Source organism: Lissotriton helveticus, chromosome 10, assembly GCF_964261635.1.
Source record: "Lissotriton helveticus chromosome 10, aLisHel1.1, whole genome shotgun sequence".
In the NCBI taxonomy this organism is placed as follows: Eukaryota; Metazoa; Chordata; class Amphibia; order Caudata; family Salamandridae; genus Lissotriton; species Lissotriton helveticus.
Genome location: NC_136071.1, coordinates 358,788,917 through 358,923,871, shown reverse-complemented (window position 1 = coordinate 358,923,871; position 134,955 = coordinate 358,788,917). Strand labels below are relative to the sequence as shown.

The 134,955-nt window shown below is 45.0% G+C and overlaps 2 long non-coding RNA genes across 2 annotated transcripts; one reads left to right on the top strand and one right to left on the bottom strand.

The window, feature by feature from the left end:
• Positions 1–20,562: 20,562 nt before the first annotated feature.
• LOC144785200 (uncharacterized) lies at positions 20,563–82,071 on the bottom strand. Its single transcript, XR_013601809.1, has 5 exons — positions 82,006–82,071; positions 21,083–21,193; positions 20,918–20,998; positions 20,752–20,823; positions 20,563–20,653 (listed from the first exon to the last, which is right to left on the bottom strand). It is a non-coding gene; the product is annotated as an uncharacterized LOC144785200 (long non-coding RNA).
• On the top strand, positions 22,440–22,899 carry LOC144785198 (uncharacterized). Its single transcript, XR_013601807.1, has 3 exons — positions 22,440–22,513; positions 22,608–22,679; positions 22,779–22,899. It is a non-coding gene; the product is annotated as an uncharacterized LOC144785198 (long non-coding RNA).
• Positions 82,072–134,955: the final 52,884 nt, after the last annotated feature.

The window sequence follows — 134,955 nt, the reverse complement described above, 5'->3', positions numbered from 1 at the left end:
TGAGGGTGAGGGGTTGAGGGTGAGGTGTTGAGGGTGAGTGAGGGTGAGTGAGGGTGAGTGAGGTGTTGAGGGTGAGTGAGGGTGAGGGTGAGTGAGGGGTTTTGGGTGAGTGAGGGTGAGGGGGAGTAGTTGAGGCTGAGTGAGAGTGAGGGTGAGTGAGGGGTTGAGGGTGAGGGGTTGAGGGTGAGTGAGGGGTGGAGGGTGAGTGAGGGTGAGGGTGAGTGAGGGTGAGGGGTTGAGGGTGAGTGAGGATGAGTGAGAGTGAGGGTGAGTGAGGGGTTGAGGGTGAGGGGTTGAGGGTGAGTGAGGGGTTGAGGGTGAGTGAGGGTGAGTGAGGGTGAGGGTGAGGGGTTGAGGGGGAGGGGTTGAGGGTGAGTGAGGGTGAGTGAGTGAGAGTGAGGGGTTGAGGGTGAGTGAGTGAGGGTGAGGGGTTGAGGGTGGGTGAGGGTTTGAGGGTGAGGGGTTGAGGGTGAGGTGTTGAGGGTGAGGGGTTGGCGATTCTAAGGTGGCCCCTTACTGCAAAACTGGTTGCGGAAATCCTGGTGCATGAGCTGGACTGCTGCTGGGGCGCATTGGTGCTGTTACAAGGGTGTAAGTGCAGCAAAATCACCCGATTGAGCGCTGGGCGCTGCGCATCTAAAATGACGGCAGCGCACTGAGGGGGAGACTTCCACCGGCTGCTGCAACGGGAGATGTGCACTCTGTTTGTGAGCGGCTGGGAGGCGATTCGGCGTGCAGACTCACAGCGGAAAACTGCGGAGGCGGCAGTCCTGGGGGAGAAGTCTGGAGGGCGAGATCGCCTTAACCTTCCTGTGGTGCACTACGCTCCCAAGATGGCAGTTATGGGATGCGGGCGGAGGCCTGATGCCGACGAAGGTGAGAGGCAGACCGAGGCGGTGAGGCGAGGAGGTGCTGAATGCTGGAGTTTCTTTGTAGCTCGGGACCTGGTTCAAGCAGCTGTAGGGACCACCAGCAACCAGGTTTGATGTCCTTGCGTGGCAGGCCGCGTTGTTTGGGGGAGCACGTTTGGGTGAGGTGGCGAGCCTGCGAGTATATTGAAGTTACAGTAGGAGAACGGGTGCGTTTGCCTGTGCTGGATTTTATTCATGCAGTCAGGATTAGCACGGTCGGGCAACTCATGTGTGGGATAAGAGAAGGGCGATCCAGCACCGGGCTAAGGGGGAGCGTGGCAATTACAGCACCGGGCTAACGAGGACAGATCCAGCACCGGGCTATGGCAGAGGAGATCCTCCGGACCGGGCGGGGTAAAGAAAAGGGGAGCCAGCAAGAGGATAAATAAACGGAGACCTCGCAAAACCGAGTTAAAAAGGGGAGAACGATATATCAAGCACTGGAGGTAAAAAGGGGGAAACATCGCGAAGGTTAAAAGGGTAAGATTTAGTAAAAGCGGTGCAAGTTTGAGTAAGAATAGATCATCCAGGGCAGCTAAAGGAAACAAGACGGAGGGAAGAGAGGGGAGGGGGGAGGAGAAATGCGTCTCGGCCGGAGCAGGGGGCGGAGCAGGGAGAGCGGGCTTTGGAATGTAATTGACACGGCCGGCCGGTCGTGAAACTGAAAGCATGGCCGGCCGGCCGTGAAAGCCTTTGATGCGGCAGGGGAAATGCGAGACGGCGGGAAGGGGAGGGGGCGGAGCGGGTAAACAAAGACGGACGTGCACGCGCTTTTAAGCTCAATGCGCATGCGCATTGAGCTTAAAAGTCACGGGCACTGCAAGGAATCGCCACGATTCCTTGCAGTGTGGATAAAGAGTGGATAAGTCCCAATACTCTCGCTTGCTCGATGCGCATGCGCATCGACAGGCGAGACCTAAAAACATCAATGCCTAGGAAGCTTATATCTTGCACGTGGGGGCCACTTACCTTTACCCTGCTGGGATGACCGTCACTGTGACCCAGAGGTCCTGCGACAACCAGACTTCTTGGACAAGGGTTATACTCTGCAACGTCAGAGAACTCTGTGTCGAAAGGTAATCCATTAGTATCCGCAAATCTAAATAGATCGTGGATACCACTGGTTAGCTGGGGGAGTGAGCTGTCTCGCATTTACGAGAGTTTAAGCTATTGCATTGCCAATAGCTTAAACTCACGTTAATGTATTACAAAGGCTTGTTAATTAGGTATGCACCCAACCCCTCCCCCCTTGCAGCGACTGCAGAGTGACCCGCCCTCTAATAAAGAAGCATCAATAAAACCAACAATGCACTCGCAGAGCCGCAAGCTTGCATTCAACAGTATTTCACTTAAGGACTATACGGCTTATTATTATGCGTGGCTCGAGCCTCGCAACAGTAAGTACGCAAGAAACCCTGCCCGGGGCCCTGAGTAAAAAGCAGCCCGAAGGCAGAGTAGTAGCTGAATTAAACTCAGTAGTGAGCGACTCTACTACTACTAATAGTCATGCCATGGCCACTCTCCCCCTTATCAACTCCCCTTAGACCAGCAGCTTCGGTGGAAGGACCGGGCTGGCGCGGAAGGCAGAAGACCGCACTGGCAATTTCATTTTGTCTTGGTCCCAATGTCCCACACGAACCCATCGGTCCCTGCACGTGTAGTTTATAGTGACTGCGCATGACAATTCAGTAACACCAGCACAGCTCTGCCCCAACCTAAGGCTGAAGACAGCGCTGGAGCGCACGCGCAGAGTGCACCATATAATTAATGAGTGAACAACAGGGACGAGCATAACTTTAAAACTAGGTCCCAGAGACGGACCCTTACAGTGAGTGTACTATGCCCTGCGGGGGCCCCTGGTGCTCGGGGCCCCCCGAACCGCAGGGGCTGCGGGGGCCTTTGTTACGCCCATGCAGGTGTTGATGATTAAGTGCTGGTGTTGAGCACCGGAAACTACAGGCTCAAATTAGGCACTAAGTTACTCAAAACTCTATCTACTGTCCTTCACTAATGCTTGTGTCCTATTGAAAAAATCCTCAGAAGATCCCAAACTCGTTAGAAACTCCACCTAATCTCTCTGATACCTTTCGTTACTAAATCCACTAAAGGGCAGTTTTGTTAGCATACTGAGGCTGAATCAAGCTTATGTGACTACCATGGTACTGAGATAGGACTTATTTCAGTTCTGAACTAACTCAGACTAGTCCAATATCAGGGAGAACAGGATGCATCCATCTTGTTTGAGGTATCAGCCACTTTTGATAATGTGGCTCAATCAGTTGTTGTAATAGACTGCATTAGAGGCTGGTATTCTAGACAAGGCCATTAGCTAGCTTTCCTCATTTCTAAAACGAATTTAACAGATTGCTACATTAAACCCCTTTTAAATTTGACTTTAAAGACATCACATCTGGAGTTCCTCAAGGGGCATCTCTAAATCCTACACTTTTTAATCTTTCTCTAGTCCTCCCTTTCTAAGCTTATCAGGTAATTTGGACTAGAGATAATGTTTTATGCAGCTGGCACTCATATAATCCTCTAGATGGTTAAGCACTCCTAGTTAGCTCAGTCCAACTTTCCGGGATGCCTATCAGTAGCAGATAGATTAATAAAGTAGGACTGCTTCAAATCAAACACTGACACAAGGGAGGTTCTCCTCATTGCTGCCTCCTTTTCAGTTTTGTCCAACAGGTAGTCGACTTCTGATCTTGGCCCTTGTCCTCAATATATCAGTACAGTCTGCAATTAAAGCTTCATCATTGATCAGGATGTACATTATACTCCTCTGACCGCTAAGGGAATTGTTAACAAAATGCTTTCTTTTCTTCCACTTGGGATTGATTTATAGTCACTCGTGCCAACATAAAATCTCTCCTCTGCAATGGCAATACTCTGTATTTTGGCCAATACAATCTGATTCTACTGGCTCAGAAATTACTGGGCCTGTTAATGAACTCCCAATTTCAAGTCTGCACCCGATAATGGAGAATAACATTCGGATTTAGATCTGAATGTACCAAAAAGCATAGGTCCTAGAAATTATCGAGGGAAAACTGGGAGTGCAGTGTTAGACGGCAAACTGTTAATTGCAATATATGCTGTAACAAGAGTTATAGCAAATATCACAATAAACCGGTCCCTTAGAAACGAGTGTCTAAATGGTCTATTGAGAGGTGCACAAGGAATAAGTGTCAAAAATGTTGTTTTACTATTATTAATGATAAGCTCCTTCTGGAAGCAATGATGACCGTTTTTTTAAATAACAAAGTAGTTCTAGTTTAGTTGATGGCAACAAAATTGCATTATTAGAAAATAAAGTATAGACGTTTTCTCTGTTTGACCTCGGAGTTTCTAGGTAAAAGCTTGCAAGATAATTGGCAACACCATTCAAAATGAGGCTAAATAGCAAATATGCAAGAACGCACCCTTGCCTATCCTCTGCCTGAATCAGAAGTTATTTTTTACATAACCTTTGCGCTCCAAAATGTACCTTTGTCCTTGTGTGGACCGGTAAAGCTTTGAGAGCACATACCAAGAAGTTATGAAGGCCCTGTTGTTTAAGACATACCACCACTCCCTGCACAGTACTTAGAGGGGCCCCCTCCGGGCTCTATCAGGAGCTCTCCAGAGTCCGGTCAGAGTGCAGTGCCAAGGGGGCCCCCTGGAGCTTGGGGCCCCCCCGCACCGCGGGGGCTGCAGGGGCCTGTGTTACGCCCCTGGCAAGAGGATGATAAACCGAGTATTCATCTTCATCAGCCTGTCCTCCGATGCCCAAGTCTGATCAGATCAGCTTCGTTTTTTCAGTTTCTGTTTATTTTAGTGGACGATTAACTTCCCAACCTCCAACCCTAGCAGTTCAGGGAGGATTTCCATTCTCTTCTTTAGCAAAGGAATGTGGTCTACGTTGGGCAAACACTCACTGCTGTGCTTTGCCTGGGTGAAAGTACAGTTAGTTTACTGAACAGTGTGTGATGCTTTGAGTTCATGGGCAATAGGTTTGCCCCTCAGATGCCCCCATTTGTTTTAATATTTTTCCTATTCGTTGAGGGTCTACGAAGCAGATTCAGGCATTGTACGAAAACTGAATGCAGTTATTAAATACTTAGGGCCAGATGTAGGTAATCTTGATTTACCGATTCTAAAATACCGAATTTTACCGATTTAGTATTTTAGAATCGGTAAATGCCATGTAGGTAAATATTCGGTAATTATTACCGAATCGGTACAATTCGGTATTTACCGAATCGGTATTTACCGATTCGGTAATTCCCTTTCATTCCTATGGGCCTCAGCCCATAGGAATGAATGGGAATTACCGAATCGGTAAATACCGATTCGGTAAAATGGGGAACTCATTCAAGGGTGGCAGGGTGTCACATTGACACCCTGTTGCACCCCTGAATAGTGCATGGGTGCACATGTGGCAGACATACGGCATGTATGTCTGCCACATCGCACTGTTGTTAAAGCAAAATAATTGCTTTTGCGAAGGTTTTCGATATTTACCACCAACTTGTAGTTGGTGGTAAATACCGAATCCTTACCTATGCAATGCACTAATTTGAGTGCTCCCTACATTGCAACATCGGTAATTTACCGATTCGGTATTTTAAGGAATCTGTAATTTACTGATTCCTTAAAATACTGAATCGGTAAATTACCAAATTTGTAATTTAGGCCACCTACATCTCAGTAGCCTAATACCGGTCGGTAACGGCTGAAATTCGGAAATTTCGTCCGTTACCGACCGGTATTGGGTGACCTACATCTGGCCCTTAGTAAGATAACAAAACAGTCTAATGGATGTAGGCCACCGTGAAACTGGCGTGGCACAACATCCTTCAATGTGGAAGATGACTAAGAAAGTATAGTGGATGTTAAAGATCTATCAGACCCAGTTAAATACCAGGTGATTTTACATATTCTCGGTACTTTGTGTATTATCATCAGATGTATTCTGCCTAATGTGCCCTGGCTTGAATCCTATGTTATGACCTCATAGAGCAGGAATCTTTCAACCTGAAGCAACAAAGCTGGTAGAATACAGGGTTAGTTTAAGCCCTGTAATGGATTCAATGTACATTACTCTGACTCCCCCAAAAGTATAGGATCCGGGCACAGTATGTGGGAGCATCAGGTGAAGTACAAGAATGAGAAATATTTACAGATAACACTGTGTTCCCTTTACAACAGGTAATACGAGAAAATTAGAAATTAATGTGGCAGCACAGGATTGCCCCAAAAGTGAAAGAATATTAGAATTATAAAAATTGCATTACAGAAAACCTACAATTATAAAAGCATCCACCTGCACAAAAGGCATGACAGTCTTAAGGTTTAATATGGTATGATACAGGCCTGAGCCCCATTGGAGAGGTCTGAGCAAGCCCTCAGTTCGGACCATCCAAGTTTCAACACAATATTTTAGAGCATAGTGCCCAAACATTCGAACTTAATTTAATCTGTTGTGCCATTTAAATATCACACAGTGTCTTACATTGTTTTGCATAATCATTAGATAACTCAATCTGCATATTTCTTCAGGGAATATGGGGAGGATACAGAAGCTTGTGTATGTATATACAATAGTCTATTAAATGTCCAGACCTCCTCGACTTTATCATCTCGGTGGATAGTGATTTCTTCCCGCCCACTTTGTCCCATTAGTGTTTTACTGACAGGGTATTTTGTGGTACATCCACCGAGAATGCCGGATATAATGCTGTAACTGGCCCCATGAATGATCGCAGGTTTAACATGGGAAGCCGCCTTTACAATGTGGCTGGGTCCACGCATACCTTTACCACGCAGGCTTCAAAATGCATGCGTCTATCGCGCATCACTTTACCACGCAGACTTTTACAACAGCTATGACTTTTCCTCAGATAGATTTACAATGAAATTGTAAGTATTGCACAGGTAAGTGAATTTTGTATATATATATATATATATATATATATATATATATATATATATATAAAAATATGTATATATATATATATATATATATATATATATATATATATATATATATATATATATATATATATATATATATATATAGTCACTGAAAAAAACACAGGATACAGGGACATTATAGTTAGCCTTAGGTTTCACTCATGCAAAACCATTGAAATTCAGCAGTTATGGTTACCTGAGCTCATTATAACTTATGCCCCCCACAATGCACTGCTTATGACCTCATATATTACATCACTCATAACCTGGTCAGTGACATCACTCATGATATCACTAATCACATCTCAAATGACATCACTGATGACATCATCCTTAGAACTGAACCTCACCTACCACTTTATCCAGAAAGAGTCCACGGTTTTGCACAAAATGTCTACCCAACTGGAGTACTTTCGGCTGGTTAATTAGTAAGTGCTACCTCCTTGGGTAAATGTGTAGTGCATGTCCCACACTACAACTGCGTAATGGACCACTGGGCTGCTGAGAGAAGACAACAATAACAATAACAGATACAGGGCTACTAAACGGAAATACTGGGCTACTAAAGAAAAGAAAGCTGAAACCTTGCAGTAACCATTACCAGGAGTGGAGCAAGTACCTGGGTGACCCCTGGACTGAACCCGAGATCTCGGGGCTTGAGAATGAGGCATCATGCTTTGGTGCTAGGTAGACACTGCTGGGAGCAGTGTACAGACTACGGAGGTCAGGGCTACTCACAGAAGCCGCAAAGCAGTCTGCATAAGCAGTCCTTGGAGGGGGTTGGGGGGCGAGTGCAACAGCGCGCCCAACAGTGGAAGATCCTACGATACTGAGAGAAAACCACAATTACAATAACAGATACTGGGCTACTAAGAAAAATTGAAAATCCTGGGCTACTAAAGAAAACAAGTAAATAATGAACTAGTTCTGAAAACTAGCAGTAAGAATTATCAGGAGTGGAGCAAGTACCCGGATGACTGAGGGACCGAACCCAATGCCTCGGGGCTTGAGAATGATGCACCAGACTCTGGTGCTAGGCAGAGGCTGTGGGCAGTGGCACACAGACCAGGGAGGCCAGGGCTACTCCATGGGTTTGGAAATTCCATTACTATAATGTACAACTTTATTTATCATAAGGGAACATATTTATATAGTTTTGTAGCACCATTCTGTATTCTAAATATTTTCAAGCAATTATTTTTCAACACAGCTAAAGCTCTTGTGTGCTCTTTCCGCATTCGTGATAAGGGTATAGATTGGAAGGAAATCTTAACTAATTCAAAAAGGTCAGGGTCTGGTGATATAGACACATTTGTGCTTAACTCACTTGTGTGGGTGGAGCACACCTGGCTTTTGTCAAGCATCATGGGAAGGGTGACCCTTGCAATGATGGTACCATCTGTGCTGGATCAGACTCTCTCTCATGGGCCATTCTTTCCATCGCTGGGGAAATGGAGGTGCCGCTCTTGACCATGAGATGACTCCACAAGATAGCAGAGAGGGCAATCACATCTGTCCCCGGTAAAGAGTCAGAATATCGAGTTGGAAATGTCGACTTGCACTAATATCGAGTGCAGAATATCGAGATATAGAAATACCGACTGCAAGAATATCGCGTTCAAGAATATCAAGTTTAAGGTAAGAAATATCGTTTTCAAAAATATTGAAGTCATTAATATCGTTTGCAAAAATATAGTTGTTAAAAATATTGTTTTTTTTGTTAGTGTATTTTAGTATGTATTTTAAATGTATGTACTCAATTTTTTTGTCTAAGTATTGCATTTGTTTTTTAATATATGTGTTACATTTTTAGAGGTTATTAATTTATTTTAATAAATTTTTGCGTTTTAGTTCCGTAGCGGGTTGTGGGTTTATAGGGGAATAGGGTGGGAATTAATTTAATTATAATACATTCAGGGCCCGATGTAGGTAGGCAAATACCGGTCGGTAACAGCCGAAATTCGGTAATTTCGGCCGTTACCGACCGGTATTTGGAAAAAGAGATGTAGGGCCACCGAAAATACAGATTCGGTAATTTTACTGCATCGGTAATGTTATTGTTTTGGTAAAATTACCGAATCAGTAAAATTACTGAATCTGTATTTTGCTATGTAGGTAGCACTGTAATCATTGCTACAGGGCTTTAAAAATTCGTTATTTACCACCAACTAGAAGTTGGTGGTAAATAATGAAAAGCCCTGAAAAGGCATTTTTTTTGCTTTTCAAACGCTGCCATGTTGCAGACATACATGCCCTTAGGGCATGTATGTCTGCAACATGTGCACCCATACAAGATTGAGGGGTGCAACAGGGTGTCAAAGTGACACCCTGCCACCCTTCAATGTTTCCCCCAATTACCCAATCGGTATTTACCGATTCGGTAATTGACATTCATTCCTATGGGCCTACAGGCCCATGGGAATGAATGGCAATTACCAAATCGGTAAATACCGATTCGTTAATTACCGAATCTTACCGATTCGGTAATTTAAAATTAGAAATTACCTACATCCCATTTACCTACTCTTAAATACCGAATCGGTATGATTCGGTATTTAGGAGTAGGTAAATTGAGATTACCTACATCGGGCCCTTAATATTATATTTTTATTTATTAGTATTTTGATTTTATAGTGTTAATAGTGGGATTACTTGATTTAGAATTAATTATTAATTGGCTGTTAATTTTTATTGATTACCTAATTGGTAAATATGTTAACTGTGTCATTTTGTTAGGAGCGGGTTGTGGGGTTATAGGGGAATAGAGTGGGAAGTAATTTATTTTTAATTACATTAATTTTTTTATTAAATAATATTTATTTATTTAATATTTTATATTATTAATTGTGGGAATTATTTTATTATCTTTTTTTCTTTTCTATCTTTATTTCGATCACTTGGATCATAAAAGATGTACATCATGGTTTAAAAAACATTCGTGAATAGTACATATTCATAAAACAAGAATTAAAAGAAAGTCATTACAATTGTCATCTTATTGTACAGGTTCAAAGTGCTGGTGCAAGATACAAATCAGACTGCTACATACTATAAAAAGTCACATTTGTAATAATTAGTGAAAGCGATTACAGTTCATTCCAATTTAGGCTAATCTGTGCATTGAATTATTATGAAGCCTGTACCAAATCTGTATCAGAATTCAAAGTGTAACAAGTGCGCTTATGCCACATCGCAGTTTAAAATTTAGCTATCGCAAACACAGTTGAAGGTGATAAATCCGTCTTAAGTATTCTGTAGGCTGGAGTGCAGTGCCTGAAACCTAAGTTTTTAAGAAGAGGAACAAGCCAATACTTTCTGGATTTTTGATAAGCGTTACAGAAGAATAAAACGTGTATTTCACTTTAGAACTGGGATGAACATGCAGGGCATTGCTTGGCGGAGGGAGAGTGGGACCAGGTACTTGTAAATGCTCTGAGGGGAAGACTGCCATACCTCCACTGTAAAAATAATTTCCTAGCCAAGGCTGGGCAGATGCCATCAAGAACATGTTCCAGGTGGTCGGAGTCCTTAAATTGAATAAATGACCTTGTTAAAGACCCCAACCGCATATTCCCTAGTAAAATGTTTAATTTTAAATCATAATATTCCTTTGATAAATGTTTGCGTGAGACCTTGCTGCAAGCGTTTTCAGGGTCTAACCATAGTTCTGGCCTTCCCAAATTCTCGCATATCTTTTTTATATATTTTAACCAAAGAGGCTTTGTTATATTTGGTAAGCTTAGAATCTCTTTCAGCTCCATCCTATATGTCAAGAGCTCTGGAGTGGTCCAAAGTCGTCGCCAGAATGATAGTGGTTTTAGACCCAATTCTTCTTCTATTGATCTGAGGCCCAAATCAAGTCTAAGAGGGAGAAGCGGGGTGCTAGAAGGTAGGGCTGCCAGCTGCCTGATGAACTTGTTTTCTGTGATCATCAAGTTTAGAACCGGTGTATGCCCCCACAGTTCTCCGCCATGTGTGACTGCCCCCCTCGCCTGCATTTTGTAAATTTCGAGCATAGGGCCGAGGGGTTTATAAGTCGATCTATTTGATATCCTGGAGATACCACCCGTTAGCTGTGCCAAATTAAGATTGGCCTTTGTTCGGTGTGTATCCCAGGTCATATTTTGATTGATAGTCACCCCTAAATACTCGAATGTATGGACCCTCTCTAGTCTCGATGTGCCTATGGTTGGGTTAGGGCGAGTTGAGGATGGGGGGCTGAAAATCATATATTTAGTTTTCAGAGCATTAATCTCCAGCCCCCGTTCCCCGCAAAATGTCACGAAACCATCCAGAACTCGCTGTATCCCCATCGGGGATTTAGACAGCAGCAGGGTGTCGTCCGCAAACATGATTGCGGGCACCCTGCTGCCGTTGAGCCTTGGGGCATCAATATCATTAATCCTAGTTAGGTGGGCGATTACCCCGTTGACAAAGAGGCAGAACAGTGTAGGTGCAAGCAAACAACCCTGTCTCACCCCCCTGTCAACGGGGAATCTTGCTGAAAGCATCCCATTCCTGCCACACCTGACCCGTGCAAAGTTTTCTTGGTGGAGTCTTATCAAGATATTCAAGATATCAGGTGGAGTGCCCAACTCCGCTAACACGGACCATAGTTTATGTCTTGGCACCAAATCGAAGGCGGCACGCAAGTCTACAAAGACCGTGTATAGAATGCCGCCTTCGATTATAGCTGTTTTCCAAAATAGGAGATTAAGACGAAAGATCTGATCCGTTGTTGAGGTTTTCTTTCTGAATCCTGCCTGGTAAGAGCTCAGAATAGAAAATTCTTCAATCCAATCTTGGAGGCAATCTAATATCAGTCTCCCGAATAGCTTTTGTGACACATCGATGAGGCTGATGGCCCTGTAGTTGGCTGGTAGCAGAGGTGAACCCTTCTTAAATATAGGGACAATCTCTGCGCCCAGCCAAGTACAGGGCACCTCCATGCCCCTCAGGACAGCATTGAAGATCGTCAGCAGATAAGGAGCCCACACGTCTGGCTCTTGCTTAAAAAGGTTACCCGGGAGCCCATCCAGGCCAGGAGCTTTGCCAGATGCCAGCCTAGAAATATCAGCTCGAACCTCTTCCTCGGTAAAAAGATCCCCCTCCAATTGTGGGCCAGTAGTTGGCAATGGATGAGTTAAGGCCCCATCTATATCCACGTCAGCTCCAGTATAAAGAGCTTGAAAGTGTTCTTGCCAGACCTTGGCTGAGATATTAGGTTCGATGGCCGAAAGTGGCTTATCGGACCCCGTATTTACAATTCGCCAGAATTTACGGGAATCCCTTTCTGCTAATGTAACGGTGAGATTCTCCCATTTCTCCTGATCCCATTCTGCCTTAGCATGGGTGATCAACCGCTTGTAGTCCCTTCTCCTTGCCTGTATTACAGATCTGTTGTTACCTTGCTTTGTGGAAATCAATAGATCTGCTTTAGCCTTTCGGCAGGTGGCATTGTACCACGTAGGACGGTAGCACATGCTACCCCCGATTTTTGCTGTGGAAAAAAGAACTTCAGCGATAGTCTTAATAAGGTCCTCATGGGCGGACCAAAGTTTTTATGCATATCATGGGCGTTGGATTGCTCCACTAGTACACTCACCTTTACGAGTATGGGAATAACACAGCCATACAACTGTGAAACCTTTTCTGGGTTAGTGGCTAGTTTTTCCCACCTCACTCTACGTCTATTGTTTGCCAGGGACAACCCTATAGCAGGCACATCTTCACCAGCCCTATGTTCATTATCTACACCAGGGAGAGAGTATTCTAATTCTAGCGCATTATGGTCGCTGTCATCCCTTGCTATCACCCTGAAGTCGTTGATTTTAGACCAGGAGGACAATTGGACTAAAATATAGTCCAATCTTGACTCCATCCCCACTTTATTAAATGTACATTTAGAGGGAATGTCTGAATTCAGACGCCCATTGCAGGCCCTAATAGCGTGTTTGAGGGTTAAAGTGGTGATCTGTACTGCTAAAGGTGTCCAGGCTCTGGGGGAGGGGCCACCGTAGGAGGTACTAGCCAAAGCGCGTCCTCCTCCATTGAAGTTCCATCTAATAATCCTGTAAGTGGCTCAAAGTGGCAGTTCAGATCGCCCCCCACCACGAAGGGTATATCCTTGGCAATATCGCTGAGGTAGGTGGAAAATTCCTCAATGGTACTTGATTCCCGGGTTATGTTCACAGGCCTGGAGTAAACATTTACCACTGCCAGTTTGATGGAATTGGGCCATTCCATGAGGATTCATTGGACGTCCTCGGAAGCTGTAGAGTGAGATGTAGCCTTGCAACCCAGGTGGGTTGCCACCCAGATGGCAAGGCCACCAGAGGGATTTTATTATTAATTATGTATTAATTGGTTGTTAAGTATTATTAATGAATTGGCAATTATGTTAATTGTGTTATTTTTTTAGGAGCGGGTTGTGGGTTGATAGGGAGTAGGATGGGAAGTAATATAATTTTGACACATTTATTAATATTTTTCATTTAATATTCATTTAATTTTATTTTATAGTGTTGTGTGAATTAATTTATTAATAATTATTTATATTTTGCTTGTTATTTGTTATTAATTAATTAATTAATTGTTAATTCGTTATGTTAGTTGTGTCAAGTTTTAAGAAATTGGTGGTTGTATTTATAGGGGAATATGGTGGGAGCTAATTTATTTATAATTAATTAATTATTTGTTAATTAATGCTAATTAATTAATTACAATTTAAATATGGCAATTGTGTAAATATTTTGATGTGTGAATTGTGGGGGTTTTATAGTGGTAAATGGTGAGAAGTAATTAAAAAAATGTATTAACGATTTGTTGTTAATTGATATTAACTTATTCATGTAAAATTAGCTATTGAAATTGTGTAAATATATGTAGGTGTGTGTTTTGGTGTTTATTGGGGTAGGGGGTGAAATGTAATTTAGTTTAAATTAATTAATCATTACTTGATCATTAATATTAATTTAACAATTGATAAATATTTTGGGCGATTGTTTATATTTTTTTGTTAGGGGATTTGGGTTCTATAGCTGTAATGTTTGGCTAGTACATTAAGTGTTACCCTTTTTTTTTAAAACAATTTTTATTGATAATACAAGCGAACAATGGACATTTTCAAGGTATACATTGTACTTATCAGCCGTGCATAGTTAATATGAAGACATGTGGTGGACACATTATATTATCGCAAGGAAACAATATTATTATAATATGTACATTGAATCAACATAAGCTTTCCAATCCTGGATAATCCCATCTCCCCTCCCTAACAATCTGATTAGGTATCACTTTCCAACTGGGGTGGTTCACAAATATATCCTCTATACTCATTCCAGGCTCCCCAATTTTTTTCCCACTTTCTGGGACATTTCCGATTTAAATATACTGCCTTTTCGGCAACCATCGCAGAGTCCAAATCCGTACTCCAGTCTCTAAGCGCCGGTAACACAGGGGATCCCCAGGCCTTGGCCACATTTCGTTTAGCGTACGTAATACCCAACGTTGCCCAATCCTGCAGGGGGTTGCTCGGGTCATTCGGCTCCCAAATGTTCAGCAGGCAACGACGCGGCTCAGGGAGCAGCGAAACATGAACCACTTGAGATATAGTACGCATAACCTTGGACCAATAACTAGCAATCAAAGGACATTCCCAGATGGTATGATAGAACATTCCCATCTCCCCGCAGCCTCTCAAACAATACTAGTGTGTAGCTCTTCCTATCCTATGTAGTGTGACCCTAGTGTAATATACTCGGTGTAGGACTTTCAATTGTATCAGTCTGAGCCGTGATGATACAGCAACCTCCTGAGGTGAGGAGAGTGCGGCTGCCAGTCTGATTCCTCGAAAATGTTACCCTTTTAAATGTGTTTTTTAATTATTAATAATTGTTTAATTTGATAATTAACTGTGTTAATTATGGAGTTACACTTTCTTTTTCATTTAGATGTGTGTTGTAAATTGTGTGGTGTTATAGGGTAGGGAAAAAAATTACATTTATGTAATAAATATTTGTTTTTATTCAAATGAATTTCTATTACAAAATATGTATTTGTTATTTTTTGTTAAATTCAATTTTTGTATCTTTTTATGTAGATTTTAGATTTTTTCTTCATTATAATATTTTTCTATGTTTTATACATTTTTATATGTTTATATATGTTTTTCTATTTGGGTTTTTTATTATATTTTGCATTGTATTTGATATTTTGTTGGTTTTTAAATGTGGATTTCCTTTAGTGGGAATAGTAATTTTTACCCCTCCGATATCCAACACTTTCCCCACTGCTGCATTTGCAGGAGTGGGAATAGTAATTTATACCCCTACACTAGCCAACACTTTCCCAATTGTTGCACTCACTGGAGTGGGAATAGTATTTTTTACCCCTCCACTAGCCAACAGTTTCCCTACTGTTGCACTTATTGGAGTGGGAATAGTAATTTTTACCCCTACGCTATTCAACACTTTGCCTACTGTTGCACTCGCTGGAATTGGAATAGTAATTTTTCCCCCTCCACTATCCAACAATTTCCCTACTGTTGCACTCACAGGAGTGGGAATAGTATCTTTATCCCCTCCTCTATCTAACACTTACCCTACTGTGGCACTTGTTGGAGTGGGAATAGTAAATTATTCCCCTCCCCTATACACACTTTCTCTACTGTTGCATTTGCTGGAGTGGGAATAGTAATTTTATCCCCTCTGCTATCCTACACTTTCCCTACACTTGCACTTGTTGGAGTGGGAATAGTAAATTTTCCCCCTCCGCTATCCAACACTTTCCCTACTGTTGCATTTGCTGGAGTGGGAATAGTAGTTTTTACCCCTCCGCTATCCAACACTTTCCCTACTGTTGCACTCACTGGAGTGGGAATAGTATTTTTATCCCTGCCGCTATCCAACACTTTCCCTACTGTTGTACACGTTGGAGTGGGAATAGTAAATTATTCCCCTCCGCTATCCAACACTTTCCATACTGTTGCACTCATTGGAGTTGGAATGGTACATTATTCCTCTTTGATATCCAACACGTTCCCTACTGTTGCACTCACTGGAGTGGGAACAGTAATTTTTACCCCTCCACTATCCAACACTTTCCCTACTGTTGCACTCGCTAGAGTGGGAATAGCAATCCCCAGTATCCAACACTTTCCCTACTGTTACACTCATTGGAATGGGAATAGTAACTTAATCCCCTTCACTGTCCAACACTTTCCCTACTGTTACACTCATTGGAGTGTGAATAGTAAATTATTCCTCTCCGCTATTCAACACTTTCCCTACTGTTGCACTCATTGGAGTGGGAATAATAAATTATTCCTCTCCACTGTCCACCACTTTCCCTACTATTGCACTCGCTGGAGTGTAAAATGTAGGTTTAAATTTTTTTAAATATTTTAATTTATAATATAACTTTTTTTAAATTAATCTTTATGTTTCAGGTATATGTGTGTATATATATATATATATATATATATATATATATATATATATATATATATATATATATATTTATACTTTTAAATATATTTGTAACATTTTATAATTCATTACAATGATTATTTATTAATTATTTTTAGTAAATATATATTACATTTCATATATATGTATGTTTCATTTATTTGTAAATTACATTTATTACCTATAATTGTTAAATTTACAAATAAATCTAAATATTTTTTTTTAAGTTAAATGTATTATTTAGCACGTTTCTGCTCCCAATCTGGAGTTAGCTGTGCAGTGGAGAGGTTTAGGCACAGGCACCCTCAAGCTTGGTATCATTGTTGCCAGCTGAAGAACAAAGGAAAATAGCAGGGGCAAAATTTGGTGGTACATACGTATTCAAGCTGTATCTGCACTGCTCATTCTTTGTGAATGAGTAGAGATGCTACTGTGGGTTTACAGGACCTCACACACTCTCTCTCAGTAACATTTATTGGCGAAGAAAACAGGTGCAAAAGTAGATGTAGAGGAATATTGGCCCCACACTGTGTCTGTCCCAGTCAATGAGAGGAACACAGATGCAGCGATGGCAATTAAGGCACTTGGATGCTCACTTTCTTTAAGTGCTGCTCTGTGGGTTCTTGGTTGGACTGGTTAATAGTCCCCAGCCAATTTAATGTTTTGCAGACAGGGTACTGTGCAACAAATGTGCCAGAGTACCCTGTCCATCAATATCTCCATGTGCTATTATGTATCAAGCATGCCATCATCGTTCTGAGGACACAATAAGTATACAAAACGGAGATGAGTGGAATACTTCAATTAATCACAGTCACTAATACACATTTGGGCCACATCCCAAACCACTGTTATTTTGCACACCATGCCACCTCAGTTTGGAGCCAGCCATATGTAAATCAGTATTGACCCATATCCAATCGGAACAATGACGGCCGAACTGCCAATCAAAGTCCTCCCCAAACCGGTTACACCCAGTGCTTAATTTGAGCAGGTGCTTTCAGGTGCTCAGCGCAAGCACTTCTTTCACAATTTTTGACCCTGTAGGTGTGGTCTGAATATTAATTGTTCAAATTCAAAATAAAAAGAATAACATACATTGCATGGTGACTGTCTGGTAAATGTTTATAGACAGCCCAGCATATGCCTGTCCAGGCAGGCATCATTGTGTAACACAACGTTAGTGATGATGTCATCACGCCAATCACAAATCCAAGAAGTCATCGACAAACTATGGCTTGCATTCTATTCCTCGAGTCTGCTGCACCCTGCCACTGCCTGAGCCTAAGCCTCCAATTGAATAATTGTAGATGGGGGCTGGCTCATGACGGAGTTGAGGCAAGGAAGCTGCGAGAGCGCATTTGGAACTTGGGAGTGAGGGCTCTTGAGGAAGAATAAACAAAAGTAAGTTTAGACTTTACAACTGCTGCCTAGCTAGAGTAGCATATCCTGCAGCCCTGCATTGCTGCTATCCTCAACGTGCTTGATGCAGCTATGGACCAACGTAACTTTTGTGTGCCATGGCATCACCTGCAGAATCTGTGACCTGTACCCCAGTACGGTAATTGCTGAGCGTGCGTGAGGCCAGGAGGCACCACAGCCATACTTACTGGCATTGGCAGCATTACGGCTGGGGACAATGCCTGTGCTGTAGTAGGCAGGGTCACAGCAAGCTGAGCAGTGGATGCTGATGCCGTAGCCATCCCTGGACCTACTAATTACAGGCAGTACTAGCAGTGACATCACTGTGCTCGAGCAGCCATCTGAACCCAGTCATACCGCTCTGATTAATACATGCAAAAAAAGCATTTTCATATGGTGTACATTTTGTTTTTGCACTCGTGTAGGTAAGAAAGTAAAACACGCCATCTTCCACTTCTTTAGCAATGACAACAGGAAAACGCAGATTTCCAAATAGCAGGGACATGTACAGGCTGACGACAGGGGTCACAGGCAGCAGCAGTGTTATAGATGAGAGATAGAGCAGGAGTAAAGATGAGAAAGAAACAACAGGAGAAGAGAGAGATAATACGGAGCTAAGTAGAAGAAAAGGAGAGCAAACCAGATACTAAGAGAAAGGAGCCATGATGTGAAGAAGAGAGCATCAAGAAGAGAGAAGATAGAATGATAGAATGTAGAGGACAGGGCAGAGGAAAAAAAGCAGACAAATGATAAACAGAGATACAGCTGATCACTTCTAGAAGAGTGATGGTAAAAAACAAAGATCGAGGGGAGAGAGAGTAGAGCATGGTTAAAAGTGAAGAGGGAAAAGGGCAGGGCTAGAATGAATAGAGGGCAAATCAGAAATACAGGGAATAAGGTAACACGCTGGGTGTGACAAAGATGATAGAAAACAATTAGAGAGGTGATAGGATAGACTCTTAGAGCAAAGACTTAGGGGACAGACAACAGATCAAGGTTAGAAGATAGAGACTGAGGCAGTGAGAGTGTTGAAAGTGGGGCTCACCGAAGGAAGAAGTGAGATGTGGCCTCATTGGCAAAATTTTCAGCACCTGCACTTCTTTTTTTACAAATTAAGCACTGGTTACACCCTAGTTATGGGCGCATCTGCCGGGTACTGCTTGGTTCCAGTGACGCAGTCTGCGAAGGACCCCGTTCTGGGCATACCCGTCCCACTTGGGACGACATAGGGGCATATTAACATACATAGCAATAGAAATATTATCACCGGCTATCGCTGAAAATTATCGCCATGATAACGCTATATAATGCATAGCGCTATGGCGATAATATTTCAGCGATAGCGGTGTTTACCATGGAACATCGCTGGTTTTCTAGCGATATTCCATGGAAAACTGCGATAACATTGCTGATACAACCCTGTGGTCGTATCAGCATAATCCACCGACCATTATTAGTATGCCTTAGTCTGGAATTTAACAGACGTTAAATTCCAGCGTTAAGGCCGAGGTAGTGCAATTTTTTTATCGCTGCACCTCCTTGTTAATATCGCGAAGCTGCCTTCGCTAAATTTTAATGTGTTGTTTTCACAGCCACGCCTTCTTTGTATCTCATTAGCTATGCGAGACGAGGCTGTGAAAAAAACAAAGAGCGTGTCCTTGAAGATATTGCGATATAATTAGCGCCGCTTATCGCCCGAAAACGGACGCTAAAGTGGCAATAATTATATCGCCAGCCCTTGCTAATATGCCCCATAGTAAGTATACAAAACAGTGATGGATGGATACTTGAATTAATCTCATTCACTGTTATTCACTCGAGCCGCATCCCAATCCGTTGTTATTCTGCACATAAAGCCACCTCAGTTTGGACTCAGTTATATGCAAATCAGTCTTGACCATGCTCCAATTGGAACAGTCCAGCTAGAACTGCCAAGGCAGGTCCTCCCTGAACCAGTGTTCAAAGAAAAAAGTCCCAATTAAATGGACAGTAAAGGATATGTCCGATTTAAGTATTACTAATAGGGGTGTCTTGCTAACAACAGCATGCCAGAAAGTGGGCGGGAAAGGCAAAGGTACAGTATGGTGTATTCAAGTTATAACCGTATCACAGTCGGGACAGTTGTAGATTTTCACAAATTACACACATTACTTTAGACTATAATGTTAATCATTGAGGCTTGTCAAAATACATGTTTGGTAAAACTCTGTTGTAAGTTTTATTTCACACAATCAATTTGTAATTCATCATTTAAAACAAAAACATTTAAAAACATATCACAATAGACATTTTAATAAAAACTTTTTTTAAAAAATTCACAGAATAAGAGACAAAAAGAATCAAAAAAAGTCGACGCGGCGTTTCGGTTTTCTTTTAGTACACCTTCCTCAGGACTGATTCTAAACGGTTAAAAAACACAGAGTTACCATCCATTTTTTCATTTGTACAGTTTTATAATGATGTATCTCTATATCTCACATTGTCCCACAGATGTGATTACACTTGCCTATTGTCATATAATTTAGAGTAATATTTCAAGACACTTGTCCCTTCACCCATTTTTCACTATTGCTTAACAACACAATATCCTACTACTTTTTTCACGCATAATGTCATATACATATTGACAACTTGGGCATTATATTCCTTATCACCACCACACATATTTACACAGCTAGATTTGTTTGCCTCTCCCTTGGAACTTTTGTCCAATGCTGTTGGCCCTAGAATTTTCACATTAACTCATAGAATAATGTCTGCAGCACGCCTACCTTGTTCCAGAAGGAGTTCATGGCTCTACTGGAGAGTGCTGACTAATCAAAAGTTTCTATAGGCTTTTAGATGATAGACAGGTCACAGGATGCTGTAGTCAATTTACAAAGTGTGCTGTCACTAAATATAAAAAAAAATTAAAAAATGTATTTGGATCCTTTATTATTGCTCTCACACATCACTACTTATATTGGGCGGGCGATACCGTCCCTACATACCTCATGGGTTAGGAGTTAAATCAATGCTCCTATTGTTGTCATCTACATCTATTTGTAGGCCTCAGGATATCTCTATGGGCATAAAAAACAGAGTTCCCCTTAGTTTTTAAGTTACATGGATCGTCCCCACCTATTTATTTTTAATGTAGTATAGTTCACCTTATACCTGTGACTGAGATGTATTCTTGCTGGATTTGTCTGCCAGGAGGAGCCACCGTTTTTAAGACCGCTGTTGTCGGTAATTATCCTACGAAATTACAATTAATGCCTTAATTAAAATTTTGATCACTGACTCGACTAGAATCTCATTTCGTGCTGATGTATCACTCACCATATGAGCTAGATGAAAAGTCGCTGCCGTCTGGATCCTCTTTCAATTAGGTCCGTTTTTAGCGGAGGACGGATAGACAAACTAGGGGTGGCCTCATAAATTTGTCGTTATCTGTAAAAGTATTTAAAATAATATATCTTATAGGCACTTGTGGCTGTATAACCAACAGATATCAACACTTCCCTCAATGTTCTGTTTGGCCTCTGTTTTTAAATTAGACACAAGGAAACATAACACTAAATCTCCGTTATGTCCCAATATTTCCAATTAGGGTGCCTCACCTCTATATATTTAAAAATAATGCGCCTCATTAACTAAAAACGGGCGTAACCTGCCCCATCATTGTGTTGTTACTCTCCACACAAATGAGAACTAGATTGTAGTCTTCGTTGTGTGACAATGTTTTAAGTTAGGGGGCCTCACCTATTAGACACAAGGAAACATAACAAGGTGTGTTTTTTTCCATCGTCAGAAGTTAAAGCCATTCACTATCGCTTACCCTCTTTCTTCAATTCGGCCTCCCTACTCCTATATCCTGGCAGTACGTCCTTGTATCCTTCAATCGATGCATACCAAAAAGAAAGAAACAGTTGAATCCGATCTTCCGGGTTTATATGCCTCCCACTTTTTAAATGGCTTTAACTTCTGACGATGGACAAAAAACACACCTTGAATTCGATGTGTAGCGAGGAGATTTTAGATAGGGCAGAGCGAGATACTTCGTAATTGCGTGCTTTAGCGCCATTTTAATCCAGCCCTTATCGTGGGTGGACTGACAATATAATGATGGGACCTGTGACGCTAGTGTGATTTAATGAGGCGTCTTATTTTAAATATAAATAGGTGAGGCCCCCTAACTTAAAACATTGTCACACAACGAAGACTGCAATCTAGTTCTCATTTGTGTGGAGAGTAACAACACAATGATGGGGCAGGTTACGCCCGTTTTTAGTTAATGAGGCGCATTATTTTTAAATATATAGAGGTGAGGCACCCCAATTGGAAATATTGGGACATAACGGAGATTTAGTGTTATGTTTCCTTGTGTCTAATTAAAAAAAAAAAAAACAACAAGACAATGAAGGAAGTGTTGATATCTGTTGGTTATACAGCCACAAGTGGTTATAAGATATATTATTTTAAATACTTTTACAGATAACGACAAATTTATGAGGCCACCCCTAGTTTGTCTATCCGTCCTCCGCTAAAAACTGACCTAATTGAAAGAGGATCCAGACGGCAGCGACTTTTCATCTAGCTCATATGGTGAGTGATACATCAGCACGAAATGATATTCTAGTCGAGTCAGTGATCAAAATTTTAATTAAGGCATTAATTGTAATTTCGTAGGATAATTACCGACAACAGCGGTCTTAAAAACGGTGGCTCCTCCTGGCAGACAAATCCAGCAAGAATACATCTCAGTCACAGGTATAAGGTGAACTATACTACATTAAAAATAAATAGGTGGGGACGACCCATGTAACTTAAAAACTAAGGGGAACTCTGTTTTTTATGCCCATAGAGATATCCTGAGGCCTACAAATAGATGTAGATGACAACAATAGGAGCATTGATTTAACTCCTAACCCATGAGGTATGTAGGGACGGTATCGCCCGCCCAATATAAGTAGTGATGTGTGAGAGCAATAATAAAGGATCCAAATAAATTTTTTTAATTTTTTTTTATATTTAGTGACAGCACACTTTGTAAATTGACTACAGCATCCTGTGACCTGTCTATCATCTAAAAGCCTATAGAAACTTTTGATTAGTCAGCACTCTCCAGTAGAGCCATGAACTCCTTCTGGAACAAGGTAGGCGTGCTGCAGACATTATTCTATGGGTTAATGTGAAAATTCTAGGGCCAACAGCATTGGACAAAAGTTCCAAGGGAGAGGCAAACAAATCTAGCTGTGTAAATATGTGTGGTGGTGATAAGGAATATAATGCCCAAGTTGTCAATATGTATATGACATTATGCGTGAAAAAAGTAGTAGGATATTGTGTTGTTAAGCAATAGTGAAAAATGGGTGAAGGGACAAGTGTCTTGAAATATTACTCTAAATTATATGACAATAGGCAAGTGTAATCACATCTGTGGGACAATGTGAGATATAGAGATACATCATTATAAAACTGTACAAATGAAAAAATGGATCGTAACTCTGTGTTTTTTAACCGTTTAGAATCAGTCCTGAGGAAGGTGTACTAAAAGAAAACCGAAACGCCGCGTCGACTTTTTTTTATTCTTTTTGTCTCTTATTCTGTGAATTTTTAAAAAAAAGTTTTTATTAAAATGTCTATTGTGATATGTATTTAAATGTTTTTGTTTTAAATGATGAATTACAAATTGATTGTGTGAAATAAATCTTACAACAGAGTTTTACCAAACATGTATTTTGACAAGCCTCAATGATTAACATTATAGTCTAAAGTAATGTATGTAATTTGTGAAAATCTACAACTGTCCCGACTGTGAAACGCTTATAACTTGAATACACCATACTGTACCTTTGCCTTTCCCGCCCACTTTCTGGCATGCTGTTGTTAGCAAGACACCCCTATTAGTAATACTTAAATCGGACATATCCTTTACTGTCCATTTAATTGGGACTTTTTTCTTTGAACATTATCTTCCCCCCAGTCCCTTACAAGTCTGTGTGGGGTCCTCCTTTTCTTTAAATTGACACCTCCCTGAACCAGAACACAAGAAACTCAAGCCCACTTTCGCCCTAGTTATGGACTCATCAGACAGGTACAGCTTGGTTCTAGTGACACAGTGTGAAAGGGACCCACACCTGGGCCTACCCGTTTCACTTAAGGTGACACAATCAGTGCACAAAACACTGATGGATGGAATGCATAAATTAAGCTCAGCCACTGGTAATCACTCGAGCCGCATCCCAATCCATCGTTATTCTGCACACTATGCTTCCTCAGTTTGGACCCAGCTAAATGAAAATCAGTCCAATAACAACAGTCGAGCATGAACTGTCAAGGCAGGACCCCCTGTACCAGAACACAAACAACCCAGGACTGGTTTAGCCTACTTAAGGGCTCAACAGCCAGGTACAGCCTGGTTCCAGTGACACAGTGTTCACGGTACCCACGTCTGGGCACTTGTCCCACTTAAAGTGACACAATAAGTATATAAAACAGTGATGGATGTGTCAGGGACTGTCCGGGACTATGTCGGGAACACAGTCAGGGACTTGAGCAAGAACTGGGGACTGGGTAGAAATCGTACTGTGCACAGAAAGAGTACTACAGCGCTGCCCAGGATCACACAAGGAGTTAGAGGAGAAAAAGGGATCCAAAGGGGAAACATGTACAAGATGGCTAAGACTCAGAAAGGAAGAGCACTCACAAGGCAATTTAGCCTTCAGACTAACTACACCCAGGATGGATTTGCAAGACACATATATAATACAACATTAACAATAAAGGGAATGTTGGGTAAAGCACTCAGGAGCTCCACACGGTAAGACTGAAGCTCAGTAAGTTCCTCACCCACAATTGCTGTTACAGATACTGACTGAAAATACCCACATATAGGATATGTTATTCAAAGGCAGGGTCTGTGGCGCTTATGCCTATGGTGATGTTATAACTGTAACTCAAAGACAATACTCACAGTAATAATAATAATAATGATAATAATAATAACTGAATTTATAAAGCGCCTGGTTACACCATACTGGTGTGTCCCCATGCTGAAGAAGTCAGCGTAAAGCCAGAGCACTTCACCTGCTGTTGCTTTCATCTTCCTTACAGTCCTACCTTGCCCTTACCTACTCTTTGGGAAATAAATGAGTTGTCAGCCCTTTGCGGAAAGCTGCTTCTGCCGTCTCCAGCCGGAGATTCCTCGGCAGTCTATTCCATTGTTGGGCTGCTTGAACATGGAAGGAGTGTCCTCCCCATTCTCACTCTTTTGAAATTAGGAACTTGGACCAGTCCTGTCCCGCTGGACCTAAGCTGTCGGGATGGGTGGTACGGGGTTATCAGTTTGTGGAGATATGAGGGCCCTTTCCCTTGTAGGATTCGGTGGCCGATACACAGGGCTTTGAATATTACCCTTTCCTTGATTGGAAGCCAGTGAAGTGATCCCAATGCTTTCTTCGAGGGTGCTCTCTTGGGCAGCGTTAGGACCAGGCGTGCCGCTGCAGTGAACAAGAAACACCACCTAGGTAGTCAACTGTGCCCACGGATCCTGGTGATCAAACAGGAACACGCAAGGCAGTAACAGCAAAGGGGTAGAACTAAACACAAGCACAATAGAGAAGGAGATAGCAAGGAGGAGTGCTTAACAGCAAAGGAAGGACATCAAACGGCATACTTGGCAGAATGCAGTTAACAAACATGCAAGGTAACAGAAGAAAGACAGCAGAATAGAAAGACAGCAAACTAGAACTGGAACCAAGGAAATGGGAAGAAAGGCAGAAACTGGAAAAGGATATACAGAAGGGGAGGCTACAAGGGTATACTAGAACAGTGTGTGTTCAGGAATCAAGAAAACAAAGTAGCATAGAAGGCAGTCCTGGGGCAGGAACAATAATTGAGCTAAGGCTCAGGAGTCAAGGTAGCACTGCAGGCAGTGCTGGTTCAGGGACAGAGAATTACTAAAGCTTCAGGAGTCAAGGTATCACTGCAGGCAGTGCTAGTTCAGGAACAGGGAATTACTAAAGCTTCAGGAGTCAAGGTAGCACTGCAGGCAGTGCTAGTTCAGGAACAGGGAATTACTAAAGCTTCAGGAGTCAAGGTAGCACTGCAGGCAGTACTGGTTCAAGGAAACAGGAAATAGATATGGCTCATGAAACAAGGAGCCAAGAGAGCACTGCAGACAGTTCTGGTTTGAGGAAACAGAAAATAGATACAGCTCAGGAAAGAAGGAGTCAAGAGAGCACTCAAGCAGTGCAAATCAGGAACAAGAAATAGCTGAAGCCCAGGAACAGGAACTAAGAATAGCTATAGCTCAGGAACTCAGGAAACAAGGTAGCACTGCAGGCAGTGCTAATTCAGGTACAAGGAATAGCTATGGGCCTAAAACTCAGGAAACAAGGTAGAACTGCAGGCAGTGCTAATTCAGGCACAAGGACTAGCTATAGCGCAGGAACTCAGGAAACAAGGTAGCACTGTAGGCAGTGCTAATTCAGGCACAAGGAATAGCTATAGCTGAGGAATCATGGAATATCAAAATCCCAGGAAACAAGGATCGGTCTCACCGGAAAACAGCTACAATGACCAACCTTGGCCTGAACGGAGCTGGGGCTTAAAAGAGCTCACAGTAATCACATGCAGCAGGTGTGAGCAGGCTAGCGGCAGCCAGCCACAGGTGAGCTGAACTCCTCCACCAATCTTTGGTCTGCAGAGGTGGAGACGAAGCAGTGAGCAGGGAATTATAGGTAATGGAGTTTCAGGCATGAGCAGGCTGGTTTCCACAAAACCCGGCATGGATTGGGAATGGATGTCAATTCCAAAATGATGTCCAAATGCCTGGAAGTCAGGATATGGTTACAGGGGAGTGTCTGGAAGCATATTAGAAAACTGGAAAGCCCCACAATTTGCCCCCCTGGTGGTGGGAACGAGAGCACTGGGAATGAATTATGACAAGATGGAATGCTTGAATTAATCCAAACCCCTGATAAGCACTAGGGGCTGCATCCCAATTCATCATCATGCCAGTTTGGACCCACCTATATGCAAGTCAAACTTGACCCTGCTCCAAAAGGAACAGTCCAGCCCAAACTGCCAAGCCAGAACACAAGCAACCCAGGACTAATGTTGCCTTAAGTATGGGCTCATCAGCTGGGTAATGCTTGGTTCCAGAGACACCGATCCTAGGTTCATCATTTTCTGGTTCAGCAAGGTCCTGGCTTGGCAATTCAGGCTGGATTGTTCCCCTGAGGAGCAGGGTCAATACTGATTTGCATTTTGCTGGGTTCAAACTGAGATGGCATGGACAGCAAAAACGATGGATTGGGGTTCAGGCTGAGCGATTGCCGGTGGCTGAGATAAATTCAAGCATTCCATCTATCACCTAGTTGTTTTAGCATTTTGTGGCCTTGAGATCCAGCTCTCTTAAAGCCATGAGCCAGTATTACTTTCTTCTCCTCCAAGGCTATCTCAGCCTCAACCGTCTTTTCCTCCATCCTAAGCCAGGCCATTTCCAGCTTGAACTGCCTCTCCTCCTTCCTCTCCTTCAGCTCCTCTCTGGATAGGCTGCAGGAGGAAACACTGCTCTCTGACCTGGCAGGGGGCTCCACTTCAGGGGTTGTCATCTGTCTCAATTGAAGGCTGTATCTCAAAGAAATTCTCTCTTTGTCCCACCATCATAATAACCCCTTCTGTGGCTTCAAACCAGTGTGTTATGGACTTCTGCCCTTTCCCTAAGTGCCATTTGCAAACCTTTCGAGCTGGTATTCTTGGTAGGACATGCCCCCTCCTTGGAAAACTCTTGAGCAAGGCCAAAGTATAGCCATCAATGTTGGCCAGTCCGAATTTCATTCTTGCAGGTGTAGTTTCAGACACAAGAGGAAAAGTTTGGAAAAATTAAAAAATGATACAATCAAGAAGAATTTAATTTTGAATTGGCCTTATTTATTTGAGGTGTTGCCAATATTACTGTAAGGTGCTGCATAAACACAAGTCAAAATCCTCACAGCTGATAACTAGCCTATTAATTTTGGTTACTGGTTGAAGGGGGCAACCATTCTCAAGCAGCAACTACAGTTCCTTTGAGGGTGAAGTCATATACAAACCCTAAATCAATCCGTGCTCAACCATTGGGTAGTTTGGCACAGAGCAGTCAGGCTTAAGCTAGAAGCAATGTGTAAAGTATTTGTTTAACAATTCAAACAGTAACCCAGTGAAAACACACCACAAAGGAAGCCCACAAAGAAAGTAATTTTTAATCAATGATACAAGACCAAAATGACAAAAATGCAATTAGTAGATGCAGAGATTTTGAATTTTAAACTTTTTGGAGAAAATACCACCAAGAGACATTAAGCAGCAACCTTGGATATCTGGTCACAATGGACCGAAACAAAGTCACAAAATCAGGCCAACCACAATGGAGCTGGCTACTGAGACCCAGTTAGGCCTGCTGAACAAAAATATCCTAAATCCTGGTTTGCAGAGTGTTACTTTGAACCGCGTCGAAGATGTGCTGCGCAGCTGAGTCAGTGCGCCTGTTCAAGATGCGGTGAGACTGTAGTGCGAAGGCCTGTTGCATCATCTTCAAAGATCCTGTCGACGGGGCTTGTGATGTGAAGTACGTCATCAGGGACGCAGCATGCAATCAGGGTGGTGAGAAGAGAGGTCGGGCTACAACAGTGAGGGTAGCAATAGACGGTAGCGTGGCCAGGGAGAGAGACCACGGGGGGTAGGCTGGAAGAAGGAGGTCAAAGAAAAGCCAGATAGGAGAGCAGGATAAAGACAACGGATGTATATGAGGAAGAGAAAAACAGGTTGGAAGAGAAACTGCAGGGAACCCCAGACTGGCTTTGACGAAACGTGAGGCGGGAGGCTGCCTTCGGCCGCGGTAGTGTGGAACTGCACGCGCAGTCAGTAACGGGGAGCACTGCATTCCTCGGAGGTTTCCCCTCCCGGTGCATAATGTGAGGAGAGGGAGACAAGTGCAGAGGCGCAGAAGATCTGTCCCAGGGGCTGGAAGCTGCGCAGTAAACGGTGTTTCTCATCCTGCAGAACACAGCCTCCAGAGCAGCAGTGGGGGAGGCCCTTTGTGAAGTGCCCTGACCGCTGAGGGAACTGTGGAGCAATGGGACGCTCTCTGGAAAAGCTACATTCCATCAGGCTTTGGAAAACCTACATTTATGCTGCACCGGCTCTTTTCTGGGCTGCATGACCCCTCATGCCTGACTCTAAGATGGTGCCCTGAGCTTCAAGGGTTCAAGTAGAGAGCATCATGTTGAGAAGACAGAGGAATGAGTGAGTGGTAACGGACCCCCCCTGCCCGGCCCCCCCTCACAGAACAAAATAGAGCAGAGAGAGAGCCCTAGTGGCAAAACACCCACCGGCATCACCCTGGAGCGGCCCGACTGATAGAAGGAACTGCAAACACCAAGCAGGGATGGGATTACACGGCAGAGTGAGCTCCAGCTACCCTGGAACAACTGAGGAAGCACGCCCGAGTAGTGAGGTGAGTCTGGTGGCAGAAGCGGAGATTAGGGGCACTGAGCCGAAACGCGTGGAGGGGTGACAAACCAGTGTGGTGCGGGCTGCTGCAAGGGGAGGTGACCCGGTCGGCAAGCAGAGTGACGAGGGACGTGTTGAAATGAAGTGAGTCCCTAAGGCAGAGGACCCATCCGATCCGAGAGAATTTTGCCATCACTACACAGTGAGAAGCAGCTGGGAGAGGGATTTCTGACAACCAGCGGCTGGCCAACAGACCCAAAAAGGCACCAACTAACACAAACAGCGCAGTGGAAAGAGGGGAGCATATCCTGGGGCAAGGAGTAACCCTTGATCAGGCTATAACCTATTACAAAGTTATACCTATTTTATTGTGCTCTGTTCATGATAGTTTACCAAGCCTTCCCACCTGATTTGCCTGACCCCGAAGCCAGGACTTATAATGGCGGCTTCTATTACAGTCAGGTGCATGGCCAGAACCCTAATATAAAGCGGATGCATGCGGTTGTGTGCAGAATCCACATTGTATGCCAGCGACATTTAAACATTTAAACAATCTCCTTTGGATGTGCACAAATCTGATCTGCCTGGACTGACCTGTTCACTGATACCTCCGATGGTGGCTCCACTGTGGAGATGCTCTCAGAAATAAGCCTGACATGTGATCCCTATCAAGTGTCTTGCCTTCCAAGAGCCCTAAGTAAATGTTACTAGTTCACATTCCAACAGGGTTGCAGCTGAGGCTGATGGGCGCCTGACCCTAACATGGCCGCCAGTTGTGACTTTTCCCGCCAGCTGTAATCTTCCTTACATAATCCTACCAGGACTGTGCCTGACCTCAAGATGGCATCTGAAATTCATTAGGACCATGGTTTCTCTCTCCCTCCTCCCCCCCAAAATCTGATAATCTCTGAGTACTCCTGATCTCCCTCCTGACAGCGGAGTCCGAGCACTATGTCCGAAACCCGGTGGAGCTGCTCTGTTCAGCTATTGAGGAGATCGGCCTTGGTTCATGCCCTGACCATCACCTACCCAGCCGGACTTTGGGCACAGTTTTTCTCCCTGTCTTCCTGTTTCGCCCCCCCCCAATCGTATTTCTGCAACTCTGCTTTTTCCTTTTCTCCTATCTATCTATCTGTTCCCATTTAGCACTTTTCTTTCTTTGTCGCACTTTTCTTTCTTTGTCTTACTTCCTTTACTCCTATCCCCTCTCACATGAATCTTTCCTCTTGCTCGCTACACCGCCTAGCCCCCTGTCCTTTTGTGCCCTTTGACTAAGCACTCCTTCTCCCCTTGTTGGGGAAAGATCCACTATTTATACTCTGGAGTCTCAGCAAACCCGTTGAAAGAGTCCACAGCGCCTAGGGAGTCACTCACAGTTGAGGTATGGTACGGCACCCCTTGCCAAAGCACTCCCTCTCCCCTTTTTGGGGAAGGATCCAGTATGTAGGCCTTGGAGTCTCAGAGACCCCTCTGAGAGAGTCCACTGTGTATAGGAAGCCTCTCGCAACAGAAATGGGGAATTGATACCACTTCCCATGGGATCACAACTTACTGGACTTTGGACACAGGTCTGACTCGTCTACAGGTTTGTGTCCCCGTCACCCTCCCCCTCCTCTTTCCATGCTGTGTCTCTCACACTCGCCTCCTCCTTCCCTCCTCCATTCTCTGTCTACTTCCCATGCTCTTACCCCCATCCCCTGAATCTCTCCCCATGCCTGCTTTTTCCCTTACGTATATGTCCTTTTTGTTTGTCTCGACCTTACTTGTCACTATGTTGCCAGGCTCTATTAACTGTGTAACCTTTGTAATGATGTAACCTGCAATTGTGGTCTGATACTCATGTAAAGCACTCTGATACCTCCGGGTCTTGCCAGCGCTATATAAAACCTTTAAAATAATTAAAAATAAATGAAGAACTGCAATATGGAGTCCGGCATCATTGTCAAGGCTGCTGTCCACAAAGGATGTGAGTACCTGCACCGAGGATGGCACACACAGCAGGAATTCTGAAGGCAATGCGAATTATGACAGTGTTCAGGCATTGCAATTGGTCTAATCCACACAGCAGCTGGGATGCATTGGTTGTGCTTGGATTTGTGTCACACAGCAGAGGAGATGTGTCAGCTCCACAGGACCCACAGCAGTTGGCAAAGCATCCTAAGCTCACTTCCAGGGGTCCAGGAGTTGGGTGGCTCCACTTGGCAGGGTAGATTCACAGATGAAAGACTCCAGGTGCAGATGCAAGGTTATTTGAAGCCTGTTATGTTCCCTACGCTTCAGATCAGGAGGCCAGCAAACTAGCCTCTGGAGTCACTCTGGGTTCTGGGTTCAAGAGATGCAGGATCAGTCCTTCTCATCCAGGCAAGAGGACAACAGGTAGCAGGTCAAGACAGCAAGGCAGGAATCCAACAGAGTGCAGTCCAACAGAGTGGCAATCCTTCAACACCACAGCCGACCTTCTTCCTGACAGAGTATCCACTGGTCCAGAGGTGTACTGAAGTGGTGGTGTCTGAGGTCCAGTATTCCGACCCAGTTGTGCCTTTTTTAAACTGAAGGTGAAGCTTTCAGAGGTTTCCTTTTGAAGTCCCCAAACATCCTTCAACCACTGCCCTGGCTCCAGACTAACTACAGGTGGATATGCAGCCCTTTATGTGGACACAGTATACAGCCTATTCAGGTATAAGTTGGACTTTTCCCAGTTCCTCCCACCCATCCTGCCATTGATGGCCGATTTAGGCACACTTAAGCTTCATATTGTGTGTGGCTGTCTAGGTGGAATACACAAACACCAACTATCTACTACACCCAATCATGTGACCAGAGACAGGCTGCAGGCACTAAATGGATAAGACATTAAAATGTCAACTTTCCAAAAGTGGAATTTTTAGAATTGCACTTTAAAATTCGAACTCATCATAAGTTACGATTTTAAACTGTGAGTTTTGAGGCTCCAAAAATGAACTAGTTATCTCTTCCAATTTGGAAATTACAGGCCGCATTAATCTTTTTTTCATGCAGCACAACACATCAAGCCACCTTGCTGCGCTAGGTGCTTTGTCAGTGAACTGAGATGGCGGGGACCCAAGGAAGCAAGATGGGAAACAACCTTTACAACGTAGTCATTGCATCGCACTACATTTACAATGCAGTCATTACATTGCAACATCCTTTACAATGCGTGTCACTACAACGCAGCCAATACATTGCATGTCACTACATCGCATGACACTACAACGCATGTCACTACAACGCAGGCATTACATCGCATGTCATTACAACGCATACCATTACAACGCATAGTACCCCTACACTATCCAACAACTATCCTACAGTTGCACCTCCCAAGAGTTAGAATAGTATTTTTTACCCCTACACTATCCAACACTTACCTTAAATGCAATGTAATGGTATGCGTTGTAATGGTATGCGTTGTAAAGGTATAATGCGACGTAATGGAATGCATTGTTAATGTGGTTTTAAAAAATTTGTTGTAATGGCATGCAATGTAAATGTTTGTGTTGTAAAGGATGTTGCGATATAAAAACGGTGTTGCAAAAGTATGCATTGTAAATGTATGCGTTGTAACGTCATACATTCAAGCAAGATTGCTCCTGATTTTTGACTATATATGCAGACAGAGGCCACTGGCCCTGCCAGCCAAATTGATAGTGTGCGCGCCATTAGTAGTGGAAGATGCTCCGATATTACACTCCGAGCGTGAGGCGCCGGAGGATCCAACGGAGCAAGTGTGCCCCTAGCTTTGCGATATTTTATCCAAACTTATAAGAAAGACGCAAAGGTTTCCTAGCCCTCTATCTGGTTTTTTAGTCTATAGGATTTTAAGGAGGAAGACTACTCCACTATCAACATTTGTGAAACACTTTTGAGCCCCCGAGGGCTTCCAACGATTATACACCTGCAAGTACAGGTCATTGAATATTGACTACGAGGCTAGCTGCTTCCTCTTTCTCCTTAGAAGGAAGTACAGAATTGGTTCTCAGTCCTGATACACACAATTAGGGGTCGAAACGGGTCTTGTTAGGGTCTTTTCATTGTTAATACAACGCTGTGTAATCAATTTATAGTTTTACGTGTTATATTGTTACGTATAGTTTGTAAAGTTGATACATGTATAACACCACTTCATTTACTTTCCTTTTTTTGTCACTATTGTAAAAAAACTACTTATGTTAGTGGTGTAAATTGTGTATTTGTTCTGTTGTATATTACTTATTCTTTAAAAATACATGATTTTTTCAATATGTTAATTAATACTTTTCAATTTAGTTGTGTTGTTTGTTTGTACAAACAATGTTGTGATTTATTGAATTATTAATTGAAGTCCTACCTTCGTGAGGACTAAGTAAGCAATGTATTTTTCCTTTCATGGCAGAACCACTGCTTGTATAACGTATCTATCCCCAGGTTATGCACGTGACTCCATTGTTATTATCGGGCTGTCTGAAAGGGCAGGAAAGAGTTGTATTTACCAATATACAGTGCATTCCTGTCCTTTCCGAGAGCTGGCACATTTTTGGCTGCAAAGCGATAACACAGGCACCCTTGTGTCATGGAGCAAGGGTGCCTATATTGTAGGCAGGATTGTTTATGTGCCAGAAGGAACACCTTCCTGCACAATAACAATCCTGAAAGGCATTGTGCTCTTTGTATGTGTGCTACACAATGCAGCACACGTGGATATAGAGATAAGAACAAAGAGAAATAACGCTAATTCTCATTATTTCTCACCTGGGAAGGCATAGCATTTCGACGCATGCCCACTAATGGTATATCTGGGAAAGCACCAAATCCATGTGCAGAGGGTTGGGAACACTCACACTCCACCCATGGAAAGCGTACCTGCTGTAGAGTAACGCAAGGCAGTGAGTTGCGCTGACTTGTGTAATCTAGTATTATCAAGCACTGTAGGACCAAACAAGGTAGCCTTGCGTGACTTGGTAAATCTCACTTAAGTTTTCCGTCACCCTTGTCCCCCTTGTGTGGCATAAGGGCAATGCAAAACCTTGATAAATCTGGCGCTACACTACTAAAATGCAATAAGGCAATCCAATGTTATCCAAGGGAGAGATACGTCTTGCAATAGTAAAACACGATTTTAAGATTTTTTCAATATCAGGACATGTAAAACTTAAAAGTACATGTCCTACATCTTAAATACATTACACCCTGCAGGGCCTCCTACAGCGGCGACTTATATGTATTAAAGAGAAAAGTTTGGGCCTGGCAAGAGGTTTTTTTTACCAGGCCAAAGTGGTAGTTCAAACCTGCACACACATGATCTGCAATGGCAGGTCTGGCACATGTTTAAAGGGATACTTAAATGGGTGGCTCAAGCAGCGATGCAGTACCCCTTTTAGCATTACATTTTCTGGCCCTGAGTACATGTACTGTTTTACTAGTGAATTAAATATTCCAATTATGGATAAGCCAATATTACATGTTTAAAGGACTGATTACATGCACTTTAGTGCTGGTTAGCAGTGGTAAAGTGCTCAGAGTCCTATGCCCAGCAAAAACAAAATCTGTAAAAATGGGGGAAGAAGGCAAAAAGTTTGGGGGAAGATAGCCCTAAGGCTGACAGGTCTACAGCTGCACCTCAGATGCACTCCTGTGGTTAACTAATTTGACCTTCAAATACATCGCAGCCTTTAACATTGAGGCGGTTGCTGCTGCCAGCAGCACCGCCGCAATGTCAAAAGGAGCATGTCCTGCATATCCCTGCACTGCGTGGCAGGCACTGCATAGTGCCTGCCACCTGTTACAGGGACATGGTACCCCCCCAGTGCACCCAACCCCCAACACATTTGGGGCCCGCAATGGGCCCCCAGAGACATTCTCTGCATGCTTTCCATGGCGGTTCCAACGCAGCAGAAAGGTTGGCTATCACCAGCATCATAATCATGCCGGCGGAGCCTGGCACTGCACCGGCCCGTTTTAATTGGCCAGCTCCGCCCGCCAGGCAAGCGTGCGGACTACTACCAGCAGAAAAGTGCCGGGCAGAATTTCTCACCGCCGCGGTCATCACCGCCATTCTAATGTGACCTGCCGTTTTCCGGGTTTCGATCATGGACAGATGGCCGCCACCCTAGTTCTTTTAATATACGTATTTACTGTTATTGTGATCTGCTTTTATGAGCGTAAAGCGTTTAAACGTAAAAACAAACTATCCTATCTCTCAATTTGGAACATCTATATTTTTTATCCTCTCTCTCAATTTGGAACATCAATATTTTTGTGTTCTATTGTCCTAGGGCCAGATGTAGGTAGCCCAATACCGGTCGGTAACGGCCGAATTTACCGATTTTCGGCCGTTACCGACCGGTATTGGGCAATCGGGATATAGGGAACCCAAAAACATCCGAATCGGTAAATTTACAGAATCGGTAAAGTTTCCGAATCGGAAACCTTACCGAATCGGAAAATATACCGAATCGGTAAATTTACCGAATCGGTAAAGTTTCCGATTCGGAAACTTTACCAAATCGGAAAATATACCGATTCAGTAAATTTACCGATTCGGAAACTTTACAGATTCGGTAAATTTACCGAATCGGAAAATAAGAAATGGTAAAAAATGATATTTGAGATGTAGGTAACCTTTTAAATACCGAATTTGCAAGGAATTCGGTATTTACGAGTCTGTATTTACCATGGATTGGAATCAGGTGGTAACCAGGTACAGGCTATAAAAAAGACCCCAAAATGCAACTGTTTCACCAGAATGGCGGCATTCTATGTCATTGCGAGGCGGCTACGGCTAAAGGCAGAAGAAGAGAGGGTCTGGAGGAGGGAGGAGCAGGTGTACAGGCAGAGGATCACTCTTTTCCAGCTAACTGAGCCAGAGATCCTACAAAGGTACAGATTGGCTCCCCAAACTATCCTGGACCTTATCAGGGACCTCCACCCACTGTTGGACCATCCAACCCCAAGGGCACACGCCCTCCCACCCCATGTGCAGGTGCTGTGCAGCCTACACCTGCTTGCATCTGGGAGTTACCAGAGTGTGGTTGCTGCGGTAGGTGGGGTGTCCCAGAGCTGTCTGTCCCGTTTCTTAAAAAAATTCCTTGATGCCATATTGCAGAGAATGCATCACTACATCAGCTTCCCTGCAACGCATGCTGAACTGCTCAGGACAAAGACAAGCTTTTATCAGATGGCGCATTTCCCTAACATCATTGGCTGTATTGACGGTACCCACATACCAATATGCCCACCTGCTGCCACAGAGTACATTTATCGGAACCGGAAGTCCAGCCACCCCATAAATGTACAGGTGATCTGTGATTCCAAGTACATGATCACTGGCATAGTAGCCAAATTCCCCGGGAGTACCCATGACTCCTACATCTTCCAAAACAGTGGTATCTACGCACGCCTGACAGCGGGGTAATTTGGCGAAGGATACTTGCTAGGTAACACACTGCGTGAAACTCCTTCGATACGTATTGCAGGTGGATGTGTGTGTGTGCATGTGAGTAATGTTTTTTCTTCTTACAATTAGGGGACAGTGCTTATGCCCTCCGGGCCTCCATCCTCACACCCTACCTCAACCCTACAACACCAAGCCAGAGGAGATACAGCAGGGCACAAAAGACAACCCGAAACATTGTGGAGCGCACCTTTGGTATGTGGAAGAGCAGGTTTCACTGCCTCCATAAGAGTGGAGGGGCCCGCCAGTACACACCAATCACCTGCTGCAAGATGATTGCAGCCTGTGCAATGCTGCACAACCTTGCGGTCAAGAAGGGAACCAAAGTGGATATCTCCGAATATGAGGACCATGACGACGAGGAAGCAGTGCCTGAACCACACACATCTGGAGTTGCAACACCAACTGATGGCAGACACAGACGGGAAGAGATCACACGCAACGTCTTTTAAGTAAGTAAAGAGACACAGACAGGTGGAGTATGTACCCAATCTAGTTTAATTGTGTAATGACGTAGGTTACTAAAGCACAAATGTGCAACAAACAGCATTTAACTTCAATGATGTCAGTCCTGGTTCACTTCACCATGAACTGTAATAGTCATTTTCGTCCTCGCTTCCCAGTGCCACTTGTATGGTGCTCACTGTGCTCACTTTCTTGCTGGCCTGTGGCCTCAGTGTGGCGCCTGCTGCTCCTCCTCGTCTCTGGGACAAGGGAGCTTGCCATGCTGCTCCTGCTTGTGCTCTCCTCACTCACAGGCACATCCAGAGCAGCAGTTTGTGCAGTTTGGGCATTTAACAGCACCTCAAGAGCACTGGTCATCCTGCCCATGCCCCTAGTGACCTCATTGCTGTTTTGGGTCATAGCCTCCTGCATGTTACTGCTCCTTCTGCATAGCAGGGATGTGGCAGTGGCCAGGCGGTTGAGAGCTTTATTTTGGCCATGAGCAAGCTGCCTTTCCTTGCGCCTTGACGCAAAATCTGTGTCAAGTTTGGTGCATAGCAGCTGCACCGATTGGCTCATTTCGCGCATCCCTGCTGCCATCTCTTTGTTCACTTCTACAAGCTCGCTGATGCCCTTTCCTATGTCTCCTATGTTATTGTTCAGGGACCTGATTTGGCATTGGCATGTCTGGATGGCTCTTCCCTGCATCCTCTGGATTCTCACCATGCTCCCCTCCAGGCCACGGAACACACTTGGAGCATCCACAGGTGCATCTGCTGGCCTTTCTAGGACTCTGCGGCGTCTTGCACCACTATGGCCCATCCCTACACTGGAGTGCGTTGTGCCAGAGCTAACATCCACAGGCAAGTTGTGTGTTTCGTCCCCTTCCATGTCAGCTGCTGATGACTCCATTTCTACAAGTGGGGCAATAACATGCCTCCTGCTTGGTTGTGAAGCAGGTGTTGTGTCATGCTGTGATGCTGGCATTTCTGGGGATGACAGCAACAGAGAGGATTGAGATCTGCGAGGGGACGCCTGCAACTCTGGAGCCATTTCTGAGTCTTGTGCAGGAGGCTGGCTAATTGGTGCACCTGTGTCCTGTGGTACGTTCTGGGTAGATGGACCTGGCTCATGACTCTCCTCCCTCTCTTGTGGTGTGCCTTCAGTGTCCTGCGAACGCCTGGGTGACGTTTCACCTGTGGACATATGAGCGTAAATTAGCGAAGCGCTACTGTCTCACAGTCACTACAATTAAATATTTATCACTTCAGCTTTATTCTCTCTGCAATCATTTTCAAAACTAGGTGGTTGCTGTGCGGTATGACATGTTCATACCTTTCCTGACTACATATACCATGATGCATTGCTCCTGTATAGTGCTAGCAGTACTGGACTGGTGTTCACTTGGCCACAAAGGGTACAGGTAAGGATGATGGTATGGGGGGAATGCTGTGCATTTGTCTTACCTTTTTTGCTTGCATATCTGGCTGAGCTGTCCACTTCTCCCAGTCCGCAGACGCTGTCTGGTTCAATGGTTGAGGCCACCATCTCCTCCAGGTCAGTAAGTGGGGGTGCTGGGTTCTTGCCTCCGCCAGTTGTTGTTGCCTGCTTGTGGTGTTCAGCCAATTTCTTTTTGGTTTGGCTCCTGAGGTCGTAGAATCGCTTTTTCAGGTCCTCTGTGTCTCTGGTGGTCACCCCAAATGCATTAACTTTATCTAGTATGTCCAGCCAGAGTTTCCTTTTGGCAGATTCTGCCACAGTGAGGGACTGCCTGCCAAACAGTTTTTGGTGCACCTTCACCACCTCCTCAATAAGGACCTGCAGCTCCATGCTGCTGAATTTGAGTTTCCTTTTTTTCTCTGCCTGCTCTTTTTCTTTGCTGCTTGCCATTTTGCAGTTTTAAATGTGCTCAAAACCCTTTCTGCTGCTCAGGGACTCAGCTCAGCTCCAACTGCCTTTCCAGACCATCTAATTAGTTGCAGCTGCCTCTGTAGCCACTTCCTGGTAGGGAGGGGGAGGGTGATAGCACCTGATTGGCTGCCTACTTAAGTTTCACTTTTGTTTGCTTTTCGATTCGGTATTTACCAAATCGATATTTACCGATTCGGTATTTACCGATTCAGTATTTCCAATTCATTCCTATGGGCCAAAAGGCCCATAGGAATGAATGGGGTATACCGATTTGGTAAATACAGAATCGGTAAATACCGATTCGGTCATTTCCGATTGTCCGATTCCGAATTTTACCGAATAGGTATTTTTTACCGATTTTTTATCTACGTACCATTTACCGATTCTAAAATACCGATTCGGTAAAATTCGGTATTTTAGAATCTGTAAAATCGGATGACCTACATCTGGCCCTATCTGGCCCCTAGTCTTTACTCTGCAGGCGATCATGCTCACATACTGTTTTCATTGAATATTCCCCATTTTAAGTGTTGAAGTTAATGTAGTGCTTCTGCAGCCACTGAGCTGTCGCTAATTCTTAAATGTGTGGGGTATTCTTTCATTCATTCATTTTAAAATCTTTAATTGGCTGGGAACAACCATAAAAGCACACAGGAATGGCAGAAACAGTTCAATACAAGTTAATAACTACATTAATTCAATTGTCATGAACGAGTTAATGAGCTAAAAGTGTAAAGTCAATTAGTATACCTAGAGGAGACACGGCAATAATCTGTGATAGAATCCAATCAGCGACATATACTAGGTGGTACAATCAAATTATCTTATGAAAGCATTGAATCCCATGAGCAAACAGATGCACAAAGAAAGAGCCCCACACACATATGTGTCTCTTTGTCAGATAATTGTTTAATAAAATAATAGGCTTTATTACATGGTCTACAATTTCTTGCTTTCAGCAAATTCACTAACAGCTTTTGTGTAAACAGTATATGAAAACCACTGAAAAATGAAAAAATGCATCATTGATTGTTACGACGTACTATTGAACAGGTATATTCAAGATTATATTGGTCCCTGGCAGTAAAACATAGTAAAACCTTAAGAGTGTTTGCCCTAATGCAAAAAAAGTAAAGAACACTCCCAACTACTTCTAGGCTCCCATATATAGCTAGTTGAGAGGTGGGCTTAGATGTTAAGACTCAGGTAAGATGCAACCAATGGTTTCAGAGATTCAGCTGTAATCCTACATTCTTTCAATTTGACAATTAATAAGGATAATTCCCATTTTTTGCCCAGAGTGGAACATTTAGTGGAATCCCCAAAGGCATGGTGAAAGCCAATTCCCTACAATGAATTTGTAACATAGGCCAGCCAATTGTATTGATAACCCCTTATCGCAAACTAGGGAGTTGGCAATTATGTCTCTTGTGAGTAATAGTTCATCTGACCTCCAATTGGATAACCACAACAAGACAGGTCGTGTACAAATTAAGTCACTGAGGTATGTCAATTCTAAGTATTCATGCCAGATATAATGAGAGGTTGATATAAGACCCCAAGGATTTTCCTACAAAATCCATTTTCCTCTCTTTGCAACATGCAGCAACCTGAAATACCCTAAATTCCTGCCCCATATGATACTTTTGGTGTACATTGTGTTTTATATATCCACACAGGAGGAGTCAAAAACTCTCGACACCCACAGGACAGGAGAGACTAAATATAGATCCTATTACTCTTGTAAGCTTTATCCTACTTTCGGAGATATGGGGAGCCCAGGTTCCAGCAGCACTTATAGTAATACACAAATATGGGAAATTATCAATATTTAACAACAGATTGAAGACGCAGTAATGCTGGCAATGCGTGAACGATTCAGAGCACAGAACATAATATTTGTTAAAAAAAATTGTCAACAAGTCTAGATCGGCCAAAAGCCCAGAAATGAGTGAACTAGTTGGCATGAAGCCCTCGGGATCTGGGCCATGATACGGCTTCATCCTCATAAAGTAGTGCAGGAAGAGAGATGCAGTTAATCTTGGATATGTCCTGCATGCTACTATTCTGAAGGGAGATAAGATTGTTAATATATAAAATAAAAAGCAGAAAGGCGAGCATGCAGCCTTGTCTTACACCACAACCAATGCTACATTTGTTTGAGACCTCTCCCCCCTGACCAAACATCACCCTGGCATTTGTATATGTGTGCAATACTACTGACATGTTGACAAATTCCCCATCTCGACCTATTCTAGTCAAATTCTTCATAACATTGATCTCTTAACACAATTAAATGCCATGGTCAAGTCCATGAAGGCTAGATAGAGCGGTATCCGCCTTGCCACTATATATTACCCGAACATGTTGACAAGTTCTCCATCTAGACCCATTTCTAGTAAAATTCTGCATAACATTGATCTATTAACACCGTTGAATGCCATGTTCAAGTCCATGAAGGCTAGATAGAGTGGTATTCGCCTTGCCACTATATATTTCCCGAACATGTTGACAAGTTCTCCATCTAGACCCATTTCTAGTAGAATTCTCCATAACATTGATCTATTAACACCATTGAATGCCATGTTCAAGTCCATGAATGCTAGATAGAGTGCTATCCGCTTTGCCACTTTTTATTTTCCGATCATTAAATTCAGATTCAGGCACTGCTCTATTGTGCCAATTCCAGCACAAAAAACATACTGGGTAGCATGAAGGATATTGTTATCAATGGCCCATTCTTTCATTATGTTGTTAGGACCCTCCCACTAATTTTTGCAGAGATGTCTATTGGACAATTGGAACATCATCTGGTCCTAGAGCTTTACCACCGGTGCTCTGTGATATAGCCAAGATCACTTGTTGTAAAGAGCAGACCACCTGCATCAATATATTATGCATAACATTTTCCTTGAGAACAGCATAAATGTGTTAAAAAGTAGTTACCCAGGCCTCAATGTTTATATGGCAGCTCATATTGGGTGTTCTTAGGTCTAATGTATGCATATTTGTTAAAGCTCCTCAGAAGAGTTTACTATTTTTAGTGTGGGCTGTGTGCCTTAGTGTTTCCAATTGCTACGTTAGGATTTCATTTTACCTGTGTGTTATTACCAACTTATATTGCTTCCGCAGGCTAATAATCAGAGCTTGATCTCTGGGCTTCATTACTAAGGCTTTACGCAATGTACTTTTTGCCCTGGAACACTCATTATGAAACCATCGAGGGATCTGGGGGGTGGGACCAATTGGCTTTGATAACGAGTTTCTATTATTATTACATTAGAGCCTCGAATTAATCAACTACCTGCCCTTTATCAGCCTCTTCTGATGAACATTTAAAGATTAAGGGGCAGATGTAGGTAATCCCAGTTTACCGACTCTTAAATACAGAATCATACAGATTCGGTATTTCAGATTCGGAAAACGGGATGTAGCTAATAAATCGGTAAAAATTACCGATTTGGTAACATTCGGATTTCCCAATCTGTATTTTCCAAATCGGTATTTACCGATTCGGTAAATACGATTCGGTAATTCCCATTCAACCCTATGGTCCTCCAGGCCCATAGGAATGAATGGGATTTACCGAATCGGTATTTACCGAATCGGTAAATACAGATTCGGAAAATACCGAATTAGTAAATACCGAATCAGAAAAACAAAAAGAACCCATGTGAGCCAGTCAACCAATCAGGAACACCCACCACACCCCACAACAAAGCAACAGAGGAACCAACCAATCAGATGCAACTACCCCTCCCCAGTACCTGGATGTGGCCACACCCATGCAGGTGCAGAGCAACTGAACTGTTTGGAGAGCTGGAAGAAACGCAGAGGAGCAGGCTGCCCTGAGCATAGCTGAGCTGCATAATGGAGTCCCAGGATGGCCAGAAGGACGGAGCTGAGCGTAAGAGGAAGATGAAATTCAGCCCAGCAGAACTACAGGTGCTGGTGGAGGAGGTGGTCAAACACCACACCCAGCTCTTTGGCAAGCAGTCTCTGCATGTTGCAGAGTCTGTAAAATGGAACACCTGGCTGGAGATCCAGTCCCAGGTCAATGCCATTGGGGTCATACACAGGGACATAGGTGACCTAAAAAAAAAAAGGTGGTATGATCTGCGGATCATTACCATAAAAAACATTGCAACACAGAGGAAAGAAGCCGGAGCCACAGGTGGAGGGAGGAGCCGTGCACCAAGACTGACAGACCTGGAGCAGCTGGTGGAATCCACCCTGGAGCCAGACAGTATCCATGGGATCGGGAATGCTGACAGCTTAGCCTGAGCTGCAAGAAAACAAGGTAAGATGCATGGTCATTAATCCTCACCCTTTTCTTTGACCCCCTTCCCTGATGTGGGTGTCTGCATCACACTCCAGAACTGGTTTTAGTTTTTACCAGCAATGCATCATGGGAGACGCAGTCATGGGAACATACATCAATGCACAGTCAACATAGAAATCAGCATGTCATGCCACACACTACATCCATAAGCTAATGAGGACTAGGCAATTGTGTGATAGGAATGTGATTTAATAATGTCACACAGGTGAACAACACCACTGACCCATTGTCCATATCTGTCCACAGGAAAGTCATCGCGCAGTACAGCGCAGGAAAGGGAGGAGAGGGCACCTGCAATGGAGGTGAGGGAGAAAGCACCCAAAAGATCAGGTCCAAACACTGTTCTGGAAAAAACACCCCCGGCACAGGCAGCCACTACACCGGAGCAACCAACCACACCACAGCCACTGTCACCTCTGCTGTTTGGGTCACAACATTTGAAACCACCAGCACTTTCCTGTACACCAACCTCAGAGTCATCTGTGCTGGGAAGGCCAAGGAGGCATGATGTGCCCCCTCTCAGGATCCTGGAGACATCAGATTTGGAGGCTCTCACACCAACAGATCCACCGCTGGCTGACAACGCTGGGCAGCAGACTTCATCTGGATCTGTGCGTGCCGGTGTCCGAGGCCGTAGGGTACGGGAGAGAGGCAAAGGCCAGGATGGAGTGGGGGTCTTCTGTGGTCTTCTGGCCACCATGGTGAAAGTGCAGCGCGTGCAGGCAAAGGGCATTTTAGCAGTGCATAGACAGGTGCGCATATTAAACAGCAGAATGTCCAACATTGACAGGGGATTGGCTCCATGACAGAGAGCATGGACTCCATGGCAAAGGGCATGAGGGGCATGACAGTGCATGAGTGCCCTCTGTGAAAAACTAGAAAGTGACCACTCAGAGAGGCGCAGGGATCATCAGTGCATGCAGCAACAGACCAAAGCCATGAACCGGCTTGCCACAGCAACCTCCCTGCTATGCCGGCGCTCTGTCGCCATGCAGGATGACATTGTGCACTGCTGCACGGATTTGTCAAGGGGGATGGGGAGAGTCACCTCTGCCATGGAGATTTTGCTCACACACCAGGCAGCCACTGCTGGAGACACAGGTGTCGGGGACACAGAAGACTCCACCAGCAGGAGTGGCTCTAGCACTCCTGTTCCTGACATTCGTAGGAGCAGTAGGCGCAAATCTGCTGACCCAGGCACCACTGCAACCGTTGACACCCAGCCTCGTGCATCCCGCACTGTAGTGTGTGGGCGCAAACATTGACGATGCCCTCAACCCACAGGACAGGTCACGGTGAGGTCTACTGTGGCCACCCAGTGTGGAATACAGACATTGTAGTACCATGGTGTGGTATCAGTAAAGTGCCGTAGTGACTAATAAACTACGTACTTGAAACACTAATCCTGCCTGTGTCTCCTTACTTACTTAGAAATAGCTGCATGTGATCTCTGCCCGTCTCAGTCTCCCATCTGTTGCTGGCGCTGCTCCTGCTGCATAGGGCTCTACCAGTTCTGTTCCATCAACAATGTTCTCATGATGTGTGATCTCCACCTCTGTGCCGTTCCTTGGTGGCAAGATTGTGCAGCATGGTACAGGTCGCTATTATTTTGCAGCAGATGATTGGAATGTACTGCCGTGCACCTCCACTCTTATGGAGGCAGCGGAACCTGCTTTTTAGAAGTCCAAAAGTGCGTTCTACAACGCTGCGTGTTGCTCTGTGTGCCACATTGTAACGCCTCTCACTCCTAGTAGATGGTGAGAACAAAGGACCGCAGAGCATAAGCACTATCACCTAGGTGGAAAAGAGTATGCCATTAGTTACATATTCATGATTGATCCATCTGCATTGACTATCAGGGTGTGTCACAGTTATTTACCTAGCAGGTATCCATCCCCGAAATCGCCAGCAACAAGGCGTGTGTATATCCCACTGTTCTGGAAGATGTACGAGTCGTGGGTACTCCCTGGGAATTTGGCCACAATGTCTGTTATGATGTTGCCAGCGTTGCATATCACCTGCACATTGATTGAGCGTGTTGACTTCCGGTTCCTGTAAATGTGTTATGTGGCTGCAGGTTGGCAGAGTGGGATGTGGGAGCCATCTATACCGCCTATGACGTGAGGGAAGTGTACCAGTTGGTAGTAATCTGCTTTGGTCTTTGCAAGTTCCGCAGGTGTGTCAGGGAACCTAATATAATGATGCATTCTCTGCATCACGGCATCAAGGAACTTCCTGAAGAAACGGAACAGGCAGCTCTGGGACACACCACCTACTGCAGCAATCACACTCTGGTAACTCCCAGAGGCAAGCAGGTGTAGGCTACACAGCACCTGCAGATGGGGTGGAATGGCGTACGCCCTTGGTGTTGGGTGATCCAGGAGTGGTTGGGGATCCCTGATCAAGTCCAGGATGGTTTGGGGGTGTAGCCCGTACCTTTGCAGTATCTCTGGCTCAGTCAGTTGGAAGAGCGTTATCCTCTGCCTGTAGACTTGCTCCTCCCTTCTCCATACCCTCTCTCCTGCTGCCTGTAGCCGTAGCCGCCTTGCTATGACGTAGAATGCCGCCATTCTGGTTGCACTGTTGCATTTTGGGTCCTTATTTTATAGCCTGCACCTGGTTACCACCTGCTTTCAATCCATGGTATTTACCTACTCTTAAATACCGAATTTCAAGAAATTCTGTATTTTTTAGGTTTCCTACATCTCGAAAGTAATTTTTTACCATTTCTTAATTACCGATTCGGTAATTAAGAATTTGGTAAGTAAGGATTCGGAATATTCTGAATTGGTAGAATACCGACTCGTATTTACCGATTCTGTAGTATTTTTACTCCTACAACTCATTTTACAAATACCGGTCAGTAACGTCCGAAATTACCGAATTTCGGCCTATTCCGACCGGTATTTGGCTACCTACATCTGGCCCTTAGTCAGTATTCTCCATGATTGTTTTTCTCAAATTTATAGTAGGGTTTGCCATTTTCCAACATAATCTAAGGCTGTCTCTCAGTAGATGTAGATAAATCTACGAGAGTGGGGACAATCTTGAAATGTTTACGGGACGCTACAGCGAGCTGAAGTTCGACCAGGTTATGATCACCAAAACTGGTGTCTATAATTTTACATAGGAAGAGAAATTGCGTAGGATTGCAGAAAAGGAAAATGTTGTTAATGACTTAGTGGCAGTTCCTACCCCTAAATTGTTGGCCCCTGTCCGATTCATTTTATTTATCATGTCGGAGGCAGCAATAAAACTTTTCAATTCCCTCCCTCTTATGTCCCTGTCACCTGCCCCTTCTGCCAATATATCGCTGTGCTTTCTTGCCATTTTAGAGTTAAATCCCCCTCCCATGAATAAATATGACTGGTGCCCCTTTTCTGATGCAAGCTCCACAAGGGTGGTGATGTATTCAAAGAGCTTTGAAAAACTCTGATTTGGCACGGTGAAGAAATCATTATAGGGGTGGATCCTCCTTAAATAAACTACCTGTAAATCATTCCTTGGCATGTTAAGGGCATCTGTGTTGCCACCAAGTAGTAAGTTAATCCAAATTGTTAAACCTGCTGATGCTCTACCTACACATGACGGAGTGGCCGGAGAGTTAAAACTGAGAAAACCCTCAAAGTCTATGGGATCCACAGCCCAAGTCTCTTCCATTAACAGGATATCACAGGAGCTGAAAAACGGTTGCGATTCTGGTAGGGCAACTTATTACACAGCCCCACAATATTTCAGATCATTATCCTTAAGGGGCGCTGATGATTTAGTGTAGGGCTTTTTAGTGTTGGCAGTTTCTTCACCCTAGGGATAACTATGCTGGATGAGCTGTCCAGAGACACTGGCCTAACTATATCAGGGGAGGTAAAATCTAACTGATAATCAATTACTGGGTTTGATAAATAGCAGACAGTTAAAGGTCCAAATCTATGTGATTCATCTATTCCAGTGTATCTGGGTGTTTCCTGTCAATCAACATTATTACAGTCCTGTAAGGGAGCATATCTATTAGAGCACAGCAGTCCCTGTTATTGTTGGTTATGTAAGGTTGATAAAGCTAAGCGTTTCCTTACATTAGCAGGCTTATAAAAGTACCCCAGGGGTAACATGACTATGCTGAAATTTAAGAATGCTTCCCCTGTTTCTACAGGTAAAATTTTCCTTACAATACTGAGGCGCCAAAAATGTACAATCAAACAGTCACCTGGAATATCCCTAGGGTCATGCCAAGCCAGCTAACCCTCCCTACCATTATGATATCTTTTTTTTTTTTTTTTGCAAACAGATTTTATAGATTTTTTTATTTTTGTTACAATATGGTTAGTGGTCCAGCTATATCAGGATTACATGTTTTTACTTTACTCCTATACAACGCTGGGTCTGCAATATTGCAATCAGAGTCAGTTTACAACATAAACTTTAAACTAATCCCTCCCTACCCCCTGTGAGTCAACGTTGTGGAAAATATATGGATTGTGTGCTTACTGAGTAAGTTAACGTTCGGTGTCAGTATGCATGTAAGGGGATGGGGCACTACTAGATCAATTCAATTACCCACTGAGTGTACTTCGAGAAGGCTAGTGTGGCAGGTCTTATTTGTAAGGGGGCGCATGCTCTAGGAAGCGTTCATGAGAGTCTTGTAGGTATTCCTTCTGGGGTCTCAGGGACAGGGTGGGATAAGTCGTCTAGATGGACCTCCCAAGACATGGCCACCTCCATATTCCCCAACCCCCTCTTAGCTTCTCTCAGCAGTATTCCTCCCTCGCATCCTGAACCACTTCAGTACTTCACTTTTCCAGGTAGTCAGTCTGGGGCCCCTGATGACTCCCAGTTTCTAGCTATTTCACGGTTGGCAAGGATAAACGCTAGATTCTGAAATTTGCTGGTCAATTTAGTCTTGGATGTGTTGGGGGAACCATCCAATAGACAGTGGGCTGGGGTGTGCGGGAGCACTTTGTAAATTATCTCTTTTATTAAGTGCAGAACCCCCTCCCAAAACTCATTCAGTCCTGGGCAGGCCCAGAATATATGTAGAATACGTACCCTTTCTTCTCCACAGCGAGGGCAGGCCGCCTCTTCTACTTGAAAATATCTGCTTATGCAATTCGGAGTAAAGTAGGATCTGTGCAGGAAATAATAGTTAATAGGTTTGAAGTGCTCATTTCTAGATACTCTGGGTACCCCAGCTAGAATCTTATCCCAGTCGTTCATTGGGATCGGAATAGCTAGATCCGTTTCCCATAGGATTAATAATTTCTCCAACGGGCACTGTTGATCTGTGGGCAGTGCTCGGTACAGACAGGACACTGCTTTTATAGTGCCTGCCAACAAGGCCATAGAATAACAGCTCTGCTGTGGTGGGGTCAGCAGGTCCCACCTGCCAGTTCTTTCGGATCACTGTTGTGAGCGCTTTAGGCAATAGGAAATGCCCGTGGGGTTACATCAAACTCTGTGCGGAACTCCTCAAAGGGGAGCAGCTCTGCATCTCAATAAAGATATCTCATCTTTGTTGCCACGGCTTCCACCCAAACCTCCAAATCCCACCAGTTTCCCCCATGTGGAAGCGTCCTCAGCATATCTAGTTGTATATCAGGGGAATATGGAACATTGACACTCATTTTCTGCAGCCCCGGGTGCCAGCATTTGATTTGTACATTGAGTTCATGTGAATCTCCCCCAGCCGATCTGCCCACTCTGAGGAACATCAGCAAGAGATCAGATAATGGTGATGCAGCTGAAGTTGGAGCCCCATTCGGTTTCGTCTCTGTGCTATGTCTTTAATCAGCCATTGCAGCTGAGCTGCTATGTAATAGGTCTCGAAGTCGGGGATCGCTAGCCTACCCGCATTTACTGGTTGTTATATTATTGTCAGAGCTACCCTGCGTTGTCCCGCACCCCATACGAAAGTCCTGATCAACGAGTCCAGCTCCTTGAAAAATGTAGTGGGAATCGAGAGCGGAAGTGTATTAAAATAATATACTAGGCGGGAAAGCACCACTATTTTGGGATGTGCGATCCAGCCAGCCGATAGCGGCAGAGTCTGCCAGAAAGCTATAGACGTCTGTAGCCCTCATAGGGCCCACATTTCCCTCATAGAAGTCCAGCCAGGTATGATATATTCGGACTCCCAAGTATGGTAGGCAACTTGGTTCCCATTGCAGCTGTGCTAGGTCAGTCGGAAGGTGACCTGTTTGCACCACCGGGAAGAGCCTAGATTTCAGCCAACTTACTTTTAGGCCAGAGAAAGAGCTAAATTCCTCTAATAAGGATGGGGCTCCCTGAAACTCCTCCTCCCCCTCTTTTAAGAAGAGTAACAGGTCATCAGCATAGAGTACTATTTGATGATTAATGTGTCCCGTGCTGAGTCCCCTATAGAATTGCCCCGATCTGGCCTCAATCACAAGTGGCTCCACAGCAAGCAAGAATAATAGATGGTAGAGTGGGCATCCCTGTCTTGTGCCTCGCTCTACCGACCAACTCCGCAATACGATTCTTCCTATGCACACTCTGGCAGTAGGCCTGATGTATAACAGTCAGGCCCAATTGATAAAGCCCTCTTCCAATCCAATGCATGCCATCACTTCATATAATTACTCCCACTCCAGACTGTCAAATGCTTTTTCTATGTCTACAGCGAAGATTCCTGCGTTTCCCTGGTCCTCTTTGTCCATCTCCATGATATTCAGCAGTCGCCTAATGTTCCTTGCTGTGCTACAGGTCAGGATAAACCCAGCTTGGTCCGTGTGTATCAGTGCGGTCATTAAAGGCACTAATCGGGTGGCCTGAATCCGGCTTACGATTTTGTAATCGATGTTAAGAATCGATAATGGGTGGTATGCCGATATGTCATGGGCCACTTTATTTGTTTTTAAATGGGGACTACTACAGCTTCTCTCGTGGTGTCCGGAAGGGAGCCAGTGTCTTTTGCTGCCTCATGGAGCAGTGTGAGTTGAGGCTTCAGCTCAGCAGAAAACGCAGCATGGACCACTACTGGGAGCCCATCAGTACCTAGAGTTGTGTTGCATGCCATATGTTTGATGGTGGCTGCTATCTCCTCTTGTATTGTGATGACTCCCCCCAATTCTACCACTTCTTCCTCCGTGGTCTGTGGTATCCGGAGGGCCGGCAGTTACACCCATGTCTTCTGCAGGTCTTGTGTGGGGGAGCTAGCATATAGAGCTGAGTAGTAGCCTGCAAATATGAAATTAATCCCATCCTGTGTATGTACTCTGGCACCCTCCCTGTCCTCCAGCTCCATAATGGATGAGCACCTCTTGTCCGGGTTTCCAGCTAGGCTAATAGAGAACTAGATTTGTCCCTCTCATCAAGTGTTTTGTCTACATAGCTATTATAATCAAAGCACCACAGCCGCTCTATTTGCATTGCTACTGCCTCTTTAGCTGTCAAGAGGTTTGGTTGAAGCTCAGGGCAGCCCAGCCCCTGGATCGCTATGCCTCTTAGGTGGTTTTCGGATACCTCTACACCCCTCAGTAGTGTCTGTCTAACTCAATTGGTTTCAGCTATACAGTATCCACGTGTCACTGCCTTAAAGGCGCCCCATTCTATCTGGGGGTAGGCGCTGTGTTGGTGTTATCAGTAAAATATTGGGTGATTTTAGTCTGAATTGATTTGCGGAAGATCTGATCTTCCAGTGATTCAGGTTTGAGCCGCCATGGAAGTATTAAAGGCCTAGGCTGAGCCCACCACAGTTGCAGCAATACAGGATTATGATCTGAGATAGTGCGGGAGAGATATTCTATCATGGCAATCAGGCTGTGTATGTTAGGGGTGGAAAGAAAAAGGTCTAGACGAACATGCACTTCATGGAGTCCTGAGAGGAAGGAGTAGTCTCGTACTTGCGGATTGAGACGTCTCCAGGGTTCTACCAGGCCCCATTACAGTTGCCAGTCTGTGAACATTTTAGCTGTGAAGAATGTTTTGGAATCGTGCAAGGGACGGTGTGAGCGATCTATTAGGACATTGGATACACAAAGTCTCCCCATTTACCGTCGCTGCTGTTAAGAATGGTGCTAATGTCATGATAAGTTCACGAAGAACCCACCCTGATCAATTTTTGGGGTGTATCTATTGACAATTGTCAGCTCTTTGCCCTCCAGTAATCCCTGCACCGCCACATATCTGCCCTTGGTATCTATCATTGCGTCTATGAATTGGAATGGGACTCCCGCTCAAATCCATATGAGGAACCCACTAACGTATGCCAAATATGTAGTATAATATGTCTTACCTCTCCATCGTCATTGTAGCATGTGTCTCTCCTTGTCAGTGAGGTGTGTTTCCTGCAATAACTCTATGTTTACCCCTCTCCTATGCAGATATAAGAACACTTTATAATGCTTTGCAATTGAGTGCATGCCCCAATTATTCCATGTTAAGTACTTGTAAGCTAGGTGATCAGCCATATTAGTTCTCTGTGGGGATACAGACTTCCCTCATCTGCCAGTGTGGTCTGTTGTGCCCTCCTCTCGATATATGCAGAGTAAGCACATACATTCAAAGTGTGTGGCTTTTCAAACCCCAACATCAAAAAAAATCCACTGCCCCAACTCCCCCTACCCAGAACAAGTAGAGAAATACCACCCATCCAAACCACATTAGAAATGAACAGCATTCGTCAAAATGGGCCCACAGTGCTCATTAGCATGAAGGGGGTGCCTCATGAGTCCCTCGGGTAGCCAGGACCCCATCTAGCTTATTTAAGAAAATGCATGATGCACTACATAATACAGTTTTTCAAAACGTATTGCCAGGTCTTTAAAGAAGCAGTAGGCCGATATGTAATGTCATATTCGCCCCCTGCCCATTACCAGTGCATCAAGTGCCTCATTTAATGTTGTCTACTGTTCTAAGTTTGACTTTGGGTATTTCCAGGCTCGAGTTCTCAGATGCATTGGATTCAGGATCGAACTCAGAGCCTGGGTGGGGAGATTCCCGTTCTAGTGTCTCCTGGCTCACCTGTTTTTCACTCAGTTGGACCACAACCTCCTTCACCTTACATCGTCCCGGTTGCACTTCAGCCTGAGAGGGCACAGCCAGTCTCCATCATGGTCACTAACGCCTGAAGCTCCATCATTGCTGTTGCCATCCTCCATCCACTGCATCTAATTTCAGTCTGTTTTGGGCCTCCAGTCAGTCCCTTACTTTCTGAGGGGAGTGAAAGAACTGCGCCCCACCCGGGGTCCCTATTCTCAATTTTGCCAGAAAGAGCATTGCATATTTGAGACCCAATTGCCCGAGCTTCTTTTGGCCTCTTGGTAGGACGCTCTCTGTCTCTGAACTTCTATAGAAAAGTCTGGGAAAATAGGCATTGTAACAGTGTCCACTCTGAGCTCCACTCTCTTGGGTACTTGCGCCAATCTTCAGTCGCAGTCTTTGTAGTAAAGCAGTATCGCTGCCATTGGTCATGGAGGGGGCACCAGCCCCACGGATGCCTTGCTTGTACTCAGTAGGCTCTTTCTAAAGCAAAAAACACAGATAGTCCCTCAAGAGCTACTTCTGTGCGCAGACAGTGTTCCATTTATTTCACTGCATCTGTGCCCTCAATTTTTTCCAGCAGGCCCACTGAGGTTCTGTAAATTACGAATTTGTTCGTGCTCAGCCTCCATTTTGTAATCGCCGCCATTTTGTGTTGCCCTCACTCAGGCAGCGCGGCGAACGCAATGTTTTTGTCGTTTCTGCATTCAGGTGTCAGGTGCCTTCCTTGCTTATGTTTACTAACGAGTGTCAGGGTCTGGCCGAGTACACTAATTCCTGTCTGAGCTGATTAATCCCCGTCCGGACTAATTGTTGGCTCACACCATTCTTTTCTCCAGGTTATCTTATCTGCTGTCCTTCGCTACATGTCTCATGCATTCTCCTGTTTCACGATTGTCCTTCTACAACATGCAGCTGTGTTTTCTCTACTTGTAAATCGAATTGTGTGGATTCACCCGTAATTTACTCAAGGGGTTGAATAACAAACATAACCAGGAAACTTGAGTTGCTTTGGACTTAAAGCATTGTCTCTAACGTTTGCCTATGTCTCATGCGGATGTATGTCAGTACAACGTGATCTAAAAGATCGCGGTACTTGACAACGCTGTTTTTACAACGCAAGTCGTTACAACGACTTGCGTGGAGGGCGCGGATTTTGGAATCTTTTAATTTTATATTCCAACACCAGTCCACGTAACAGTAGGGAAGGTGTTGGAATATAAAATTACAACATTCCTTGACCAACAGCGCCATCCAGCACAAGTCGTAGTGAATGACTTGCGTTGTAATGGCAGCGTTATTCATTCAATCTTTATTTCGGCCATATGGCCATAAAAGATATGCAGCAACAGTAAAACATGTACAATCATGATAAAATCCACAACAATAACAAAGCAGCACATGCTATACACTATAAAATCATTCCTGAATATTAAACTACCAGAGTTACATTTAAAAAGAAAAAAAAAAAATTTGGGGATTAACTCGAGGCCTGTGATTTCAAAATGCGAGTGCAGGTATGCCAGACATTAGTGAGGAATTTTGCCAGTACAAACACAGTTAAACTCGAAGCATCAGTTTTTAAAATTCTATACATTGGCAGGTACTCTCTACAACCAAAGTTCCTTATAAGTGGTAAAAGCCAGTACTGCCTAGCTTTCATATAGGTTGGACAAAACAGGGCCACGTGTAGATCACTCTCCTCTGCATAAGAGCATGTCGGACACTGCTTGGCAGCGTTATAAAGGCACTGCGGTGTAAACACCGCGTTGTAAACGATGTTTCCCGTCTCATGCTCTTGTGTGATTGCATTTTGCATTGTATTGTACCGTATATAAACCTGTGCGCCACGGAGTTAAGTGGCAGTCTCTTTTGAACCTCGTTATACGGACGACTTCTAAGACCACTGTACTAGCTGCAGCTAATAAATACCATCTTCTACGCCAGACGAAGAGTCCGTGTCTCTGTTTTTGACAAGGCAGGTGAATCCCGGGGATCTTAGGCGTACCCTGCGCCGCCGGGCCTTAAGGCTGCGGTTCTCCAACTGGCGCCCAACGTGGGGCGACTTCAGAGGTAGCGGTTAAGCCCGAGGGTCGTGAGGAGCCCGCAAGAAAATTCTGGAGGACGAGCACCACGTGATCGACCCCTGTATGTCGTAAGTGGACCGAAGGTCTTTGACAGCGCGGCTACTCCTTTCCGACGGCTACTGAAGACTGCTGCCCTGACTGTCGCCCTGCCTTGGACCCTTCTGATGATGTTTGGTAAAGCGAGACGATAGACCGACCTTCGCTGGTGTAGGACGATCCTTAGTTAAGTATTTGGTGGGTCGCTCCCACAATCCTTTGTTTTGTTTTGTTTTGGGGTTTTTATTCGGGTATTGCAATAACCAAAGCCAAGGAGTGAGTACGTTTGTACTGTTTCATTGATTTATACCCCTTGTTGTTTGTGAGCAGTCTAGAGAAGTAACGATGCCTGGACTGAGTAAATTCAAAAGAATTTGTTGTTTCGGTTGTACGAGGGATTCCCAGTTGGAGGATTCATGTCCGATTCCTCCAGTGGGAACTCCCACTTGTGAGCTCTATTCCAAACATGGTATTGGTCCCATTACCTTTAACGAGACATGGGTCCGATACACGAAGAATAGTGGAGTTTTGAGATGTCCCCAAAATGGTAGTTTTGACTCCGCCATATTAGATAATTTGGAAACTATCCTGTTTGGTAGAAAAGCCCGGCCGTCAATGTTTGACTCTTTTCGCCTTTGGCGTAAGGAAGCCAAACAGAAAGAAATTAGGCAAGCGAAAAAGGATAAGAAAGCACAAAATATGTCAATTATAGAGGCTGCTCAGCAGTTTAAAAATAATGAAGCAGATGGTGCGAATGAGATATCAGAGAGACAAACATCGCATGGCGATAGATAGATGCTATCCAATGTTGCCTACTTCCTCTTTAGATAAAAGTAAGGAATTAGAAGAAGATTCCCTAATGTCTTGTTTATTGAATTCACCTCCGCCCTATGCCCAAAATCCTAATGCACCTTTGTTGCCCCCTCCTATTGCTCAACCAGCGGTTGCTCAATTGCCGATTATTCAGCAACCGGCTCAGTCCATTAATGCTTCCCTGCCTGCTTCTGCTCCGTCTTTACAGCCTGCAATTCTGCCCCCACCTCTACAAATCCCCACTCTTGTTCCTCAGCCGGCTGCATTTCAGTCTCCGTTACCTTCTGCACCTGTACTGCCTCCTATTCTCTCGAGGGATTCCCCTACATCACACAGGAGACTAGCTGATGCTGTCTCAAATTACTTTTCTCCCCTTCTCGGGTCTTTGAATCTGTCTCCAGCTTTCTCTAGACGACAATCCTGTTGTCAACTTCCTCTTTCGGATGAGAAGGTAGTTTTGGGTTCCCTCGCTCGTAAATGGATTGAAAGGGGACTAGACTATAGTACAGAAGATATTATGAGTTCTTTCCACCAATGGGTAGAGCCCACGCAGAGATATGTTTTTAATGTCATGTGTCAGACTCTTATTAAGGGTTGGGAAGATATGGAGTTAGATACAGTTCCTTCGGAGCTATTGCAGTTACAAGCCGACTTCGATAAAGGCTTTATTGTAGGGAGACGAGTTGCAGACGCGGTGAATAAACTCATTGCGTTTCGAACAATATTTTTGTCTTTGTCCATTTCAGAGACTGATCCTACCAAAACCAAAGGCATTAAGAATTATCCGATGCGTGAAGTTCCTCCCGTATGGAGGGAAGCAGTAGTTGGTCCGCCTCCTGTCCCTGCTCATTTCCCGCGTATATGGGTCCACGAAACCTGGAAAAGGTCTGAAGTATTGGCGCTTAAACAAACTCTTCCGGACCCTCATAAAAATCAGTCTGGATATTATAGGGAATTGTCTCAAACAGTTGACGCTTGTATTATGAATTTGGCCGATATTCATATGTTGTTTGGAAATGTTGTTCCACAAGCATTGTGGGCACGGATTCGTAGGGAAAATCATAATGCTGAATTAGGTGGTGATTGGGCTGCTATTAAAGCCGCTGATGCAGCTCAAGTGGGTGTTGCGAAACCCGATGATCTGATTACGGCCCTACCAGGCAGAATAATTGAATTGATGAAAACTATGATGCCCGCGGTGCGAGTTAATTGGGATAAGCTGGCCGCATGTAAGCAAAAGAAAGATGAAAGCGTTACGGATTTCTTCACCAGTTTTGAAGAGACGTTTATTGATCATAGTGGTCAGGATTTGAGTGTAGAGGGTGGCCAACGGTTGTTTGTGGATAAGTTTGTATACAACTTTCTCCCTGAATTGTCAAATAAATTAAAGAGTTCTGAAAGTGCATGGGCTGTCTCTTCCCCTGCTAAAATACTGGCTACTGCACAGTATTATGAGAATACAGATAAGGAGGAGAAGGAGAAACAAGAGAATAAAAATAAAGATTTGAAAATAAAGGTTCTTTTACAGCAAGCTTATCCTCCGCGTTCTGCACAGCCTCAGTTTTCTCAGCCCCCTCAGTTTCAGAAAGTGTTTCAGAAACCTGAGTACTTCACGCCACGTCTTCCGTTGGGTCCTAATCAATGCGCGTATTGTAGAGAAGAGGGACATTTCAAGAATAGGTGTCCGGTTTTATTACAGCGTAATAATGGGATGTCTGCTCCACGAGGTCGTGGTAATTCCCAGTCAGGATCGAGAGGTAGAGGACGAGGTGTGTCCTCTCAGGAACAGCGTTCTATTCCTCCATCTACTACGAATTATTTTGATCAACAGAGAGTTCAGTCCACGCAGTATTATAATGACGATTATTGTGAAGAAAGGGCTGACGATTTTCAGATCGAATAGGACAGCCATGGACAAAGTGAGGGAGTTGTGTCGATTCCAGTAGATCAAAATGGGCCATATGTCACGATCAATACTATGGGTGTTTCAGAACCATTTCTTTTGGATACTGGTGCGATGAGAAGTTCTATTATGCATACTAAACTCCCTGGGGCACCTATGTCTGGCTTAATAAATACTTCTGTAGGATTTTCTGGCGCCCCAGTTCGTAATACGGTTTCTTGTCCCTTGCCTGTTTCGATTGGTCCCTATGATTTGAATGGTCCGCTTATTCTGACAACTGGTTGCGGTGAGAACTTGTTGGGTTTGGATTTGTTGAAAAGATTACATGCAACATTGTATTGTTCCCCTTCGGGTGTGCACCTTACGTTGGGAAAGAAAATAACATCTTGCGTGTATCTGTCTCGGGACAAGTTTCTACCGGAGTTGCTTTCTCTTCCTGAAAGTCTCTGGGCTACAGGCCCGAATGACGTGGGTTGTCTTGCAATCCCACCATATGTTGTTACAGTCAAAGAGAATGTGAGAATGCCGCGCATTCCCCAATACCGTATCTCCAGTGATGGAGAGAGAGCACTTTTGGCTATTGTCGATGATTTCATTCAGAAAGGTGTGGTTGAAGAAATGAGAGGGAATGTTTGTAACAGTCCTGTTCTTCCGATCCTTAAGAGAACTGATCCTTCACAACCCCCTGTTTATCGATTTGTTATTGACCTTAGAGAGGTCAATAAAATTGTTGTGCCACAGTTTCCTGTGGTTCCGGACATTACAGCTTTGTTGACAATGATTCCTGCTTCGGCAGCTTGGTTTTCGGTTATAGACCTCAAGAATGCTTTCTTTAGTATTCCTATTGCTGCAGAAAGTAGGGATATCTTTGGTTTCTCTCTCAGTGGGCGAAGTTTTAGATTTAAGAGAGCTCCTCAAGGCTATTGTGAAAGTCATTCTATCTATAGCAAGGCCCTTAAGTCACAACTTGATGCTTTTTCTTTGCCTCCAGGTGCTACACTTATTCAGTATGTGGATGATTTGTTGGTGGCTGCTGATACGGAAGATGTGTGTAAGAAAGTGACTGTTGCATTGCTACATCATTTGTCTGCTCTACATCATAAAGTGTCTCCCTCTAAGTTGCAATATGCCCGCCAAGAGGTTACCTATCTAGGTCATCTCTTGTCGAAGGAGGGAAGGCGATTGACCCCAGAACATATTCACGCTATTTCACAGATGTCTGTACCCACCGCGCAGAGAGAAGTGCGTGCCTTTTTGGGTATCACTTCCTACTGTAGACAATGGATTCCTAATTTTTCACTTTTGGCTAAACCACTGTTGGCATTAACGTTGAAAGATACGCCACATCCACTCCCTTGGACGGATGAATGTTAGAAAAGCTTTGTTGACTTACGTACTGCTTTGTGTTCTGCTCCGGTGTTGGGTACCCCAGATTATAGCAAGTCCTTTACACTGTATGTTCAGGAGAAAGAGGGCTGCGCATTGTCAGTTTTGACACAGCAATTTGGAGATAAGCAAAGGCCATGTGCCTATTTCTCCGCTACATTAGACCCAGTAGCTAAAGCTTTGCCCAGTTGTCTCAGAGCTACGGCAGCTGCAGCGATTTCTATTAGACAATCTGCCGGATTAGTGTTGGATAATACACTTATTGTTATGGTTCCACATGTAGTGGATACCTTGTTGAACAGAACCAGAACACAGCATCTTACGAGTGCTCGTTTGTCTGGATACGAGTTGACACTTTTGGCGAGTCATGTGCACATCAAAAGATGTAACATGTTAAACCCAGCTACACTGTTGCCACTGCCAGATGAGAAAGACTTTCAGGAAAAACAGGATTGTTTTCTTCGAACGGAAGAAGAAACGAAGGGTAGAATTGACTTGAAGAATACTCCGCTCAAGGACCCGGATGGGATCCTATGGGTAGACGGTTCTTGTTTCAAGCTTCCAAATGGGGAGACTACTACTGCTTATGCTGTTACCACCTTGTGCACAATTGTTGAGACGGCACGTATTGGACATAATTCAGCCCAAGCAGCTGAATTGATAGCCTTGACTAGAGCATGTGTGTTGTCAAAGGGAAAGAGAGTGAATGTGTATACAGATAGCCAGTATGCTTTTGGCGTTGCACATAGTTTTGGTAGGTTATGGAGGGAGAGAGGATTCTTTACCTCCCACGGGACAAAGATTCAGCATGGCCAATTAGTGACTGATCTTCTTGAGTCACTTACCTTACCTGCACAGATAGCAATCATAAAGTGCAGCGCGCATAGGAAAGTCACAGATGATGTGGGTCATGGAAATGCGTTTGCAGACGAAGTAGCAAAAACTATAGCTAGAGACACAGCTAGTCGAATGTATGTGGCAGGTCCTGCAAACTGGGTTAGGGAAATTGGAATGTGTGAAGACACGATTGAGAGTGTGAAAACGATTCAGGGAGAAGCAACTGAGAAGGAATTAGGAACGTGGAAAGAAAGTACGGGAATGTTAGACTCGACGGGTTGTTGGACGGAATTGTCAGAACATCAGCAATGGTTATTACCGGACGCTTATTTATTGCCGGTTGTAACTATGGCTCATGGTCCAGCTCATATTAGTGCGAAAGGCATTTGTAAACTCTTGGCTCCCGTATGGCAGAATGAAGGAATTCCAAAATGTGCAGAGAACGTGGTTAAGCATTGTATTGTTCGTCTAATGCATAACCCAGGAAAAGGTACCCCATTTCCGGCACGTCATTTTTCTCCCCCATCATATCCTTTTGAGGTGTTGCAGATCGATTACATTCATATGGATCGATGCAACAATCTTAAGTATGTTCTGGTGGTGGTATGTGCCTTTTCCCGCTGGATAGAGGCCTACCCCTTGAAAGATAACACTGCTCTGTCAACTGCTAAAGTGTTACTTAAAGAGTTCTTCCCCAGATTTGGTTCGTCGCGAATTGTCTGGAGTGACAATGGAGGTGAATTCGTGGGTCAAATAATGCAGAAAGTATGTTCTGGTCTTGGCATCAGACAAAAATTCCATGCGGCAAACCATCCACAGTCAGCAGATTTGGTTGAGTGTTATAATGGTACACTCAAACTCAGGGCCGGACTGGGAACCAAAACCGGCCCTGGCAAAGTGCTCGGCCGGCCCCCCGCCCCCCCGGGCGGGAGGGGGACGAGCGCTTTGCCAGGGCCGCTTTTCAGCCGATTTTGTTACAGGGCCGATTTTGCAGCTATGCTGCAAAAACGGCTCTGCAACAAAAACGGCCCCCAGGGCCCAAAACCGGCCCCCACCCTTGCGGCCGACCGGGGGATTGCCCGGTGCCCACAACGGCCAGTCCGGGCCTGCTCAAACTTAAACTAGCTAAGATACAAGCCAGTACGGGTCTTGCTTGGCCAGATGCCTTGCCCCTAGCTCCTTTGTCAACCAGAACTACTGTGCACTCTCGTATGGGACTTAGCCCATATGAAGAGGTATTTGGACGCCAAGCTAATGTTTGGGGTGTCCCTCGCCCCAAGAGATATTCTGATATACCATATCCTCTGTTGATTGATTATTTGCATGATTTGACTACTAAATTAAGTGTTATTCGTCAACAGGTACAAAGTGCTCTACCGGAGGCCTCCACGTACCCAGGTCACACCATTTTGCCCGGTGACTGGGTCTGCATCAAGAATTTTCAACGGACTAAGAATCTGGAGCCTCATTGGTCTGCGCCTACGCAAGTTTTGCTCGTCACCCGCACAGCTGTGAAAGTGGTCGGCAAGCGAAATTGGGTGCATGGCGTGCACTGCAAGAGAGTGCCATTGCCATTACCCTTCGACCAGTGGATTCGCAGTGGTGTAAGAGAATCAGACACTACAGCGGTTCCTTGTTTTGTGCCTTTCAGTGATGCCCAAATTTATGGAACTCAGTCTGAGAAAGCAGATGACGATATTCTTCAAGCCGCTGTGCCTGCGCATCTTCGAATAGACACTACAAATCCAAAAACTTTATTCAAGGACCAGACAGTGCCGAGTAAAACACGCTACAACTTGGGGCCGAGAGCTGACCAAAGGAACTGAACACTTTGAACACTTTTTTCCTTCACACTACTTAAAGACATTTTTTTGTTGTTTTGTTCTTTTTTTGCCTCTTTGTTTTTGTGTAATATTTAGTATTAGATGTGCCATCTGTCTCCGTCGCAAGGTCACGGTAGGAGACTCAGACTGTAACCTGATTTTCTGTTCTTTTAGTAAGTGGCTAGCGCCTCAGGATATACAGAAGTACATAGCTGAGTGATTGAGGAAGATTGCCGTGAGCGACATTTTTTTTTAGATAAAGATGGATGGTACAATAACAATAAGTAGGGAAAATAGGAAGCAGGAAATGAGATTGAAATATTGTAAATCATTTCGTAGTCGATTTGGCGTAACTTTATGTATTTTTATGTTTTTGTGTATTTTATTAGCCTGCATAGGTTGGATTGTCCATGTTTTACACCCGAGAAATGTTGCTAACTCTACAACCTTTTTGCCCTCTCGTCTTTCTGTCTTTTCACATAAAATGCATACTCTACCCCCTCATGAACAGATAAGGAGAGCTGAATATATAAATAATACGTTTATCCAGTTGTTACACCAACACCAGTTGGCCATTAATATGACTGACTGTTGGGTGTGCGGTCTTATGCCACACAATACACAAAAGGGGATGCCGTATTTGGTTCTCCCCTTCTCATATGAAGGTTCAGCTTGGGCTTACCTGACTATGTTTTCGGCCATATACCACAACAGACTTAGAAATCCTCTAAAGACTTCTGGGACTGGATTGGATTTCAGCCACAGCTCTTTGATCAAAGGCATAGTGGTGATGGCTAAGATTGTAGAAAAGGGCAAAATTCCGTTAGATGAGAAGAGAGCTTATGAAGGATGGAATGTTACCCACTATGTTTCTAGTCTTGGTGACAAAACTAGAAAGGGTGAGTCTTCTCCAGTATGGACTGTACCCCATCAAGGTAATCTTTGTCTCCAAGTCAATAGTAAGAAGACTGACAACAAGCAGAGTTGTTTGCACACCTACATTTTCTCGTCCCCTAATTTCCCTCCATTGGTTCCGTCTCAAGGAACATATTTTGTTTGTAAAGATAGAGCTTACACCTGGCTCCCTTCCAACTTTTCTGGAACCTGTTATATACCCTTCCTTCTTCCCCCTACATATTCGGCTCCGTCAGACCACCACAGAATTAGATATAGCTGAGGTATATTCGATGCTAAGGACACGGCAGCACAAGAGGGAGGGGATTTCCTTAAAGGATTCCTCCCCTTTTGGGGCCCAATGGTCAACAGCAGAAACATCAGGCAATTGGTTCGTGTGGTTGAGACCACTATTAATGTTACTGCAGCTGCCATAGGTAACATTACAGCAGAGCTTCAGGCTGATCGTCTTATGACGTTGCAAAATCGAATTGCGCTAGATGTGATCCTAGCAGACCGAGGAGGTGTCTGTAAATTGATCAGATCTAGCTGCTGCATTTATATTCCAGACGATGCTCCGGCAGTATATCAAGCCATTTCCAAATTGCATACCATCTCCGAGTCAATTCATCAGGACGAAGGGGATTGGTCTTTTATGGGATGGTTTTGGGGAATATTGTCAACATGGGGATGGAAGATCTTAACGTTCCTGGGAGCAATTTTGGCCATCATATTCTCTTGTTGTCTGTGCGTTCAATGTGGTCCCGCAGTGTGTGGCCTACTGGCTACTTTATGCGTTCCACGTCCTGCAACTCAGAGGACAGAGAATATTAGGATGGTGGTGCAGCAGCAGCTTGAGGATTTTATGAACATCGATGCTGATTCCGACTCAGATTAGCATGAGTTGGTTTGTTTTTGCCTGAGTAATGGCAAAAGGAGGGTCTGAGGTTCTGTAAATTACAAATTCGTTTGTGCTCAGCCTCCATTTTGTAATCGCCGCCATTTTGTGTTGCCCTCACTCAGGCAGCGCGGCGAACGCGATGTTTTTGTCATTTCTGCATTCACGTGTCAGGTGGCTTCCTTGCTTATGTTTACTAACGAGTGTCAGGGTCTGGCAGAGTACAGTCATTCCTGTCTGAGCTGATTAATCCCCGTCCGGACTACTTGTTGGCTCACACCATTCTTTCCTCCAGGTTATCTTATCTGCTGTCCTTCGCTACATGTCTCATGCATTCTCCTGTTTCACGATTGTCCTTCTACAACATGCAGCTGTGTTTTCTCTACTTGTAAATCGAATTGTGTGGATTCACTCGTAATTTACTCAAGGGGTCGAATAACAAACATAACCGGGAAACTTGAGTTGCTTTGGACTTAAAGCATTGTCTATAACGTTTGCCTATGTCTCATGCTCTTGCGTGATTGCATTTTGTATTGTATTGTACCGTATATAAACCTGTGCGCCACGGAGTTAAGTGGCAGTCTCTTTTGAACTTCGTTATACTGACGACTTCTAAGACCACTGTACTAGCTGCAGCTAATAAATACCATCTTCTACGCCAGACGAAGAGTCCGTGTCTCTGTTTTTGACAAGGCAGGTGAATCCCGGGGATCTTAGGCGTACCCTGCGCCGCCGGGCCTTAAGGCTGCGGTTCTCCACTGTCGTGTATTTCTATAGGTTCTGAATCAGTCCCCCTATTCCTGACCCTATTCTGGTTAAACTAACTATCAAGTTAACTAACAGTCAGCCCATGAGGCAAGAAAACCCCCATGATGCAGATACCGTTATCTGACGCAGTCACACTCCGGCACAGGAACGTGTTATCTGATTAGGTCATAACGCTTGAGATCTAATTAGACAAGCGACATTCCTCCAGCCCCTGATAAGGCATACGACGTTCTCATAACAAATCAAACCTATGACAACCTGGAAAATCCGTGCGGCCATTGTTTTGATTTCACAGAGAACTTTAGTAAAGAATGTGCTAACGAGCAAGTCGTATGACATCTTTATTGACGTATCTATGTCCATCCTTACGTCAATCTCGGCACCTTTAAGGTATAAATATTGCCGACCTTGCCCTATGCAAACACACGCGTGGTGACAAGACGGAGCAGCCATACTTGCCGAAGCCGAGAGCAGAAGCAGACCCCGCTGGCAGCAGCCCCGCCTTCCTGACGCGCTGAGAGACGCGCTGCTATCTCAAGCCGAGAGACCCAGCACCGGCGCTTCTGGGCAGCCCTCGCAGGCAGCCTGGAATATCGAGAGCAGAGAAAGAGATACCATTCCTCATTCATCCTAACTTCCAGGTACAGAACTGAATAACCCCTCACAGAGAATTCTTTAGTTATTCACTTGGCAAAAACAAACTTAACTTAAACTGTAACTTTCTATTCCCGCCCACGCATTAGACTTAGGTCAGGTACACGGGGTAGGCGTATTTAGAAACACCAGTTGAGTACGTTTAGTCAAATGTATATGTGTATGTAAATATATTTTAATCATTTTAAACATCATATGGCTCAGAAACCATATCAATGTTTTTACAGTATTATTTTATACTATTGCTTTTAATGTATGCACTTTACTTAACTATAAGTATTGCAATAATATCGATCCATTTCTCTTGTACGAGAAAAGAGACTGATCAATAAATAACACCTTTTTATTGAACACGCCCGTCTCTTCCTTTTCTCTACATTCTGATGAGACTAAGAATGCACGTACTGACTGAGTAAAATAATTGCCTTGTGCTCACACGACTCTTGAGATTGACTCTTGATTAGGGGAGAGCAAAGTTGTCATGTTCTATGGTTGTCAGAAACTAAATCCCTTCTTGTCTAATCAGGGAAGTTAATCCTTCCTTGAACATTCGAGAAAGTTTCTAGCGAACTCTGAGCTTAGCTGGCAAACCCAAAAATTAAGTCTAGTATCGACAGTAGTAGACCTAGTTAACGTCTGGCCTAGGCCTTTACTGCTGTAGGTACTATTCCAATGCGCAGAGCCTATTGGGAAAATAGGAGCTACACTACATGGCGCCCAACGCGTTTGGAAAGGGCGATAAAACTAACGTAAGACATTTAGAGTAACTCAGTCGTGCTTTCTCACTCAGACCCCTTTTCCCAAATACTCCAAAGACGTCTGGAGTGGGTGAAAGGTAATATCCTCCAAAACCTCGCAGGAGGGAACTCCTATGTATGGTTCTTGGTATAGTCAACGTTGAAGGATAAACAGTTCCAAAATATTGTGCATCTAATCTTTGTTCCATAAGAAACCTGATCTGCAAACAAAAGACATAAGCTTCCTGTCGGTAAAATGGCAGAGAGTGATGATGAAAGAGAGGCAGTTAGATTAGCAACTGAACTCGCAGATGCTGATGCTACCATGCAAGCAGCAGACGCGGATATAATACTCATTCCGGTCATCAAAAGGAGATCTATAACCTTAAAACTTATAGAAAATGGACTGACACCTAGAGGTGGCACAGTCATATTCGTAATTGAGGCACACGAATATCGGCAGACAGAGGTATACTATTCATGGATACATTTTCCGGCAGCAAATGCTGTAACAAAGTACTTCCACTATTACAAAGTAGAGGAACCTCCTGAAACGTACACTCCTTTCGAGGAGGTGGAAGTACCACTCAAATTCCAAGAGCATTTGCTCTTATTTGATGGCGCCCTAAAACATAACAATCACATTACAAGGCTCGGTCCTTTAGGAAGACCAGGAGCAACGTGGCCGGTCTTAGCCGGATACACACCACATCCAGACATCGAAAGAATGCCTGCAGCAGAGCTGTTAATACAGCTAAAACAACTACTAAAAATTCATAGACAATTAGTTCAGTATGTAATGCGGACTTCAACAATTCAGCCAGCGATTAAACTTCCACAGCTGACCCCTCACCAGGGGAACACAAATAAAATTACACCACAGAACATCCAATCCTGCCTAGGTAAAGTTCCAGCTAAACGGGAACAAATACCATTCTGGTTGGCACAGAAAATCACCCAAATAGAGGCGGTGTTTCCTGACACCACCCCGCTGGAAAAACACAGGATTCTGACTATATGTCTCCCAATGGGAATCGCACCACACATTGAGGACTGTGACACTTGGGGTACAGTCTTTGCTTCCATCTACACAAAAACGCACGGTGTTCCATCCATTTCGGTAATACCAGATGTGCTAAAACAAATTCAAGATGAATACGGTCCAGAACCTGCTTTAACTCTTGGTATGAAATTACTAAAAGACTTCAAGCAGGTCTCGGCTATATTATTAGCCAACATAAAAGGTGAAGCAGCAAACGTGGCGATCCGCCAGAGGTTAAAAGAGACAGATATAGCAGACCAACCAGCTGAAATTGCCAGAATCATAGAAAAATCCTATGAAGAACTAGGCAGAGATAGTCTAGGTGGAATACCAGTAAAACCGCAACTGACTACAAGTCCAGAAAAAATATTTTTTAATAATAATAATTCACCAAAAAAGAACTGGGATGGAAATAAAGAATCCAATCCTAAAGAAAAGAAATTCCAGTCCAGAGGAAGGTCTCCGAGGCGAAGAGAGAAATCTCCAAACCAAAGACAGAGGTCACCACAGAGTGACCCCTCTGGGAATAGATATAACCTTAGAAATAGGGATAATATTAAAAAACCTGATAGATATCAAGACATTGATACACGTCCCTCTCAATCTTTTCAGAATTCCTCGCAGAAATCGGAAAGAAGAGGACGATCAGAAGAGCACGCCAAGTCCTAAGACAAGGAATCTGCTCAGCTAAAAAAGAAATTACAATTTCCAAAAAAGAAGGTAGCCAGTATCAAGGTAGTTAAAAATGCCGAGAATACTGAGGACACAACTGAAAAACGGAGAGTGGGCTCAGACAATGCTAGACAGCGCAGCAGAGGTGAGCATAGCTCGCAAAGTCCTTATGAATCATCTGGAGACAGTGGACACGAATGAATACCTTCAAGTGGAAACTGCAGACACCAGAGTTAGCAAGCCCCACAAGATATACGAGATAACATTACGTATAGAGGGAGATAAGACTAGGAAAATAAGGGGACTATTTTGGGATAACCTCTCCAAAGGCTATGACATCCTTCTAGCTGAAAAAGACTGGCCACCAGAGTTTGTCAGGGAGTGCCCTCATGGCGAAGAAGTAATTATGCCTGCCTTCTCGAATCAAATACCGATTCATAAAAAATACACACTTGCTAGAAAGTGGGCAGTGGCCTTAGCACCTGCTTTATATAAAAATCATGTAGGATGGGATGAGGATTCTCCTCCTCACAAAATACAGTTAAAATCACAACCTACTGCACAAAGGCAGTACCCAATTAAGCAAGAAGCTAAAAAACAAGTAAATGAAATACTAGATCAGCTAGAATACCAGGGGGTGATTGAAACTTGCACCTCACAAATGAACAATCCTTTGTTTCCGGTCTCCAAACCAGACAATTCATATCGTCTAGTTTTGGATTACCGACACCTTAACACATGTTGCAAAACCTTTGCAGTGCAAAACTCACACAGTGCTGCACTAATGAATAACATAGTGCGCAAAAAATACAAAACTACCTTGGACATTTCCAATGGATTCTTTTGTCAAAACATAGCACCGGAGAGCAGATATTTAACTGCATTCTCAGTAAATGGCACTCAAAAACAATTCTGTTGGTTAGCCCAGGGGTACAAGAACAGCCCGGGGGTATTCTCAGCGAGAGTAACAGAATTACTACAACTATATGATGATGAAGCATTATCTTATGTTGATGACATTTACCTAACAGATGATGACTTGGAGACTCACTTGAAAAGAGTGAACACCATAATACTTGGGTTCGCTGCAGAGGGTTACAAATTCAACTTCAAAAAATCCAGAATTGGCCATCTAAAATTCTATACGAAGGATATGAATTATCAAGTATAGCCTGGTTGACAATTTTTTAAGAACTAGAAGAATTAAAACATCTAAAATATGAAAAGACGTATCCTCTGCCAATCGACATTCTTCCTCTACGACATTACGCCTGTGTAATCTATACAGACGGACATGCTCAACCCTCCGTTTGGGGAGAACATGCATACAACCCCACATGTGAGATTACAAAAGAAGTGTGGCGCGGAGGTAAACTAAGACCTCTATTAACAAAATCACACTCAGTAGAAACTAATTCAGAACTACAAACTGAAATAATAGCTTTGAAAATGGCGCTAGATAATGCGGATCGTGAATTCCCGACGCTTATAGTGTCAGATTCATATTACTGCGTCAAAGCATATAACAAGGATTTGCAGACATGGATTCAGAACGGTTACAAAGATGACACAGATGCACCAATAAAGCAGAGACTGCTCTGGGAACAAGTAGCTCTTTTGAAAAAAGAACTACCAAAGACTCACGTGACTCACTCACTGAGTCATCAACGTGATGGCGTTCACGTTGTAGGGAATTCATTGGCTGAAACAGCCGCAGCGGCAGCCACTAAATCGGCTCCCGTAGATCGAAAAAAGCGTACATTAAAATACATTGACGGTGAAACAATGCTGGCGGTGAAAACGTCATCAAAAGGCGACTGCTCAGCGTTACCGATCAACTATCCACTCAATTAGACATACATAATCGATGCAAACTCCGTCCCTTTTGCTCGAATCCCTGGAGTGGGGGATAGAGTGATTCCAAACATGGACAGGAGAAACTTGTTAATCGCAGACGCACACATGGGCGAGGGTCACAGACACCTTAAATTAAAAGATTCTCTGGAAGAATTACAATCACGGTACTGGTGGCCAGGCATGAGCCTGCACTACACCATGTTTGTAAAAAACTGCCCAAACTACAACAGAGATCGCAGTGGGGAGAGAAGCAGTTTAATACCTCGTCGTATCAAGGCAGATAATATTACCAGCAAAAAGAATGGCTTGCGATTAACATATACAGGCTAGTTTCCACTTATAATGTAGATCACCAGCACTCGGCTGACGTCCGGACTATTATACAAGATTTGCGAGTCTAAATGGCATATACGCTAAGAGCATGCTACGTTCGACCATTGTTTTCACTCAGGCAATCCAGCCTGGGGGGGAAACATGGCCAAATGAGCACAGCCCAGCGGGAATCTTCTCACTTCCTTCCTGAGGGTACGGGATGGTGTAAAGAAAAAACCAAGGCAGAAAGCAATCTATAATGGAAAGGATATTAGGTTCGGGAGCTGGGTGGGTCAAACATCTAATAAGTGTCCAACGTAGTCTAAATAACTTGCCAAGAAATTCTCTGAAGGGATTCAGTCCGTACGAATTATTATTCGGAACTAGGATGTTGATCTCTGACCTTGATAGTCAGACTTCAGTGGTAATAGAAAAAACCTTTGATGTCAAAGACCGTTTGGCTATTTTGCAGGACTTAAACAAAACAAGAAAAGACCTGAGCAACATACAGTTGAAACAACAGCCAACAACCACTGAAGGATCACCACCTGTCCCAGCAAGACCTGTCTGGATTCCAAAAGTCGGGGATCTAGTCAGGGAGAAGATCGCGGTAAAGAAGGAATTTGGGCCTTCTTACAGAAAAGCAGTTCCTGTCTTGTCTGTCAACGGGACAAGATCAGTTGTACTACCGCCACTTGCTGGAAAAAAGGAGAACCGAGTTGTATCCATCGACCTGGTAAAACCACAACATGTGGCCGATAACAAACAGTAGGCCAAGTGGACTCCCAATAAGTAGCAGAACACCAAGGTTTGCTACCAGTACAGAGGTCCTAACAAAGAGGCTCATCACATTCGAAACGCCTACAGAAGAACAAGAAGGACTATGCAACAATGCAATAGAACTCAGACCTCTTAAAACCCAAATAAAGACATTTAGCAGAGACACACCAATCTATACTGAAGTACCAAGTGAAAATGCAAAAAACAAAAATCCTGAACCAATTGGAACAATTGACAGAACTGCATCCGGTTACTTCATCAACTTCGATGATTCCTCTGAAGGCTTCAGTGAATCAAAGACACAGCCATCATCAAAATCCTTTAAAGACAAAGCTAAGGAACTTTTGAAACATCTGAAAGAAACATATTTGGTTTCTCCATGGATTGAATTTTGGGTGGGTTTTGGTGCATTTATCCTCATACTTTGGCTCATCATGGTATTTACTTTGGGACGCTTCATTGAGGGAAAATATGCTAAAATGGACACAGCAAGTCAGAACATCAACTTGGTCCTCAAACCACACACATCTTCACACGTCGAGAAAAGAGAACTTTCTTCAGAACTTTCTTCAGCCAACTTCACAGCCAATCCTATACCTGGTGGGGTAGCCTGGGACAACACTGACTATGAAATTTATGGTCCGGTCGAGATCCTGAAATATCCACACCAAATCAAGATCTCTTTGAGTGACTTTGCAAAACCAAACTCAGTTGCTGATGATTGGGACTTCGAGAGTATTAACAACATGATGTCTGACTTAGTAATGTCTGCTAAATTTACAAAACATGATTATTTGCAAGGTTCTACAAATTATGATAGTATGTATTGCTATAACCATTATGGTAACCATTTTTTGCATACATCTGCACAACCTAGAAATGTTTTAAATTATAATCAATGGGAACATTGCGCTACACCTCCAAAAGGGAGCTCTAGAACCGTGTATGACAAATATTCATATTTTTCAGGTTTTAACATAAGTAATGCTGAAACATTTTATTTTAAATTGTCAAACAAGACAGGGATGAAAACCATGATAACCAACACAAAATTGATATATTCAGATTCATTCTTTGAAAAAATGAATACATTTGGATTTGATTATTGGGACAAAAATGTTGATTTGAAAAGTGTTTGGGGTACAAAAGAATGGCAAGTACAGGGTTTAGAAGCTTTGTTTAGAGCCTGCATGATCCCAGAACAAATGATATTTTTAAATGACACTGTTCAACAAACCACCTGTCTTGGCTTAGCCAAAATCAAAGATTTAAATAAACCGTCTATTCCAAAGCCAACAATGTTTAGCAATAACTCTGATACAGATGAAGAAATAGACGTAAACCATATATTAAACCAAAACAGAACACATCCTGATTGGAAACAATGGTTGATCTGGCCCACAGATACAAATAACTGTCAAGATAGATTCCTGAATAAAACACAGGGTTTTAAAATGACCAGGCCAGACCCTAGATATCCCCAAAGACATCACCCAGGGATAATAACAACCTACAGTGTGGGCAAATTATGCCTTCAATGGCTACAGACTTCCACACTGCCTGAAATTAAGCAACATCTAATTTTACTTACTGATGGTGCTGACTTGCGTGATTTCATAATGGGACCACGCAAACAGCGTCAAAAGCGTTTCATAGCAGCCTCTGTATATGCAGCATACAATGAGGCCTGGAAGGTTACTCAAATTGAGACAGCAGAAAGAATACGGGAAATTGACCGTATTAATTTGGAAAAATCACTTTCTGTAGTGGACAATGGGTTAATGACTCTGTCCTCCAGAATTTTTTCATTGGACAGCATTGTGTCTTCAGCAATCGATATATTATCGCAAGACTTACTGTTATTACAACATGGTCAGTCACAATTGCGTTCCATTGTACAGCTTGGCTGGACGTTACAAAATCTGCGTTCAGGCTATGTGCCTTGGCGTTTAATCAACACAACGTCACTATTCCAAATCTTTAACCTTACTGATAGACAAATCGGTATGGCGCAAAAGGGTGCTGATTATACAATCTTGAGCATTGAAAAACTAGAAAGATTACCAATGACAATGTCAGAACGACCTGTCAGTGAATGGATAATACACGGAATCATAAATATTCCAATCTCAACCTTCAGGTTTCAATACTGCCAAAAATATATACAGGCTGGCATGTACGAGAAATTGGGAAAGGGGTACCTTAAAACAACTTGGAACCTGCCCTATTCACATGCATGTGTCAGTAATAAAGGACAGAAAGTGTTTCTTAGTGGCAACAATTGTGCTATGTCACTAAGCGGCACGCTTCTGTGTAACGGAATTAGTTTGCATGGAGCCTGTGAAGGGAATTCATACAACCTTTCATGTCACCAGCAAGGCGCACCTGCAACTGAAATAGAACCATTCTTTCAAAGACTCTATAATGGGAGTTACATTCTTATTGTAGACCGCAGATGCTGCAGTCTTATGCCCGGGACTCCTTATCTAGTAACTACAACGGCGAAGGTCAAGTGCTGTGGACGCTCTTTATTCCCCAGCTCCTTTCCAGACAGGGAGGCAAGGGCATGGCCCAGTTTGAAAATGACTTCTATTCGAATAGACACTTTAAGCAGAATGAAAACAGTGCTTCTTCAGACGCCTACAAGGCTCACGTCATCAAAAGAAACGTATGATCTACAAGTCGCAAGGACGACTGCAGAGATACATACATTATTATCAACTAATTCCCCCGTACATTTCGCGGAAATCCTAAGCGAAATCTTAAATATCTCTGATACCACTGGGGTCTCAAAGGTATTTAAGACAGTATTTTCGATGGCATTAACACCATTCAAAGCCATACTGGGTATTTTTCCAGATTTCGTCCATTCGATTTTTGGCGGACTTCCCCTGATCCTGGGACTAATTGCAGGAATCCTATTCCTAGTCCTTATTTTTCGTTATGGCAAACCATGTCACAGATCAAACTCTCGCGACAATGGAAGATACGATCCTAGCCATTGGATACCGGGACCGGATATCAAAAATCCTGGGACTCTCCCGGCTTAGAGACCTAAACATGACTTGGTTTCTATCATTTCGACCAATGTGGCAAAGGTGTGTTTTACCTGTACTAAGGTGTCTGCTATGCGGAGAAGAATGCGTGTTAGACACCTGTCTGACGCTACAATCGGATGCGCCAGTGGATGCAGATACACTGTTGGTTCCTACCAAGGTTCACGCTTTGTGCTGCCCTCAAAGGCTGCCAATCCTGATGACGGCATTCCTGGAATCTTCACCACTGCGATTGAAGAGTAGTGAAGTTCAAGATGAAAGCAGCATCGAACAGGTACGACCTTCTGTCAGCAATGCGAATCAGAATGTCAATGGAGACAATCATGCGCACGAATGCATGGTTACACCTATTTCCGACTTAGTGGAACTTTCCCATGAAGCTGTTGACAGTTTTTTCGAAAGCCTGAATGATATGATGTTCTCTCCAGAACAGAAATAGAGACTTTTGAGTAAACTCGCACACGGCGTTCCCTGAATTCGGCCTTCAACTTTAAAAATAAAGTCACATGAACAATTTCACTCCAGTTCACGGACAGCAATTTTTTCAGCATGCCCCATAAAATATTTTTCTACATATTTTTTCCCGGGACACTGATCTTCTGCTTAAAGTAAGAAACTATTCCTAGAGAACTAAAATTTCTATTTTTAGATACTTTGTAGACTTTAGCTGCCCGCTGGTAGGTTCATTATGTGATGAAATGGTCTCGGACTTCCTTTCTGTATAGCCATATTAAGAGCCATTTCATGTGTATTTCTCATATACCGATAAGCAATAATGCATAAAAATGTGTGTTTACTTTTGCATTTGATTCATAGCTTAAGTGCATACAATATATATGACTGCAATTTTTCAGTATATTTGAAAATTTCGAAATGCATTTATGTATTTTGGGGTGGTAAGGTATACACTATACTCTATAGTATGTTGTACTATGTTATACTATGCATAGATTAGTAGATATGACCATAGTTAGCGTGGAGTGGGTGTCGTGTATTTCTATAGGTTCTGAATCAGTCCCCCTATTCCTGACCCTATTCTGGTTAAACTAACTATCAAGTTAACTAACAGTCAGCCCATGAGGCAAGAAAACCCCCATGATGCAGATACCGTTATCTGACGCAGTCACACTCCGGCACAGGAACGTGTTATCTGATTAGGTCATAACGCTTGAGATCTAATTAGACAAGCGACATTCCTCCAGCCCCTGATAAGGCATACGACGTTCTCATAACAAATCAAACCTATGACAACCTGGAAAATCCGTGCGGCCATTGTTTTGATTTCACAGAGAACTTTAGTAAAGAATGTGCTAACGAGCAAGTCGTATGACATCTTTATTGACGTATCTATGTCCATCCTTACGTCAATCTCGGCACCTTTAAGGTATAAATATTGCCGACCTTGCCCTATGCAAACACACGCGTGGTGACAAGACGGAGCAGCCATACTTGCCGAAGCCGAGAGCAGAAGCAGACCCCGCTGGCAGCAGCCCCGCCTTCCTGACGCGCTGAGAGACGCGCTGCTATCTCAAGCCGAGAGACCCAGCACCGGCGCTTCTGGGCAGCCCTCGCAGGCAGCCTGGAATATCGAGAGCAGAGAAAGAGATACCATTCCTCATTCATCCTAACTTCCAGGTACAGAACTGAATAACCCCTCACAGAGAATTCTTTAGTTATTCACTTGGCAAAAACAAACTTAACTTAAACTGTAACTTTCTATTCCCGCCCACGCATTAGACTTAGGTCAGGTACACGGGGTAGGCGTATTTAGAAACACCAGTTGAGTACGTTTAGTCAAATGTATATGTGTATGTAAATATATTTTAATCATTTTAAACATCATATGGCTCAGAAACCATATCAATGTTTTTACAGTATTATTTTATACTATTGCTTTTAATGTATGCACTTTACTTAACTATAAGTATTGCAATAATATCGATCCATTTCTCTTGTACGAGAAAAGAGACTGATCAATAAATAACACCTTTTTATTGAACACGCCCGTCTCTTCCTTTTCTCTACATTCTGATGAGACTAAGAATGCACGTACTGACTGAGTAAAATAATTGCCTTGTGCTCACACGACTCTTGAGATTGACTCTTGATTAGGGGAGAGCAAAGTTGTCATGTTCTATGGTTGTCAGAAACTAAATCCCTTCTTGTCTAATCAGGGAAGTTAATCCTTCCTTGAACATTCGAGAAAGTTTCTAGCGAACTCTGAGCTTAGCTGGCAAACCCAAAAATTAAGTCTAGTATCGACAGTAGTAGACCTAGTTAACGTCTGGCCTAGGCCTTTACTGCTGTAGGTACTATTCCAATGCGCAGAGCCTATTGGGAAAATAGGAGCTACACTACACCACCACCACTCAGGGGTTGCGGCCTGAGCGATTTTCTGCATCTTCCACTCTGATCTCTAATGTCCACACTTTAGCTTCCATCGCTTGTAAGCACTATTGTATCATTGCCATGGCTGGGTGGAGTCCTTCCAGCAAGTGCTTGTTAGTGGTAACTCTTTCCGCTAGTCTCTCATGGTCATCCTTGAGAATACTGATGTTGGTGCCTATAGCGTCAATCTTGAGCTCCAATGCTTCTTGAGAGGCGGTGTGGCATGTAGGATATATTGTAATGTGGGGTCGCCAGGAGGTCTCACTGGTGGTGGCACAGCCACCTCCTCCATTGATGTTGTGTTCGACTGCTCCTGGTCTTGTTCCTTTCTCCGGGAGAATTTGCCCATCTTCCCCAGAGTTCTTGCAATGACATGGTATTCAGATGTTGTGCAGTGTAGTCCCTGGACGACTCCAGATTCTATTCCTCACAGGGAGTGCAGGACCTTGTTCCTTACTGTTCATGGGGGGCTGCGTCATTAGCTGTCCAAGCGTCCGCCTGGATGGTCTGGGGAATCTGGGGTTGTAGGGCCAAGGTCCGCAATCCAAGGATGGGGAGCCTTTCTCACTGTCAGGCGCCTTTTCCCTCAGATGCACAGTCAGGCTTAGTTGTATGGTCCTCAAACGACATTTCCTCTGCTAGTTGTAATTAGGCCTCTGACGGGCACAGCCGGCCCAACTCGGGTGGGTACAGGCCATCAGTGAGGCTCAATCAAGGCAACAGCATCCGCAAATTTTTCACATTAATGATCCCCATACGCATACATCTATGTAATGCTTTAAATGCCGTTGCTCTGCAGGCTGTTGGAGCGAGTGGGCATTCGGGTAGGCGCGTGTTGGTCTTTACTAGCGCGGAGCGGTCTCTCCCTGCAATGCAGCTCTCAGTCGCCTCATACTGGCCTTTAAGATTTCTTGCCCTTCAATGTCAGTAAGGTGCTTATTTGTTCTTAGCCAGTGTGCAACCTTGTTTCGGGCCTATTCTCAGGATTCGATTTGAGACCTAATTCAAAGGAGGTAGTCCTGCCAGTATTAAGGCATATGGGCGAGATTCTGATGGTACATTTAGGATGGCGGTGTTGGGATTAGCAGTTGTAAGTCCAGCCTTTTCTTGGACAATGACCCTGTTACCCTGGCCTATGGTTTCCAAAAATGGAGGTCGGAGGGATATGCATGGGTCGGCATGTCCCTTTCAGGAGAGCATTGCAGAAGTAACCATTTCTCTGCTGCCCTTTACAGATTAGTGAACAATTGGATTAGTGGGGGGTTTGGGGGAATGGCCCTGTCGGGCTGGGCTAAGTTTCCGGCCACGGAAGTAAGCGGCAGGGCACTGTTATTTATGTCACCTGAGACAGAGCATCTATGTTTGGCACAGTTAATACAGGGGGATGATTTAACCATTAAATGTGCAATTGCTGTCAGAAGTTATAATATGGTGGCCAGTTTCTGCTCCAGGGCCTCTGACAGTGAAGCTTACTTATTATTGGCATGAAAAAGGAGCCCAAGGGAGCTGCTGTTTTTCTTCCTCCTTTCATTGCCTGATTTAATTGAGATTTCCCATGAGGAACATGTGTGGCAGTCTTTTTGCACTTCGCCATCAGCTTTGGGAAAGAGTTAGGGCTGACGTCCATTTGCTTTGCGCTTTCTCAAATTTACTCACCAACAATATTTCCCAACAATTCAACGTTACAAATGTTTGAGGGGTGGTCCAGCCCGGCCCACTTCGGCCCCTGACGGATGCAGGACAGACCATGGGCGTCCGCAGGGGGGGGGCAAGGAGGGGCGCTTGCCCCCCCTGGAGCGCCTCTCCTTGCCCCCTCCTGCGCAAGCCCATCTGTACCAATGCATCCAGGAGTGAGGCCTGACGCTGGGGCTTTTAAGCATTGCAGGGAACAGAGCTGTTCCCCTGCAAAAGGCCTCAGCTCCCTGATGGGGCGCCTCGCACTCCTCTGAGCATAAGAGCAGCCCCACCCCGCCAATTATCATTCTGCGTGGGGCTGATTGCCCCATACAGAATGACAATGGGTCAGTCTGGGCTGGCACAGCATGTGGTGGCCTCATCCAGCCTCGGTCCAGGGCAGGGCATTCTGTCACATGAAAGTGCAAAAACGCCCATGCTGCTGCTAGGTGAGAATCCACTTAGCCAAAGGAAGGCGGTGAAAGAAGTTGAAAGGAAAGGATTATAGTTTTAGTACAGCAACCATGATTGCTGCTTTTTTATTTTATTCAACTAACAACCATTGACAAAGCCAATAGTTCTGGCTTGTTGTAGGTGTAACAACGTTACTTGTATTATATATCTGGATGCAATGACAGAAGCAACAAAAATACCAGTCAGGCGGCACATTATATTAAGCACAGAAATTTAGCTTATGTGTTTTAAGGCACGCATTTTGTTACATCAAACACCCTTTTGAAGAGACCCCCTAGTTTTCTCATCCCACTGAAAGCTCTGGAAACAACACCATGTCACAGTCGCCCCACGTCAAGACCCTGCGCATCATGCATGACTCATGCCTTCCACTTTTTCAGATTGCCTATGTGCAGGGGCATAGTGAACCCTGCTCCACCCCACCCCTTACTTTAGGAACTACAGCGAGGGTGGAGGCCATGATGGGTCTCATAATTAATGTGAAAAGGTGAGTGAGTAAGTAAGTTAAGGGATGAGTGGATGGATGGATGGCTGGATAGATGAGTGAAACGATGGATGGATGGATGAGTGAAAGGGTGGATGACGGGCGAGTGAATGGGTGGATAGATGAGTGAAATGATGGATGGATTGATGAATTGATAAGTGAAAGGGTGGATTAATGAATTGATAAGTGAAAGGGTGAATGGATGGACGGATGAGTGAAAGGGTGGATGTAAGGCTGGATGAGTGAGGGAAAGGGCGGGTAGATGGACAAAAGGATGGATAGATGAGTGAAGGAGTGAAAGGGTGGATGGATGAGAGAAAGGGTGGATGGATGAGAGAAAGGATAGATGAATGATAGGTTCAATGGATGGATTCATGAGTGGATGAGTAGATGGATGGGTGGGTGGATGGAAGGATGGATGGCTAAGTGAAAGGGGAATTGAAAGAGGAAGGGGGATGTGTAAATGGATGACTGAACAGGTGAATGGCTGGATGGATGAGTTAATGGATGGATGTGTGGAAGAGTGGATGGATGAGTGTACAGATGGATGGAAGGAAACGTGATGGATAGGTTTGTAAATGGATGAATATGGACATGGATCGGCACACAGATGGAAGGACAGAATGAATCGTGAAAGACTGAATGATGGATGAAAGTATGATTACACATTGTAAGCCCCATTATCCTAAGCAACATTTCCTATATATTGACTTTCTCATTTATATGAGTGATTGTCTCTATATAATATGTGTGTGTTGTAACACACTCCAAAACTCTGCCCCACATATTTGGGATGAGTAGCACTATACAAGAAATTAAATACACATGAGAGAAGGTCTATGTGAAGATGAGGGGCGCCATTGGAGGGTGCTATCAAGGCCAGACTGGCCGGAACGGGCATCAGGCATTTTCTCTGGGAGCTGGAAAGGTGGGGGCAGTTTTGTTACCATAAAAAGACCTGCACATTTGCTTAAAGCTGCACGTATACTGACAAACCATGAAGTGCACAATTGTCTCAACCTAATATAAACTTATTTTCACTTGTACTTTAGTGGTTGTCTATTTACTTACTTATATACTATTGCGCACCCTTCTCTGATGTGTCTTTAAACCTTACCTTTTGTCCTGAATTTTGACTCTTTGTACTGAATTTTTACACTCACTCTCCTGAATTTGCACCCATGCCAGTTGGTCACTCTAGGCATCAAAGCGACCCCTCCAGGTACCGGTGGTTGGGGGGGCGGTGATCCTTGGCGTTCAGATAAAGGGGGCTACCAATGACAGAGGAGACAAGTGCAGGCGCCCTGCAACCCACTCATCACCACCACATGAAGGAAGAAAATAACCCGATCATTTCGTCGACCCAACGTCCTGAAAAAAACTTTCAGACACCATGGAAAGGCAGCAGCATTTGCTGTCTGCGAGTATGTCAAATTAGATTTGTACAATAAACCTATTTGTAAAGGAAACTGCATTAAATGTCTGCCCCATCACGGTCACCACTCAGTGTCTTCAATCCCTTGTTCACCCCTCTTTTAAACCTCACGTCAACTCCTCTCCCTCAAATTTCGGTCTTTTAAAGACCTGTGTGAAGTACTCGGGTGCGGCTGTGTGTGTGTGGTGTGCCGGGAAGCTGTCTCAGCCGGGCACACACATTCTTATAACATTCACACCCCTCAGAATGACAAATCACCACTTCTAGCTGCCTGGTCATGGCGTGGGAGAGGGAAGATGTGCACAGCAAGGGGAAAGGGATGGTGTCGCTTTTCTATTGTATAGGAATTTCTGCTGGCATCATAGCCCAGGGTTTGCTGTTTGTGCACTTGTATAGGTGTGTATCCATACAAGTGCACAGACAGCAAACCATGGGCTATGACGCCAGCAGGAATGACTTTACAAAGGAAAAGCGTCACCTGCATTGCCATCCCTTTCACCCTGCTGTCTGTGCACTTGTATACACATCCATGGCGCTGCTCACCAGAGAAATGGTGAACAGGGCCATGGATCTGCCTCTTTTTGCATCCAAGGGCAGAGACGAAGAAGCAGAGGAGGCCCAGGCAAGGAGAATCCAGGAGACATTTGACCAACAACTATCTAGAAAGTGAGACCTTCGGGAGGGGCTAGATGCCAGGACGACAGTGCTGCTGATCAGCCCAACTCCACCGAATAGTATCAGAAGAGCAGGCAGCAGTTTTTAAGTAAGTTCCAGTAACTTTAATGCATTCTGCAGCACCACCAGCATTACCTACTGGCTGCATATCTAGGTTACAGTGTTTTAGACTTACATGCATGTATACCTCATGGTGGACAGTCCCCTCCGAATATACGAATGTAGTGTAAGCTTGTAGGGGTAGATTTACAAGCCCCTTGGGCCACTTTTGCGACACTTTTCCCATGTTAATAGTGACGCAAAAGTGGCGCAGTGGCTTGTAAATCTGCCCCATAGCGTTCAGCTTTTGGCATGCCAGTGGGGTAATTTTAGGGTTTAGGGCGGGTATGGGTTTTGGGGTGGCAGGGATAATTTTAGGGTTCAAGGTGGGTATGAGTTTTGTGGTGCCAGGGGTAATTTGAGGGTTCAGGGCGAGTATGGGGTTTGGGGTGCTAGAGGAAATGTTAGGGTTCAGGGTGGATATGGGTTTTGGGGTGCCAGGGGTAATGTTAGGGTTCAGGGCGGGTATGAGTTTTGGGGGGGATGGGTAATTTTAGGGTTCAGGGTGGGTATGGGTTTTGTGATACCAGGGGGTAATTTTAGGGTTCAGGGTGGGTATGGGTTTTGGGTTGCAAGGGGGGACATTTTAGGGTTCAGGGCGGGTATGGGTTTTGGGGTACCAGGGGGACAATTTTAGGGGTCAGGGCGGGTATGGGTTATGGGTTTTGGGGTGCCAGGGGGCTAATTTCAGGGATTAGGGAATGTATGAGTTTTAAGGGGACAGAGTGTAATATTAGGGTTCATATGTGTGCTCTAATTGTTGTCCAGTTTCAAATGCAGAATTCACCACTTTTTTTCTCAGCTTGGCCTGAGCATTACCCGATCCTGATTGTCTGCCATTTTAGCCCCGCCCCTATTGATTAACATTAGCCACGCCCCTTCATTTGCCAGGTTAGCGCCCCCCCCCAAGGAAACAATTCTGTGGATGCCCATGGGACAGACCCATACTTGCCCAGGGCTTCACTAGATCGTGTTCCGTGCTGCGGGAGTATGGTGCCATCTTATGCGCTGTGGAATAAGGAAGTATGGGCGATGTAGTCTCCCCCCAGCAGTGTCTCAATCAACACGGCTCACCACCAACGGCATCCTCACTTGTACAGCCCCCTGCTGCCTGCGGGAACCCTGTGCCCTCTTATGCACTTTGGAATCAGGGATTTATGAGTGACGCAGTCTCCCCAGTGGTGTTTCGACCATCACAGCTCACTCCCAATGGCCTCTTCACTCGTACAGCTTCCTGCTGCCTACCGGAGCATGATGCTGTGGGTGATGTAGTTGATAGATGCACTCCAATGTGTAAACAGAATCATGGTTGAATTTGATGAATGCTCAAAGGCAAAGTTTCAGTGTGCAACCCTGGTACGTGCTCTGTCGAAAAACACACGTATATACTCTGGTGCTAGCTCATGCTCTAATGTACACCAGACCCAAGATGCACAACCGACAGGCATGGGTCAATATGATCAACAGTTTTAGTACAACTAAATCAATTGTTTTCTTTTTAATCAATGTTTCTTCTTTCTACAATGTTTTCTTCAGTACTTTTTGGGAGACAGTCTTTTCAATATTCAAATGCATGAGAAAAGCTAATCCAGGCTTATTTCTGCAACGTGTATCAATTCACAATCCGTCAAATTTTTCTGAGCATCTGTTAAATTCATTGATAATTTTGTTCACACATTGAAGTACATTCTATCGCTCATACAATCAATGTTTATATTTCTGTCCTATCAGGATAGTTTGCATCCTAGAATCAAGTTTGATAAAAAATAGCATACATCAGAGTAAAGGTAACAGTTATTGTAGGACACATGGTAATAGAAGCATTAGAGGTTACTCACTCTTTTTTGCAGCACAGTGGTCACTCAGTACATCAGTGGGAACCACTTTATTGTCACTTGTGTCTCTGAACAAAATATTTAAGAAAGAAAAACAAAATTGATTAAAGACAAAAAAATGTATCAAATAGACTAAGACAGTTGATCATAGTGGCCTATCCCTGTCGGTTTTATATTTTGAGCCTGGAGCACCTTTGGGCTCCAGCCAGCAACATGGTATATCTACGTGTTTTTGGACAGAGCATGCACCAGTGTGGCACACCAAAACTTTGCCTTTGAGCATTCGTCAAATTTATTGATAATTTTGTTTATACATCGAAGTGCATTCTACCACTGATATAATCAAAATAAACCTTTTAGCTGGCCCAAACCTTCCCATTTTTATATATATAAGTCACCCCTAAGGTAGGCTCTGGGTAACCCAAAGAGCAGGGTGCCATGTATTTAAAAGGCAGGATATATACTTTTAAGTTTACATGTCCTGGTAGTGAAAAGCTCTCATACTCGTTTTTAACTACTGCAAGGTCTATCTCTCCCATAGGATAACATTGGGATTACCTTATTACTTTTTATAAGTGTAAATTCCAACTGGGAAGAGATAAACCCTTCATGTCTGGTGTCTCTCGAATCACAATTTAAAATCCAAACTTATGGTGAAGCTGGATTTCAAATTGCTATTCTGAAAATCCACTTTTAGAAAGTTGCCATTTTTCTGCTTTATCCATTTGGTGCCTGTCTCTGATAACATGACTGGGTGTAGTTAATAGTCGGGCTTTGTGTATTCCTACACAGCCGCACACAATGGGAGCTTAGGCGTGTCTCAATCAGCCATCTCTGGCAGGAACGTATGGAGGAGCTGGGCATAGCCTCACTTACACCTGAATAGGCTGCGTCCTGTACACACACAAAGGGCTGCAAATTCACCTGTAGTGAGTCTGGAACAGGGTAATAAGGGAGGACCTCTGTGCACCTCAAAGTAATTTCTTTGAAGTCCCCCCCACTTCAAAGGCACCATTTGGTATAAGTACTGGACCTCAGATCCACCATGACAGTACACTTCTGGACCTGTGGATGCTCTTCCAGGAAGAATGGCTGCTGTGCTGCTGAAGGCCTGCCACTCTGCTGGACTGCTACTCTACAGACGCTTGCTTTGATGTGCTTACCTGCTGGCCTGCTGCCCTCGGGCCTGGGTGAGAAGGACTGGACCTGAATCACTTGATCCCAGAAACAAGAGTGACTCCAAGGGCTAGTTGGCGGGCCTCCTAATCTGAAGCCTCAGTTACATAACAGGCTTCCAACCCCTGTACCTAGACTCTGCCATCTGTGAGTCTACCCTGCCAAGTGGTGCCACCCAAGTCCTGGACCCTTGAAAGTTGGGCCAAGGTGCTTACCAGCAGAATCAACGCATGTTCTCTGATGAGCGACACATCCCCGTGTAGAACCGATGCGTGTACTCAGCTGAAAAAGACGTGACTTGCTGCCGCCTCCCACATATGGGACTGACACCTCACCTTAGGGACCTCCGCTGCGCGATGCATTTTCCGGTGCAAGCTCTTTGCATCCCTCTTTGACAGCCGCCTCAAGGGCGACGCCGAGTACCATATCGTAGCTTCGCCACTCATCTGAACCAAAGCAACGCCTTGGCTGCACCTCACATCTTCAACACTGGACTTCACATTGCAAGTCCCATCGGCAGGATCCTCGACGCAGCAGGAGCTGGACACACAGCCTCGCTGCGTCTCAAAACTGACGCATTGCCTCTGCTGTGTGACGCATCTACAAGGTGGATCCACACAACACTCCACATCCATGCACTTAAGGTACCCTGTTCAGAATTCCTAACTGGGTCCCTGTACCCGGCCCAAGCTCCATCGTGGTCAGCCTAAACTGGTGACTTTGTCCCAGTCCGGCACGACCAGATATCCCCCTGTAGCGCTTTGTGCTTTTTGGCGCTAGATTTCGCTAAAAACTTTAAACTTCAATAACTCTGATTTGGCTAATTTAATTTTTGTCGTTTTTGTCTTGTTTTCTTTATTACAACCTACTCTATTATCCTAACCCTGGTGTGGGATCTTTTATGTGGTTCTTTCACTAATTTACTGTTTGAAATGTTGCATAAATACTTTACACTTTGCCTCTAGGTTTAACCTGACTGCTCTGTGCCAAGCTATAAGAGAGTGAGCACATGTTAATTTAGAGTTTGGCTGCCTCTTACCCTGACTGGGATTATGGTTGCTGTTTGACCAGGTCTCATACCCCAGTCAACCAGCAACCCAGTTTCTAACATGTCTCTGCTTTTCCACATAGCTACTACCTTCCTGATGCTTATGATGGGTAAAACAGTGTATTTATAGGAATGTCACTTGTTGAAGTGCTTCATCGTCTGGTTTTTCTTGACCAACGGGTTACCTTATACATCTACCGGTTCTTACATAATAGGATCCCAATTCACCAAGTGGCTATGCAAAAGAGTAATTTTTGTTCATCTACCTCTGTCTGGGCAGACCAATCCAGACATACATGTATGTCAATTAGCTTTTATGTATGCTTGGGAAGGATTAACTTTCTTAAGTTGTCAGCATCTACAATGGGATGATCATTTGGCAAACAAGCCATTGCCTATTTATTAGCAAAGCAAACTGACCTATATGTCACTCGAAACGCCAAGGTAAATTATTGACTATGTGAAGTTTGCTTTAAGGGTGCCAGGGCAGAGGGGAGTTCAGCAGACTTCCCAGCAATGATATTTACTTTAGAATTGAGAGATGGTTGGACCTGGCCAATTCAAGAGGCATTTAATATTTTCTACGCACACTCGGGCAAGATTGAAACTGGCCTGGCAACATGTGCTTTGATATATCACTGTGGAACATAACATATTATAACACTGCTGTAAGAGATGCTAATTCCTTAGCTAACTCCCAGAGAACTGTGTATATTGTCAGTGACTAATGGTTTGGCTTCAGCAGAATGTGCCCCCCTGCCAACAATGCTGTTAGCAATGCTGAGATCCTATGTTTTATACAAATAAACCAGGCATGCACCCTTTTTTTGCCGAACCTAGAACTGGAGTAAGAACCTGGATTAATTAATCTCTGGAAAGGATGGATTGTCAATGTGACATTCCACAGAATTGAAGATAGCGACACTATGGTGCCCTGCATGTCCAGTGTGGGAATACCTGTGTGACACAAAGCTTCCCTTTGCTCCACAGTATTGAACTATGAGCGATAAGGACTACATATACCAGAATGCCTTGGTACTGTGCTCAAGAACGGACAAGCGCATTTAAACTGAACGAGTGTGCTGCCAGAGTCTAAATTGTTACACAACACTGTATGCTACTCACCAAGGAGAAACAGAATACATTTCAAAACATTATGACAACTACACATTTGGTCCAAAAATGAATAAATAATACTATTTGGGATCACATTAAAATAATACAATTGGATTTTTTTTTAAACATGTACAATGACAAAATGCTGACCAGGCCTCATACCCCAGTAAACCAGTAACCCAATTTCAAACATCTGTGCTTTGCCACCTAGCTACTACCTTCCAGATGCTTATGATAGGTAAAACAGTGTATTCATAGCAATGTCACTTGTTGAAGTGCTTCATCGTCTGGTTCATGTTTTTTCTGGACCAATGCGTTACCTTATACATCTACCTGGTCTTCAAAAATAGGATTCCAGCTCACCATGGTGCCGCTTAAAAGAGTCACGTTTGTTTATCTATCTCTGTCAGGACAGACCAATCCAGGCATAAATTTATGCCAATGAGTTTTTATGTATGCTTGGGGAGGATTTACTTTCTCAAGTTGGCAGAATCTACAAGGGTATGATTATTTGTCAGACAAACCATTGCCTATTGATCACAAAGCAAACTGACCTATGTGTCAGGGGAAAAGCCAAAGTAAATTATTGACTATGTGAAGTTTGCTTTAAGTGCGCCAGGGCAGAGGGGAGTTCAGCAGACTTCCCAGAAATTATATTTGCTTTAGCATTCAGAGGTTGTTGGACCTGGCCAATTTAAGAGTCATTAATATTTTCTCCGCTCACTGGGGCAAGATTGAAACTGGCCTGGCAGCATGTGCTTTGATATGGCACTGTGGGAACATAAAATATTATAAAATTGGTGTAAGAGATGCTAATTCCTTAGCTAAATTCCAGAGAATTGTGTATATTGTCTGCACCTAATGTGTTGTCTTCAGCAGAATATGGCCCCTGTGTACAATGCTGAGTGCAATGCTGAGATCCTATGTTTTATATAAATAAACCAAGGATGCACTCTTTTTTGCTGAACCTAGAACTCGGGTAAGAACCTGGATTATTTCATCCATGGAAAGGATGGATTGTCACTGTGACATCCTGCAAAATTGAAGATTGGGACACTACGGTGTTGAGCATGTCCAGTGTGGGAATACCAGTATGACACAAGCTGCTTCCCCTTGCTCAACAGTATTGAACTATGAGTGATGAGGACTACATTTACCAGAATGCCTTGGTGATGGGCTTAAGAAAGGATAAGTGCTTGTAAAATGAAGGAGAGTTCTGCAAGAGAATACATTGTTATACAACACTGTATGCTACTCACCAAGGAGAAACAGAATACGTTTCAAAATATTATGACAAATACACATTTGGTCCAGAAGTGAATAAATAATACTATTTGAGATCACATTAAAATACAATTGGAATTTGTAAAAAAAATCTGTACAGTGAAAAAATGTTTGTTGTATGTTTTTAGCCTTGTGAAGTCACATTGAAGGGATGGGTCCTAGGCTGACACACATCGGAGAAGTTCGGGCTTCAAACACAAGTTTTTTATAACATACGTAATTGAACTCTTGGCATGGTAAAATAAGCCCCACCACCCATGAGACATGCCGGCCATGACTGGAGCCCAGCATATCATCCCAGGCAACAATAACATAGAACAGATCTATGATGGTCCATCAACTACAAATCATAACGAATGGAGTCTTATATGCACCAAAAAACCCTGAATAGTCCCACCAGACACCCCAGACCTTTGCATGTTTATTAAGACAGCCCATCACTCTTTAGATCAGCTCCTCCCTCTAGGTGCAGCAGTCCATCACCCTCCTCCACTACGAGAATATGGGTGATGGTTTACGTGACTAGTGGTGGACAATGTCTCTTTTGGCTAGAAGTGTGGCCAGTCCTACCAGAGTGTGCTTCACTCGCGTAAACCCCAGATCATCCAGAATCCCCAAAAAGGACACCTTGTTGGTTAAGCAAGAGGGGCCTCAAGGACCCCAACAATCTATTGTTCAAGAGATTGCCAAAAAGTGCAATTACCAGGCAGAAGTGCACTGCATGAAAGAAGTCGGCATCTGGGGAGGCACATTGATGACAGCTGGGAGATGGTGAGAAGCCTGCGTACCAAAGCCTGCAGGGGGTTCAATATGTAGGGTGGAGGTAGTTCAGTTGTATAACATGGAGCAGTGAAGAAATGCTTAGGGTGAGAGGGGCCATCCGTGCATATCTCCAGTCTGCATTATCCAGGGTGCCCTCCCACTTTAGTTTAAGGTGGGAAAACCTATCTGGCGAGTTAAGGATCAGGGATTTGAAAGATGCCCCCATTCCCTGGTGGGCCTAGTAGGAGCTTGGCCTTGAAAGGGCTGTAAGTTGTATCCTTTGTGCTCTCTTGTACTTATGTTGGGTTGTGTTAATTGTATCTACTTGGGTGTTTGTTTTTGACATATTGTATTGTATTTATGGCTAATAAAATAATTAAAATAAAATAAAAAATAAAAAAAAGAAAGGTTGAAGTCTGGAAGATTCTGTAAAAGGGAGGATTGAACAGCTGAAGGTATTTATGGAATTGTGTATTGAATAAGGAGAAAATTGAATGCATATCCTGAAAGTATTAATCGCTGAACAGTGCCCAAAAAATAAAACAACAGTGATAATCCCAATCTTGTCCCATTTGGCAAACCGCTCCACCCTGGTGGCCTGACAGAGCCATGTGCCTCTTCAGAGATGTGTCAGCCGGGTGGGCCACCCATACCAACCCATCATTCAAGTCACTGTCCTCCACATCTGCAGGACCACTCAGGTCGCAATGGGTAGGTCTTTCGGGATCGTTCCCCGTACAGCAAATGCAAGATGCTGGGTAAGCTTAAGATTGAGAGCTCAACTTCGGAGGCAGGGTCTCCCCACCTCCTGTTAAGCCGTTCATTAATCACTAACAGTTGAACAGCCCAGTAGTATAACTCAATATCAGGCATGCCCTGCCTCCTGTCGTAGGTGGACCGGAAGCATTTATCAAGAGCTATGCAAGGGTGAATATTCACCCATAGAAAGATTCATACGGTTGTGGTCAAGCTGTGGAACCAGATGAAAACTTTTGCAAGGCATATAAGAAGTGAGGAAGGATCTTCATCTTAAAAAGAGCAACTTGGCCAAGAATCCCTAGCTGGAGTGTCGCCCAGTGTTAAAAGTCCTCTTTTATACGTGCTGCCAATGGTTTCAGATTTAGGTTCCAGGTTAGATTGGGCTCCACACATAAAAACTCTCAGATAGTGGAAATTGATTCACCTCAGGGATGGTGCCTGCACGGAATCCATCTCTGCACCCTCATCCATAAGGATCACAATGGATTTGGGACAGTTGGGTCAGAAGCAAAAAGCGTCCCCAAATAAGTCAAGAATGAGAGTAGTCAGGGCTGGACTCCTGGCAGTGATTAAGGTAGAAGAGGATGTTGTTTGCCAATATTAAGCGATCCGCTCTAAACATCCCATCCCCCAGCTCCAGCCCCACAGCTGGGCATCACAGCAGAAAAGACAAACCAGAGGCTCAATGGACAAGGCAAAGAGGAGGGGAGACAGGGGCATCCCTGTCTCGTTCCCCTTAGAACCGGAAAGGGAACCTACAGCACCCCATTGACGCTGACATGGGTGACTATGGAAGGAGTACAGGATACCTACAGAGCATCGTAACCATGGATCATAGCTCATGCTTACCATCACAGCATCTAAGTATGTCCAGTAAACAGTGTCAAATGCTTTCTCAAAGTCATCCAAGAGCAACTCCCCTGGACCAGAATGCTTGTGTTTGCGGGCCAACTACAGGTGTAGCTACCGGATACAGTAGTGAGAGCTACAAGAAGGCATAACGCTGCACTGGTCCACATGGACCAGGTTTGGCAGTACTATGAGATGCCAATGGGCAGGAATCTTAGCGTAGAGTTTCAACTCGGTATTGATTAATAAAATGTACGTGCATGACGCTGTCTTTATGGCCCGGACCAAAACAGGTTTGCAAACTTTACGTAATGCATTTGCCTCATTTTTGGAAGAACTGGACCTGCTGATAAACAATTTGAAATCTTATGTGATGCAGGTGAGACCTTGTACAAGAAAGCACTATTGCTTTCAGGTTGGATTTGTTCAGGTCCCGCGTACATATTTTTTTTCCTACCGAGGTGTCCTGTTAGATGATAATATGAAATGGGGGCCAATAAAAACAGAGAAAGAAGGGAGATTTAATATCGGCCAATACAGCCATCTTTTATTTTGCCTTGAGATTAGGAAGAAGACTGATCTGCAGATATACGGGGCAAAGTACATAGCCAAAGTTTCCTATGGTAGTGAAATCTGGGGACATACTGCCCACGAGGAATTACAAGTAGTTGAAAAGGGCTTCCTAAGATGTCTTCTTTGTGTGGCCCATGGAACCTCAACCCTAGAAGCACACGAAGAGCTGGGTGTGTCTTACCTTTCGGACCTGTTGGCCTTTCGTCTGCTATTTTTGTGGTTAAACACCTGGCTGAGTCAGGGGATAACATTGAATACTTGATCCTGAAGGATTGTATGGCCCTTGACCATGCCCACCGAATCCCCTTGCTCAATTATACAAAGGATGCTTCTCGAGCTTGGGAAGAACTGACCGATTATCCAACCCAGAAACGGTGAATAAGAATGACTTGGAGTGGGCAAGGGTGTCAGTGGGCCTTAGATAGGGAAGTACGGGAGCTGATGAAGTCTAGCGTATGCAAATTTGTCATCCTGAAAACCGTGCAAACCACTAAACCATATCTTTTAAGGTTTATAAGTACTTACGATCGTTTTTTATTGACTATGTTTCGGGTTGATCTCTTTCATCTCCTGCTGGCACAGCCATGTGGGTGTAATAGGGGTCAGAGCCTCACGTCTGTGGCTGCGACGGTAAGTCGCCACAGGACATGCTCCATTTTCTAATGTTTAGTAGTTATTTTGAGATACCCCGGAAACTTTTATTATTCCCATTTTGAAAAAGCTCAAGTTCAGTCAGGCGTGCCCTACCTTCAATTTTTTTCAAAAGTTATCTGGCAACACTGTTTTTTACGTCCTTGATGTTTTAAAATCAGCTGGTAGGCTCAGACCTTGTTGTGATTAGCTGTTAGAGGTACACAAGGGATGGCCACGATGTGACCCTGAATGTATTGTAGTGTTGCACTGAGTACCTGTAGGGATCTTGTATCTTTTTATAGATTGTTTTTATGTGTAGCACCTAATGTTATTTAGTGGATTCTTACCCTGAGATACTTTTTACTTACACATATTGTTTTACTTGCTTTTTATGGTTTTATGCAAAACCCGAATAAAGTGATCTGATGATGATGATTAATAAAAATGGGTCTATAGGTGGAGCATCAATCACGTGGCCTTTCCAGTTTATGCATTAGGACTATCAGGGATAGGTCCATCTCTGATAAAAACCCAACCCTGGTCGGCTCTTCTGAATATAGGCTGTGCAGGTGAGGAGTCAGCACATTGTGAAACTTGCAGGAAGAGTTCTGCCGGGAATCTTTCCAGGCCCTGCGTTTTTCCAGTATTCAGGTCTGAGGGGGCGTCGCTCACTTTCTCCAGGGCTAGTGGAACTTCCAACTCAGGCCGCTGTGTCCCGTCAATTCTGGGTAAAGGGATGTTGGAAAGAATCGAATGTAGTCGCTCCACAGGGGACCTAGGGGCCTCATTTATGAGGCCGTGCGTGAGTTTTGCGCTTCCGATGCGTCACTTTTTGTGACGCACCGGCGGCGTAAAACATGCCTCCTGATGCGCATTATTTACAAAGTGACGCATCTAAGCAGATGCGTCACTTTGTAAACCCCTGCGCTACATTATACCTGCGTCAGGTATAATGTATGCAGAGGGGGCGTTCACCCGCAAAAAGCCTCGTAATAGTGACGCAGTGAAATCTATGAGATTTCACTGCGTCCCTTTTAGGATGCTGCTGCGTCAATATCTTGCGCCTGCCTCACAGCAGGCGTAAGACTGACGCAAGCCCTTTCACATGGGGCTTTCCCCATGTGAAAGGAAGCATTGCTGGAGTTGCGTCACTTTTGTGACACACTCCAGCAATGCGTCACTTTTGCGCCTACAGATACGTCAGAAATACTGACGTATCTGTAACTCCTTGCGACATGATGCGTCATATTATAAATATGACGCATCAATCATGTCGCAGGGAGAGCGCAGTGAAAAGTGACGCATCGCTGTTTTCACGCAGCGATGCGTCACTTTTCATAAATGAGGCCCCCAGGGTGCGCAGGTATAAAAGGAGCGATAGTGAGAAGCAAACATCTTTGCGATATTTACCGCTGAGGTCTGTTGCTGTCCCGTGTCATTCACTGTTTCAGGGCAAACCTGGACAGCAACTGTGAGCTGGCCATCCAGAAAAGACTTTGCCCAATATGTCCCTGTTTTCATATACCTGTTGAGTAGTCTTCAGCTAAAGAGTTTGGTCTAGGCACACCCATTCTTTTTGGTGGATGTGGGCTTTCACTATTTATTTATTTATTTATTTATTTCGATTTATATAGCGCTATATAACCCAGGGGTCTCTAAGCGCTTGTCCAGTAAACACCACAGGAACCAAAAGGAACACTACAGGCGATTTATAGCCCTCCCCAAGCTTTCTGGAACAGAACCGTCTTCAGCTTCTTCCGAAAGGTCAGCAAATTGGGTTCTTTGCGCAGGTTCACCGGTAGACTGTTCCAGACCCCTGGAAGGGTGTTGGAAATGGCACGACCGCCCACCGTCGCCAATCTGAACCGGGGTTGCGTGAGCATAGTTGCTTCGGCAGATCTTAACACCCTGGACGGTGTATATGGGGTCAGGCGAGTCTTGATGTAACTAGGTGCCTTTCACTAGGCCCTTAAGAGTTGCTTTCCTGGCCTTTACAAAGTGTGACGCGGACGCCACTGTGCCTAAGTTATATTTGCAATAGGCCTCAGGTTCTAAGGTTAATAAGTCTTTACATTCAGGGTCTGTGAGATACCAGGCATTAAGGTGCCACATCGGCCGTCAGGCCACAGAGGGAAACCCCAGGCAAAGGTGGACAGGCGAATGGTCCGAGATACCTCGATTAACAATATTTACACTTGTGGCACACAGGGTGTCTGGGGCCGGTAAGAAGAACAGATCGATATGCGAGAGGGTCTTGTGGGTGGCAGAGGTGTGGGTGTATTCCTTTGGCCCAGTGTGCCAGACCCTCCATAAATTACAGAGGCCAAGCATCTCAGTCCAAGCACGTAAAACTTTTGTAGATTGTAATCTGTGGGGCATCGGGTCTTCCATCGTATCTAAGTGCACACAGGAACAGCGTTGAAACCCCGGCAATGACTGTAATACCCTGGGGAAACCCCTCAAGTATTGCGCAAAATGCCTCCATTGCACACTGAGGCGCCTGCAGCATCACATAGAAACTGAGAAGGTTAAGTTGTGTTCCTTCTACCTCCCCTTCCAATCCCACACACCTACACACAGGGTCTAGGTGTATTTTGGTGATCGCCAGGGGATAGCTACTCCTCTCGTGCCTCATGCAAAGCTGGCGTGATAGATTCTGTCATAGCCATAGCGGCCTAAGTAGGAGGACTGGGGGGCATATTACCAAGGGTGGCGATAGGCACTTATCGCTGATTTAAGCGGCGATATGTCACTAACTGATGTTAGCGACAGCTTTTAGGCGATAGCGAGCGGTTTGGGGCCCGCTTTGCATGTCAGCGATATTTATCGTTAATGACATGCAAAGTGGGCATACCCAACCTGTTAGGGACTGAAAGCAGTCGCTCACGTCGCTATCGCCTATTAGCAAGGCAGGCGTAGCGATGGAAATATTCCCGCAATCGCCAAAGGCCAACGCCTGCTCAGACCAGTTCTTAGCCATGTTATCCAATGGGAGGTGGATAACATGGCTAAGAGCATTTCATCGCTAATGCGTGAATATCGCTGTATTCTCAGTGATATTCACGCATTTCGCCGCTATCGGCGGAAAATTTATCGCTTCTGGAGATAAATGTTGCTAATAGCAAGTTTTCTCAGCAATAAATTCCAGCGGTGCTCAGCGATAAAAAAATCGTCGCTAAACCTATTTAGCAATAAATATCGCTACTTGTTGGTAATATGCCCCTGGGTTCCCAGGAGATGAGTCTCCTAGAGCATAAGCACCGTCAGTGCCTCTTGTTTGGCATACTAAAGGACTACAGTCCACCTAATGCTGTCCGGGACTACAATGACATTCCAGGAGAGGAACGCAATGTGATTCATAGGCTGGGGGAGATCCGTGGAGACCCGGCCTTTGAGGGTTGGACCATATGCGTGTAGTATTGATCGGAGAGAGCATCTGTGAACAAAGAAAAGCAGGTGAATTATGGTGTTGTAGGCAAACATGTGCATGGCACAAATAAAAAACAATAACACCATTTGAAACAAAACTCAAACCTCGGAAATAAAACCCCTTTACCCAAATCCCACCACCCCATATTTCCCCCTTGAAGCATCTGTCGCCCCAGTAAACCTTCACAGTCAACTGGAAAAACATCATAACAGATAGTGGTGTCTTTAATGGCCTCTCCGACTAGTCAAGGAGGATGGTGTCTGAGTCGCTGATAAGATGGGACCTAGGTTGACAAAAGATATCCATGCAATGTGAGGGGTCGGCCCCAGCAGACATTGTCCTTTAGCCATCGTAAACTTTAAACCCCAGAAGATGAGGGCTTCTTATGACCCGAGCCTGTCCCCAGAACACCCCCAGCACATTGCCTTTCCAGTCTAAGGCCGGGGACGGTCGGGCGTGGCATTGCCAGGTCTGTGTCAGAGGTGACTGAGGACCGAACGATATGCCCACGGTTCCTTCTGGATTGGCTCCTTCGACAGGGTGGGCCTCCAAACGAGTGTGGCCCAGCGAGGGCCTGAGCCCACCAGGTGAGGACCACACCAGCTGGTCACAGGACAGAAGCTTCCGTTCCACCACCCACTGATATGCTTCATCCTGAGATTCAAAGAAGTAAGAATAGGAGAAGAGTTGGGTAACACTTTTAGTGTGGCTGGTAAAATCAGCAGATAGCGAATATTCAGCACTCTGAGTTGTTGCTTAACCTCAGTAAATTATTTACATTTAGTTTGTACAGTTTTGGTGTAATCAGGAAATATCATGATCCTGCAGCTATCAAGGGGGAAATTTCGGAGTCCCGGGGCCTCATGAAGGATTGCATCTCTCTGTCTGTAGTTTATGACCTAGGCGATTAGTGGTCTTGGTGGCGCCCCTGGGATGGAGGGGGGTTTGGTGGCCAGGGATCTGTGAGCACGCTCCATCACAAACCACTGGGACAGGGCCCCCGTCGGGATACAGATACTAATCCAGTTTTACAGAAATCTCTCAGAGTCATGGCTTCAGCTCCTTTAGGAAAGCTCATGAATCATAGATTGTTTTGTCTTGATGCGTTCTTGGTGTCCTAAGCGCATGATTCCGGGTGCTTGGTGGCAGAGAGGAGCATGGATACAGAGGATTTAGGCATGTGGATCTCGTCCTCTAGTTTGGTGACCCAGGACTCCGCCTTGGAGACCTGGTTAGCCGCATTACAGACATCTTGGTGAAGCAGGGGAACATTTATTTATTTACTTATTTAAGTGCATTGTAGAGCGCGTAGCTACCCAAGGGCTTCCCAGCGCTAAGAGACTGATACTGAGAGAAGGCTAGAGGTAGGTTAATGGTACTGATTGAACAGACACGTTTTAATTGACTTCCGGAATACTGCTTCCTTTGTTGCACATTGATGCACACTCACCTATTCGGGACACAACCGCCTCCTGTGATGCCTGGATGCCCTGTAGAATTGCTGCAGTATCTGGTAGATACATTGATTTCTGCATCAGAGCAGCACTCATGATAGACGTGGTAAATTTGTCCATCTTGTCTTTGCTCATGAGGTCTTCCTGGCCTCTCCCAGGAAACAATGACACTAGAGGGAGAAAGGGTAGGGGGCAAATCCCTAAGAAACCTGCTCACTTGCCTCAGCGGCTACAGCCTGGGGGGCAGCATGAACACCCCAGCGAGCCCTAATTGTGGAATGGAGAGGCAGTGGGGGCCACAAGAAGGGAGGATGATGGCCCTCTTTCCCCCAAGTGCCCCTGAGGTTGTGGAGGTATGAAGGAGTCAGCCCAGATGAGGAGGGGCAGCCTGAGCAGCCGGCAGTTGTGTGTCCAGAATAAGCCCCCCCCTTGTATGCCCAGCTATCACTAGGACCAGCAGTGCAGCTTCCACAGCCATCACGAGTGGAGAGGAGGCAAGGTGGTGTGCAGAGGGAGCCGGTAGACAGCAACAGCCGCAAGGTTCCAGGCAGTCACACCTACGGCCCCTCAGGCCATGGGAAGAGGCCCCCATCACCCAGAGAAGCCGACACAAGATGCCCAAGCGGGTTAGGCTGCGTGGCCACAGGGCAGGCTGTGACAAGGTTGCATTGTTTCGCAGGCCTCCCACTCACCTGCCATTGGGTTGGGAGGGGTCGCACTCCCCCGCCAGTCACCAGTAGGGCCTAGGGTGCCTGGGTTGTCTAGATTAGGGTACACTTGCTCCTGGGGGACCGCAGCCTGTCAGCGGGCTGCACAGAAAGTCATGGGAGTGGCCAGACATGTTGCACAGCAGGCCCTCTTCATTGCCAGCACTGCACTGGCAGACCGTCAATCCCAGCCTTGCCGAGCTCCAGGACCACCACCAGTTGGATAGGGGGAATCCAGGAGCCCCTGTCAGTGTCGTCCGAGTCCATGGGCCCTCTCCGGGCTCAAGGATTACTCAGGATCGGTATGAGATCTGGAAGCATTGCTACAAAGCGACTGCCATCTTTGGTGTCCCAACCAAACACAAGGTTTATGGGTGTGTACAGTTTTAACATTTACATTCCTGGCATTTTCGAGGATACAAATTTACCAATTAAATTGTATGTTTCTTATTCAAACTGTTGCTCTATTCTTTGTGCATCTTCCTGATTTCAGCTCTCTACTCTAAAGCCTAGAGCCAATCAATTTATCCAAGGCCTTCAATAATTGTACCTTTTAACCTATTCACTCACTCACCTTTCAGAATTCCCAGAAAGGCCTTTTATACAATGGCAGAGAAAGACCACCCATTCCCTGACTTCCCCAGAATGAGTGTAATTTTGTCTCTCTACTGAAATTGATGATCCTCAGGTGATATATTGGAATCTGACAGAGATCCATTGCATAAAAGGCCATACATGAATGATAGCTATAGTGCGTAGTTCTCCAAAAGCGAAACGGCAGTTAAATAATTTGCCTGGCAGCTGAAGGGGGCCTGAGTTGATCTGGAAGCTTTTGGCGCAATTATGAGTTCAGTATTAAATACATGTATTTTAAATGATAAAATCCATCAAATTCTAATAAAACAACATCAAAGAATAATAAAAGACAGTTTCCGCAGCTAGTTCAAAAGATTAGGCACTTAAAGCATTGATTATTCAATATCCGTTTATAAAGTGCACACATTTTCATGTGATAAATATCGTTCCACTGTTCAATAACTGCCTCTTGCTATCTAGTGAATATTTAAACTATGCATTTCATTGTTGTCCCCTTGGGATAGAAGACATTCTGCCAGATTCATCAAAGACCCGTTTTGCGAGTCTTTAATAGCGATTCATAAGGAATCGCTATTAAGGACTTGCCAAACGGGATTCATGTAGGAATTGCAAAAAATATTGCGATTCCTACATGTTCCTTATTTGCGATTAGCAAATTGCTAATCGCAAATAAGGAATAACTCCCCATGCATTCCTATGGACCTACAGGCCCATAGGAATGAATGGGGAATTATTCCTTATTTGCGATTAGCAATTTGCTAATCGCAAATAAGGATGCAATTTCAAGGGTGCAGGGGTGTCCAAAGGACACCCTGTAGCACCCCTGAAATGTGAATTTACACTGATGTTGTGCACACACATGTCCAAAGGACATGTGTGTGTGTAACATGCAACTTAGAAAAATGCATTTAAATGCATTTTTCTAAGTTTTCGCTATTTACCACCAGGTTTGACCTCGTGGTAAATAGCGGTCCTAAATTGCGAATTCACAATTTTTAAATGTTTCATGAATAGCATTTAAGGAATCTCTAATAGAGATTCCTTAAATGCTAATCCTCGCAATTTAGCAAATTCTTTATTAGCGATTTTTGCATTTGGGATGATGAATCCCAAATGCAAAAATTGCACTCGCAAAGGGCCAGATTCTCAGAATCTGGCCCTTTTGCGAGCGCATTTCGCTTGATAAATCAGGCTGTTAAACTTGTTTTTCCAGGTGCTCATCATCATCCCAGATGAAGAAGAATATTCCACCAGCAAGTGAACACATTTTGAATGCCCATGACAGTGCTTGCTAATAGCAAGGGGCCAGATGCACAAAGCATTTTTCTGGTTTTAAACGGATCAGGCTGTTTGCAACAGGAAAAATGCTTTTTCTAACATTCAAAATGCAATTTGGTAACTTGTTACCGAATTACATTTTGCATTTGCGATTTGGTATTAGGAAGAGGCGTGCTTAGGGCGTCCCTTACAAATACCACCTAAGAAAAAAGGTACCTTGTATTTCTGTAATTCTAGGTCTTGGACAATGGGAGAAAACACCAACAAGAAAAATTCAGAGTCCCACTTGACCTATAACTATTCCTATATGCCTACCAGGTGCTCATGGTTCTGACCCCCTAACAGAATTATACTCAATGTACAAATTTATTTGTCAAACATAATTTATTCTTTTTTTTCCTCTTACTTGATATCACGAATAAACCCTTTCAACACTAATCCACAATTGATTTAACACACTTTTGACATGTTATTCCATGGATCACTTTGATGAAACACTTTTACAATCAAATTATTAAACGCATTACATGAATTAAAATTGAGGATACCGCCACACAACAATCCACTCGCTACTACACACATCCAAAATCACTACCTATCGTTCTCTTCGTACACGCCATGGCCCAGCCACTCTACACACACACAAACGACATACAACGGAGAAGCAGTTTTGATTTTTAGACGTTCTACCCCCAGATTCATCATAGTCCCGATTTGCGAGTCCTTAATAGCCATTATTAAGGAATCTCAATTAAGGACTCTCAAATTGGGATTCATGTAGAAATTTAAAAATAAATTGCGATTCCTACAGCCTCCTTATTTGCGATTAGCAAATTGCTAATCGCAAATAAGGAATAACTCCCCATTCATTCCTATGGGCCTAAAGACCCATAGGAATGAATGGGGAGTCAATCCTTATTTGCGATTAGCAATTTGCTAATCGCAAATAAGAATGCGATTTCAAGGGTGCCAGGGGTGTCCAAAGGACACCCTGTAGCACCCCTGAAATGGAAATGTAGCCTGATGTTGCGCACACACGTGTCCAAAGGACATGTGTGTGTGTAACATACCACTTAGAAAAATGCACTAAAGTGCATTTTTCTAAGTTTTCGCTATTTACCACGAAGTCAGACTTCGCGGTAAATAGCGGCCCGAAATTGCGAATTCGCAAATTTTAAAAGTTTCATGAATAGCATTTAAGGAATCTCAAATTGAGATTCCTTAAATGCGATCGCAATTTGAGAAATCGCAATTATTTGCGATTTTTCAAATTGCGAGTTCATGACCCATTGATGAATTCCAAATGCCATTTTTGCGGGCGCAAACGGACGAATTTTGCGATTCGCACCGTTTGCACTCGCAAAAATGCTTGATGAATCTACCTGCTAGTGTTGTGAGCTGGGTTCACAACTAAACGTTGTCGATGCATGTTTCGGTGTGGAAAATATTTTGGTCCAGCCACCTTCTTCAGAACCACACTACATTACAATTGCTTCAAGAGGTGGTCAGGGGGGGGAATGCTGACATGTAGATCAAGATCTCACAGATGTCAGAGTAAAGTAGCACATCCTCAGTTATTCTTTTTCTATTTATTTTTTAAAGCTTCAACCCAAGTGGCCAACAGAGATAGTCAGAAAAATCCTCGTTCTTAGCCGTTCCTGAGCAGGACATGTCTTGGTGTGGTCTGGCCTTCAAGCCTACAAATGCAAATACATGTTGGCTAGAGATTTAATCCTAATAGTGTTACACATAGAGTGTTCCACATATGATGAGTTTGGAGGCCTTTGCAGCTCTTTGGGGCACTGCGTATAATGTCACGTGCTGTCTGTAGTATCAGTCTGTTCTTTGGCTTACAGTCATTATTGAATTTAATTTACTTAATATTCCAGAAACACATGGGGCTTGCCCCATGTGAAAGGACACATTGCTGGAGTTGTGTCACTTTTGTGACACACTCCAGCAATGTGTCACTTTTGCGCCATACAGATACGTCAGAAATACTGACATATCTGTAACTCCTTGCGACATGATGCGTCATACATTAAATATGAAGCATCAGGTATGTCGCAGGGAGTGCTCACTGAGAAGTGACGCATCGCTGCTTTCACGCAGCGATGCGTCATTTCTCATAAATGAGGCCCTATGTTTTTCTTGATTAAGCACTCCATATTAGTGCATGTGTTTTCCAGTTCTCTCCCTTAAGTGCACCCTTCAAATGCCCACCCACCCAGGGCTCTCTGTTTCTTTCTTGTGTTATTGTTATCCTTGTGTACTACTTGCTCTCTCTCCCTTGTGCGCTTCTCCTCTGTACTCAGTGTTCTTAATTCCATCTTGTCCTTCTCCCAATCCTTGCATTGCTCACTCTCCGTGTTGCTCTCTCCTTTGTGCGCTGCCTTTCTCCTGCCCCCAATCCACTCCTTCTTTCCCCCCTACAGTTGCCGTTCTTTTTTTATTTTGTACTTTAGCGCTCAATATTTTTCATTTTTTTATTTACCAAACCAAGTGTCATCTGCAGTTTTTTTTAATAGTAAACAAAAACCAAAACAATAGGTACTTGTAGGTGCATGCCTTTGTGGCACATGTGCCGCATATGGCATTTCACATGTGCACGCCAGTAGAATGACGCAACTGCCAGTGGTCGCATCATCAAGCCTTACTTATATATCCACTTTATAATTTATTTATTTATTTATTTATTTATGTATTTATTTATTTATTTATTAATTTATTATTTATTTACCCAATCTGTCAACATAAGACACTTAAATATTTGGTCAAATATACTGACCCTCCTAATCTGCCAAAGACCTTTTGACTTAATTCAATAAGGATGGGGGGGGGGGCGGGGGAGGGGGGGGGCTGTAGCTTATGGGCCGGATCAGCAGGCATATTTAAATATCGGAACAATTTCTGCTTCAACCATAAGGCAGGCATTTAGGCTCCTCAGAACATAGGGATGGGGTCTTGTAAATAAGCCTGCGGTCTCTAACGCCCAGAGCAGTCACCCTTGGATGGGTTTATTTTCGAATGCCTATTGTTGCGTACTTATGACACAGGACGTTCTTGGAAACTGAGTGGCAAATATTGGTAACATAATCATTTTTCGAGTCCTCCTTTTGTTTCCCAAATCATGCCAACACTTGCGATGCGACAGCCATCTTGTTGATGTTAAAAACACTGATTTGTTTTGTTACTCAGAAGTATATCACATAGAAGGGTATGTCTACGATATGCATGTCTTCGTGCAATGTACAAGCGCAATTATTTAATTTGTTTTCCAAAAAGCACTATAGTGGTGAATACTTGAACAATATGCACTATTTTGTCGAGCATTTCAGAAACAATATTTTGCTTCTCGGGAGAAAGCTGTAAATCCCTTTATTGATTCCGAACCCTTCCAGCATACTCGAAAGAATAAAAAAAAAGGGAAACAGTGAGAAAAAAATACACTTAAAACGGAAGTAAATATCACAATTTACCTTGAAAATGGATTCCATACAAAATGTCAGTGCACGGTAGTGTCTCTGGGTGAATCAAAGAAGAAAAGGAAAATCTAGGTCAGAACTGTTAGCAAATATCTAGTAACAATTGAAATTGGCTACCACAAAAGTGCTATTCTTTCTTTTTATTATTTAGGAGCAGACTTTATTTTGCCATTGCCTAAGACATACCAGAAGATGAGGTGGAATGGAATGGAATGGAAGGGCATTTGTAGAGCGCATGGCTACCCGAAAGCATACCAGCGCTAGTAACTGACACGGGGGAGACAGAGGGCTAAGGAAACAGCATGGTCTTTATTGCTTCCGGAAAGCCAGGTGTTTGGAGACTGTGCGAAGGTGTAGAGGCAGGGAGTTCCAGAGTTTGTAGGCGTTGTAGGAAAATAGCCGACCGCCGCTTCTGGACCTCTTGATCCTAGGGATCTCTGCCAGATGCAAATCGTCTGATCAGAGATTCCTATTGGCTTTATGAGGACGTATCATGGTGGAGTTAATGGGTGGGCCGAGTCCCTGCATTGACTTATGCACTAGACACAAAGGGGCCCATTAGGATGGCGGTTGGACAACCACGTCACCGCCAAGGAAGAGGAAAACAACTGCCCGCTAGGACCGTGGAAAAACCGGTGGTCCAATTAGGAACAACCGCCAAAAAAGTCCAGCCGCGGCGGAAGCGGAACAAGAAAAAACGCCCGTCGCGGGCGGTGATGTCCCAAATCCGACTGCGGCGGTCGGACACGCAGCGGAAAATCGACAACCTGCCGCAAGCATAGCCGAGACACCGCACGGGAAATTAGTAAATCCCAGCTGGTCCCCCGGTACAATCCGCTGTTTCCAACCGCCGCGGTTGCACACCGCAGGGAAAGGTAGAGCCAGCGGAAGAGCTGCTGCACAGTCACCGCAGCGGACGATCCATACAAAAAATGGTGGACGATGCCAAAACCCCACAATAATGCCAGAAATGCACAAATAAAAGTTGCAATGCCCCCCAAATACACAAAACACATCACAATGAAATACATTCATGCCAAACAGAAACATACAAATCCCAGGACAACACCCACAACACACCTGACAGGAAAACCCCATTTAGACACACCCACATAGCTGAGCATAAAACCAGCCCCTTCACTGACCACAATCTTTTGCAACAGTCCAGAAGAGAAGGGCATCCACCAGATCAGATAGGAGAGGCAAAAGAACACAGCACACTCACCACCACCACCATCAAACCCTCACCAACAAGCCACCAGCACATAACACACCTCACACACCAACATCACACCCACCACTCACACCCCTGCACCCACAAACACTTTGCACACCACACACCATGTCCACACATAAAATGCCCATATTCACAGAGTGTGAGTTGACAGTCATGGTCAATGAGATATTCAGAGTTGAACCACAACTCTTTGGTAGCCTGGTCTAACAGACACCATTAGCTACAAGGACACAGATATGGGAAAGGATAGTACAAAGGGTCAATGTAGTAGGGAACACTCCGTGATCCAAGAAGGAGATCATGAAGCGGTGGCATGATCTCAAGAGGGTTGTCAAAGAGAGGAGGAGCAAGAACTGGGAGCTGGCTAACTGGACTGGTTGTGACTCTCCCATCCCACCGAAAACATTCACACCATGGGAGGAGAAGGTGCTCGCCATACTGCATCCAGAGAGTCTCACAGGAGTATCCGGGGGAGGGGAGGCTGGTAAGTACCAACAAATGTCAAACAACTCACTGATATGTACTGTCTTGCACAAACAAAAACCCAAAACACCCAAGAGAAATCCCATACATCTGCACCACACACCCACAAACACCTGTCCCACAGACCCAACCTTCACTCACTCCCATTTACTACAAACATAGCCAGCAATATTACCATGGGAGCATCAGCACAGGTAGCCTGCACTACTACTCCCACCATGCCCCCTGTCCCACACACCAGCAGGATGGAGCACTCTCCCACCCACAAGCATGTGGCAGCCATTGCAGTGATCACCTTCACCTAACAGGTAGTTATCCATCTTCCCAGGGTGGCCTGTGTGGGGGTGGGAGGCCTGTACAACTACTCCCAGCATGCTCCCTGGTCCACAACCCAGCAGGATAGAGCACACCCCCACCCACAAGCACTTGGAAGCCATAGCAGTGTTTACCTTCACCCAACAGGTAGGTAGCCATCTTGGCTGGGAGGCCTGTACCACAACTCCCACCATGCCCCCTGTCGCACAGCCTACCAAGATGGAGCCATCCCTCCCACCCAGAAGCATGTGTCAGACATTGCATTGTTCACCCTCACCTAGCAGGTAGGTAGCCATCTTCCCAGGCAGGCCTGTGTGGGGGTGGGAAGCCTGTACAACTACACCCAGCATGCTCCCTGGCCCACACCCCAGCAGGATAGAGCACACCCCCACTCACAAGCACTTGTAAGCCATAGCAGTGTTAACCTTCACCTAACAGGTAGGTAGCCATTTTGGCTGGGAGGCCTGTGTGGGGGTGGGAGGCCTTTATCACAACTCCCACCATGCACTCTGACCCACAGCTTACCAAGATGGAACCCTCCCCCCACACCACCCAGAAGCATGTGTCAGCCATTGCATTGTTCTCCCTCACCTAACAGGTATGTAGCCATCTTGCTTGGGAGGCCTGATTGGGGGAAGGAGGCAGGTATCACTACTCCTACCATGCACCCTGTCCCACAGCCTACCAAGATAGAGCCCCCCCATACCACCCAGAAGCATGTGGCAGCCATTGCATTGTTCTCCCTCATCTAAGAGTTCGGTAGCCGTCTTGCTTGGGAGGCCTGTTTGGGGGAAGGAGGCCTGTACCACCTCTCCCAAAAATGCCCCCTGTCCCACAGCCTACCAAGATGGAGCACTCCCTCCCACCCACAAGCAGTTGGAAGCCATTGTAGTGTTCACCTTCAACTAACAGGTCGGTAGGCCGTACGTGCACCCACACATTTGTCACTAATCAAAGCATGACATATGGCAACACCAGCCCTCTCAATGCACATATAGGCACGCCGACCCTGCATGACACGCACAGTGTGCACACAGGTAAGCAAAGGGAACTGTCACAGATAACAAAGAGTGACACACCAATGTACATGCACAAGGAAGACTGGACACAACCATGCACACCACACACTGATGAGTGTATTGCCACGTGGTCCCATCAGCAAGGACCATCACAATATTTAGGAAGCATGTGTGGTCTCATAAATCTAAATCGGTACAAGACCGGAAAAAGTCATGCAGTAAAATACACTGGCCAGTCCATGGCCAGATGTGACGTCTGCCCGGTCAGACAAATCAACAAGGTGACAACAATGAAAAGATGATGTTCCGGTCCCTACATGGCAACAGGTCCCTGTGAACATGAATCCAGGACAATTTGCATGGTATGCATTGATACATCACAACATGTACAAGTAATGTATGTACCTTACCACCATGTAATGATACAAAGTGGTGCACATAGCAAACAATGTGAAGATCTGTAAATTGTTTAGTGTACAGACAATGGATGACAAACAGCTAACAGAATGCTTGCAGAGTGCACAACAATGACCATTCCCCATCTAATCCACAGTGACCAAGAACTAACTGCTAAGGACAACATCAACGACCAGCAGAACCAGTCTCCCCCCTGGTACATGGACTCTCGGATGTGGACTCCCAGGATTTCCTGTACGATGAGCTCGAGGCTGGCCCATCTGGTGTGCCAGGAAGCAACAGGTCCCAGGACCTCATCCTCCCCACCACCACATCTGCTGCAACACCAACTGTACAGCAGACCCCTGATGTTACGGCCTGTGCGTCCACCGCTACCACCACCACCACCAGTGCCACCTGCAACACCCTTCCGGTCCCAGGGGATGTCTAACCCATACCAACAACTGAGGATGGCAGGGAGATTGTGCGGGGACCCACAGTGGCGAGGCAACAGGTACGTGGCAGCAGGGCAGGTAGGAGGGCCAGGGTCACCCCAGACACCAGGAGGCTGGGACCCCATCCCTGGAACACATCACCAGAGTCCTTGGGGCATACGAACAGGCCCAGGGACAGAGTGGCCGGTCAGATTATCTACTACGTGAATTCATCCTGCTGGTGAGGTCCATCGACAACCGCTTTGGACAACTGGTGGACCTCATGGGCCAGCAAGTGGCGTTACTGAGGAACAGGCCTGCGTTCCAACCAACACCTCCACCACCCTCTGTTTTGCAGCAGGATGACAGTTCACCATCCTCCCCTGCAGCCACAGAGAGGGGTGAGTCCTCAGACTCTGCTGGCCCCACAGCAGGGTCCCCCAAGTCAAGCAACCAAGGGGCCGTCCAAAGAAGAGCTTGGGAGTCACTGGAGGCAAAGCACCAGCCAAATGCCAGTCACAGAGCCAGCCCTGATGGCAACCCTCTTCCCCACTGCATTAACTGTTTGGACTGTCCTTCCCCACACTGCCTTGTGAATGCCACCCGTTTGTTGGACTGGGTCACCACATCAAGGTGGTATGTACTCTGACATCTTATTTACCATGACTGTCCACTCACTGCCCCATCATCACCTCCATGTAAATCTGCCCACACCCCTTCACATTTCAACTTCATAAGTAAAATACCTCACACATTGTTTTTGTGTCAGAATTGGCTTTAGTGCAGTATGTTCAGTCTTCAAAATATCCATAATGTATCAAAGGTATGTACTGTATTCATGCAAGGAGAAGTTTGAGGCACCTAGGGAAACACAAGAGAACAACATACACTGGTGTGAGTGTGGCATCACAGACAGTACACTACACCAACCATCTACATAACCCAACATGCAGTCAAGACAATGTGTGAAATGTGTCAACATACATGCCCCGCATATGTTCACAGATGGCATGTCACAGTCACAGATCCACACACAGGTGACTTCACATCTTCACAACCATTTGCACATTGCCCTTCACGACAACAGCAATCGCACCAGACAATGTATATGTTGGACTTCGTCACCCACCTTCAAGTGAAGGAGCGGGTGATGAGCTGTTGACGCATGTCACTACCTTCCTCCTCTCCACTGTCGTCATCACTCGACTCAGGTTGTTGTGCAGGCGGAGGCCTTGGGTCCTCATCATCATCCAGGAGCAGGGGAATCTGCTTGCGAATGGCCAGGTTGTGGAGCATACAGCATGCCACTACGATCTGACACACCTTCCTGGGCGAGTATGCCAATGCACCTCCGGTTTTGTCCAGGCAGCAGAAACGGGACTGGAGCAGACCAAAAGTACCCTCCATCACACGACGTGTCCTCCCATAGACCTCATTGTAGCGGATATCAGGCGGGGTCCTGGGATTCTGCAGTGGGCTCAGCAGCCATGGACGGCTGGGATATGCAGAGTCACCTAGGTATCACAAATAGACATTGCAATGTTGCACAGGCAGACGTCAGCAGGTCACACACCCAGCACCCCATACGATTAGCCATACTCACCCACAATCCATGCACTTTCGGAAAGCAGATTAGCCATCAGCCGGGGCCCAATGCTACTCCTCAGGACATAAGAGTCATGGGCTGATCTGGGAAATCTGGCACACACATGTGAGATGATCATATCTGCCAGGCACACCACTTGCACATTGATGGAGTGGTAATGTTTTCAATTACGAGAAATGTGCTCACTTGCCTGTAGTGGCACAAGACCAACATGTGTGCAATCAATGGCACCAACAACATGGGGGATGTGCCCAAGGGGATAGAAGTCTCCCTTCACAGCTGCCAATTCTGCACCCTGGGGAAATGGATGTATCTGTCCTTGTATCTCATCATGTCGGACAGAACATCAAGCAGCACCATGAATGAATGAATGAATTTGGATCTCTAAAGCGCACATAGCTGCCCTGAGGCGTCCAAGCGCTAAGAGTACCAACTGGGGCTAAAGTAGGGAAGAGGAGTGTCGGCTGAACTGTTAAGTGAGGAACAAAAGCGTTTTCAGCTGTTTACGAAAAGAGAGGATGTCGGGGTTAGATCTTAAATGCTGGGGAAAGCCATTCCACAGTTTGGCTATGGTATAAAAAAAGGAGCGACCTCCAGATCTTGATTTCTTTATTTGCGGCACAGTGGCCAGATTAGCAGAGGTAGAGCGCAGCTGTCTGGTGGGAAGATAGGGTGTGATAAGGGGGAGATTTATTGCCGGACATAGAGACCAGAAGGCCTGGTGAGCAATACGTAATGATTTAAAATTGACTCTCTCCCTAATGGGAAGCCAGTGCAGTTTCCTTAGTCCAGACTTTACTGAGGATCTGCGGGGGATTTGTAAAAGCGTTCGTGCTGCGCAGTTCTTTATCAACTGCAGTTTGCGCAGCGTAAAATCAGGAGCTCCAAGATATAAAGCATTCCCGTAATCCAACCGTGATTGGATCAGGCCCAGGACCACGGTCTTTCTTGCTTCGAAGGGGAGTAAAGGTAAGAACTTCCTAATAACTCTCAGGATGCCGAAACAAATGGCTGATAGTTTTATTGCCTGTTGATCAAATGACAGGGACCTATCCAGCCAGACACCTAGGCTCTTAATGGCGTCTTTAGGAACAGGGGCAGGACCTAAGCTGGATGGCCAGAAGGTATCTATGGAGGATGGTGTAGTGTGACCAAGGAGCATGAGCTCAGTCTTGTCTCCATTGAGTTTGAGACAAGACTTGGTCATCCAGTTCTTAACCGTCTCCAAGCAACCAGCAAGATCAACACGCGCCGAAGATCCCCCTGCCTGTGCCAGCGAAACCACCAGCTGAGTATCGTCCGCGTAGGTAACGATCTTAATACCATACGGACGGACGATCTCAGCCAGTGGCCTCATGTAGACGTTAAATAACGTCGGGCTCAATGATGATCCCTGCGGAACTCCGCATCCCAGAGGCTTACTAGAGGAGATGACGTTGCCCTCATACACCTGGAAAGATCTATCACTCAGGTAAGACCTAAACCTCTCCAGAGCCCTGTCAGATATTCCGTTGTCCAGGAGACGCTGTAAAAGGATACCGTGGTTAACGGTATCAAATGCCGCGCTCAGATCGAGGAGGATGACTGCCACCAATCCTCCCCGATCCAAGATTCTCCTGGACTCCTCTGTGACTGCCAGTAATGCCGTCTCGGTCCCATGCTTGGGGCGAAAGCCAGTCTGGGAGGGATCGAGCAGCTGGTTTCGCTCGAGAAAAGTTGTCTGTAGGCTATTTATATATTTCTCCAAAATTTTGGCTGGCCAAGGCAGCAAGGAGATCGGACGAAAGTTGTTGAGATTCTTAGTATCCAGATTAGGTTTTTTGACTAAAGCCCTCACCATAGCCTGTTTCCAAGCTACTGGGACTGTGCTGGTAGAGATCGAGGTGTTGAGTACTCCAAGCAGTGTGGGAAGAATGGTCTGTATGGCAGAGACAAGAATATGTGGAGGTGCTGGGTCTCTCGGGGAGCCTGACTTTATTTGATGCATAAGGGAGGTAAGGTGATCCACCTCTAACCGGGGAAACTCCGCCAACACTGGAGGGCAGTTGGATGTATTATCTTGAGGGAGACAAAAAGATACTTGGTCAGAGTAGTCTGCTCTGAAGATGAGAAGGAAGAGTAAATGAGATTTATTGTCTGAGAGAAAAAATTGGCGAGATCTTCACAACGAAGCTGAGGATTTTCATTAATGATTGGAGGTGTGGGGAGGTTGATAAGACTTTTGACTATTTTGTATATCTCCTTGGAGCTGGAGCTGGCCTCTGCGATTTGACGCGAGTAATATAGGGATTGCTCACTTTGTATGTCTTTTTTATACGCTCTGATGGCCTCTCTGTAGATAATTTTATCTGCTTCCGCATATCCTAGTCGCCATTTGCGTTCCAGTCTCTTCAGGGGGAGCGTGGCCGTTAAAGAATTGTGTATCCATTCATTAAATATTTCATTAGCTTCTGACGGGGATTTGCCAACCGAGGGAGTTGATTTTTGTAACTCTTGAGTCCACTGGGCCAGCTGGAGTTTAGACCAATTTCGAGTTTCTTGAACTATAGGTGTGAGGGGTGAGGACTTCTCAGTTATCCATAGCAGCTGGACTAATGCATGGTCTGTCCAAGGAAGTACTATAGGGGCGCATGTCTTCAAATTAGGACAGTTGCTGAATACAAGATCCAGCAGGTGACCTTTGATGTGCGTAGGTGATGCGACCAGCTGAAGCAGCTGCAAAGCGGAAAGATCCCCAATTAGTTTATTGGCGATTGAATTATTGGGTTCATCAAAATGTATATTGAAATCACCCAATAGCGTAAAGTTGGAGGGTGATAAAGCCAGATCAGCGACAAGCGGGGACAGAGAGTCATAAAACTGTTTGGTTGATCCCGGTGGACGATATATAAGTATTCCAGAAAAGCTTATATTGGGGGAAAATTCCAGGGTGAAAGACATGCTTTCACATTCCGGGAGGGGATTGGGGGTGTAACGACAGGTGAAACAATCTCTGAAAATAATTGCTAAGCCACCACCTCTTTCGTTTCCACGGTCCTGTCTCACGATTTGGTATCCCTGTCCCAGGGTTTGGACCAACTAAGGATCGGGGTGAGAGGTTAGCCATGTCTCGGTCAAGAAAAGAGCATCCGGTTTTCTCTCATCAATTAACAGAGATAGCTCTGTACAGTGTCTTGGTAGTGACCTACAATTTAGCAGAAGCATTCTAAACAGTTGTCGATTGTATGTTTCGGATTTAAACCTGAGATGAGTCTTGCAGTCCCTACATTGGGTAGGTAAATCAAGCGGATGGTACTTATGAGCACAGGACAGATTTGGCTGCGAGTTAATAGCTTGGAGCTCTCCGGACGTATATTTCCGGATTTTTGTAAGTGGAGATGCAGGGGTAGTGGCCCCTGGTCCCGACCTGTCGCGGACGGGCGCAGACGGGCTTGCCTTAGGCGCGCTTCCTGGGGTAACACATTTTATATAGACTAGAGAGCAGGGCGGGGTCGTGGCCTGAAAAGTGGGCGTGGCTAACAACTCGCCGGTAATGTCGGCGTGGTGTTTGCCTCTGACGAGGATCCGCTGCGCGCTGGCAGGGAAGTGCACAGGTAAAATACTACAATTTACAACAATTTTAAAACTAGCAGCAGCTTAGCTTGGTTCCTACTCCCGGCTTTCCGCCTCAGGAGGTATGAAATCTAAGGCGCTTCTAATCAGCAACCTTTAAATAGGGCGGGCGGGGGGCGTGGCCTGAAAAGTGGGCGTGGCTAACAACTCGCCGGTAATGTCGGCGTGGTGTTTGCCTCTGACGAGGATCCGCTGCGCGCTGGCAGGGAAGTGCACAGGTAAAATACTACAATTTACAACAATTTTAAAACTAGCAGCAGCTTAGCTTGGTTCCTATTCCCGGCTTTCCGCCTCAGGAGGTATGAAATCTAAGGCGCTTGTAATCAGCAACCTTTAAATAGGGCGGGCGGGGGGCATGGCCTGAAAAGTGGGCGTGGCCAACAACTCGCTTTTCAGGCCACGCTGAACATCGGTTGAGACATCCCACCCGCGCTGGCCACGGTTTTCTTGGCATGATCCAGTGGCAAAAAAATGGAGGGCTGCCATCACTTTATAAGTTGGTGTGAAAGCTGTTGGATAGGTCCGGTGAGGCTGCAGGTGGGGCTCCAACATATCACAAAGGGCCTTCAGGGTGGCTTTATCTAGAGAGAATTTGTGAATGATCGCCACATCCTCCATGTCCTCCAGCAGTGTCAAGTGACGAATCAGATTTGGCCTCCTTCTAGTTGAGATCAAAGTTGACACATGTCAAAGACATCCATGATGAGCTAGCCACAGCATATCCCGTACAGGATGACACAGGATGAACACAGACTAACTTGACAAATGCGTGACACAACAGGTCACATGGGTGGACGTTTAGCCACACAGAGGGCACACCTCCCCATCTCCAATGCACAAGTGCCTCAAACACCACATAGGTCAATGTGAATGCACTTAGTTTCATGGCAACATTTCACATTAGCATGCCTGGGAGCGTGGCATCCAGCCAATGTGGTACAAATCAACACCACTGTCTCATACTCATCTGCTGTACCAGTCGCAGCTCAAGGCATTTACATTTACATTTACATTCCAACTTGGTACACCTACACAACACAATGACCACAGTTGGTGGAGAACTGACAATTGGGTGTATGAGCAGACAGATTAGCACAAGTGATTAACTACATCATACAGTGAGACAAGCATTGCCGAGGTCATCACTGTCCCACAACACATTGATATGTGTACACATTGTAGAGTCCATTACAACACTGTCCTGACTCATCAATCATCTAATGCATTTGTGGCTTGTTAGGGACCACAGACCAATGTACGTCACACATACACGACCATGGCAGATGTAGGCACCTGTGGAGTCAAAGGAACATTGGCATGTGTGCATGAGGATGTGCCCTACACCATGTGGCTACTGTGCACTGTTGAAGTGTTCCCGATTGACATTGCCCTATTCCAGAATCGTGTCATGGAGCTGAAATCATCCCCATATATAAAAAAGGTGACCGATCCTGTCCATCCAATTACTGGCCCATTAGTCTTATTGACACAATGCAAAAGTTGGTGGCTAGATTAGTGCTAAGCAGGATAAATAGGTGGATTGATGATAATGAGATACTATCCACTTATTAAGCAGGATTTAACTCCCATGTTAGCACTAGCGACCAAGTTTTCAGATTTATGTTATATTAGACCACCGTGATCTTAGCTGGGGGCAACCTCTATGCGGCATTTATAGACCTTAAGTCTGCATTTGATTTAGTGCCCCCAATAAACTTTGGAACACTCTGAAAGAAGCTGGGATGCCAGCTGAGATCCTTTCATTCATCATAAAATTACATGATTCTACCTATGCCCAAGCCAGGTGGGGCCAACAGGAGAGACAACAGAACGTTTTCCGGTGAACAAGGGAGTGCGGCAGCGGTGTGGGCTAGCCCTTATCCTCTTCTCTCTGTTTATCAATAATGTTGTCTCGTATTACTCTGAGTAGCCCACGGACGCTCCTATTCTCGCTGGCTCGAGGGTTCCTTAATTAATGTTTGCAGATGACACTTTAATTTAGTCTAAAACACAAGCTGGTCTGCAGAGAGCCCCTGACCGATTTAGTCTTTTTTTGAAATGACCATGATCTTGTAGTCAATGTAGACAAGACCAAGTTCATGGTCTTGCATAAAAAGAATAAAACAGTGAAAGCCAGAGTAGGAATGAATAATGCGCCCATTTAACAAACTGACTCATTTACCTATTTAGGGGTTACAATGGGCAAAAGATTGAATTGGAAGCCACAGATGGATCTGTTGGTATTAAAGCATAATCAACTAGCAAGGGCCCTCCTAAAAGAACATTGTCTATCCCAAACCAAACCAATAGCTCCGGTTTTGGAAATCTACCAAGGAAAGGTTAAAGCCTCAATATTTTATGGATCTGAACTCTGGGGCTTCGAAAAGCTAGATCTCTTTGTCCAAGCACAGAACAAGTTTTTGAGGGCATTGACCGGTCTCTCGCCGTCGACACCACTTAGACCCTTACTGTTGGACTTGGGGTATATTTCCTTTGAGGAGGCAGTGGGTTACAGACCTATCGCCTATTGGCGACGGCTTTGGACCACCCCGGAGCTAGCTACTTACACACACTCTGTTAAGCATATTAGAGAAGCTGATAAATCCAACAAAATCTCATGGCTACATAGGATTAAGGCTACCCTATTGGATATGGGCCTCCACCACTTGTGGTTGGACCCAGAAGGGAATTATTTCCCATCAAAAACGGAATTTAAAGCCTTATATAGGGATATGATCTGTCAGAAGTCTCTTTCCCAGGTGAATGATGAATCCTTAACAGGTCTCTTTCTGGGTCATGAAATTGAACAAAGATTAGAGGCCTACTGGGATACCATTACCAGTTTTGGTGACAGGAAGCTCTACCACCAATTTAGAGTAGATACTCTTCCCATAAAATCGTTCACAAAAAGTGGGGGAATGCTCTAGACATAAATTGTCACTCTTGTTTATGTGAGGAAGAGACCTTGCTTCATATTCTTTTTGTCTGCCCTGCATACAAGGCACCTCGCCATAAATGGCTCAAGCCAGTTTGTGCTAAAATAGGAACAAGATCTTGCCAGACAGCTCTGCGTATTCTTAAATCTGATACCAGTGAAGTCATATTTATTGCTATGGCCAAATTTTGGAGCTGGATGTGGGCCATAAGAAGGAATACGATGCAGGGCATTATGTAACAATACATCTATGTAACTATGTAATTGATTCAATGAGCTTTTGGCGTTTTAGTCTTTTCTAATCTAAACCTGCTTATAGCTTAAAAGATTGTATACTTTCTTATTACGCGTATTTATGGTTATACCTTTCCTTTTAAGAATTCCTACTTAGTCATAAGACTAAAGGTTTTATTACATGCACTAGTTTGACATGTTTAATGGTATTTTATCGAATTATTTATTGTGTGACATTTTAATTGTTTTAAACGTGATTTCTTGGTTTTTTACTTGCTGTGTATATGTGTCTTTTATGATTGTTTATAATTGAATAAAGACTCATTGAATTGAATTGAATTGACAAACATGCTGTCTCCAGGGGGAAGGAGCGTGAATCCCAATGTCACAGGTTTCCCTGCCTGCAGTTGTAGGACTGAGTGAAGTGTGTTGTATTGTCAGCCATACAGTGACCCAGCTTGTTGGCCATGCAGGTTCCAGGACAGTAATTGCTTGGCTGAATGGCTTTGTGTGCCCCTGTTGTCCAAATCCGTGTGAGCCCGATGCTCTGCACAGTGCCCACCCACCAGGACGAGATCACTTCACTGCCCTTACTGTGCGCTTACTCCTGTTTTCTCACAGTGAAATCCAACTCTGCGCCATCTCTGCCCTGTATAATTGCACACGCCCACACTTGTGTAGCTCTATATTTTGTGGGAGAGTCCATGTCCCCCAATGCCACACACATGACATACTGTAAGATTCACCGGGCATGCACATTGAGTGCTGCACAGTCTTGCACACAGTGAGCCAACCCACAGACACAGGTCTATATGTGATGTATTTTGTGACCAGACAACCATAGGCCTCGAAATGTGTGCAAGCCAAATAGGGGGTTCAGTGCTGTCATCCTGCATGTGTGTGCGATGTGCAGGGACTCAGTACTCCATCATAAATTCATTCATTCACATCAGCTTAGCCCAGGCAGAGTGCCCATGTGAGATGTACCCCAAGGTGGGATGGACAGAGATTAGATATGGTAATGAGTCTGTGTCTTGCTACTGTACTGATAGATGTTGGTATGTGACACTGTGTCACTGATCATTTCCCCCTCTTGTCTCCCATGCCTGCAACTCAAGGCCGTGCCATTGCAGCAAAGGTGCGAGCTTTGTGGGTATCTAACCGACGGCGCGCCCACTGCCACAAGAGGTGGGACGGCATCAGCTGGCTGACAAAGAACATGGCTGAGATTACCTTGGGGCTGCTACCTCTCACTGGGCGGTTGGCATGGCGCATCATGACACCACTGATGGGCCGCATCTTGGCAGTGACTCATCCTGAGCTGGATGCACATCTGAAGGAGCATCAGCAGCAAGGCAGGGGTGAGTATTTGGTGAGGGTGACTCTGGCTGGGAGCGGATGCATGTGTACAGGGCCTGTGCCAGCGGTGGCCTACGTGATGTTTGTGGAGTGGTGAAGTGCAGTGTCATGTAAGTGGCTGCTGTGTTGTTTGCCAGTGTCATGCATTTGCACAAACTGTACTTAAAAAGGTGATTCTCCCTGCTGTGCAGTCCCATCGCCATATGTGTGGTGCTCTTCATGGTCATTCAGCATTGGGGTAGTTTGGGGAATCGATTTGGGAGTGTACAGCAGTGTTCTCAATCTGAGTGTGACTACATCTATTTGTACATTGCATGCACCATGAATGTTGAGTCCGAGACATCTGACAACAATGTGCACTAGTCTTTGGGCCCAGAGTACAACATGGTGTTTAGCACGGGCTATTTACCATTGTGGACTGTCATGTCGTAATAGGTGTCTGTGTTGTCCCCTACTGTTCCCTCAAGGTCTGTCAGTGGCAACAAGTGGTGTGCACACATCATGTCTGTAGGTGTGGGCAGAGCAAGTTGTGTGTCTGGTAGACTTCAGTGATGGGCCGGGTGTTGTGCTGTGTGGACTTAACATGGCTCAGTCATGACAGGTGATCAGGGTTACATGCACTGTTGTGGTCTATGTGAAGAGTTGCTGCAATGTGATTGCAGAGTGTGGTGTGTACAGATAGATTTGGGCATCTTTTGTACTGCATTGATTTCATTGCTTTGTCTTGTTGATGCCACTGACCTGACCCTGCATCCGTCACTCATGCAGATTCTCCAGTGGCCACGGAGGGACAGGAGACAGACACCAGTGGGGGTGAGACTAGCACTACAGCTGCAGGGGAGCCCAGTGACACAGAGCTCACCAGCACATCAGAGGGGGACCGGAGTGTGCTGGAGGAATCCGTGCCTGAGACCCAAAGTACCACATCATCTGATGCCAGCAGGGATGCATCCATGTTGGCGGGCACAGGGAATGGAGACTCTGCATCATCTTCTACCACACAGCGGCCAGTGACCACCCTCCCAGCCACTTCCTCTGGTGCTGCCCGTGTCCGTAAGAGGGGACGAGTTACATTCACACCTGGCACAGCTGCCCCTGCACCTGTCCCCCCTGCTGCCTTCAGTGCTGAGTCTTTTGAGCTCCTGCGCCAGCTTTATGTGGGACAGACAGCACTCCTCAATGCCTTCAGTGACCATGACAAAAAATTAGCCCAGGTGGTTGCCTACATGGAGGGCATACACTCCGATGTGGGTGGGCTGCACCGTACTGTCCAGGCTTTGTCGTCCACAGTGACATTTGCCCTTCAACAGGCACGTACTCCCATTCCTGCTACAGGGCCTTTGTCCTCCCCCAAGTTAGTGGCCACATCAGATGATAGTGACCACGGTTCACATGCATCACAGTCACGATACAGCACGAGGAGCACCCAGCAGAAACAACCCAAGCGCTCTCGCCTGCATACACCATCCCCACCGAAGAGCAAAGCCAGCCCAGTATGCAAAGACAAGAGCCCCTCAGGGAAAAGCAAGGCCCAAAAAGCAAAGAAGCAGACCTCAGGCTCACATGCCTCAGAGGCATCCCCAGCTAAGGACTCTCTTGTCCCTAAAACTTCAGGCAAATCAAGGCATGCAGTTTCTGTGCCCACTGAGGAGATGTTGTATGGCAAGGGTACACCTAGGAAGGGCTCAGGGTCACATTCCACCACCACATCGACTCCCATTCCAAGCCCAGGAAAGCAGGTGAAGAAGGGCACTGTAGGGAATACACTTGGCAAACAGGGGAAGGAGTGCACTGTAGGGGGTACACGTGGCAAACAGGGGAAGGAGGGCCAGAGGTGTAGCCAGATGAAGCGTTCCGCAGGATCCAGCACGTCACCAGAGAGAGTGCCAGTGTCTGCAACAGATGCGGCTCTGTTGGTGTGTGTGCCTGTTGTGTCAACACCAGTTCCCATTGACCCCAGTACAGGGAAGGCAATTTGCATTCCCAAGAAGTAGAAAGGCACCCCTCAAATCTCTACACCCACACTGTGTCTCAGGTCTGCATGATTCCACCGCACATGCCACTACACCACCTGGTGCAAGCAGCCCTCCAACATGCCAAGCCACTGATAGCCCTACCTCACCTGGGCCACTCTCTCCCCAGGCAGGTGCTCCTGATGTCTCCAACACACAGCCAGCACCCAGTCTACCTGACAGCCAAGTGTGAGTGCTAGTCCCCCTCACACACCCGTCTCTCTCACAGGTGGGCCTCCTGTTCTGGCCATTGTTACCCCCCTGACTGTGTTGCTGCCCATGGAAGGGTACAGTCACACACACTCCCTGTGCATATTCTCATGACCTCGGTCTGCGCTTTGCCATGCCCACTGGCCTTTGTGTTCTGCCCTTGCCTGTGCATATTCTCATGTCCTCGCTCTGCGCTTTGCCATGCCCACTGGCCTTTGTGTTCTGCCCTTGCTTGTGCAGATTCTCATGTCCTCGCTCTGCGCTTTGCCAGCCATGCCCACTGGCCTTTTTGTTCTGCCCTTGTCTGTGCAGATTATCATGTCCTCGCTCCACGCTTTGCCATGCCCACTGGCCTTTGTGTTCTCACCTTGCCTGTGCAGATTCACATGTCCTCGCTCAGCGCTTTGCCATGCCCACTGGCCCTGTTGCTCTGCTGTGTTGGCCTATTCCCTGTGAAGCCTCTCATGTACTTGATGTGCACCCTGTACTGGCCACTGCCCTTCACGTTTTTCCCTTGCCTGGGCAGATTATCATGTAAATGCTGTGTATTTAGTGCCTTGCTCTTCTCTGCTGTTGGTCCCTATCTATCCAACATGTGAATAAAGAAAGTTACTCCTGTTGTCTGTTTTGTCAGTGTCCTTACTGAATAAAGTTATTTTTGTGTGTGCATGTATTTGGCTGTGCCCCATGCTCTATGTGGCACTTCAACATTGCCAAGGTCTTTGCTCGCCTGCTCTTTTTTCACAGAGGTGACAGGGACTTCAGTTCTTACTGACAGTGATACTCGGGTCATCTGTGGTGTCAGTTTAACCTGTGTTGCAGTTCTCATTTTCAATTTTTTCAATGGCTGGCTACATTGTTCCACCATTGTGTGCTGGCAAGTGCTAGGTTAGAATAGATTCCACCATTGTGTCCCAGATCTGTGCATCTGTTGTGGTTGTGTTGGATGTATGTGTGTTGTCTGTGTTGTTGCTTCACTTCCTAGGTGTGCTGTTGCGTCACTCACGTCTGTGTGTGAGTGGTATGCTTGGTGTGCATAGCACTGCTTGCTGTGCGTTCAGTGCTGCGTATGTGTGGCCTTGACATTGCCTGATGTGCATCCCCTGATGTCCTGCAGTGTTTGTTCAGTTTGTTTGGCCTGTGCATCTGTAGTTGGTTGATGTGGCTGTGTTGTTCTGTGATGGTGCACTTCTTGTGTGATTTTCGGTATGTTGTGTGTGCTTTGTACCTGAGTGGTGAGGTTGTGCACTCTTGTTGTGTCTGTGCTCCCATTGCCCTGCCACAGTTTTGCTGACAGGGAATGTCTGTTTTTATTGTGGTTCTGCATGTGTTTCATTTGGGTTATGTGTTTGTGTGATGTTTTTATGCAGACATTTGCTGTGGCACCCCTGTGTGTGATGTTTGTGGCTACGCCCAGGGTGTGTGTTTGTATTTGTGTGTATGGAATGGCAAGTATTGGCAGCCTTCAGTGTGTGTGGCACTGGTGTTGTGTGCTGCTGTTGTGAGGGGCGTGTGTGAGTACATTGCTCCTAGTGTTTGTCAGTTATGGAGTATGTATATGGACACTGTGTGTTGTGCTGCTGGTGTACTCCTGTGAGGTGGTTGTATGCAAGTGTGGCTGTTCCCAGTTTGACTTCCTGGCCTTCCTTTGTTCCTGGTGCCTTTAGCTGGTATGCCTTGCTGTCTCCCTGTGTTGTTGCCCTGTGGTGCCTGTGGTTTGGCTTCACTGACTATACCAGCCATGTGTGGTTTGATGGTCTGAGGGGGGTGTTGTGTGTTCCTTGTCTTGCATGTGCTGTGCACATGCTTGTTGTGTGTCTCCATGGCCTTCCATCTGTGTACATCCCTCTTTGGCCTGCTGATTTGTTGTGCTCATCTGCTGTTGGCATTTTTGGTCTCTGTGTGTCACTGTGTGGTACGTATGTGTGACTGTGCAGGCTGTATGTTCATGTGTATGTTTGTTCCTTGTAGGTGTTCATGTTGTGCTTGTACTCATGTATTTTATCCATGTGTGTGGTGGTGTTCCGGTGTGTGTGTTCCCCTGGCACTGTGCTGTGTGTTGTGTGTTCCTGTGCGGCCACTTCTGCAGTGTCTGTCTCCCTCGTTGTTTGTTGTGTGGTGCACGGTGTGGATTCAGCTGGCTTGTGGGGTGTGCTGATGTGTGCTGGGAGGAGGTGTGTCTTTGAGGTCCTGGTGCCCTGCCCATTCCTTGTATTGGCCCTGCCTTCTGCTTTGTGCGCATGTATTCCCTTGTATTGACCGCTGATGTGACGTGACCGGGACGTTGGTGCATGATCTCGGATGATGTGTGCCCAGGATGCAGAGGGGTGACTTTGTGGCAGGTGGGTCATGTGTGGGTGACCTTGTAGATGTGTTACTGCCTCAGCAGGGTGTCTGTTGTGGATTTGGACCCTGTATCAGCCTGTGTGTTGTGTGTTGTATTTGTGTAGTTGCGTACCTGCGGCGGCGTCCACGGTGGTCCATGAGTTGATAGTGGTGAAATAGGTACAGCACCGGGAACACGTGTAGAGCTGGGTCCATGGCGGTCGGGACCGGGTGGAGGGGACCGGGACTCTGGTTTCGCGCTCCGCTGTCGAACTTCCGCGGTCTTTGATTGTGCGGCATCTCCGCTGCGGTGCTTCTGCTTTTTTGGGGCATCCTAATTTGTGGAGCGGGGCGGACGTCATTCGCATGGCAGTGAGTCTCCATTGTCTCCCACCGCCACGGTGGTGGGCGCACTTTGATGGCGGTACACGTCGCTCCGTGGCGGACGGGAATTGGCCTATGGTTGCCAATACTAATATGGCAGACGTGTTTGACGCTGCTCGCGGGAAGAAAAATGCATTTTTCGGCAACGCCAGCACCGCAGTGGTGCCACCGCTCGACATCCTAATGAACCCCAAAGCCTTGAATCTGATGCGTTCCTGGACCGGGAGCCAGTGGAGGGAATGGAGAGCGGGTTTTGCTGATAACCCATTGGCGGTTCCAGTCAGAAGTCCGGCTGCGCTGTTTTGCACCGATTGGAGTTTCGTGAATGCTGAGATGGGGGCGCCCAGATACAGAGCATTCCCATAGTCCAATCTCAAGAGTATGAGTGATTGAACCAATACTCTCCTAGCCTCAAGGGGGAGGAGAGGCATAACCTTTCGGGCCATTTTAAGTAGACCATAGCAGAGGGCTGCCATTTTTCTAGCCTGCATCCTAAAGCTCAGGTCCTGGTCCAACCATATACCGAGGCTCTTAATTTCTATTTTAGGGATGGGGCTGGACCCATGCTAGGGGGCCAGATACAACTGGGGTTGAAACTGAGAGTATTGCCCAGAATCATGATCTCAGTTTTTCCTCCGTTAAGCTTAAGCTGGGAGGCGTCCATCCAGATTAAGATGTCTTCTAGACAGGTATAAAGGGTATGGGTTTTCAGGTCTGATTGATTTAGCCCCACCACCAACTGCGTGTCCTCAGCGTAGGTAATCATCCAGACTCCATGGGGGGCTACTGTGGCTGCTAAAGGGACCATATAAACATTAAAAATTAGTTGGGCTGAGTGATGAGCCCTGTGGCACACCGCTCAGCAGGTGGGTGGGTTTAGATACCACGTTTTCTTCCAAAACCTGAAAGGTTCTACCCTCCAGGAAAGAGGATAGCCAGGGAAGCGCTGTGCCATCCACTCCTAGGCTCCTGAGACGCCGGGTCAGAATCGATTGATTCACCGTATCAAATGCGGCGCTCAGGTCTAGGAGAAGTATGGCCGTCGAGCCTCCTGCATTAAGAATTTTCCTACTTTCCTCTACTACTGCCAGTAATGTGGTTTCAGTACTTTGGTGCGGTCGAAACATGGTTTGAGAGAAATGGTGCAGGCTGTGGGTTTCAAGAAATCCAGAGAGGGTCTGGTTGACGTGTTTCTCTGCAATCTTGCTTATTGCCGGCAGAAGGGATATGGGGCGAAGTAGAGAACTTGATGTGTAGGCAGAAGCAATTTATGTGTTTGCAGACTTATTTTGTAATGATTCTTGTCATGGTTGTTGATGCCAACAAATGCTATACTCGTTATCAGCAGTTGAAATGAGTCAATCGAATACAGTGAAGCAAGAATCAAGAATGCCACTCAGAAGGTGAGGTCCACTTGGGAGGCAGTGAGTTATGTTATGTTATGTTATGTTATGCTCATTTATTAAGCGTACAGATGCTCCAGCGAAGGAGCGTCCTGGCACCCGACAAGGTAGCAACACAACACAACTAGACAGTACAGAGCAGGAAGAACAAATTTTAAGGGAACAAGGGGGTTTTTACTGCTCGACGGAAAGAGAGCAGGTCCCTAAGGGCGCGAATCGCCGGGGGAAGGGAATTCCATAGCAATGCGGCGCGAACTTGAAAAGAACGGCCGCCTGCCCTGCTACGCTTAAAACGGGGGACGACCGCAAGTTCTAAGTCTGAAGATCTTAAAGCCCGGACCGGAACATAGCGGGACAATAGATTGGACAGGATCGTAGCCGGGGATCCCTTGAGAATTTTATAAGCTACACAGAGGGCCTTGAACCGGATCCTTTGTGCAATCGGAAGCCAATGCAGCGTACGCAGGGTGTTAGCAGTAGAGCAAAATTGAGTTGTTCAGGACCACCAAGAAAGTTCTGCCTCACCAGGTACTTGTATCCCGAGTCTGTGTTGAACATGTTGTTTGAACAATGCTTTCTTACATTAAAAGTTTGAATTTTCAAGTCAAATCAAATATCCCCTACTATATATTTATTTAATTTTAATGTCTGTACGTATGCAGTATTTATGAATGCAAACCTAGCCATAAGGCAGCTGAACACTGTGTACAGGGTCAAAGGCAAGCATACACTAAACAAGTGATAGGAGAGGTAGCTGGGTTTTCGGAACAGCAGTGTATTGTTACTGCACTGTGGTGCATTGTTCATTAAAGAGATGTGTCTTCTACTCTTTCCTAAATTGGAGCAGTGATGGAGTGGTTCTGGTGGACACAGAGATGTGTTTCAGGTGCTTGGTGTTATGCCAGCCACCACAGACAGCCCCCATTAAGGGCATGTTACACGGCAAAGCACATCTCATCCAAGGCCTGAAGAAATGTGTTAAATTAAATCTCATGGAATTCCATTGGCATAACATCCCGGCAGGGCTGGACTTGGAACCCAAAGCAGCCCTGGCAAATTTTGTCAGACCAGCCCTCGCATGGTGCATAGCGAGTGCAGGAAGCAAGCCTGAGCACTACAAAAGGCGGTTTTAGGGACGTTCTTCCCCCAAGAAAAGTTGGGGGAAAAGAATTCTTTCTCAAGAAAAGTTGGGGGAAAATGACACATTCTACAACACATTTCTCATTATATATTCAGTTGTATTAGCTTTTACAGCATAACAAATAATTACCTTTCTGTGCGCCAGGATATGACAATCTTTGTTGGGGCTCTTCAATGAGTCCCTCACTATCACCCTCCAACAGTGCTTCTCATGTCTCCATAGCCCTCTCTCACATGTATTTTATGTTTTGTATAACACCTCTCATACCAGTGTAGAGTGTTAGAGACCTTTATATCACACACACATACACAATGAATCATACAGTGTAAACCAGTGTATAGAAAATGTTACATAAGGCAAAGGGACTACAAGGTGTCAGATTAATATGCCATCCGTACTGATAGGCACTTTTTAAGAGTGCTTGGTCTGGAGAAGCACAAACTCGGGATTCAGAACATAACACAGAGGTTAGGGTTGACTTTAACAATAGGAATGTATTTCTACCCAAACAAACCAGCAACATCAGGATAATGAAATACTGGGAACAAAACATAACTTTTTAATCTGTACCATGCATCTTGCATCAGCTCCTGGATGGCAGTTTTAGCTCACTGAGGTAGATAATGATTGTAACTTATGAACGGTTCAGTAACAAAAGAACCTCTGAGACAAAAGCAGTAACCCAGTGAGTTATGCACATAAAATATTGTTCTTTGATATGCATGGTACACGTTCTTTGCAGCAGGCATATTAACCCTCTGCTATACCTTAAATGAGTCAAAACTGCCACTAGACAAAACCCCCATCTCGCTCCAGCAGGTACATTAATCACCAGAGTTAACTTGACACGTTTATTGTTGTCTGCAAACTTTCGAATATACAAGGAACGTTGCAGTGTATTTAAAACTGCTGCACTGCTACAAAACTGGCCTCCACAAACAAACACCCCGCCCCCCCTCCACGGTTACAGCTTTCTGACGAAACGCCCAATGTCCAGTACAGCCAGTACTGCCCTATCATCTCGGTCTGCAACATCTTCAACATGAACTGGATCATTTACAATACAATCCTAACCAGCATCCCCCTGCTTATCTCGTAGAAAAGCTCACCATCTCTGGTGTTGTTGTCAAACCCAGTGCCAGGACACCGTTAGCCTGAAGATGAAGAAATGTAAAAAAAAATAAAAGGCAACAGGCCTGTTCTAATTATTCACCGAGGAACGGGAATAAGATCATTGAGTACCATGGCGTGGAAAGCCATGTGGCATGGTTTTACCACCATCCAGACGCAAGAATACAAGTGCTTGAAAAGCCACTCTGATGTTGCTTTCAGAAAAAAACAATTTCATTTTCTTTCGATGAGAGCGCTGATACCAGTTCATATTTGGTTTTTAGAGATTTGTTTTGTTTGAGGGTGTGGTTGGTGTCTATGTTGAATCCAAGTTACTTGACATTCAGAGTGGGATTCCTTCTATGATATTTATCTAGATTTGCTGACTTTTTCGTGATTAAATAATTAATTGCTATTTGCATCATCTAATTAACTCGTGCAGTTGTTCCACTTTCTAGATGGTACTAGGCCACCATCAACTTTCACTAAATATGTCTCAAAATATTCATAATGTAACACATGTTCGGGCCACATTGTAGCCCATCTCAGGACTGTTAAAACTAACATAAATAACCTCCAGAGTTCTCCTTGCATGTGGCCTGTCTACTCTATCATTCTCAATTCCCCTTGCATATACTAAAGCTATCATTTAAAAAAGACCACACGCATATCCAAGAATAGAACAAAATTAGAAAATTTGATTTTACTAAACTCTGCAATAACTCTTCTTGTACTATACCTAGGTCATTGGAAACGTAAAGCAAGGTCATTGAGAATTGCCTAGGTTCAGCATCTGATATTCACATCTGAAATTTCTAAAGTGATCAGTAATCATAGTCAACCAGCTCCATGGTACTTTCAGGAATTAAGAAAAACAAAATGAAAATGTGACAGCTAGACGGAAAGGGAGATAACAATATAATGTGGGAACCAAGTATGACACAAGATTGACAAATTATAAGCATTTTCTATTCAGCTTTAAACGAACCTACTACTCAGGCACAATTAATACAGCAAAAATCTACAAAAAGCAATGTGCCAAATAGTACACCAAGTGTCTGACATTTCCAGAACCATTTTTCGGCAACTGATGAACAATTAAATAATTGATTTTCTGATATTATTTCTCCTAAGGGAGAAGCTTGAACAAGGCAAATTTCTATTAGGCACTACGAAGCCTCTGGCCAATACCACGATTGTTACAGAATTTTCAAAACTGTCACAAGAAGATCTTTATTTAGCCATTTTGAATTTAAAACCAGCCTCCATGCTCCCTGTTCCAGTTAAAGTTCTCAGACATATTCACAATACAATCTCAAAACCTATCTTTTCCCTCTTAAATTCCTCATTTGAGCAACAAGTAATATCATTGTCATTTAAATGGGCCACATATTTTAAATTTTTTTAAATGTTTTATTTTACAGAATTATATATAGCGCCAACTTGACCCGAATCAGGTATCAGAGTGCTTTATATAGCACTAGTTGTGTTACATGAGGACACATTCATTTTTTTATGCTAGGCACAGTATTGGAATCAAAATAATTCCAATACTAATAAAACAAGACTTAGAGCCATATTTTCTGAAAAACTTTTGCCCTTATACTTCCTACAAGCAGCAGCGTAAAATCCTGGAAGACCACATTGTTAAGCAACTTTGGAATCATCTTCAAAACACTAATGTTACAGGACAACTCACGAGCTGACTTTTGTCCATCACATAGTATGTACTTCATAGTACTGAATCAGTCCTTCCCTACATCCATCAGGGATGCCTAAAAAACGGTTAGTCTAGCTAGGCTAGCTAATATATACAAAACAAGTCTGGCACTATCGAAACAACTATACCCCTGAGGTCGCACTTGCTGTATGATCACTAGCTGATTGACAAAGTATATCTATAGTACCGATATATATGACCATCTTAATGACTGTAATTCTATTATCCCTGTATGCGCCAAATTGCTTTTGACTGATGTTACAGATAACCAGAATGTTTCCTCAGAAAATATGTATATATATGACTGTTTATAGGAATGCGATCCTACAATCCGTATATATGTCAAATTGATTTTGACTGATGGGCCTAGAAACAGATATTCATCATGTGTCAACATATGTAAATCCATATGGTTGTGTAACCTACTACATTACCAGACTTAGGGGCATATTACCAAGCAATAGCGATAATTATCGCTATTGCTTGGTTTGAGACAAAAATTTACCGCTGAGCTGCGGCGATTTTTATCGCAAATTGGATAACATGGCTAAGAACTGCTCAGGGCAGGTGTTAGCTTTTGGAGATATTCGCGCTTAGCGCGAATATCTCCATAAGTTGGTAATAGGAGATAGCGATGTTAGCGACTGTTTCCAGTCGCAAACATCTTGGCACGCCCACTTTGCATGTCATTAGTGATAAATATCACTGACATGCAAAGTGGGGCCCAAGATGGTCGCTATCTCCTACTAGCTGTCGCTAACTGGTGTTACCGACAGCTAGGTAATAGGGAGATAATTTTATCTCCGCTTTCTTGGCTTTTAAAGCCAAAAAAGCGGAGATAAACCCCCTTGATAATATGCCCCTTAGTTGGTTGCTACCATGCTTGATAGTAATAGCCCACACATTGAGGTCCCGAATTAACTTCACACATATGTTCAATATGGTTAAATATCCCTGAAAGCATACTAATTAAAATTGCCTCCAACCGATGCTACATGAATACTTCAAAAGTAATTGCGCGCTGACTGAGCGTGTCATAGAAGCTCTGTTAAGTCCCAGGAAACACACCGTCCCGCCACTCACGTTTGACACGCACGCCATTCTCAGCGCGTGTCAAATAGGACGCGCACGAGAGCCCGGCTCAGCATTCAACAAACGTCGTCTCAGACGTTCTTCCCTGCAGGCTCGAGTAAGTACATAATCGCTACCTTTCACCCTTGGCATATTTGTACTGAAGGTCGTAATGAATGACCAGGGACTATCACAATCACCAGTGCGCTTTGGTTTTCTTTCCTTTTTAAATAACACGCAGGCACAATCACCGTCACACTTTAGTCAGACCCCCCAGGATATTGCGGCATAGATTTACAAATTTAGCGGCACAAAAATGGAAATTTAGCGGCACAAAAATGGAAATTTAGCGGCATTTTTGCGGCCCTTCATTCTACTTGAAATAATTCCTTTTCAGCCTTAAATCAATGCCAACTGATTTAGCAGAGTTTTCCACTGTGAAATAGGCATGTTTAAAATCTCTGTTGCTCTACAGAAGCACAGCTCCAATCTACACCTCGTGAGAGAGGTCCCTATTTCTCCCTGGGGTGTTCTAGCACCCTTGTATTCACCCCTGCCGAGGCACCGCTGCCTCCTGGACCCTTCCAGAATGTGCTACACCTGTGGGCCAAGAGGAGTGTTTGCCCCAGGGCCAGAGTGAGTTTTCTTCTATACCAATCTGCACGTCTCCATCTGCACATGACTTAGGTTTGGAATGAAGTCCACAATTAAGTAACAGCAGAGGGGTGTGTGCAGGGTTTTAAGTAGGATGAAAAAACTGGGGGTCTCCCACAGGGGCGTGGCCGATGTAATTAAGGGCCTGGCTTAAAACACTTATGCTAAAAATCTGAACTTAGTATAGTGTGCTGCCCCAAATGGTATTTTGCTGCTTCTGTCCATTCATCCAGATATATAACACAAAGTGGCCATGTAATTGATAACCTGCATATGTCTGCACTCCAGCGCTCCCTTCTGATAGTTATTCTGCCGCAGAAGGCTCCTATGGCTATAAACTGACTTGCTCTCTCATTAATCAAAATGGGAATTTGTAATACAAACGCCACTTGGCCAGAAGGAAGCAGAAATTGGACAGCGGCAAGTAGTGACGTGTGCGCGCACAGCCAATTAAAGGGCATTGTTTGTTTTGCTGTCTCCTGGTAGACACTTTTTTGTAAATATCGCAGCCAAAATTGTATATATTGCGGCCATTGTGCTAGTCAGATGATTTCGCGATTTTTGCCTGAATCGTGTAATGTTGGAGGGACTGATAAATATATGAGAGAAAGAGGCAACCCGACCATGTGAGCTGTGGTATGCAACCCTGACACCCAGCTCTACCCATGCAGCTGAAAAGTATTCAAGTCGCTCACCCCAACTATGATGGGAAAGGGAGAACCCCTCACCTGTTCCACTTACAGTGCCAACATCGTCCCCAAAGCAAGGGTTTACGTGGGGGTGGGAGACAGGTATTTCTCCCTGTGCCTAAAAATGAATGTGTCTTTCTGTAATGCAACATGTGCTCATGTAAAGGGCTTGGATACCTTCGTGTTGAGTTTGCCCTATATAAAACTGCAACAACAAATAGACAGTCAATGAAATTCAAACAAAACAGGAAAAAAATCTTTCGTTGTTATTGATATCCTAGCAATCTAGCTTGCAAGATGCCAATTAATTTTTAAACGCATGGATACTATCCACGTTTTGTTACATAGCCTTTGATAGGGGCATGAATATTCAAGGGCATTTATTAGCAGGTTTGAGAAGTCACATCAAACGAACTTATGAACTGCTAAACATGGAACCAGCAAGCTGCCACAGACAAGTATGGCAGACTGACCCGAGCCTTGTGAATGGGAACGTTGCTTTGACCCTTGTGCCTTTTTAATTTTGAAATAAAATTATTTAAGTGGTTTCCTATGGTGTAGAAAGGAAAATGTATGTGCATAGAGTAAGTATGCTGTCAAGGTAATGCGGACGGCCGCAGCTAATCCTGCAAACTGCAGGAAGCTTGAACACAACTAAATCATGCCAATTCGGCCAGACACAAAAGGCTTCCTTATACATATATGAATATAAAAACTACAAATCATAAAGGTTGGTTTGTGTTCTTGACACTACCGCAAGTAGGACTAATTAGGTAGATTTTCTTATGGTTGTCTGACAAATGGTCATCCTAATGAGCTATGGAAGCAAAATTCGGTAAAGGCAAAAGATGGCGAATAGCACCACATAGCAGTTTGTGTTTCAAGATTAACTATTTAGCATTCATCTTTTTTGGCTCTACTGATTTATTTGGTTCGACTTGAAACATAAGTTTTTGTGCACGTGAAAAAGTGCAGCTGCCAAAATATTAACCAGCTGAGGACTAGTATCAGCGTTAATTTCACTCTAATAAACGACTCCCCGATGCTCTTTAGAAGTCTGTAATCAAGAAAGGGAGCTGGTGACCTATGACGGATAGAACAGGATTGTGTTTGCAAGCATTGACTATAACTGTCGAATTAATTTTCTGCAGGTCAGATGACCGGATTAGTTAAAGGCCGCAATGTGGGAGAGAATCGAGACAGGGGAGTGACAGCTTAGAGCGGTTTCTAAGAACTCCAGTGGCCTACGTAGGTGGATCAGCAGGATGGCTGCGCCAGCGCCCCCCTTACCCCCGCAGTTCAAGAGTTTACAACATCACCTACGGACAGCGCAGGAACACGAGAAGCCCGACCCGGTGTTAGCCTATTACTGTCGTCGCCGATAACCTCCAAAGCAGGGATCGAAAAAGTACACTTCTTTCATGTTGGCAACATTATTTACAGGTGTAAAGAATTGTTAATATCCCCTTTCAGCACTGAAAAAATAAAATGAATAATTCTGTTAAAAAAAAAAGGCCGCAATGTGGTTTCAATAAAAATAGCTTCAGAAGGGCCCACTGACAAGACTGTATTTTCCGCGTATGCCGGCCGCAGTAAGAAGCAGGCAAGTATTACAGTGTAGGAGCCACGTGGTGACGTATGCGCTATGCGCGTACAGCCAATAAGATGTTATCATTTCTTTTGCTGTCTGCCGGAGACCTTTTTCGCGGCCAAAAGGGTAAATATCACGGGAATCGCGCTCCTCTGCCAATTTCGCGATTATTTTGCAAATCGCGAAATCGCGAAATGCTGGAGGGTCTGTTTAGTTGCGGAATCTCTCCAAATAAAGACATGAGTCATTGATCCTTTAACACGGTCTATCCGGCAATCAAAGGTACACCGCGCCATGACTCATATGTGACTATTGATCTGTGGTATCTCCTGACTCAGGGGGCACCTCTCTCCCTCCAGGTTAACCCATGGTTGACACCGCGTGACATCACTTGGAATGCCACAGCAGTGAATGTTCGGAGCGGAGCGCCCTGTGAAGGAAGCAGCGATCGTCCGTGGTGACAGCTGTGGCATCCTCATCTTTGAACTGTAGCTAATAAAAACCAGTTGAAACCTCTGCAAGCCTACAGTGTGTTTTTACCAGCTTTCCACACTGGCGACGAGGTCGAGATCCCGAGAACCGAGGAGAATACAGCGGAGACCCCAACACGCTGTAGAAGCAGAGGAAAAAAGAAACGATCACGATGGCAGCGTACAAGTAATTAACCATAGTACATAGAAGGAATGGAAGCGTGATGGTGAAACCCAAACGAGATTAGTGCTGGACTGGAAAAGTAACTGGGTAAGGAGTACTGGCATCTACCAGTTTTTGTTGGTGTAGTTCTATAAAGCAACGGAGCGGAAAGCGTGTCTGCCGCTGTTGACAGGAGCGGAGTGAGAAGAGCGCGTAAACAGAGACGCTCCCCAAGTGGTTGCAGCTGGGACAGGGGAGCGAGAAGTTGGTGAAGCAAGCTCCTCACAGGGCGATCATGCAGGGAAGGGTACAACCGCAAGAGAGGAGCGCATGGGCATTCGTTGCGGTGACAGCGGCCCTGCAGCCAGTCTGGGTGATTACGCGAGGGGAGCGTTTTGGCATCCACTGCAGCGGCCGCACTTCTGAAGGCTGTTCAAGTGCTGGTGATAGGGAAAACTGGAGCAGTTTCTCTGGCGAATCGACACAGAGGCGCAAGAGAGTATCTACGGTGCCAGGTGCGTGACGACTGCGAGGCAGGGAGGTCGGTGGACTTTACAAGAAGAACGGAGGTACCTGAGGCCCTGATAAAGAACACTGGGACATGTTTGTGCTTCGGCAAAGATGGTTGTACCTGCAAGTTGGTGCTGAGGAGTATGATGGGAATTGTGCCAGCGCGCGTGTGAAACGCAAGGGAGCCTAGCGGTCTATGGGCAATAACAATCAGTGTGGCATCAAGTTGAGGCCACGCTAGGCCTGAACAGACAGTGCGAGTTGCACCCACTCTCTGCATCCCACACTGGCTGTCTAAGAAAGTTGGAAAAGTACAGCTAAAGCAGGAAAGAGACCCTGCTCAAGAAGTGGTACAGCATGTAGGGCAACAGCATCAATCTAGTATATAACAGAGCCAAATACCTTCACATACAAAGTTCCCTTTGCATGTCTTTCCTGCTACCCCTACATTCTTTCAATTGAGCCTGGTGCAAGGCTTGCATCCATGTTAAGAGGTCATTGGCCAATTGGTAAAGTAGCCAAGGGGGGGTATGCACCTGTCTGCCATATCCTAGTCATCTGAATCAAACATTTTGTTTTAATTGTATTCAGCAATTACTACAGCCATGCAAAATGTAACCCCTCCCCCTGTTTTTTCTGCCCAACCCCGGAGAGCCAACCCTCAAGTTTAACAAATGGAAGAAAGTGTTCCAAAACTATGCTGTGGTGTGTGGACTAAATTTGGGGCTAGAGAGGAAGGTCCCCTTATTAATGCACTACTTAGGTGCGGAAGGTCAGGAGGTGTTGGAGCACCTTCCGGAATTGAATGCGAACGATGTGAGGGGGCTGAATGAGTATGAGATGAACCATACATACACTACTTACCCAAGATAAGCACCATTATGGAGCGTGATCATTTTGGAAAGAGGGGACAGAAAGAAGGAGAAACTATAGAAGAGTTTGTATCGGAGTTGCGCAAACTGGCAGCTACGTGTAAGTTCGGAGGAGCATGCGAAGAGAGAATCCGAGACCAGTTTGTCTTGACATGTAAGATTGAGCGCGTAAGAGAGGAGTTATGGTTGAAAGACGAACCGCCCCTAGGGGAGGTGCTCATAGTAGCAAAGCAAGTAGAACACGTGATGCAATGTGTGAATGAAATAAAGCAAGATGGTGAGAGCGAAGTCAAGGTGAATGTGGTGTCCGTAGATAGTGAGAATGTACTTGCAATAAAAGAACAGAGAAGAGAACAAAGGGAGACAAGAGGGAGTGGGAGTTTCAGAGGAAACTATTACAGATGTGGCAAACAAAGTTGAGTGACCGGGACTGCCCTGCCCTAAAGTCGACATGTAGTAAGTGTGGGAAGAAGGGACACTACAAACAGTGTTGCAGAAGTGTCAACAGTTACAAAAGACAGGGCAGGGATAATTCCACCCGGGTTTGCGATGAAATTGTGCTGCAGGTGCAGAGTGGAGTGGTGAGCAATCCCAAAAATGTAATAACGGTGGAAGGGACGAATGTAGAAGCTATGTTTGACTCATGTTCGAAAATTACGATCATATCTGCAGAAGAATATGAGAGAGTGTCGCATAGTAAACCCAAGCTTAGGAAAATGGATGTAAGGCCGGGAGGTTATGGTGGGCAGCCCATATGCATGAAAGGATATTTTTGGGGCACGGTGGGGTACAAAGATAGAGTGACAGCAACCAAGATTTATTTGTCTAGAAGAGGTGACAACATTCTAGGGTGGCAAGCACAGAAAGAACTAGGCATATCCCTTAATACCAATAAGAATCCACATATACTAGTGCAGAAGGTGGGAAAAGCCCTAGGGGAATAGAAGACGAGTTCAAAGAAGTCTTTACTGAAGAGTTGGGGGTGTCTCAGGAATTATTCACATAGGATAAAGCTCAAAGAGAATTCCAAGCCAGTTTCGGCCAAGGTCAGGAATCTTCCTATTGCGATACAAGAGGCAGTGAAGGAGGAGCTAGACAAATTGTGCAAATTGGGGGTGATTGAACCGGTAGAGGCCATGAGTGGCTGGCACCAATAGTCACAGCCAAGAAAACGGATGGTTCGGTTCGGCTATGCATTGATCTCAGGGCGTTGAACAAAGAAGTTGTCGTCGATAAATTCCCACTTCCGAACATCTTGCAAATGATGAGTACACTAGAGGGAGCAAGGATGTTCACCACTCTTGACCTGACTTCAGCGTATTACCAAGTCAGGCTACATCCAGACTCGCAGGAACTAACAGCATTCATAACGCCAATGGGGGCATATAAATTCAAACGGATGCCATTCGGGTTAGTCTCTGCCGCGGTAGTCTTCCAAAGGATAATGAGCAACCTGCTCAAAGGCATTCCCGGAGTAATGTGCTACCAGGACGATGTGCTGATTTTCACAGAAAATAGCGAGCAACATGGAACCAGGCTGAGACGTGTTCTAGAGAAATCCAAGGAACATGGACTTACAGTGAAGAAGGAGAAGAGTAAGATTGGCCGTACTGAAATAGAATTTCTGGGTCACAAGGTGACGGCAGAGGGGATACGCCCGAAGTCAGACCTACAAAACACTATCATCAACCTTGCACCACCCAAGAGTAAAGATGAAGTAAAATCATTCATGGGGATGATAGACTTTTACAGCAAGTTTGTGCAAAACTTTGCTGGAAGAACCTTTGCCATACGCAACCTACTTAAATAAGGGTTGGAGTTCAACTGGAATGAGGAGTGCCAGAAGGAATTTGAAGATACTAAAACAGCTCCAGCAGAAGCCCCGAGCCTCAAATCCTTCATACCCAGGAGGCAGACAGTGCTGACGACAGACGCGAGTTCGAATGGATTGGGAGCGGTACTCACGCAGATGGGCGAAAGAGGGGAAGAAACTATAGCGTTTGCGTCAAGATCACTACGAAAGGCAGAGTTTAACTACTCGGTGATCGAAAAAGAAGCACTGGCAGTGCATTGGGCCATAAGCAAGTTCCGAGACTTCGTGTGGGAGTGAAGTTTCATTTGAGGACAGACCACAAGGCAGTAGCGGAAGTTTTCAGCAGGAAGGGGCTAGACACAATTTCTGGCAGAATAAGGAAATGGGTCGTGAATCTCCAGGAGTACACGTTCAGCGTTGAATACGTACCGGGAGTAAGGAATCTGGCGGCCGACTGTCTTTCACGCCTGGTGCGGGAAACGAAAGAGGACTTGGTCGAAACAGAGGAAGGAGAAGAGGACGAGAAAGAGACACCATTGGAGAATGTGTGTATCGTTACCCAAGGCGCCATTGAAGAAGGAAGTTTGAAAGAGACTCTAAGGGCTGACGCACTCCTAAAGGAAGTGTGTGAAAAGACCAAAGAAGGTTGGAAAGACAAGAATAAACAGAAGGAAGCACTGAGGCCGTTTTGGATGGTCAGAAATGAACTATCGTTCGCAGAAGGGTGCCTGTTCAGAGGCACGAGGCTAATACCACCTGAGAGCTTAGGAAACCGCCTATTCAACCTGGCTCAAGAAGGACACTTAGGGATCACCAAAACGAAGCAAAGACTGCGTGCAGACTACTGGTGGCCCAGCATGGACATTGAAATCGAGAGGGAGATAAGAGAATGTGTACCGTGCTGAAACAGCGACAAGGTGCTGAAACAGCACCCCCATGCAGTGCAGGCCGCTTCTGGTGGGGCCATGGGCGAACGTGGCATTGGATATTGTGGGCCAATTGACCGCCAAAAATCGGACACCCTACATCCTGGTACTTATGGACTTGTATTCCAGGTGGCCGGAGGTGAAATTCATGTCTGAGGTCACGACCAAGGTCGTCTTGGATTTCCTGCAAGAAGTGTTCCTCAGGGAAGGGTTGACTAGTAGCTTGTTGACTGACAACGGCGTACAACTATGTTCAAAAAAGAAATGCAAGAGTTCCTAGGAAACAGTAGTATTGCACACAAGAGGTGTGCGCTGTATCACCCAGAGACTAATGGGATGGTGGAACGATTCAATAAAACCATCAAGGAAGGGATTCAACTGGCACGGGCAAGTGGGTTGAGTTGGAAAGATGAAGTGGTGAAACGTTTGGAGGCTTACAGACTTACCCCTCATCAAACCACAGGCATCATACCTTTTGAACTCCTAAGAGCGAGGAAACCCAACACAAGATTAGTGTCTGGGTGGAAGGGGTGGTATAAAGGTTGGACGGGCCAACCCAGAGAGTCACAGTGGCAGGACAGAGAACACAAGGTGGTGAGTGATAGGAAAGCCAGGTTTGATAGGCTGCACTCAGTCAAGGAGGTGAAATTCCGGGTGGGAGATGTGGTCAAAATTAAAGCACCCACAGGCAGAGCAAGTTGGTCTGAATTCACCAGGCCCACCAAGGTAGTGAAGGTGTTCAGGAATGCCATCAAAACTCAAGAGGGTAAGATCTGGAACTTGGGGAGAGTTGTGAGGTATGTCGCTCCCCCCTGTGGACAGTGACAACAGACCCAGGAGTGAAGGAGAAGCCTTGGCTAAAAGGGGAATGCCAGACCCGGGGCGATCAGGAGGGGCCAACACTTCTCGTAAGTCTAGTCAAAGAGAGATCAGACGCCCAAGATATCTGGGGAACTATGTAATCAAGTGATTACTGCCTTTTCTCTTTACACTTTGTACACCATTGTTTCTAGTTGTGTAAAGAAGGGGGATGTGTGGTATCTCCTGACTCAGGGGGCACCGTTGTCACATCACTCACCCCCTACTCCAGGTTAACCCATGGTTGACA